The 111,046-nt window shown below is 37.1% G+C and overlaps 1 protein-coding gene, 1 non-coding gene and 1 pseudogene across 12 annotated transcripts; 2 read left to right on the plus strand and 1 right to left on the minus strand.

The window, feature by feature from the left end:
- Window positions 1-10,434: 10,434 nt before the first annotated feature.
- Window positions 10,435-10,540, minus strand: LOC111730907. Its single transcript, XR_002776860.1, has one exon. It is a non-coding gene; the product is annotated as a U6 spliceosomal RNA (small nuclear RNA).
- Window positions 10,541-23,480: 12,940 nt separating this feature from the next.
- ZFX (zinc finger protein, X-linked) lies at window positions 23,481-68,269 on the plus strand. 11 transcript variants are annotated; one of them, XM_023522338.1, is made up of 9 exons: window positions 23,648-24,018; window positions 41,434-41,522; window positions 42,776-42,830; window positions 44,361-44,924; window positions 61,729-61,878; window positions 62,099-62,242; window positions 62,614-62,766; window positions 63,298-63,438; window positions 64,262-68,269. In XM_023522338.1, exons 4-9 carry the CDS (start codon window positions 44,372-44,374, stop codon window positions 65,443-65,445), a joined length of 2,325 nt encoding a protein of 774 aa, XP_023378106.1. In that variant the 5' UTR covers window positions 23,648-24,018; window positions 41,434-41,522; window positions 42,776-42,830; window positions 44,361-44,371; the 3' UTR covers window positions 65,446-68,269. The 11 variants fall into 11 exon arrangements, with proteins under 11 accessions (XP_023378103.1, XP_023378105.1, XP_011376765.1 ...); XM_023522340.1 differs by having other exon boundaries at window positions 23,654-24,018; window positions 44,424-44,924; XM_023522335.1 differs by lacking the exons at window positions 23,648-24,018; window positions 42,776-42,830 and adding an exon at window positions 23,481-23,500 and having other exon boundaries at window positions 41,434-41,530; window positions 44,360-44,924.
- Window positions 68,270-74,654: 6,385 nt separating this feature from the next.
- Window positions 74,655-74,772, plus strand: LOC111730899 (annotated as a pseudogene).
- Window positions 74,773-111,046: the final 36,274 nt, after the last annotated feature.

Below are 111,046 nucleotides of genomic sequence, written 5' to 3' on the forward strand. Positions count from 1 at the left end.
TTTGCTGAATTTACTTATTAGTTCTAGGAGTTCTTTTATAGATTTTTTTGCATAAACATTCATATCATCTGCAAATAGGAACAGTCTTATTTCCTTTCAATCAAGAAGTCTTTTATTTTATTATTATTATTTTTTGCCTTGTTGCACTGTCTAGGACTTCCAGTACTGTGTTGAATAAGGTGATGAGAGCAGACATCCTTGCCTTGTTCCAGTTCTTAGGGAGAAAGCAGTCAGCCTTTTACCAATAAGTATGATATCAGCTGTAAGTTTTTCTGTAGATTTTCTTTATCAAGTTGAATAAGTTACTTTCTATCCCTAGTTTTCTGAGAATTTTTATTGGGAATGGGTGTCGAATTTTGTCATAATTTTTCTGCATCGATTGATGTGATTATGTGATTTTTTTTTCTTTAGCTCATTGATGGGATTTTTGAATATTGAACTAGATTTGCATCCAGGAATAAACCTCACTTGGCCATGGTGTATGATTCTTTTTTAAAAAAATTTTATTGTGATAAAATACACATAACATAAAATTTACCATTTTAGCCATTTAAAAGTGTACAATTAATTGTCACTAAGTACATTCACAATGTTGTGCAACCATCACCACTATCTAATTCCAGAGCATTTTCATCACCCCAGAAGGAAACCTCATACTCATTAAGCAATCACTCTCCATTCCCATTCCCCTCAGTCCCTGGCAACCACTAATCTGCTTTTTGTTTCTATGGATTTGCCAACTCTGCATATTTCATGTAAATGGAATTACACAATGTGTGGCCTTTTGTGTCTGGTTTCTTTCACTTAGCATAATGTTCTCAAGGTTCATCCATGTAATAGCATGTGTCAGTGCTTCATTCCTTTTATGACTGAATAATATGCCATATTTTGTTTATCCATTCATCTGTTGATGAACATTTGGGTTGTTTCCATCTTTTGGCTGCTGTAAATAGTAGTGCTATAAACATTCATGTACAAGTTTTTGTTTGAACACCTGTTTTCAATTCTTTTGGGTATATACCTAGAAGGGGAATTACTAGGTCATAAGGTAATTCAATGTTTTAGCTTTTTGAGCAACAGCCAAACTCTTTTCCAAAGTGGCTACACCATTTTACATTCCCGCCAGGAATGTATGAGAGTTCCAGTGTCTTCACATCCTCATCAATACTTTTTATTTTATGTTTTGTTGTTGTTGTTATGGCCATCCTAGTGGGCGTGAAGTGATATCTCATTGTGGTTTTGATTTGCATTTCCCTAATGATTAATGATGTTGAGCATCTTTCGTGTGCTTGTTAGCCATGTGTATATCTTCTCTGGAGAAATGTCTGTTCAAGTCTTATGCACATTTTTTAAGTGGATTGTTTGTCTTTTTGTTGTTGAGTTGTAAGAGTCTTTTAAAGATATATTCTGGATATTAGAACCCATATAATTCTTTTTATATGTTTCTGAATTTTATTCGCTAAATATTATTAATGATTTTACATCTATAGTCATGAAGGATATTGGCTGCAGTTTTCATTTTTTGTATTTTTCTGGTTTTGGTCAGGGAAATACTAGCTTCATAAAACAAATTGGGAAGTGTTCTTTCTTCTATTTTCTGAAAGAGATTGTATATAATTGATGTTAATTCTTCTTTAAAAGTTTGGTATTATTCTCCAGTGGAAGCCATTTGGGCCTGGAGATTTCTCTTTTGGGGATTTTTAAGATTAAAAATTCAATTTCCTTAAGAGTTATAGGGCTACCAAATTATGTATTTAAATCACCCATTTTGTGGTACTTTGTTATGGCAGTCCTAGGACACTAATACAAGTACTGATTCGGGCTACAACATAGATGAACCTTGAAAACTAAGCTAAATAAAAGAAGCCAAGTGTAAAAGGCCATATGTTATATGATTCCATATGTATTAATATATATTAAATGTCTAGAATAGGAAGATCCATAGAGGCAGAAAGTAGATCAGTGGTTGCCAGAGGCTGGGGTTGAGAATGACTACCTAACGGGTATGGGGCTTCAGGTTTGGGAATTAGATAGTGGTGATGGGTGCAGAACTTTGTGACTATACTAAGAATCACTGAATCATGCACTTTAAATGGGTGAGTTTAACAATATGTAAATTATGTCTCAATAAAAAATAAAATAAAATAAACAACAACCTGAGCCTCAAGGAACAGGATGGGCTCAGCAACTGCCCCTGTGAAAGGAACTTGATTTAAACAAAAAAAAAAGTGCAAAAACGAAAATAGGAAAGCTTGAAAACAAATGGCTCACATATTCTGTTCAGGACCCTAGGGTGAAAAAGTAAACCCCAAAGAAGCAGACAGATGGATATAAAAATATAAGAGCAGAATTTAATGATAGAAAACAAAACAGTAATCAATAAAAGCAAAATCTTGTTCTTTGACAAAACTGCTAAAATAGAAAAAACTCCAGGAAGTCTGATCATCAGAAACAGAGGAGAGAGTGAGAAAATAAACAACTTTCAGAAGAGAAAAAGAAGTATAATAAACAATAATGGCAGAGATTTTTAATAACATATGAGAATACAATGAATAACTTTATTCCAGTACACTTAAAAACTAAGAAGACATGAAAAGATTGCTAGAAAAATATAAATTACCAAAATAGGAACTGATAATTAAATATTTTCATGATAAATACCAAGCCCACACAGTTTTACTAAAAAGTTTTACCAAATCTTCAAAGGAAAGATAATATTAAACAATATATTTCAGAAAATACAAGTGGAAAAGTTACTCAGCCTATTTATGGGCTAATATAAACTTGATATAAAAAACACAAAACAATAAAAAAAGAACATTTTAGATCAGTCTCACTTAATATGCACATGAATCTTCTAAATAAAATAGTAACAAACCAAATTTAAACAGAGCATTAAAAAAAAGTAATGTGGTACAACCAAGTAGAACTTTTTGAGGAATGCATCAATAAGAGTTCAACATAAGAAAATCTAGTAATATAATACTTTATAAATTAAAGAAAAATACAATTATCTCATGAGATACAGAAAAGACAATAAACATTTATTTGTTATTTGAAACAAAACAAAAACCCTTACGAAAATTAGAATTAAAAGGGAACTCTCTTAACTTGGAAAAAGAAATCTATTTAAAAAAACCAAAACTATAGTAGAGGTGAGACTTCCAGAGAAGGTGGAAGGCAAATCTTTTCCTAGAAAAGTAACTATAAAGTTGGGTAAAATTGACAAAAACAACCATTTCAGTGTTCTAGAAATCAACTAAAGAGGGGGGAGGGAGACGGACAACACAAAATACCAATATCAGGAATGACACAGGGAATATCACTACAGACCCTGTAGCCATAGAAAGGATAATAAGGGGATACAAAGAACCTTACACAAGAAAATTTAACAGCTAAGGTGAAATGCACCAGTTCCTTGAAAAACACAAACTACCACAATGCACCCAATATTAAACAGACCTCACTCTGATAGAAAAGAACAATAAAAATGTATTTTTTTAAAAAAGTGTTTAGTTAATTATACCTCACTAAAGCAGAAAAATGTTTATAACATTAAAATGCTACTAACTCATGGATTTACGAGCAAATCATAATTTGGCAAAGGATTCTTAGATGCGATACCAAAAGCACAAGCAACAAAAGAAAACATAGATAAATTGGACTTCATCAAAATGAAAAACTTCTGTGCTTCAAATGACACCATCAAGAAAATGCACAGAAAACCCATAGCAAATCATAAATTTCATAAGAGATTTATACCTAGAATATATAAAAACCCTTATGACACAATAATAAAAAGACAACCCAATTTTTAAAATGAGCAAAGGATCTGAATAGACATTTCTCCAAGGAAGATATACAAATGGCCAATAAGCGCACGAAAAGATGTTCAACATCATTAGCCATCAGGGAATGCAAATCAAAACAATAATGAGATACTACTTCACACCCACTAGGATGGCTAGAGTCAAAAAGTCATAATAAGCAACAGAAATTCTCACTTACTGCAGGTGAGAATGCAAAATATATAGCCACTTTGGAAGACAGTTTGGCAGTCTTACACAAAACTAAACATACTCTTACCATATGATCCAGCAATAGCTCTCCTTTGTATTTACCCAAATGAATCGGAAACTTATGTCCACACGAAAATCTGCACATGAATGTTTATAGCAGCTGATTCATAATTGCCAAAATGTGGAAACAATCAAGATGTCCTTCAATAGACGAATGGATAAATAGTGGTATATTCATACAATGGAATATTATTCAGTGATAAAAAAGAAATCAACTATATAGTCAGGAAGACATGGAAAAACCTTAAATGCATATTGCCGAGTGAAAGAAGCTTACCTGAAAAGACTACATACTGTGGTCTTGACAAGTATATGACATTCTGGAAAAGGCAAAACTATGGACACGGTAAAAAGATCAGTGGTTGCCAAGGGTTTGCGGGGATGGGGGAAGGAAGGATGATGGCGTAATAGTGGATACATGTAATTATACAATTATCAAAACCCATAGAATGAATAACATAAAGAGTGAATCCCAATGCAAACGATGGACTTTAGTTTTAAGAAAACCTTCTGTAAACAATGTAAAACAAAAAGAATGTAGTCAAAGGAGAAAAAAGTTATAATAACAAGTGTTGGTGAGATGGGGAGAAATAGGAACCCTCACACATTGCTAGTGGGAATGCAAAATGGTGCAGCCGCTTTGGAACACAGTCTGACAGTTCTTCAAATGATTAAATATAGAATTACCATATGACCAGTAATTCCACTCCTAGGAATATACTGAAGATAAATGAAAATATATGCCCATGCGAAAACTTGTATACAAATATTATTACAGCACTATTAATAATAGCCGAAAGGTGGAAACTCAAATGTCCATCAATGGACAAATGGATCAATAATTGTGGTATATCCATCCATACAATAGAATATTATTCAGCAATAAAGAGGAATGACGTACTGACACATGTTATGACATAGATAAACCTTGAAAACATTAAGCTAAGTGAAAGAAGTCAGTCACAAAAGTCCACATATCATATGATTCTAGTCATATGAAAATCCAAAATATGGAAATCTATAGGAATAGAAAGTAGATTAGTGGTTGCTTAGGGATGGGGGTGGTGCTCACGGGGAGAGGAATTATAGCTAGAGGGTACAAGGTTTCTTTTTGAGGTAATGAAAAGGTTCTAAAATATACCGTGGTGATAGTTACACATATCTGAGTATACTAAAAAACAGAAAATTGTACTTTGAACACTGGTCTAGATATTGCTGTGAAGGTATTTTTAGATGTGATTAAAATTTAAATCAATAGACTTTGATTATCCTCTGTAATGTGGGTGGGCCTTATCCAGTAAGTTGAAGACATTAGGAAAAAAAAACTGACCTACCCTGAGGACGAAAGAATTCTGCCTCCAGACTGCCTTTGGACTTAATACTGCAATTTTTCCCTGGGTCTCTGAGCCTGCTGTCCTGCCCTGAAGGTTTTAGACTTCCCAGCCCCCTTCACTTGCTTGTGTGTGTGTGTGTGTGTGTGTGTGTGTGTGTGTGTGTGTGTGTGTACACATATATACACACACACACATACATATGTTTTTTTTCTTTTTATCATTGATGTGTTGTAGTTTCACCCCAATGTTTCAAAAAATAAAAGTATCTACAAACTTCCAAAATACTCCCTAGAGGGCAGTATTGTCCATATTGAGCCCAATATACTTTTGAGACAATTGCTGTCTCTTTTGACAAGCTGTTTTTTGGTCAGAGACTGGGTTGGTTGTGAGAGCTGGGCTGTAGATCTCCAGTTTCTCATGGTCTCAAAATTTAGACTAATTTCCTTTTCATAAACAAAATGACGTGGATTCCAAAATTTTAAAGTAGGGGTTATACCCATAGTCCACATAATCTTCATTTTTTTCTATATAAATAATATAAAAATATCATGTATGTAAATATATTATATATAAATGTCATATACATTTATATATCACATATAAATGCCATATATACGATACATAGCATGTTATATATAGCACATCTATTTCTACTTAGCTCACCTAGTGAATTTTTTATTTTATATATTGTATTTTTATCTTCTAAACTTTCCATTTGCTTATTTTTTATAGTTTATTTTTACTCTGCTGAGAACTATCTTTTCATTTATTTAAAGGTCGTGTTTACCTCGCAGAGCATAATTATAACAGCTTTAAAGTCTGTTTGTTAATTTTAACATCTGAGTCATTTTGGATTTGGCATCTGTTGAATATCTTTTCCCTTGGGTATTAGTCACATTTTCTTGATTCTTTGTATATCAAGTAATTTTGGATTGTATACTGCCTATTTTGAATGTTATGTTGTAAGAATCTGGGTGCCGTTGAAGTCCACTGGTAGATGATATTTTTTAAAGCAGGCAGTCAACCTGGTTAGGTTTAGACTATAAATTCTAGCTTACCTTCTGTGTGCAGTGGTCCTAATGTCAGTTCAAAGCCTTTGCTCTGATACTTCAGACTTATCCTACATATGCTCTACTCCGGGATTAGTTTGAGAGGTGTTTTATATCATAGTTCAGTTCTCAAAGTCTTTGCTATGTTGCTTTGGGTCTGTCCCATGCACGCTCAGCTCAGAGGTGAGCCTGGCATTTTGCTGGTTTACACACAGAATTAACCGCTTCTCCAGCTATCTCTTTGTGATTTCTTTCACACTTCCATCTTTCAGGGGCACATTTTCTCGGTCCTCTGGCCAGAAGTATAGTGTTCCTTGGAATTTTTCTCCTGTACTGCTTACGGAAGCTGTGCTGTAGGCTTCTCCTCTGATCAATATATATAGCGAAAAGTAGCTAAAAAATATGAGTAACTCACTCCTGTATGATTCACTTCTTCAAGTTTTCACTTTCCTTCTCAATCCATCTGCTTCTACTCACTTTTCAGAGTTCTCGGGTAGTTGCTTTTGTGTTTTTTCCCCCCAGAGATTTTAGTTCTAAGTGGGAGAGATAGACTGTAGTGGGCTTTCTCTATCTCAGCTGGCACCAGAAATCAATACATCCACAGTATTTCTTTTTGCAGGAGTCTGTGAGTGATAAACTTTTTTGTATGTCTATAAATGTCTCTATTTTGCCTTTATTCTGCAATGGTAATTTACTTAGGTATAAAATCCTACATTGCTAATAATTTCCCCTTTCAATTTGAAAATAACATTCCACTGTCTTCTGGTATCAGTTGTTGGCTGATGCAAAAATCTGCTGATAATCTAATTTTCATTTCTTAGTGGTAATGCCTTGTTTCTCTTGTGGATTTTAAGCTTCCCTTTATTGGTAATGTTTTTGCAGTTTCACTCCAACGTGTGTCCAAAAAAAAAAAAAAAAAAGCATCCACAAACTTCCACAATGCTCCCTAGAAGGCAGTATTGTCCTGTTGAATCCATAGCACTTCAGAGACAGCTGCTGTCTCTTGACTGAGGTTTCTCTTTGGCCAGAGACTGGGTGGGCTGTGGGATCTGGGTTGTAGATCTCCAGTTTCTCATCATCCCAAAGGCTAGACAAATCCCCCTTTTATAGACAAAATGACATGGATTTCAAAATTTTAAAGTGGAAGTTGTACCCAAAATCTACATAATCTTCATTTCTGGGTTTATAGCCTATTAACACCTATTTCTTTCACTGATTCATGGAAATCTACAGCTTTCATAGGTTTGGGCTAACTTCCTTCAGTTCTTCATTTCTTCGTATTTCTCTATTACTTTTAAGATTTTAAATATATTTCAGAGTAACTTAAAGCCACTTAAGGATTCTTTGCCCACCCACCCTCCTTCCCTCCTTCCCTTCCTCCCTCCCTTTCTTCCTTCCTACCTTCCTTCCTTCTTTTTTTTGATTATCCATTTATTTATTTAGCATTAATTGAGTTAATATGCTAGGTTCTACACTAGACCTGAAGACAAAGAGATAAATAAAACCCAGACCCTTTTCTCAAGTTTCCTTCAACCTCTTCAGTATATTATTAAGCCAGAGAAAACAGTTTCAAGACATAGAACAGAGTTTTAAGGAACACGTGAAGCTGTGCCAAAAAAAACTTCGACTTAATCTCTTTCTTAGTGAGTGTGATATTTTTGGTCAGGAGGACTTAACCATTGTTCTTCAAGCTTATATAAAGCCAGTTCTGCTACTTTCTATAATATATATTACAGTAATATTTATTGACCTATGCACAGGGTTGTTGTGAAATATTTTACAACATTTACTGTCAAGTCTCATTCAATAGAGAAATTGTTACTGGAAATAGTGCTTTTGGGAAATGTTATTTTGTCAGATTGAATTATTTGTTCTATAACATCTTGTGTTAAACCTGAAAATAATAGACAAGTATTCAAAATGAACCTGAGTATTTTTTCTTTTATCAGCATTAATAACATCATTTCAAGTGAACATTTGAAAACATTTAATTTTTGAGCAGAAATAATACATATATAAGTATAATCGTATAATTTTAAAAATTAAATAAATATTTGTTAATAAATATTTTTTAAAAGTAGTGGTTGGTTTAGATTAGGGACATTTTCGTTCATCATGAGTGGTTGTTATATTTTATATGTTTACTAAAAATACAAAGAATCAAACTATGTATTTAACTATTTAAAAAAAACGTTTAAAAAGTATAGGTGGGCCATGTTTGGGGAAATAAACATTGTTAGTGAGAAGCAAATAATTTCTAATATAATTTTCCCTAAATCAAATTTCTGTTAATTGAATTCTATTCCAAAATTTGTTAGAAAAACTTATACATGAAAAAATTTGTTTTAAACCATGAAGTACTATATTAACAGGAAATATTACAATTTGCAATAATAATTTAAAAAGAATCCTAGGGCTGAAATTATTATGAAGTGATTTCATAGACTTAGTTTACTTAAATGAACAAGGCTGTAAGAGAAAAAGTATGAATAAATGTTCCCCTACAAAGAGAGGGAGAAAGGAAAAATAGAAAAGAAAGGAAATCTCTCATTTTCAGTTTTTTATTCACAATTTGTGTGCAGTCCTTCCCAGCATGGGACCAGTAATTCCATTATTTGTAAAAATATCAGGATAAAATCGAAGAAATCAGGGAAAATACTATAATATTAAAATTGAATTGAAAATATTCATGTAAACTCATCATTAAATAGTGCATTAGTTATCTATTACCACAAACTTAAAGGTTAATAGAAGACACATTTATTATCTCTCTCTGTGGGTCAGGAGTCTGGGCATGGCTTAGCTAGATGCTCTGCTTCAGGGGCTAACAAAGCTTCAATCAAGATGTTGATTGGGGCTGCAGTGGCATCTACATCCAAACTCACGTGGTTGTTGGCAGCTTTTCATTCCTTGCAGGCTGCTGGACTGAGGGCCTCAGTTTCTTGTTGGCTGTCAGCCAGAGGCTGCCCTCAATTCCTTGCCAAGTGGTCTTCTCTATAGGCAGCTCACAGCATGGCAGCTGGCTTCCTTAAAGCCAGCGAGGGAGATAGTCTCCCTTGCAACACTGCCATTAGTCATACATACTATAATCATATATATGTAATTATGTGCATCTTGTCACTACTGACTAGAAGCAAGTCGTGATTCCTCCCATTTTCAGGAGGAAGGGAGCACATAGAAGCATAAACACCAGAAGGCAGGGGTCATGGGGGCCACCCTAGAGTTAATTTGCCACGATATACGTTTTTTTCCTAACTCTGTCCATTGAAATGGCCTAAAAGCAATGTCACCGTTCATTGTATTGTTCAAATAATTAACACCCCTAGTATTCAGGTTGTGGTCTCTGAAAAACATTCCCCATTAAAGGGAAGTTAGGCCTTTTGGAGAAGGAGCTTATTCCAGGGCTGAGACAGGGAAAGTACGAGGAGAGCCAGGGCTATTTTTCTTAATTTTTATTTATACTAAATAAAAAAATTCAAATTCACAATTATACGTTGCCAGAAATGACAGCAAGTGTATTTGGTAACTGGGTTAGAGACTTTAGTATGTTGAATTGAACAAGGAGCCATAAATTGAGAAGTCTGGTTGCCCCAGACACTAAGTGGATGAAATATCAAACTCAAATTCGACAAGGGTGAATGTTTCACCTTAGGAGACTGGGTCTCACTAGGTGCAGTACCACCTGAAGGTATGCTTCGAAAACACGTGGGACTATTTCAGTTGTTACAATGGTTGACAGGAATCCCCTGGCAAGGATTTCCTGGCAGTTAATGGGCAGGAGCCAAGAATGTCATATGTTCTTCAATGCATGTGACATTCTTACAAGGACAAAATTTCCTACTTCTTACGTAATCTTCAAATGTCCCCCTAGACACTCATGTATATGAAAAATCTATTTGTAATTTTCTGAGCCTAAACCTCATTTTGCATGTAAACTCAAAGTACTTTTCTTTTTTTCTAAAATTGATTTTTAAAAATATGGAATGCTTTCACAAATTTGCATGTCAATCTAGCACAGGGGCCATGCTTATCTTCTCCTTATATTTCCAATTTTAGTGTATTACTGCCGAAGTAAGCATAACTCAAAGTATTTTTTGCACAGTTTTGATATCCTGGAATTTTCCAGGAATGGAACTACTGTGTAAATTGAAAGGAGTATGAGTTGTTTTGTTTGGAACTTTACCAAGAATGGTTTAATGGTTTAGAAAATCACACCAATGACATCAATGCCATTTATGAGCTGTGTTGAATATCTTCCATTTGCCCTTCTACATTCACTCCACCCTCTCTACCTGCTCTGTGCTGTGGGAAGGAACTTGCCTTCCAGCTTCTGGATGGGTTCACTCCATAGAAAGCATGGGCAGGAAATATGGAAAGTGAAAGGAGAGTGGTGTATGACACTTGAAATGACCATAAGGAACTAGGTGTTATCTGCTCCATGGAAACATAAAATCAGATGTGACAACAGTATTCCATCAGAAAATGATAATGCTACATACATACGATTGAGTTCAGGCTGATCAGAAGACACAAGTAAACTGTATGAAGAGGTATTTTAAACTCCTGTGATACTCGCTCCCTCCTAGTTACTTCTCCCTTAACCTACATTCATGGCTTCCCAGAGAATTCTCTGTGAGTGGTTAACAAAGAAAAACACAGGCCTGGTTTATGCACAGTTTGACAGAACCAGCTAAAAGTGGATGGCTGCCTTCTAGCCCCTGAAAGACAGTCGTGTAGGAAAATATTCCTAGGGGCAAAACTTTGAGCAGTACATATTGTCCACTTCATGTAGAAGGAGAGATGGCCTATTTTCTCTCTGGGCATAATATTGTTGAGAGATGCAATCTGTCACAGCCTGGAATGTCCCTGTTCTTGTTTTGTGTGCTAAGAATGCGAAGCCCTGACCCTCTTTACCTGAACCATCTCTCAAGGCTGTATTCGCAAGGAGCTGCCTTGAGAAATGAGGTGCTCTCTCCTTCTGGGACAGAGAACAGGCTTACTGTAAAAGGTGTGAATTCTCCAAGGCTGGTTGGTATTCCTCGGCCGTGATGCAAAGTTGCATTGGGTACATAGTGTGTCCACCTGCGCCCCTCTGTATGGCCCTGGTGGGACTTGGGGACATGGGAAACCCATGCAAATATGCTGATGATGCTTATACTGCTTATTGTGCTGCTGACACCCAGGAAGTGAAAACAGGCTAATTTGTTAGCTTGTAAGAGAAGATTCCAAACTCTGACAGATATTTCTTATGCACTTCATAGTTGTTTTTACAAGCCTTTGGATATTATGTGACTTGTACCTGATTTTGCATTGAGGGGTGCAACTCGGGATTATTCCTCTGTAGTTTTCGTCCCTTAGGGGAAATTTTTGCCACTTTTATGTTTGAATGACTTATAATTTTTTGTTGTTGTTCAGGCAAAACTCCACTGGCAGAGGTGTTACTGCACATCTGTTGGAAAAAAAAGATAAGTTTTAATGACTTTATGAAACTATTTAACAAGTTTCATAGCAAACAGTACTAAGGACTAGGGGTGACTAGATTGCCAATATAATAAATCAGAAGTTCTAATATTCATTGTCAGTTTTTTTTCTATTTACACTGTAGACAAATAACATTATATGCTCATATTCCAATAGTTTATAATCCTATTTTGCCCCTTTCTTTTCCATAGTAAGTTTTAGTTTTCTTAGATCTGTCTTTATTTCTCAGTTCTAAATAATGGAATTTCAGCATTTGGTCTGGAAAACCACAGGCCCTTCGAACTGTTGGTGTAAGAAATCCTGGCAACATAATAAGAAGATGATTTTCTGGTTTCTTAAAATGTTCTTGAAAATGTTATTTCTAACAAAGAGGTCTTGTAAGACATCCAGAACTCAGAACTTATGGTTTGTTCTGTGAACGTAATTTTGACCTTAAAAAGCCTGTGATTCTTTTTGTTGGTATTACTTAATAATGTGTTTGTTCTCCTGATAAAAATATTTAAATTGACATCTCCGTGTCCTAAAAGCTATGAATACCTATGAGTTTTAATAGCCAAGTGAGTTGAAAATTTATGTGCACACAAAAACGTGTATGTAAATGTTTATAGCAGCTTCATTAATAAAAAACTGGAAACAACTAAATGTCCTTCAGGAGGTGAATGGATAAACAAACTGGTAAATACATACAACGGAATACTAGTCAGTGATAAGAAGGAAAGATCTATTGATTCACTCAATAATATGAATGAATCTTTTTTTAGTGGTAAAATATACAGAACATAAACATGGATGAATTTTAAGTGCATTTTGCCAAATGAAAGAAGCCAGAATCCAAGGACCCAAAAATATTGTAGGATTCTATTTACTATATTTTGCAAAAGGCAAAACCATAGGGATGTGTATTAGTTTCCTACCACTACTGTAAAAAATTACCACAAACTTGGTGGCTTACAACCACACAAATTTATTCTCTTACAGTTCTGGAGGCCAGAAGTCTGAAATCAGTTCACTAGGCTAAAGTCAAGGTGTTGTAGGGCTGGTTCTTTCTGGAGACTCTAGGAGAAAATTCATTTCCATGATTTTTCTAGCTTCTGAAAGCCACTTGTATTCTTTACCTTGGAACTCTGTCCTCACATCACTCCAGCCTCTTGCTTCCATCCTCATGTTTCCTCTGACTCCTTTGACTTTCTTGCTATCCTCTTTTAAGGACCCTTGTGATCACATTTAAAGACCACCTGGATAATCCAGGATCCTCTCTCCATCACAAGATCCTTAAAAAGTCCCTTTTGCCATATAATGAAACATGTAACGGTTACAGGGATTAGGACGTGGATAACTTTCGGGTCATTATTCGGTCTACCACAGGATGGAGAGCAGATAAGTGGTTATAGGGATTGGGGAGAGAGAAAGGTTGAGGACATAATGGGCTGCACAAGGGTGGTGGAGGACACATGACTCTCTAATTGTCAAACCCCGTGGAATGGTATGCCACCAAGAATGAACTTTACTGTATGCAAATTTTAAAACATCAACCTGGTTGTCAGTGATCCCGGGATGGAATGCAGAGTATGACAAATGAATATAATTGTGTTAAAAATGTATGACATGACTTCACTGATGAGGGCAGGGAAACTTTGAAAAACAGTGTTTTACAACTCGCATATACAGAGAACAGATTGGTGGTTGCCAGACGTACGGGTGTGGGGGAGTGACATGGGTGAAGGGAATCAAAGGTACAAACTTCCAGTTATAAAATAAGTAAGTTATGGAGATGCAATGTACAGAATGATGACTATAGCTAATAGTATGGCATTGCATATTCGAAAGTTGCTAAGAGAGTAGGTCTTGAAAGTCCTCATCACAGGAAAAAAAAATTCTGTAACTATGTATGGTGATGGATGTTAACTAGACTTATTGTGGTGATCATTTCACAATATATACAACTATCAAATCATTACGTCGTACATCTAAAACTAATATAATGTTGTATGTCAATTATACCTAAATAAAAAAAGAAAAATGGTATTTTGACTAGATAATATAAGGCTAATGACAAAAAGAACTGCACATAAATACTGTACTCTAGTTGGTAGATAGATACAGAAATACAGATATGTATTTATATGGGGTAGTATACTTACATATATTTAGATATATTTCCTGGCTGTGACTGCTATCATGGTCTAGAGGCAGTGACACCTCAGCAGTAATGAGCACATCTAGTGTCAGATCTTTGTTTCCAAATACCATCCTCCAATAAATGGAACCAGGGCTCCTTGAAGAAATGGCTAGTTCTAGGGCTGGGGGAAGGAAGAGACAAGGAGCCTGCACATGGCTTCTCCAGACCCTTTCTGTGAGTCATAGGCTGTGATATTTATTCTGACTTTCATGCTCTTCTTATAGCGTGTCCCTTCCCTGTAATGAACTGTACATTTGTAAGCTTTGTTGTTTTGGGTCTTGTGAGTCTTCTTTAGCAATTGAACCCTGTTTAAGTGCCACCGATAGTGCAGCTATATCTTATTCAATTCTTGTAAATGTTGCATGGGCACTAAAAAAAAGGTATAATGTCCAATATGCATGTTTCTTTCCAGAAAGATATTACGTAAGACTTATTAGTTATATTATAAAATGATTCTCTATCCTTCATATTTTGGCTTTATAAATTAGCGTCAAATTCTATTAATAAAAGTATTTTCATCTTTGATTTCTCTTAATTTGCATTTGTTTGATATATTTCCCCTTCTTTTACCTTAATCTTTTTGTGCTTCATTTAAATAACAAAATTAAAATTTTTTAAATTTATTTTTTAAAATATATTTTAAATTATAGCTGACATACCATATCACGTTAGTTTCAGGTATACAACACAATGATTCAACATTTATATACCTTACAAAGTGATCGCCATAATAAGTCTAGTAACTATCTGTCCTTGTATATAGTTATTACAGTATTATTGACTCTATTCCCTATGCTGTACATTGCATCCCTGTGACTTTTTTTTATAACTGGAAGTCTGTACTTCTTAATCCCCTTCCCCTTTTCTGTACAACGCCTTATCCTTCTCCCCTCTGGCAACCATCAGTTTGTTCTCTGTGTCTATGAATTTGTTTCTGTTTCTGTTTTGTTCATTCGTTTTTTAGATTCTACATGTAAGTGGAATCGTATGATATTTGTCTTTCACTGTCTGACTTGTTTCACTTAACATAATACTCTCTGGGTCCATCCACGTTGTCCCAAATAGCAAGACTGGCATCTTAATCCAATTTGCGAATCTTGATTTTTAATAGGGAAGTGGATTCCATTTATATTTATAATGATCGTTAATATGTTTATTTTATTATTCATATCATATTTTTCTATGCTATTTTTAGTGTTTCCTTATCTTTTTTTATTTGTTTTATGATTTTAAATTTGCTTTCTCCTTTTGTCTATTTGCTTTTATCTCTTTCATTTCTTTGGAAGGTATATATACTCCTTTTGATATTGTTAAGTATGACCTTTAAGTTTTTCAAAAGCATTCTGTGTGTCTGGGGGAGGTAATGTACACAGTATTTCAATAACAAGAAAGCTGTCAATGACTATTAGGGTCATGTCAAAAAGACTCAAGAGCCAACTTAAAGAAGTTTCCATTAGCTACAAATGGGATAATTTGAGCACCAATCAAAATAATTGCACTGGATTGAAACACATGGAATATGTTTGAATCATGAGTTGAAAATACTACCAAATGAACTTATTTTTCACTTTGAAAATGAAAAAAACCCTGATTGAGGTAGCCAACTTCCACAATGGTGGGGTGAGAAGATTGGTAGACACTCTCCCCAGTGAAACAACCATTTAACTGATGAAAATTATTTTTAAAATGTAAACATTTAGTCTTCGGAATTTGTTGCAAGGACATACAACAAATAGAGAAACATTTATTCAAGATCTTCTGCTAAACCTTAGTAAGAACAATGGGAGTCTGTGGCATCCGAGCCATGAACTGCTTCCCACCCCCCCCAACCCCCAGCTCAGTGTGATGGAAGCTCTATTCTTGGAAGAGGTAGCCAGGAAGACGGGGCTCCCTTTCCTCCCAGCTCCCAGTCTTGGACTATTGTTTCACTCCAGGAAAGGCAGACCAGCAGCATCTCTCATCAGTGCCAGCTCTAGGCAGGTGCAGGGCAGAAGACTGACGCTCCCTGCACCTGCTCAGCCTCCACAATAGGACAGAAGTTCTACTACACGTGTGGCAGGCTGTAGTACTGGGCCCCAATCACCCCTTCTCCAGCTTGATCACAGGGCAGAGGTTTCATATTGAGAGAAGCTAGATGAAAAGACCAGGGACTACTATACTGTCCCTGCCCAGTTCTCCTCTTGTAGAGGAGATGTGTCACTCTGGGAGAAGTGGGCCATCATCCTCCCCTCCCTCCACCTCAGGTGGAGAAGTCCTCTTAGAACTTAGAATAGTGCCTGTCACGCAGTGTGTGTTTAGTATTTGTTAGCTATTATTGTGAAAGTCAATTTGGCAGAGAGTACAAATCTTTGATTATAGTCCTTTTCTCTAAAAAGTCTAGCTATTGCCCCATTTTCTTTTGAAAGCTGAGGTTGCGGAGGAGTCTGAAACCAAAATGACTTAGTTGTCTTATAGCATAGTGGTTGAGAGCTCTGGTCAGACCGCCTGGGTATTCTGGCTCCTCAACTTATACTGGATCTGTGACCTTAGGCAAGTTACTTGATCTCTCTAATAGTTACTGTTGTCATCTGTAAAGTGGGGCAACTCATAGACTTCCCTGTCATGGATCCTTTGCATTTGTTGGCCAAATCATCCTTCTACTCTTTGTTCGTTTATTTTTTCTCACTCCGACCTTTTAATTCTCCTGGGACTTCTAATCATAGTACCCCCAGTCCCTGACCAGTTATCTTATTCCATTCTCTTGGCCACTGTGATGGATCCAAGGGCTAGCACATGGCATAAAGACAACTGGAAACCTTCTATGGTGAAACTAGGAGAGAGACCCCGTCTCTTTCTTCGAGGGTTACTGAGCTAACAATGTGAGCCCAGAGCTGCCTGTGCCACATCTGGAAGAGGAAACCTGTCTGCCACTGGGAGGGATGAAAGAGAGCAGAAACAGCTGCAGAGCAAATGGATCCTGACAACACAGTTTGAGTTCCTGAATCCAGGCAACTTAAAGGCCAGCCACCACCCTTTATTGGAATGCTGTGAGGTTTAAATAAGAGAATTCATGTAAAGTACCAAGTGTGTAGAACAAGGGAAGCCCTCAATAAATGGTTTGTTCTCTCCTGTTTTGATGATTGAAGGATTTTTTCTTTTGCAGTTAAATATTGTTGCTAAATGTGTCTGTGTGTAGATGGTTAATTTTCCCCGAAAGGAGGTAAGTTCTTTCAGTCTGCAGATAGAGATCTTCCTTGAGCTTAGAAAAACCTTTTTCTGAAAGATCTTTCATTTTGTATCTCTTGGCCAGGAACATCGAGTACCTGTAATCTGGTGTTCATTGTCTGTTCATATCTCTCCTCCCTCTCATCATTTTCTGTCTCTGAACGTTAAGTTCCTGGGGGCGAGGACGTGGGTGATAGTGCTAATGCCGACAACTGTTGACTCTCTCCTTGTTCTTCTCCCAACCCTTCTGGGCCATATAATGTCCCCAAGGAGGACTCTAAGCCTCTTCCTGCTACAAGTCCAACTCCTTTATGTGAGAGGGTTTCTGAGGGAATGGGATTCTACCATGTCCCTGGCCCATGTCCCATTTTCTTTCCAGCAGCGCTGCCGGCAGGGGCAGGTATTTTTGCGCTACAGAACTTCTCAGGGACAGACTTCAGGCAAAGTCAGAGGGAGGAGCAACAGCTCTGCAGATCTCAGAAGGCCCTGCCGCGTCAGCATTGCGCTGGAGCTTGTTGAAAATGCAGACAGACCCTCGGGCCCCATCCTGGACCCGCTGTATCAGAAGGAGCGGTTTCACAACATGCCCAGGGGATTTGTGTGCACAGTAAAGTTTGAGAGGCCCTGCTCCAGAGCTCAGCCTCAGTTTAACCCTTTTTATTCACAATCCATTTTTTTTTTTGGTCTACTCACGAAGTCATTCTTTACAGCAAAAACCTTCCCAAACTCCTCACCAGACCAGACCATGTAATGCTCTCACCCTTTATTCCTTGCTCCATTTTCATGTGAATTTTCCTCAATATAATGTTGTTACCACAGAGTGAGGGCTCCATTACCAGGGCACCTAGGAGTCATATGCACAATTCGCATTTTATTGAAAACTTAATTTTATTCAGTCAGATTCCTACTGTGTCCTTGGCTTGCCTCACCTTTTCGAGAATTACGAAACTTTCCACATTTCTGCCAGCTGCTTCTTCCTGTTTTGTTCTCAACTTGGATTGTTTCTATTTGCTTGATGTCTGTATGCAAAAACAAGTAAAAAACATTTGTGGTTCATGTAAACACGAAGCACGATTCAAATTCGTTCCATATGAGATTTTCTGACGAGTTACTCTTATGTCCTGTAATTGGTTAGAACATTTTTGCTTTAATCTGTAATGTCGAATTATCACTTCTTTGAGCACATTTATTTAACTATTTTAGGGTGAGAAGTCATTATAATTATGATAATGAAAATAAATACAATAAGGAAAGTCATTAAAAAGAAGTCTTTGTTCGAAATGTGGTAGATTTTTCAAGAGCTGCTTTAACAAATGTTGCTAACTAAAAGGTCATTCTGTAAGGTAGTTATGTTCTTGGCAATAATGAAAAAGTATGAACACATCAAGGATTGGCCAAGAATGGGGAGTTGGGAATTCTCTTCTGCTGGAGGGAATGTATATTAGTATAGTCATTTTGGAGAGTAATGTTGAAAACGTGCCATATCCAGCAATTTTACTTCGTTATACTCCAAGAGATACTTTTGTAAATATGGACAAAGAGGCATTTACTAGGATGTACTAATATTTCTTATAGTAGCATTGGCGTGTGCCCCCTTGTCTATGTATATCACCTGAGCTCCTTGTTAAATTGCAGAGTCCTCGGCCCTATCTCAGATCTACTAAAAATCAAAATTGCTAGGAATTGAGGCTCAGGAATCTGTGTCTTTAGCAAGGAGTTGTTCTCTTGCAAATTTGAAAACCATTGCAGTTTTCTTCGTCATAAGTGATCTAGTTTTGATTTCATTGCTTAATTATGCTGTTTTAAAAATAGGTGGTGTTATATGGTCCACAAAAAAGTGAGAAAGGAAGCAACTAATATCTGCGATGCTTGCTCCACTCCAAAGACTCTTTGAAATGTGAAGGTATTTTTGTCTGTTTATTGTTCGTTTGTTTTTTAATGGAAAATTTCAATATACACATCAAGAGAATAATATATCACTGCCACCATTTGCCCCTCATCCAGCTTCAACGATTGTCTGCTCATGGCCATTCTTGTTTCATTTATATCTTCCACTGCACCCTCGACCCCTGTTCTGCCTTCACTTTCCAATATTATTTCGAAGGTCATCTCTGATAGTATATCATTTTGTTTGTAAATAGTTTAATAATGTATCTCTACAAGATAAAAGGTAAGGACTCTAAGATATAATCACACCATCATTACACCTAAACCTAATTAATAATAATTTATTTATATCAATATATATCTTGTCAGTATTGACAACAATCTAGTCAGAGTTGACGTTTTTCAATTTTATCATTATTTTTTATCCTTGTTTGAATCAAGATTGATTAAAATGTCTTTTAACTCTTTTCTCATCTATTGATTTCCCCTCCAATTTTTTTTCTCATAATTTATTTGTTGAAGGAAGCAGGTCCCATAGATTGCATCCCTGTGGTTTCACTGATATGCTTCTCTGTCCCTGTGTTTCCTGTAAATTGGCAGAGTGAAAGGGTTGATCATGTTCAGGTTTGATTTTTTTTGGCTAGTGGCGTTGTGTACTTCTGTAACGAGGCTTAGGAGCCATTGATGATCATTGCCGAGATCCATTGATTCAGTAGGGGTTGCAAAATGGTGCTATTCTAATTCTATCAAGCCTTCTTCATGTATTAGTTGAAATAATTTTATTAAAAGAAAACTCCCTTAATCAACTATTTGTTTAGCCTGAGGAACAGTTCATATAGGATAAGTGCCTGATCTTTTCCTTTACTAGTTTTCAAAATAACGAATTGGTTCTCTAGTATTCTCTAAAAGTTATCATTTAAAAAAATTAAGATATAATTCAATATAATAAGATATAATTCAATAAATTCTACCATTTTAAAGTGCATAATTCGCTAGTTTCTAGTCTATTCACTAAGTTGTGCAACCATCACCACTAGTTGATCATTTAGGAAAATCCCATTATAAACTCACCAACCTATTTGATGCGTTTCAATCCATAGTAATTATTCTTTTGACATTCAAATTTTTTCATCTTTAGCCAATTGGAACCTATTTAAATTGGCTCTTGAGAACTTTTGACACACCCCTCGTAAGCTTCGATGTTTTTTCTTCCTATTTGTTATGAGGAGATATTCCTGGTTCATCTTGTATTTTTCTGCTCCAGCCCAGGAATCAGTCAATTCTCCCAGAACCTTGGTTCCTCTAGTGGAGAACTGTACGTAGAGGTCCTGATTTTGGCACCCAGGGTGCTCATTATTACTGGTCATTGTTTCTAGGCCATATTGATTTTCACCTCTTTAGTGGAGCGTTTGTTTGCTGTGTCCTGTGATTTATAATCCATGAGGTAGAATTTGGCTGTTGGTGATTTTCAGGAATTAAAGTCTTGTTCAACCAATGACTCGTGTGAAAAATAGTTCGAAAATCACCTAATTGTCAGTCATTGTTTATTTTAAAATTATTTCTCTTGGGGAGGGTGTGTGGCTTAAAAACTCAGATGAAAAATTCGTACTTGGCATTAATTATAGTCAGCTGATCCAACATGATGCAACTTGCTCATCTTAAGATAAGTACATATAAGATAATTTAAGTATCGAGTATTAGATAAACGGTTAATTTTTATGGGGTGTGCTTAGTTCAATAAAACCAGGGCCTTTCTAGGGGAAAGTAAATATTTTTAACCTTTGGGATATAAAAGAATCAATTACCACAACTCTATTCGAGAAGGTCTATATTTTCTCATGAGCCAATAATTTATTGTCTTTTATTTGGATTTCTATCAGTCAGTGATGTGGAGTGAAAATCAACAGTGTTTTCTCTTGTTTTTTAACAGCTTCTTTTCTGACTCTTTCTCTGGAAAAATGATTGAAAGGCCTTGTATTATTTCTGGCTCAAGGACCTATAAACATGTCAGGGATTTTTAGTTAAGTTATTAAAACACTGTCAAAACCTTGAGTAGATGCTTTATCTATCTGATATACATTAACAGCTCCTAAGGAACAAACAAATTTTAGCACATAACCAAAATTCCTTTGAGTGCTTTGAAACTATCTATTTTTTATTCACAGCATATGCCTTTGAAATGTTCTGCTCTCAATCTCCCTAAATCAAATTTCCCTTTATTGTGTTTATTTGAGAAAATGAAAGCACTTAAGAATGTTTTTATTCTGCTGCAGGCAATCTCCTTATTCGGAGTTCCCCAAGGGCAAACACCACATCTTTTTATTACCCATGCCCAGTATTCTATAGGTCCCTAATACTAAAACGATGAACAAAAGTATCAATGCAAGATAGGGTATAGTAGGTCCTTTAAGTTCAAGGTGTCAGGTTAATCACCTAGTGCTTGATTACCAAATGCTTTCAGTGATCTCAGGTGTCCCCAAGGTCCTATTGTGAATATTTTCATTACCTATATTTAGTATTTTATACTACTGATTTCTGATCTCTGCTGTTCACACTTCTTTAGTGCCTTCACTTTATCATGAGTATTTTATATTAAGGGCACTTCTAGTAAAATAACTTATTATACAGTGTTCTTTACAGCTTTCCATAGATGAATTTGAAATAGAAGTTGCTTTCCCTTTTTTGAAAACTCAAAAAAAAAAAAAAAGTATAGTTGACTTCATCTCTACAATCATCTATAATCTTCATTGGACTTCAATAAAGGTTTATCTAATATAATTCATAGTAGACCATCTTTTCTTGTTTCCCATCAAAGTTAACAGTCTATGTATGAAAAGTAATGGCAAAAGGCTCTTTAAAAATATTAATACCTAAACTACTTCTGGTCTTTTAAATTGAGGAAACCTCTTTTTCATTTATGCTCCTTGGCACTTTTTTCTTAAGTGCTTTATATTGGTGGGCTTCGAAGTATTTGACGGTAATTATGGAAGAACTAATAAGAATGCTGGCATTAGGTTTTTGTGTTCATACTGCTTACAGTTGCATGGATGATGATACCCCATTCTTGACATACCATAGCATTAAAGAGAGGCCCTTGGAAAGTACTTAAAGGCTAAATTTTTTGAAATTATATTAGTGTGAGTATACAAGGTATTTTTTTCCTTACTTGAAAAAAATGTTTTATTTACCTTTCTGTGAATACAGTCTATATCATAGACCAGTGGGGTTTTCTATAAATGATGAAGACATATTGTCTGTATCATTTTTGAAAGGAAATTTAATTGCTTGAAAAAAATCAAAGCTGAATCCTTTAGAGGAAAATTACCATCCGGTGCAATCTCAGAGATTTCTTCTCACCGTACCTTTGGTTTAATAAGATGTCTGAGGGAAAGGACAATTTGCATTCTGGGAGTTTTAAAAAAGTTATGACAGGAAACTAAAATATATGGCTTCAGTACTTAGAGATTTCACACCAGTATGCTTTTGGCTGTATAACTTTTGTGTTCTGTACTGTGAAAAATATCTTTATCTAACATTTAGTGAACTGAATAAAGCACGTCAGATTCCTGATTAAAGACCACACTATTTAATATTTATAGTAACTTTTAAATAGTTTGGGTCCCAAGCTCAGTATGGAAAGAGCATAAAAATTTAAACTAATGAAAATGGAAAATACACATTTTTGGAATTGATAAATGCTTTAACCAAATACATATTTTCCCTCCGCTCCTAAGTCTTTTTAAACTTTAAGAGTCTTAAGTACTTTGAAAAAAATCTATACCTAATTCTGCTACCTCGCTGTATTTGAAAAATGGATTATTTTTGTAACAATTCCCCAAGATTTCCATTTCACAGGCTCTCAAACACTGAAACCAACTCTGAAACACACATGTAGAAAATATACATTAAAAATTCCTGTTCATTGCAGTGTGCGAAACCGGTTTCAAAATGTAACCCCTTTCCTCACTTTTACCCCTGCAAACTAATAAAATCTGTTAGGCTCTTTGACTGAATGCTTATTAAAAAAAATAAACGGTTTGGTAGTTGTTCTAGGATCACCCTTCTCCCCCTCCTCTTGCCCACATACCCATTTAGACTGGCAAGCCTATTTTCATTTTATTTCAAAGATTTTTTTTCCTAAGCGAAAGCAGGGGACGGCGGGGGTTGCTAAATTTATCTTTTTCTCCAGCCACGGGGATGAAGAAAACACATTTACTGCGGGCGGGGGTCTGAGGGCCTGCAAACAACTCGAGCAGGCGCCTCGGCCAGGACAGGCGCGGAGACACGGTAGGTCTCCGGGGAGGGCCCGGGGGCGGCCGCGGCCCACGGGAGATGGTGGGGGGCGGCCGGGCCGGGTCGGGCCCCGCGCGGGCTTTACGGCCGAGGCGGCGGCAGTGGCGTGTGTGTAGCGGCGGCGACGGCGGGCGGGAGCGCGGAGGAGGTGGAAAGAAGGGGGGCGCTGTCACGGAGACTCCGGCCGCCGGAGACCCCGCCACAGTGAGGCCACTGGGCTCCCCGGTCGCGGGGCGTGAGTGACGCCGACCCGGGACTCCAGGGGGATCCACCGGGCGGAGGAGGGGGCCTATCTATCCTTCCGCATTTTCCTGGGTCTCTCTCCCGGGCGGTGACGTGACGTGCTGACGGCGGGCCCGTGCCGGGGAGCTGGGCCGCTTTTTGTCAGCTCCGAGCTCGGCCCCTCCTCCCTCCCTCCGCCCGCCCCACCAGCCGGAGCCCGGCCCAGTGCTCCAGAGAAAGGCCGGCCTGCAGCACCCGCCACCGTCGCCGCCCGCCCGCCTGCCCGTCCGGTGAGTTCCGGGCGTCGCCGCGCCCGCGGGGCCTAGGGCGCGGGTAGCGGCCTGGTCTCGGCCTGGTCGGCGGCCCGCGAGGCGCCCTTCCGCGCTAGGCCAAGCGGCGTGGCGCGCGGCGCCGAGCAGGCCCCGAGGAGGCCGCAGTTAGGCCCGAGGAGGAGCCCGGCTGCTCCGAGCGGCGGCGGAGGCGCGCTCCGTAAACGGGCGGGGGTTGAGGGAGGTTCGCTCGGTGGCCCGGGAGGCCGCTGAGGAAACCCGGGTCGGCGCCGCGGCCAGCCCGGGGCACCGGGCAGGGGCAAGGCCTGGCAAGGAGGCGAAGGCTGCAGGCGTGAGGTGAAGGCCGCAGGCCGGCCGGGCCGATTTTCGCTATGTAAATATCGGTGAGGGGGGAGGGACGGGGGACAAGATGGCGGCGGCTCGGCGCCTGCTGCAGGGGACGACTGAGGGGTTGTCGGGAGGGGGAGCCGCCATCTTGAAGGCGGTGTCGGAAGAGAAAATTCCGCTACAGCCCGTGAGGGGGGGTCGGAGAGCGGGCGGCGGCGGCGGCGGCGGTGGCAGCGGCTCCGGTGACGGGCCCCGGAGTCCCGGCACGTTAGCGTGTGCGAGCGGAGGGGGCGTGCTCGCTCCCCACGGCGGCCATTGCCCTCGCCGCCATAATGGGCTCCAGGCGCTTGGCGGCAGCGCCACCTTTCTGCCCTTTCCCGCAGCCCCGTGACTGGCTGCTGCTTCCGCTGCATTTTAACTGAGCTGCGGCAGGCGGCCATCACCGCTGTCTGGGCGTTGGGTTCGTGTCGTCCCTCAGGGCCCACGGCCCCGCGTCTTTCCCTCGCGCTTGTAGCCACCTGAGGGCAGTTGGGGCGGATGGCAGCCCGGGTGTCTGGGGTCACCACGGCAAATGGGACCCCCAAATATTTTCTCTCTCAAGCAAAGTCATACGTGGCCATTAGGGTGCCCGCGATGCGGTGCTTTCCAGCAATCATTACCTTCTCGAGTATTTGAATAAAGCAGTAAAGATAAAATTTGATAGGAAAGAAGTTTTCATCACTCTTTTATCCAATAGGGGAAAAAGTTCAAATTGCACAGCCCGAAAACGTAGGAATAACATTTTGGAGTCTTAAACGCATTTATTTGGAAACAACTTTAAGTAAGCTATTAGCGATCTGTTGGTAGTAGTTACTTTTTTTTGATGAATAAGGAAAGGGCAGAAAGTTAATTTTTTTACTGAAAGACAACATATGTAGTTTTTTATTGTTCATGTACGTGTCATGGTATTTAGAATTGTCTTTTTGATTTGAAAAATTCATACTTTTGATTGTATACTACACAACTCCTGTAAACTCGGAGCTCAGTGTTAGGGATGCATTGTGCTGTTGCTAAGAACGATTAGAACGTTTAGAGTGTGGCTGCAAGAAGTTCTGAGGTGGACGAGACGAGCTGAAATGCACTTAAAGTGCTGCGGTAAAGGTACTGAGGTTTCAGAGGAAGGCTGGGTTTCCTTTTGGAGTCTTAGGAAGGTGTTCCTGAACTAGGTGACATTTCGAGGTTACTGAAGGATGGGTAGGACATCGTTAGGCAGAGGTGGGGGGGTGGGGAAAGGGTATTTCAAGGGTGAAGCTTCTTCAGAAAACAGCAAGTATTTACAGTTTGGCTGGAGTAGACGGTGTAGGTAGGGGAGTGGTGGGAATTCTAGCCAGAAAACGTAGATTGTGGAAGAACTTGCTTGTCAGGTAGAAAGACTTGTCCTGGATGGGGGAGGCCCAGGAGTGCCCTAAGGTAGCAGCGTGATGACATACCTGAGCTGGGCTTTATATTCACTTAGACTAGGAAAAGTTTCAAAACTGAGAAATAACGAGAGTAGCAAGTTGGTAAGTGTTTTCACTACTGGAATAATTAGCAAGAATATTCAGAAGTTAAGCCAGTTTTGCTTCTTTTTTGAATGATCCATCTACTAGAGAGCCGCTCCTTTTTTCTATCCTAACTTCTCACTCCAAATAACCTTTTCCTCAGTTATTATAATTTCTCTCGTTAACAGATAGGGAGGGGTTTCTAACTTTTCATTTACCATGATGAAAAATACAAGACTAAACATTTAAATCATTTCTTCAATTAAATAAATAAGAAAAGAAAGAAATACAGGATTAGTGCTATGGATTACTTTACTAAAATGAGGAATAAATATTCCCATGGTAATTTTTTAAGAAGTCAGTTTTTAAAAGTGGGTTAGAAGAACCCATTACTAAAGAGGCAGTGGCCTTCAGATGGTCTTTTGCAATCCCTCTTCTTCCCCCCTGGTGAGAGTAACCAACTTTTTGTTTGAGAGAGTAACTAATGGTGTTTGCTAAGCCAAGCCTTCTCACATTTTGATTAATCTTTGACTCTTAGATGCACTTGTGAGGAATATGTGTCCTAGAATTTTATGATATAAAACTCTAGGTAGCTTAAGTATTCACTAGAAACTTGTTTCAGTTTTTACATTCCTAGGACAAGAGAGAACTGGAGGTTCTTCTCATGGTTATCATAAAGGGCCATGGTTTAGAGAACTTTGAAAAACTGCATTGTAGGAGGCCCACTGGAAGCAAGTTGCTAAGGCAGGCTGGGTTGTGGAGATGGTAAGAGTAAACATTTAGAAGAACCAGTTGCTTTCTATCTTGACAGCTGGGAAAGACTTAGAAGAGCTCAAAGAGAGAATTGTATTGCACACACAGCACCAGTAGATGTGCTAGTATGGCAAGAATGGATGTTCACAATAAAGATTGTTAAACTCAAGTTGTATAATTAAGAAGATAGGTAAGTGCATAGTTTGGAAGGATTTCTATTCCACTTACACATAGAATGCTTTTTACCTGAAAGGGTAGACCTTGATGATCTGGAAAACTGACTGATGGAACACCTTATTACCCTACCATCTTAGATAAATGAGGTGTTAATTTTTAAGTTATATGGCTGTTTCAGGTAGATGTAAGTTTCTTTTTTTAAAAAACATGCTCACAATGCATTAAAAAGTTTTTTTTCCTCACATTGCTTTTCATAAATGCTTCCTCTCTAACCCCATCTGGACTTATATTGTCACTGATGACCTTGTTTGTATTATCTTTGTGTGGGTTGGCGATTCCAGGCTTTTTTTATTCTTAGACTCCTCAACTCGACCTTGAAACCCCTCAGCCTCAGCAGAGATTACCTAATCTTTTTATTTATGTCAGAAGGATAGATGATCATCTGATCTAAGCATTTGAGTTTCCTTCCTTCCACTTTATGCTCTGTCTTTACCTAGGCTTTCCTCCCTCCTGTTTTTTTTTCGCTGCAGGAAGAATTGGCCTCCTTTGGGCCCAGCTGCTCTGCCTGTGCACTCCACCCGTCCTTTGGGACGGATCTCTGTCAGTGGTTCGCCGCTTGCATCATTGCCCTCTAACTCTGCTGGTACCTTTCCCTCCCCTTATAAACATTCTTAGGGTTTGCTCATCTTACGAAAACCTCACCTGTCGTCTTTTTTCCTTTCACGAGTACTTTTATTTCTTTTCATCCCACTTATTCCTAAATTGGGTAACTGTTCCACAGCATGTCACCAGGTGTGTCATATGAAAGTGTTCTGTGTTTCAGAAACTCTGTCTTCTCTGTCTTTTGTCATGGGATTTCCCTCAAGGTCAATCCTGTGTCCTTTTTTTTCCTCAAATCTTCTCCCCTGGTTTCAGTGTTTTATACCATGCCCCCACCCTTTTAGTTTCTCAGCTAGCATTTTCAGTTACCTGCTGACCATCTCCACCCAGGTGTCTGTCTCAGCATGGCTGAAACCAGATTTATCTGGCACATAGTCAAAGCCCAATACTATTTATTGGAAATCTTTTTTTTTTTTTTTTTAAACCCAGGGCCCCTAAAACAATTCCTGCTTCTAGCTTTCTGTTAAATGGCACCATCATTTTCCCAGGCTCATTCTTTCTTCTTTATCTCATATAGCAATGTGTATATCTTTAATTTAGCATTTAACCTATTATATTTTAACTGTGTGTTTATATTTTTGTAGAGACTGTTTCTCATTTATCCTTGTCCCCAAGCAGTACCTAGCATATGGTCATTATCTCTAAAAACAATTATCTCAGTTATTGGGTACAGAGAATTTTATCTAGTTGAATAGTTTTCAACTAAGCATCTAGTCAGTGTGTCCTTTGACCAAGGAATATACATATTAAGGCACACCACATGAGCTGAGTAACCCCCACCCCACTGCTTAACTGTTGGGGTTAATATGACCAATGTTCTCCATGTCAAATTATTTTTCCAAACAATGTTTTATAAAATCTAAGTATCTTATAACTATATTTTGCTCAAAGGGAGGTCCACTTTAAGGAAACTGTGTGGTACATGCACTCATTAGGATTAAAAAAAATATTTAAGATTTTTTTAAAGTTATGAAATATTTCAGAATTACAGAAGTATCAAATTACAGATATTTCAGAAAAGCAAGTTTCACCCAGATTTAACAGATCTTAATATTATATATTTGCTTCACAACATTTTTCATTTGTTTAAAGAAAGATCTCACAGATCCAGTTAAAGAGTTCTCTTCATCTCATTCCTGTCTTTACTTTGCCAGAAGTAACCACTGCCCTAATTTGTATGTACCAAAAACAAGTTTGTATTGCTTTGTGTGTTAACTTTACATAAATGTTATCGTACTGTGTTTGTCATTTTATGTATATTTTTTCACTTAACGTGTTTTTGAGATTTATCCATGTTGTACGTGGATCTAGTTCAGTAGTTCTCAAAATGTGCTCCGGGAATTCCCAGAGATCTCTCATATTCTTCCAGCCACATTCTTCTGGACACTACACGGGTACTGTACAGAGGCTATATGACACATGATGTCATAATAGATTGAACACAGAGGCAGTTATGAGAATCCAGCTGGCCTCTATTAAACTTGTCTTTAAAGAGGTTTGCAAAAATGTAAAACAATGCTACTCTTTTCATAATTTTTTTCGAAAAATAATTATTTTAAAATAAGTTATGTTTACATACAGTGGGTTTATGGTCTTTTGTGAATTTATAAATATATTTTTAAATGTTTCAGATTTAATTTCTAATATAAATAACTATAGATAGAATCCACATAAACAAAAACTCTTTGAGGTCCTCATTGTTTTAAGACTGTAAAGGGGTCCTGAGACTAAGAAGTTTGAAAACAAGTTCATACATTTTACTTGTATTTCAATGTGTAAATATATCGTGGTTTATTATGCAGGGGCCATTAGGTTGTTGGCAGTTTTCTGCATTTTTAAACAATGCTACTGTGAACATCTTGACATTGTACCAGGGGTCTTCTCTCTTGGGATTAATTTAGAATTCCTATATTCAAGAGCCTGCATTTCTCAAGTTTACTAAGAATTGCCAAATTATCAAATTATGTTTCATTTGACACTCCCACCAGCTATGTATGAGCCTCTGTTTCTGCAGATCACGGCCAAAAGATTAGACTTTGCAATTTTTTCCAATCTATTGGATATAAATGGTATCTAATTGCTGATTTCATTGTGCATTTTTTAGATTACTGGTGAGGTTGAGCTTTTCCCCAACGTATTTATGGGCCATTTGAGTTTCTGTGAGTTGCTTGTGCCTGTCCTTGGTCCATTTTTCTACTGAGTTGTTGCCTTTTTTTCACTGGCTTGTGAATATTCTTTTTATATTCTAATACTAATGATACTAATGATTTGTAATTATACACACTGAAAATACCATTTCCTAGTCTGTGGCTTATCTTTTAGCTTTGTTTATGAAGTATTTTTTTTGTGTCGGACTTCATAATAGGAAGGTAGTCAGTTTTCTGTTTTTTTTGTTGTTGTTGTTTATGACTTATGTCTTCTTGTATCTGCAAGAAATTCTTCCCTTACCCTAAGGTCATAACAATACTGTGCTTTTTCATATTTAGGTCATTAATTCATCTGGAACTTTTTTCCCTCTATTGTATGATGTAGGGAATCTAATTTTATCTTTTTAATATGAATTTTCCCAGTAGTTCAGCCTTTCTCCCCACTGATTTATAATGCCAACTCCTGAGGCTTATTATATTCTCACATACACATATCTGTTTCTAGTTTCTCTCTTCTGGTTTCATTGGTCTGACTAAACTTAGAGTACTTTGATTTAATGATAGCTTTATAATTAAATATTAATATCGTCAGGATTTTTGGAACTTTTCCTCCCTTTGTTTATTTTTGGGTTAATTTGTCAGTTTCTATGTAAAAACTTGTATTGGCGTCAAATTTATAGAATATATAGATACATATAGATATATGCTAAGTAGTGGAGCTGGGATTTGAATCTAGGCATTCAAAAGCCCTACTGCTTTTCATAAAGCTCTTGCACAACTTTTGTTAGATTTTTTGCTAGGTACTGTGTAATTTTTATTGTGAATAGGATTTTCCTTTAGTTATTTTCGTTATTGCTGATGTATAGGGAAGGAACACTGTGTGTGGGCTTACATGTATTGACATGTAACCTTACTGAACTCTCATTACCATATTTCATAGTTCCTAAAATGCAATTCCCGCCACCTTACATTTTAACATCTCCAAAATCAAAATAGATCCTGAATTGATGGCGTCCTATAATCACTGTTGTCCAGGCAGCAGTCATGATGTAGTTATTGCCTACACATGCACAAACTTGGTCAAGGCTCTTCATTTTGTCATCACTTAAATGAGTATGTGCATCGTCATGTTGTTTCATGCCAAACAGTACAGTTGAAGGCAGAAGAAATGGTGAAATTGGTGTCTGATTGGAAAGAAAATCCCATAGATAATAATGGAGCATTTTAAGAAATGCTGCATCACCAACACTCTTGTTGGCAAAGGACAGTATTGTTAGGAAAGATTGAATACTTTGAGTAAAAAAGCAATCCTTAGTAGGACCCTGAATGTGAAGTTTTAGGAATACCATACCAATTTCTTTTGCTTCTATTTTTCTTTCTATATATATATGTACACAAGGTATGATAAAAATATGTCCAAGTCTAAAAGAATTACCTCGATAAGTCTTAAATGAAAATTCTAGATAATATAGTATGGCATCAGTTTAATTGGCAGTGGTTTTTTTTTTTTTTTTCTTTTAGTTGTATATAAAATAAGGATGCATCTTACAATTGGTGGTATCTTTAGAGTCAATGAAACATGGGAGTAATAACGATTTATAATTCTGTGTTTTCAAAGTAGTGTGTGAATAATAAAGTTTTATTTTCCTATTTTAACTACACTAATGTCTCTAGCATAGTTTTGAATTAAAAGCATCGATAACAAGTATCCTTGTCTAGGTACTGGAGTGCTTATAATTTGTCTTTAAGTATGATATTGTGGGGGTTTTTTGGAGGGGTAGATGTTATTTATTAGTTTATATTTTCTTCTACTTATTATTTTAGACTTTTCATTGTGAACAGCAGCAGATTTTTTTCGGATCTTCCTGCATCTATTGGTGTGAAGAATTGCATTAATATTTTAAACTATTTTGAACTATTTTAGATAATTGCATTATCTGTTTTAAACTGTCTTTGGATTCCCTAGATATTTGCATCCCTTTATTATTGCCATGCACTTTTCCTTTTTCATGTAGGCTTTGTATTGTTTTGATAACAAACAAGGTTATGCTGACTTCATAAGATGAATTGGGGAGTATTTCTTCTTTTTGAAACAAGCTGTATTTCATAGAGATACTCTGTTTCTTGAAAGTTAGATAGAATTCATATATGAAGCTGCCTGGTGTCTCTCTTGTCAGTCGGTTTTTGACTTACTAATAGTTTCTTTCATGGTGGTAAGTCTTTTTTTGACTTTTTTTTGTTATGAATAATATTCTAGAAAATGTAAATTTTCAACTATAGTGGTATAAGATATAGGTCTCTCTAATGACTTTAAAATATCTAATTTAATTAATTTGTTCCTTTTTTTCTGATCACTACTGCCAGTAACTTGCCTGTGTTATTAAGACTTTTCAAATTGTTCTTATTGACCTTTTCTGTTTCTGCTCATTTGATAATATTTCTTTCTTTCTATTTTATTTGCATTTATTCTGACATTTAAAAATTTAAGTTGGAGTTTTAGCTCATTGGTATTTAATTTCTACTCTTATAATATGTGCCTTTAAAACTATAAATTTTCCTCTGAACTATAACTGGATGCTGTGATTTTGACATTAATCGATTTTTATTGTTTAGTTCTAAATATATTGTGATTTTCATATTTTTTGTATCACCCATTGAATTCTTTAGAACTTCGTTTTCAAATTTCTGGGATTTTTTTTTCTGTTATCTTTATGATATTTCTAATTTTATTGCATTATAGTTGGGGAACATTGACTGATATGTAAAAATCAGTTGTATTTCTCTATACTAACAACAATTTAAAAGTCAAATTTAAAAGCCAGTGCAATTTATAAGGTCAGAGAATATCCAGCACCTTGATGTAAATTTAACAAAACATACTGAGACCTTTAGTAACAGCATTATTAAGAGAAATGAGAGAACTGGATTAATGGGGAGAAATATAATGTTCATGGATTGGAAGTACCAATATTACAAAGATGTCAGTTTTGATATTATAGAAATTCTGTGCAATCCTAAACGAAATCCCAAAAGGACTTTCCTTTTTGTTTTGATAGACCAGCTCTCAAATTTATATAGAAATGCAAAGAGCCAGTAATAGCATGGGCAATCTTGGGAAAAAAGTTGGAAGACTTACACTGCCATATATCAAAGCTTATTTTAAGATTATAGTGATTAAGACAATGACCGCAAAGCCAGGTTGATCAATAGAACAGAATAAAGTCTGAAAGCAGACCTTCCTGTATAAGGTCGATTGCTTTAGAACAAAAATATATTGGGATTTTGATTGAATGTAGAGATTAATTAAGAGAGAACTGATATTACTGATTCGACATATTCAAGAGCAAGATCGATTTCTCTATATATGTATTTGTTTTTATTTCTCTATGAAATATATATTTATTTCTCTATATATGATTTCTCTATATATGAAACCTCAGTAGTTTTCAGTTATTCTTATCAATGGGATTTTCCATTCTTCAGTGTTGCATAAGAAAGCTTTTGCCTTCAAGTATATGAATTCTGTACCAACTCATTCATACTGATAGTAATTTTTCAGTTCATTCTTTTGGATTTCTTAGGTTATATATAAATAACTATAAAATTTTTCAAATAATAATTATAGCTTGCATTTTATTATTTTACCTAATTGTGTTGACTGTCAGTTTCCATAGTCTTAAATAACCATAGTGTTAATGGGCATACTCGTTTTAATTTTGACTTTAAAAGGAATGCTTTGTGTTTTATCTTAGTTTTTTAACACACGTCTTTTTGTAGATACCGATATCATTCTCCTATCCAAAAACACATGTTGTAACATAAACTAGTTTAAGATTTGCATATACTTGTGTATTTTATAACAGCTTTATCTCAATAAAGCTGCTGTTAAAAAATTATACAGTTTTTTATACCCTTTAAAATTATACAGTTCAAAATAAAATGTACAGTTCACTGGTTTTTAGTAGATTCAGCATTGTGCAGCCATCACCAGTAATTTTAGAATATTTTAGCACCCCCAAAAGAGACCCTGTACCCAGTAGCAATTCTCATTATCGTATTACCCCTACCCCTGACCCTCTACCCCGCACAACCACTAATCTACTTTTTGCCTGTATGGATTTGCCTATTCTTGACATTTCATATAAATGGAATCCTATAATTTGTGGTCTTTTTGGTCTGGCTTCTTTTACTTAGCATAATGTTTTCAAGAGTCATCCATTTTGTAGCATGTATTAGCATTTTATTCCTGTGTATGTTTTTGACTGTTAAAAAAAAATTTCTGTTCCAATTTGAATAGTTTGTTTAAATAAAAAATAGATTTTGAATTTCAGCTTTTCAGCAGTTATTGAGAAAAATTAAGATTTTACTTATTTGATCTGTTAATTTGGCTATTATTTGGCTCCATCCTTGAATTCTAGAATAACCATACTTTGTCAAGGTCTGTGTATGTTTGTACATGTGTGTGTATGTATATATTTTACATGATGGATCACATTTGCAAATACTTGGGATTCATAATTAACCAAGTTTGTAGTTTGATTACATTATTTTTGTTGGTTTTTAAAAAAATGATAAATTAGTTTTATAAAAGTGATTGAGAAAGCTTTCCTCCTCTGTGCCCTGGCATAGTTCAGATAGCTTTGGGAAAAGCCTGGAGCTTTTTGAGTGGGTAACAGATATCTTTCTCCTCTTCCTTTCAATTTTATGGTGATTAGATTTTCTATCTCTTATTGAGTTAGTGCTGGTAACTTACATTTTCCCTCAATGTGCTAGCATAGAATTATAGAATGTTTTCTTACAAGTTTTTTTTTCTGTATATATGGTTTTTTTTTTGTCCTTGTTTCAAATTATGTGTTTGTTTCCCCCACCCCCTTTTAGATTATTATTTAGTAGTAGTTTACTATCTCCCCAAATGCCTGAAAAAAGCCAGGTTTGGAGTTTTTAATTTTTTTGCTATAAATTAGCTGGCTGCCTATCTTTGCTCCAGAGAATGGTCATGGAATTAATGCTGCTGATACTCAGTGGAGCTGATATTCAGTGGTCATGTAATAAGCAGGTGTATTGCGAACCAGCCCTTGCACTGTCCAGCCTGGTTTTTTTTTTTTTTTTAATAGTTAAAGGATTTGTTAAATTATAGGTACAAAACATACTGCTAATTGCAGTAGCAAAAGATCAATGTAAAAACACGCCATAATTCTGCAATTGTCAATTTAAAGATTTTGTTATAATTGTTGAAAGGCTTGAGATTATATTCTTGCCAATGTTTAAGATGTACAGAGAACGTTATTAGTGTCAGCTCTGAGTTTACAGAACTTTACAGAGTAATTACCCAAAGTAAATGTATTTAGGAAAAGCAGTAATAGGAAGCATGTGTTCATATAGATGAGGGAAACAGTAGGGTCAGATTAGTCAAGTTACCATGTTCATGATCTGAAAAAACAGTAATTTAAAGAAGTTTCATAGTTTAAGAATATTTAAAATAGTTTAAAAACCATAAACACTGCAATATGTGACTTTTACAACTAGTTACTAAAAACTAAGGAAAGCACTTACCAGCTTGAATAAGGTAACATGAAAGTGGGAATGCTTTAATTTACCCCAACCTCCAATAATTCTAATGTGTTATTAGAAAGATTTTGTAATACAAGGAGACATCTTGCTCATTAAACAGTTCAGTAAGATAATACTCACCTTTCTTCATGTACTGAATTTTCCAGAAATTACCCTTTTAAAAAGTTTTCCCCTGGAGTTTTATTTTGTTTATTTCGTGTACAGTGTAGTCTTTAAATTAATCTCCACTTCATATTATTATCAAAACACTGTCTTCATTCTTTGATCACATCAAGGGTTTCAGACACTTCATTCCAGTACACTTGCAACTAAAGGCAAATACTTCATTAGAGGAAACATGAATAGAATTTCTCTTCAAAATCTCAACAAAAGCTACTAAACTATTTTTTAAATTTCACTACAAAATCAAAAAAGAGCGATCCAAGGAGATGAATTGTTATATATTACGATATACAGTAGAATGTTACATAATGAACATAGATTGATAAATTATTGAGTGCATTAAATAGTAATATTTTATTAAGGAGGCCGTACAACTTAATTGGAAACTAGTTAGAAAGTGTATGCATTTCCTAATGTCAACATACAGTCTTAAAGACAAAGGCCTTTTTTTTTTTTTTTTTTTTTGACAAAGGCCTTTAAAAAGTATAGTGCTTAGTGTTTTTGTAGCGTATCAATGCAACTAAGTGCAGAAGGTGTTTTGGCAACTCTTAATCTGAGCATGAACAGGGGCTTTGGAAAAATAAGGCTTTAAGAAGGCTTATTTTAAGACCAAATTTTAATAGATTTTGAAAGTTTGAACTTTTAGACTTTAAACAAACAAAACCTTGAAGTTATTGATTGGCTCAAAATGGTTTTATGGAAAAAACTAATCTGTAACAAAAAGCTGGCCTTGAATTTTTGAGCCAAGTGTACAGAAGTTCCAAGTAATGCAAGGTAAGGAAAGACAGGGCTCTGACATTTACTCTTCCTCTTGACACAGAAGGTGGGCAAAGTCTTTTGAAAATAAAATATTCTATTCTTAGGGAACAGAATTTGAATTAAAACTATTAGATTAATATTATATACATCTCTTTCCTTATTTTTAGTATCTGTCAAGTGTTGATAAGAGTTGTAACCTTTCACTACTATTGATTGATTTCTGTCTCATAGACTTTTTTAAACATATTTCCATGCTATGACTTCAAATTCAAGATACATTAAAGAACACACATTTACTTTTCTTTCCTTTTGAAATAATATTGAGGGGGAAATATAAAAATAACTCCAGAGAAACAAAACTTGAGAGGTATGCCACTTGCAGACCAGAATATGATGAATTTCTGGTTGGATAAAGCAGTTGAGAACCAGTCAATGGCAAAACCCTAGAGAGGTTAGTGAACCTATTCAGACAGTTATAAGACCATCCAAAAATTGTCATTTTCCATTATCCCTAATGTCAAAAACAAGGATGTCCTAGGAGAAAGAGCACGCCATGGGCACAGCCAGGTAATTAAAGTTTTGGCAAACTAAGCTGTTTACCTATCAGTGTAGTTGTCTGTGGTTTTCCTTATGAGATAATGTCAGAAATTCAGCTCTCTGAATTGCAAATTCATAGGAAATTCCAAAGTGGATTCTGTGGGAGAAAGTAGGGGCAGTGCTTTAGGTAGCTCGTAGCTAGCTATCCTGGAGGGTATTAGATCTCTAGAACCTGGAGGATAGGATACTCATCCATCATTAAAGGAAAGCCTGGCTAGTTACATGGTTCCTATCTCTCCCACAGACTAATTCTAGACAGGAGTTCTGTGGTCAGAGCTTAGGTTCATTGCTAGCCAAATGTATTCTCACATGGGCTGAGGAAACACAACCTACCTATCATAATGTAACTCTAAACCCTCATCTACAAATATGAATGGACAACCTAAAAGAACTATGCTTTTGAGGAAAAACAGTCTGAAAGAGAGGCACCAAATTCAGTCAACTGAATAATGAAACAGCAGAGGAGTTTGATATAGGGCACAGAATAAATTTTAAATTCTCAGCTATTTGGGAAGATATATCCACCAAAAAAGAAACAAACAAACAAAAAGATTACTGTGAAAAAGAAACTAAATTTACTTTGGAATTAAAACATGATCTTTTAAATAAAAATTAAGTAATGGAGTGTAAAAATCAAATTAGCTAGCTTAGAAGAAAGTTTAGGGATTCTGAGAATGTAGAAAGACAAAGAGAAAAAAAATATAGTAGAAAAGTTAAGGCAATATGGGAGGCTAGATTTAGGAGTCCTCACATCCTATAATAGAAATTTTAATAAGAATGATGAGAGAAAATGGAAGAAAGTTAGAAACAACAGAAGAAAATCCTTGAGTTCAAGAAGGGCTTGACTCTTGATTGGAAGGACCCACTGGGTTCTGGATGTTAGATGACCAGAGCTTGTTAGAGTGTAGTAGTGAAAATAGGATGAATTTAAGAGTGGCTGGCTTTGAGATAAATTTTAAGGGGTGCATTGGTAAAAGAAGTGAAATATATTTCGAGATTTAAAAATTAGATATCTGAAGAAATGGCTAACATTGAATGATGTGGAAAAAAAATTGGGAAAGAAATGTAGCTTAAGAGGGAAGATATGCTTTTGTTTGCCTTTCCTGTAGCTTGAGCAGTTACATCTACCATGTATAATATAATTTTGTTCTCTGAGAGTGACTTAGAGGAATGAGTTGAGTCATAAAATTAAAAGACATTGAATTTTTGGGAGACTGAAAGCAGAAAAGTGATTCTTATATGCGTATTAGCTGCAAAAAGTAAAGTGAATGTATAAGCATTCTGTTAATTTGCCCAAGAGGGAGATCATGAAAGTATCTAGGCATCACGAGATATGAAACAAATAAATTATATTCATTATCCCTAATATGAGCTAAAATACCATTTCTATACCTGTTAGCTTGGTATGGTATTTTTATTGTTTTACTTTAATGAATGGGAGAAAGTTTTTGTGAATTTCCTGAGTTTCTCTCCACCCCTTATTTTCTCTTAAAACTGTATATTTTTAAAAATTATGAATTCTTCCACAGCATTTTCAGGATCATGACTCCTGTAACCTGGAAGGGAATATTTTACTGAACTTGAGGTGAAAGTGGGATCCCAGAAGTATTCTGAGGGCGTTCGATAATCAGACTAAACATGAGTATATATTCACCCAAATTGTTAGATTCTTTCTGCTCGTGTTCAGATTCAACTAATCTATGAGTTTGGTTCCTGCAGCAAAGGCAGGGCACCCTTACTTTATCACAATGCTGAGAACTCTTCTGAGCAGTTTCCATTCTAAGAACATTGGTTTCATTCTGATTGTCAGAGGAAGTACTTCTAACCCCACAGGGGTTTCAAAGTTGAAGTGTAGTCTTCTCTGCTTGGAAGTACAAAACATGTTTTTTCCCAATTTGAGTTTTTATAATGATAAAATGGAAGGAAAAACAACTGTTTGTTGAACAGTCACTGATCACCCAAGTCAAAATAAGGTGAGGAGACACCCGCCATTGGGCCATAATATGTTAGGAAATTGATATGATGTAAAATGATGAGAATAATAGCAGATATCTCTTAACAATAGCTTGGGTAAATTTTTTAGAATTCACTGGATATTCGGGAACTGCAGAAGCTTTCCGAGCAGTGGAGTGCTGTGGTCAAAGCAGTGCTTTGGAGGATTGATTAGTCTGCCTCACTACTTGGCAGCGGCCCTTACTTGTAATAGGTTCCTAGTCATTTGCCGTGGGAGTGACAGAAAGCAAAAGGACAGTTGAGAGGCTATTTTTGTTCCCCAGGGATCAGGAAATATGAAGCTGAGAGTGAATGGTGACAGAATAACAAGAAAGGGACAGATTCCTGAGAAGTCATGGACAAGGAATGGACAAGATTGACAACTGACTGACTGAATATAAATAGAGAAAGAGGAAAAGGCCACAGTGGTCATTCGGGAGAAGCAGGGTTTTATTCCAATGAAAATATTCAGCAGACAGTCTGGTGGAAGTGTTAGGTGCTAGCCTGAGTAAGTGGTTCTGGGGAATCATCTTTGTGTAACTGGTAGTCGAAATTGTGAGATAAAAGAGAAAGCAGAAGAGAAGAGGGCTGAGTGTACCACCTTGGGCAAGGCTGCAATAATGGGTCAAGAGAGGCAGAGTAAACAGTTGGGAAGGTGGGAAGAGAAGTAGAACTCAGTTTAAAGAAACTGAGGAAGAGAATTTCAAAATTGAGGGTATTGATTACCTGTCAAACTCCAATAGAAAAGCCAAAGAGAATGAACGCCAAGAAAGAAGTTATTGTGCAGGTTGAGAATTCTTAGAGCTTGTAGGATTGGGTTTATGTAGGGAAATTGGGGAGAGAGGCCTTAAATACCTTAATGAATTGCATTTATTGCTTTCTTAATTGGCTTAATTTCATTTAGTAGTATGTCATTATGTTTACAAGCTTAATTCACCTTTATCATTTTGTAATCACATTTTCAAAAGGGGAAAAAGAATTATGGCCAGGGGTGATTTTGGTGGGGAGAGAGCAGTGACAACTTATTCAGAGGTGTACCCTTTCCATTTTTCATAGTTGAAATTTTTTTGGTTTGTTGGTCCTTTCAATTAGAAGCAATTTGAATAACATTGAACGTGGTCTTTCTTGAATAGTCGACATGCTGAAAATCCATTTATTAATGTTAATTGAATTTCTCATGGATATATATATATACACATAAACACATCTCTATATATTTAGCATCTGAAAATAGGGAATTTAGTAGGGAAGGGGATTTGGGGGAAAGGTCCAAGCAGAGATGATAGAGGAAAGGTGTTCCAGGTAGAAGAAACCTTGAGCCCAATATAGAGTTGGGGTCTTATGGGGACATTGGGCATGGCATTTTTGTTTGGCTGCAGTGTGTGCATGTGGTAATGGGGAAAGGTGCTTGAAGGAACGTTAGGGGAGATGATAGATAGTTTGGGGCCAGAACTTAGAAGGTGCCAGGAGTATGAACTTTATTTGGAGGCATCAGGGAGCTATTAAATATTTTTGAATAGAGGAATGGCATCATCTAGCTGATGCTTTAGAAAAATGACTTGTGCTTCTATTATTTGAAATTTTAATAAGCATGCAACACTTATGTAATCAGCAAAAATGATAAAGGTAAAAGAAAAATATATCTAGTAGTATCATTTAGGTTAGATTAGAAAGTGAAAAAGTAGAGATAAGGAAACCAATGAGGAAGGAGGTTTATGTAATTATTTACAATATGAATAAACCACACTGATGTCTGCTCTTTTGAAACAGTCATTAATATTAAATAGTATATTATTTTATGGGTTAAGTTCTTTTTGTTGTAAGTTTTTGGCTTAAGTAGAAAAGGGAGCATTAAGATCATTGGGATGTCTTGCAAAAACTCAAGGCAGTCAAGGTTCTGTAGCTGGACCTGAGAAAGGTCTAGAACCAGGAGCAAAAAGCTATTGGTAAGCCTCCTTTCCATGCTCAACTCCTATATTCCAGCCAGCAGGACAGACACACAAACTGATCCTTGCTCATGCATTCAGGTCTGAGGGGTAGGACTTTGATGTTATTGCACTCAAAGATGAAGTTATATTTACTGTTTTATAGCTAGTGCAATCAACTTTATGACCAGGAGAGTATAAACACACTGTGGGAATTTCCTTCTTTAGATTGGAGAGTTAGTCAAGAGAGGTCATTATGAGTTAGAAGAAACCCCAAAGGGTGTTTACTATAATTATGCACTTTGAGTTTTTACTGATGTTTAACATACCGGTTGAAAGATAGCAGACTACATTGAATTTAGAGAAGTAATATGAAAATTGTGCAGAAATTTCCCCCCAGTAAGGTACAGAGTTTAAGTTGAAACTTAATAAAACTGGTTACCCTTGAGGGATTGTGGGACATATTGACTGAGAGGAGACGAGTGCTGGGGTGCTGGAAATGTTCAATATCTTGGTCTGGGTAGTGTAGTGATTATATATGTATGTGTCAAAATTCATCAAGATGTGTGCACTTGTTGTATGTAAGCAATATCTCTAAAAGTCTAGGCAGAGTTGACATGTTTGATTTATGTGCCTTGCCTTGTCATGTAGATGCCCATATATCATTAGAAATCAATTAAGTTCTCGTTTATTTTAGGTAGATATGTTTTTGATAGATGTTCGTCTGTCACATAATTCTGAGTGTTTCAGAACGGTAAATATGGTGACATTTTAAATACATGCTATAAAAAAGTAATACTTGGTTTACTTTTTCCCTTCATTTAGGAGCTGTGACTGATGAGAATTAAAGGCCATGGATGAAGATGGACTTGAATTACAACCACAAGAGCCACATTCATTTTTTGATCCAACAGGTATAACTACTAGGGTTGTTACATTTTCCAGCTACCAAATTTGGAATTGGTTATCAAGTAGATGAATTGCTAGACTCTGACATTGATATTCACACTTAGGTATCTTGTTATCTTGTCAAGCCTGCAAATATTAAAGGGAACACATCATTGCCCTCCTTAAAAATTTGGCTCCCTCACAACCAGCTCTCATATTCTTGTCAGCAACAGCAGCTGTGTCAAAACCTTAGTGTTATCTTCAGTTATTCTCATCTTGCCCAGTTATAGCACTAAGTCCTGTTCTTTTTTTGACATGTTCTTTGCTTACATCTCTTCATTCTATGTCCTACCATATAGACAGGTTCTGTCATCTCATTCTTAGTCTGCAATAACTTTTACGTTGTTTTCCTCACACTTAGTCTCTTTTATATAGCCCACCACTCAGAGCACTCATTGTAAAATAACACGTGGATCAAGTCATTTTTCCATTACCCAGCAGGTAAAGTATAAACCTAAGGCCCTCCACATTCTGACTCCATCCTACTTTTACAACCCCGTCTCACAGGTTGACAAAAGAAGCCTTTTGCTTCAGTAAGACAGATTCTTATCTCACTCCCCAAACTGTACAAGGAAAGTTATATTCATGAAGTTCTAAAAGTAGAAAAAAATTATTCACAATTTTAGATTATCCATGGTTCCAATTGTATAACATCGTAAAGTGATTATGCTAGGTTTTATGAGGTAAGATGGTTTTATATCACATTAGCTAGCTGTCCTTATAAATAAAATATTAATGAGTTTTCCATTCTACTCGAAATGATCATATTGCAATATATTAAGGAAATAGCAATTAACAATATCAGAAAATTAAACCTTGGCAATTTTTAATTTTAACTTTCTTTAATCTCTAAAACCGCTTGGGTGGTGCTCTATGTATTTTTCTAATAATTTAGGATAGTCTTTTGACTCAAGTTTGGTAATTTCAGTTTGATATTGATAAAAGCAAAATCATAATTTTTTCTTCATTAGAACATGAAGTATAACAAATGTGCTCGAAAGAGAGACTAAGCTCTTTGAGGAGAAACACACAGTATTTACTAGCTCAATCTTGCCACAAGCAAGCGTAGGTCATGGGCTCAGTGGTAGATTGAAGGGCTATTGCATTTTAGCCCTGAATGTTAACACTTATAGTGTTCGTTTATCTTTGAGCAAGTCACTTAATCTGCCAGGGCCTCCGTTTTCATATGTCCTAATAATAATGAAACCTCTCATTACAGTTTTACAGAACACTTCCCATACATTCCCATTTGATCATCACAACAGTCCTGTGAGGTATGCATGGCAGATACTACTGTCCTCATTTTACTGATGAGGAAACCGGAACTCAGAGGTTAAATGACTTGCCCAAGGTCACAAAACTAATAAGTGTCTAAACCCTGCTCTCTGGTTTAGATTTTTTAACCATTGCTCTTGCCACTAAATGCTTTCATCTTCATGTCTGCAAAATGGAGATTAGAGTGATCTGTTGCTTGGTGTTAATATTGACAATATTGAAAACAAATGAGTATAAAGCATTTTGTAGAAGTTCTATAGGAATTAAAGCAAACATACTCTTGGATATTAACTGGCTTTAAGATTTCCTACATTTTTTAAGGTTCTTTGGCTCTTGCTGATCATTCGTGTTTGTTAAACAAAGCCATGTGTGTCTCTGAGGGCCTGGCCAGTGATACAGTCATTGAGTTAGGCAGCTGCTTCGACTCAGCCTGGTCTGAGTCACATCCAGAAACACGAATAGAATGAATAGTTTTTTAGGTAAGACTTTTATAAAACTTTGTTTGCTTTTCTCTAGACCAGAGGCCAAGGTACCAGGTTCGTTTTCTTTTATCTTACGTTATGTTTTTGGCAAGGATAGCTGATTTAGAGTTCCATTTGTGGCATTCAAACAAAGTAATATTTACTGAGCACCATAATCTCTGCAAACTGTGTGATCTTGGTGAAGTCATTTAATCTCGCTGGGCTTTGATTGATTCAACCCTCTACCTTCATTCTTAACTGCAGAGTGGACTAGAGTAGGGTTTTTTATGTTCTGAGGAACTGCCTGTGGGATTGGAGTATGGGGGTTTGGGAGGAGGCTGAATGGAGGCAGCTAACCTCACCCTCCACTCTCCAGAGCAGCTGCACTTTTCTTCATCTCATCTATCCACGGAGGCTCCTTAACCAGTTTCTTTTCCTCTTCAATTGTGGCCTTCCAGCCTTCTTTTTATTTATGTCCCAATCCTTTTATACCCTAGATTCACAATATAATTTCTAAATTTCCATAGTCATAAATGGAGGATATTGGTGGGATACTGTATCAGAATAAAGAGGGAGAGAGGAGAAAAATAGAACGGAAGTAAACATGGGAGAAAGAGAAAGAAGAAAATGTATGAGTTGAGAGAGATGGAGCAAGAAGGAAAAGAAATGAAAAACACATGTAATGAAGGAAAATGGTATATTTTCTACCTGAAGTTGCTTTACTTATTAATTTTTATAATCATTCCTTAAGTACCTATGCAGATGAGTTTAATTTTAGCGAGCTTAGACTTATTTTCATGAATATTCTTCTTTGTGACTCCCTCAGTTGTTTGTTTATATATTATTTCCTTATCTATTCATTGATTTGGAAAGAGTATAAACGTTCTTGTATTAAAATTTTTCATTTCTGATATTAAAAAATAGATTTTCTCTATTTCTTTAATGTTTTAACGTTTGAGAAAAGTGAGGCGCTAGTCTGATTTCCTGGTAGAAATTAAATAACGTTTACATTAATCGAGGTAATCATGCATGCCTACCTGAAATTTGTGATTTTAATTTTTTTTTAAGGTGCTACACACATGGATGGTGATCAGATTGTTGTGGAAGTACAAGAAACTGTTTTTGTTTCAGATGTTGTGGATTCAGACATAACCGTGCATAACTTCGTTCCTGATGACCCAGACTCAGTTGTAATCCAAGATGTTATTGAGGACGTTGTCATAGAAGATGTTCAGTGCTCAGATATCATGGGTGAAGCAGATGTATCTGAAACAGTCATCATTCCAGAGCAAGTGCTGGACTCAGATGTAACTGAAGAAGTTTCTTTAGCACACTGCACAGTCCCAGATGATGTTTTAGCCTCTGATATTACTTCAGCGTCAATGTCTATACCAGAACATGTCTTGACAAGTGAATCTATACACGTGTCTGACGTTGGACACGTTGAACATGTCGTTCATGATAGTGTAGTAGAGGCAGAAATCGTCACTGATCCTCTGACAACTGACGTAGTTTCAGAAGAAGTATTGGTAGCAGATTGTGCCTCTGAAGCAGTCATAGATGCCAATGGGATCCCTGTGGACCAGCAAGATGATGACAAAAGCAACTGTGAGGACTACCTTATGATTTCCTGTAAGTCTTGGGGTATAGTGATTGTCAAAGGTATTTTTGAAGGCTGTTTTTCCTAACTTATATCAGGGGTGAAATTATCTTGACTTCTATAAAATTAAATTTCATAGACCTTCATCATTTTGGTTTGGAGCCTGTAAGATAACTCAAAATTAAGAAAAATGAAATGGTACAGAGTAAAGAGTCATTTCTCTTTAAGCACACAGTAGAAAGATGAGATTTCTTCACTCTAGAAAAATAGATGGAAAGAAATAGTGAGCTCAGTGAAATCATGAAGGGTGTAATTAGGCTGTTACCAGCCTTTATTAGAATTCGGAACCCTTTTGAAACTTAAAAAGAATTCAACTTGGAAAAAAATGTATAACTAAACTGCTCATATTCTTGTATATGAATATACAGTACTAATGTAATACTTATATATGCTTATGTAAAATATCATTTATACAACAGATAGCATGGAAAAGAGCTCTGGCATAGCATTGAAACATAAATGATTCCAAAACATGATTTCGAGTATGATGGACTCCTATCAGGTTATTGAAGAGAAGTAAGGTGTTTTAGAACACATCTCTAAATGTTTAACTTATATCTGGGAGGATACCTATGTCTTTGTACAGCGTATTTCTTGGTACCACTTTCAGAGATAAAGTCTTCAGTAGGATAGACCATGTTTCTGACCCATATTGAAATTCTTATGCTTTAGGAATTAAACGTCAAAGACTCACATATTATTTGCTTATATAAATTCATGAGACTTTTTCTTTGCTTGCATATCTGTTGTAATACAGGAATTTAATATAACATTTCGGAGTCTAGCATTTTAGGAAATACCTTTTAAAATTCTTGAGATTTTGGAGATCAGAGAATCCTTCGTGTAAAGAGGAAGAAAATGCCTTTATTCAACATATTGTTTATTGGGCCCCTACTGCGTGTCACATATAAGTAGTGCAGATATGGATATGTACTACGTAAAAAAAAAAACAACCATAAAACCATTGCCTTTGGAGAGCTTATTACAGTCTACAGTGGGAGAGAAAGATAGGTTGCACTGTGATGCAGAAATGTGACTGAACTGCTGTGGGGACAGGATGGAGTTGCTGACCTTTGAGTTCAAGGACGAGTTCTAGTTTTACAAGATGAACAAGGGCATGGGTGGGAGGGAGACATTCTAGGCAAATGGTAAAAAGTCTTGGCCTTTGCTGGGAATGATGGGAAGTTTAGGATGTGCTTGTATATCTTTGTGCACTTTCTGTTTAATTCTTTAGAATAAATTTCTAGAAATAGAATTGGTGGATCGAAGGGTATACTACAAATCTTATATTGCCTTGGTATTTTGAATAATGAGAATGTCCATTTCCCTACATTCTGCCCAACACAATATTATTTTCCTTTTTAGTTTTTGCCAATCTGACAGAGATTGAGTTTATTTTAGGAAGAGAATCCTGGTAGTAATATAGAATAAGAATAGGTGAAGGAGAGATTAGTGTCAGAGAATAGTTGAAATGGTTCACGTATAAGATAAAGAAGATCCTACAAAGCTTCATAATAATGAAGGTAGAGAAAGGGAGCTGGATTCAAGAGAGGAAGTAAAATGGATGAAATTTGGTGATAAAATAGGGGTGGGAATTTGAGGGAGAAAGAGAATTCAAGGAGAACCCTAAGGTTTCTACCTTGGGAGATGGAGTGGCTAGTCATGCCATTAGCTGAGAGGAGGAAATTGGAGAGCCAGGGACATAAAATAAAAAAGAGTGTTTGAATGTTGGGAGCTACTCGCTCTGTGCAGCAAATTTATCTGCTAATACAGAAGAACCTGCAAAGGTTGGGTACAAAGCTGGAGGATAGTGGCAAAAGGTTGAAAAGCCTTTGTCTTATGGGGTAGGCCAGGACAGGAAGCTAAGAACTTATAAGATAGGTTGCTGAATTACATTAAGGGGCCAACTGAGATGGAAGTCTTTTAAGTTTGTCCGTAGGATGCACTATTTACTATGTAAATGCTGTTTTTAAATACCACTGCCAGATTCTCTACTGCAAGACCAGGCAACCCAGGGGCAAGGCTGGAGAAAGTAGGGAATTGGATTCATGTGCTTTATGAAAGGAAGAGGATCTGGTGAAGTACTTAAGAGAAAGCACTCTTAAGTTCTCCGTGGCATCTCTTTCCATTTTCTGCCCTGTCTTCTTAAACTTGGTTGCTAAGGAGTAACATGCATGGCTTTGGTTTGACCTTTAGCTGCACACTATCTCTTGCCTTTAATACTCTTTCAGGAAGTTCAGCCCTCCAAGAAGGTCATCAAAAAAATCAGAGTTGCTTTAGTAATAGTTGACATAGTGTACTAGATTCTTGTATTATAGAGTCCACACTTGTGAAATTTTCATTAAAAAATTTATTTATAGTCACCGTTCTTTAAGGCCCTGGTTTCTGCTAATTTGTATAGATTTTAATGTTCTTGAAAAAATAAATATGGGTGGACACAAAACTGCTATTGTAGTGTATTTTGGTACATTTTGTATATATATAAAAAATATACTTTAATAATACAGTGATGACTTATTCCTTTTAAAGTAAACGATCACATCTGAGCCCAAAGAAGACAAAGAAAACACAAGTTACATTATTTCCCTACTTTACTGTAATGAAGTGGTTGGATTGGTTTTAAATTTGGTTTAGGGATGGTGACTTTTGGTAGTATTTTTTGCCTTCTCTATTATACAAGTACTCCTTCACTTTTTTCTTCCCCTCCACACCATTGTCCTTTTTCCCTTCAAAGTAATGATCATGTTAAAAAAATTTAATTTACTATTGGCCTTTGAATCAAACCAATCGAATGCCTTGGGATCTTGGGATTAATAATTAGCATTTTTTTCATTTCTGCGTCTTAGTAAAGATACTTCTTTTATGCTACATTTTAACCTAAAACCTATATTGATTTCAGAAGTTTAGGATTGGCAAGGGCTTTGTGGTAAACATATAGAGGAACTAGGGCCCGATTTTATCTGTGATAGAAAGCGTCGGGATGCCATTTTAAACAGTCAACTTTAATGCTTTTCATAATACGAGAGATGGCAGTATCTCTGAATTCCTATGATATTTATCACTTCATAGGGCAAAGAACATGAGCAGATGTCCAAATACTTTTCTCTTTAAAAATATCAGTAAGTCATTGAATCTAAGAGCCTAATAAACAGCTTTCAGTAAAGTTTTTAGAGTCCATCTTGGCAGATTTCTTCCCTCATTTAAAATGATGAAGTAGCAATCATTCTTTACATGTCATAGAAGTGTATATTAACACATGCTTTTTGTCACAGTATAGCTGCCTTTGAGCTCAGGATGACCTCTTCATTGAGTCTTTTGTAGTCCAGATGTTGTGATTGCTTCTAAGTTGATTGTTTATGTCTTGAGGACAGGGGCTGTCCACTGCATTTTAGCCACTCATGTATCACATATGAGCAAACCCTATGCATATTAGGTGTGAAATATTTATTGGATAGATGAGTATATGAATTCTGTAGCTGAAAGTCTGTGGTCATCATGCCTTATCCAAAGTATTAATAGTACATTCTTCCTTCCCAGTAGCTATTGGCTCTTATTTGGTTATGGTTGGGTTAGATATGGTAGTACCGCTTTATGGTGCTTAGGAGTTTTCTGGCTCTCTGAGAGGTGGACTGTTTGACATCTACTTGTTATTCAGTTCTCCTTTAATCTGAGACAGCTGTCAGAGAGCCCTAATTTCTTTGCAGTGGTCTTCAGCCTCTGCAAAATTCTCTTTGCAGCTGCATAGTCAAGATGCTATTTTGTGAAACATCAGTTTGTACAATAGGGAAAGTTGGAGAGGCTCAGGTGATGATTAGTCAGGCACTGCCTTACAATAGCTGCAGGAAACAACATTCTTTGAGTGCCTCTGATATTAACATGATCAATGAGATGTCACTCTAGATCTTGTTGACATATGCCATGTCTTGTAATTAGAACAGATAGAAGATGAGCTGCAGTTAGGTGTTCCTTTCTAATCCTAGATTTAATTTAAATGTTGAAATAATTTTTTTGGTAATAGCTATATACACATACCATATAATTCACCCATTTAAAATGTGTGATTCAGTGGTTTTTATATATTCACAAACTTGTGCAACCATCATCACAATCAATTTTAGAGAATTTTCATTACCCCAAGGAGAAACCCCATACCCTTTATTATTACTCTTATCAACCCTCTCCGTCCCCTACAACTCTAATCAACCCCCAGTCTACTTTCTGTCTCTATGGATTTGCCTATTCTGGACATGTCATATAAATGCAATCTGATAATATGTGGTCTTTGTGACTAGCTCCTTTCACTTAGCATAATGTTTTCAACGATCCATGTTGTAGCATGTGTCAGTGCATCATTCCTTTTTTGTCCTCTATTACGGACACCGCATTTTCTTGAAGAATCAAAGTTTTATTTGAATCTTTCCCATTTATCATTCTTCATATTCAGTCAGTAGCCATGACCTATTAGTTTCATCTTTGCAGTATTTCTTGGTTCCACATCTTTTCTTTCTTTCTTAAAAAAATTTTTTTTATTATTCATTTCTTTTTACTGAATAATCTGCTGTATGGATATATCTTTTAGTCCATTCATGAGCTGATTGACAATTGGATGGTTTCCACTTTTTGGCCTTTATGACTATAGTGTCAACATTTGTGTACAATTAATTTCTCGTGTGTGTGTGTGTGTGTGTGTGTGTGTCCGTCTGTCTGTCTCTGTCTGTCTGTATGTCTGTGTATCTTTGAGTGGAATTGCAAGGTCATATGGTTATTCTCTGGTTTAACCTTTTGAGGAACTGCCTGCCAAATTTTTTTAAAGTGGCTGCCCGTTTTACATTCCTGCCAGCAGTGTACGAGGTTCCAATTTCTCCACACCCTCTGCAGCACTTGTTAGTACTGTCTTTTTGTTCAGAGCCATCCCAGTGGATGTGAAGTAGTATCCTGTTGTGCTTTTCATTCACATTTCCCTGATGGCTAATGGCTAATGATATTGAGCATCTTTTCATGTGCTTATTGGCTATTTGTATATATTCTTTGGAGAAATGTCTACCCAGATTCTTTGCCCATTTTTAAATTGAGTTATTTGTCTTTTAATTATTGAGTTGAAAGAATTCTTTATATATTCTAGATACAAGTCTCTTTTAAGATACACGATTTGCAAATATTTTCTATTGTGTCAGTTGTCTTTGCTTTCTTGGTAGTGTCCTTTGATGCACAAAATTTTTAAATTTTGATGAAGTTCAATTTATCTATTTTTTTGTTGATTGTGCTTTTGATGTCATGCTTAAGAAATTATTTCCTAATCCAAGGTCATGTGGATTTATACCTGTGTTTTCTTCTAGGAATTTTATAGTTTTAACTCTTATATTTAGGCCTTTGGTCCATTTTGAGTTTATTTTTGTATATGGTATGTGGTGAGGAGCTAACTTCACTTTTTGGCATCTGAAAATTCAGTTGTCCTAGCACCATTTGTTGAAAAGACTATTCTTTTCCCATTGAATGTTCTGGCATCCTTGTTGAAAATAATTGACTGTAAATGTGAGGGATTACTTTCTGGACTCTTAATTTTATTCCATTGATCTATATGTCTATTCTTATACTAACTAGTTTCGTGCTGTCAGGAGTGGGTAGTGAATTTGTAAAATTTATTACCCTAAATATTAAAGTCTAAAATTTAAAGTCCAGGCAAAAATGCATAATTCATTTTTAAAAGGATTAGTAAAAATTAATAAGTGGTGGCAACATAATACATTTTATAAAAGACAAGGGTCACATCAAAGAAACAACTAATATGCCTCTGGAGCATGGGGTCACTTCTGCCAGAAACTGAACACTTGGCCAGAGAGCCTCTATTCTAATGTAAACCTACATGATGCTCCATTTCTAATACACATTTTAATAAAATATTCCTTCCAGTTATTTTAAAAGAGACAGATTAACAGAAATTAAAGCAAATAATTTATGCTGAGAACCCTTTAAACTAGTTTGGTTATGTGAAAGAATGTCACCATTTTTAACATGTCGATTATAAAATTGGAAATCTTACTTCGTAGAGACCATAATTTTAATAAAACTTCTTTTAAAAAGATTTTTTATTAAAATGTAGCTAACATACAATATTGTGTTAGTTTCAGGTGTCCACCATAGTTATCCAATTTTTATATACCTAAAGTGATCACCATAGCATACAGTGCTATCACAGAACTACTGATTGTGCTATAGACCACATCCCCATGACTTATTTGTTTTATACCTACCTAGAAGTTCGAACCTCTTATTCCCCTTCATCTTTTTCCCCCCTTTTTTGACTTCTGTTACAGTTGACATTCAATATTTAATATTAGTTTCAGGTATACAGCATAGTATTTAGACATTTATATAATTTATAAGCGATTCCCCTGACTAGTCTAGTACCCACTTGGCACTATACATTGATATGATAATATTGTTGACTTTGTTCCCGATGCTCTACTTTACACCCCCATGACTATTTTGTAACTACCAATTTGTACTTCTTAATCTCTCTATCTTTTTTACCCAGTCCCCCAACCTCCCTACCATCTGGCAGCCATCAACTTGTTCCCTGCATCTTTGAGTGTTTCTGTTTTGTTTGTTTATTTTGTTCTTTAGATTCCACATATAAGTGAAATCATGGTATTTGTCTTTCTCTGTCTGACTTACATCACTTAGCATAATACTTTCCACATCCTTCAATGTTGTCACAAATAAAACTTTAACGACAATGAGTGTGGAGTAATAATATAGCTGTGTTCTCTCAATTTAGTTTTTATATACTAAGGTCAGTGACTTTTTCATTAAGATAAAATTATATTCAAAACACTATTTTCTACAATATACAACTGCTTTTATTAAAGCTGAATGTTAAAAAATCATTAGATTTGTTAGTTCTTAACTAATGCTTATTAAACTCTTGGTTGAGTGGCATATATATAATTTAAGTCCATTCGAATTAATATTTCAAAGGAAGAGCTCAGGTGTTAATGTGTACAGAATGCTTTTAGACTAGACTCATCAGACCTACCTTCTAATGACCCTTGAGTCAGTTGGCATTTCTATCAGTAAGTTTCTTTGGTGAGGTTTGTTGTTAAAACTCTCTTTTCAGGGGAAAAATGTTTAGGATTGTATTTGTGATTTGATTGTTTTAAAACTTAAGCCTTTTTATCCTAAGTTGGTCATAATAAAAATAGGTAATAGTAAACCTTTAATCAATAGTATTTCTGTGCCAGAACTTTATATTATTTTCCTTACAACAGCCCTATAATGCTGGTGTTATCACTGTTTTACAAATTGGGTAACTAGTTTAAGTAACTTGTCCAAGGTTACACATCCGGCTAGCTTTAGGGTGGAGATTTGAAATCAAGTATGTTTTATTCCACTCTCATATTGCCTTTCTTCGTGTGTGTGTGTTTATATGTGTGTGCGTGTCAAGTTAATACTACAAAGCAGTAGAGTTTAGGATAAATAGTGATTATTGATGGATAGAAGAGGCAAATGGAATTCCAGTGATTACTAAAATTTACAGTATTATCGAATACCCAATTTCAACAATGTTAGGGAAATAATTTGTGGAGGAAGGAGGCCTTAAATATTTTCTTAGTAGTAGCCACCCAGACAGCCTCCACACCCTATTCCATTGTTTTTCTACTTAAAAAATGTTATATTTTTCAAATTTATGTTTATATGAGAAAAAGGAATCATATATAAACTATTATTTTTATTCCTCCCATGTTTACTTTTCTTATGTCTTCATTCATTCAAAAACATTTATTCATCAGCTATAATAAGCTAGGAACCTTGCTAGCTGTTAGAGATAAACAGTAAAAGTCTGGCTTTTTAAGAGTTCACAGTCTTGGAGAGAAGACAAACAGAAACAAGTGATTACACTTATGTGTGAAAAGATCTATAATTGGGTATACAAAGTATTTTGGAAGCACTAAGGAAATGGAAATTTTGGGTACATTTGAGTGAGCTAAATGTTATGAAAGCGTTATAAGCCACAGTTCTCCGGAAGCTTGATTGAAGACATAACTGAATTTATTTCATCTCTTCTATTCATTTTTCTCCCTTATATTTTAAAGCAAATTCCACATATGATTTCATTCATAAGTATTTCAGTATATATTTCTCAAAGACAGATTTAAAACAAAATAATTCCATTATTACATCCTCAAATAATTGGGGTTGAATTCAATTTGAAGGATGAATAAAATGCTCAATGGGTGGCTGAGGAGGGAGGAATGGCAGAGAAGAGAGATGTTTAAAGGCAGGGAGGTGTGTAAGGTCTTTGAGTGTTCAGAGACTTTTTCTTTGTCGTGCAAATGTCTTTGGTGAAGAGAATAGAGGAAATGAAAAGTAAGTGGCAAAATGGGCACAAATCCCAAAGTTCCTTGAATACACTAAGAAGCCTGCTTTACCTTTCTGATGTGGGGAGCTGTTAAAGTGTTATAAGCAGATTAATAATAACATGCTTATATTTATAGTTTAGAAAGGTACTCAGTGCCAATATTGAGAGTGGACAAGGTAGGAGTAAAATCAGAAACAAAAGTACACTGTGGGAGGTTGTTGTAGTAGACTAGGTTAAGATACAGATGATGATAGTTTAAAATTAGATTCTATCAGTAGAATTTGGCAGAAACTGCTTCATGACATATTTTGGAAGTAGAATTTGGAATAAATTTCGGGTTGAGGAAGAGGGAGGGTTTGAAACATCCTCCCTGGTTTCTGGCTCGTGCAGCTAGAAGCTTGTGCAGTTGACAGCTGCATGCAGCAACCATGTAGACAGATCTCCAGCATGTTTAAATGTGCTCCAGCATGTTTAAACATGCTGGAGATCTGTCTACATGGTTGCTGCATGCAGCTGTCAACTGTCCAGCTGCAGTGTGAATGGTACTCCTGCAGATGTGGAACATGGTCGCCCTGGCCTTCTAGTTCAGCTGTTTTGAGCAGTTGGTCAAGTGATGAAATAAATTAAGCACAACATTGGTCATAGGAGACATCCAATAAAAAGTGGTTCAGGGAATGAATGAATAAATAAATCCAAACCCCTGCATAAACTCTGAGGATCAGTGCAATCTAATGGTTTAGCACAGGAGACATGGTAAAATATTCATTTATTCCTTTATTCTACAAGCTGATTGTTGTTCATGTCTAACCGTTATTTTTATATATGTGCTCTATCAATTTTGTACCTTAAACCATTTGGTAAAACACAGAATAAAATTTTAGAGTTTAAAAAATAGATATCCACATGGGAATATTTCTGAGATGTGAGAAAAGTCTTTTTTACTAAACTAAGAATATTTTAGAGAAGATATGTTGAATAAGCTTTAAGCTTGTTCTGATAAAATACGAAAGGTTTATGTTAATCCATCTAAAAGTATTGTCTTTACTGTAGGCACTCAGATTTATTTAGAAATCACTAAAATTAATGAATTAAGAGTTTTCAGTTTAATGTTCAATCTGGATGTCAGTTAGATTATACCAAGAATAAAGTGCTCAAATAAGGCAAAGATGTTATAGTCCTCCTCTCTCCTCACCACAACAAAGATTGGGTACAAAGTCTGTCTACATCTTGAAAGCCTGAGAAGCAATTGGCACTTTAGATTGGCCTTGTGACTCATATTTACTGTTTATCTACTGGAGACCTAGACAAAATCATCTGACAGCTTGCCCTTTTAATAGATCTGTGATTACTTTGCGGGATAATGGGGGTTGGGCAGGCAAAAGAGGGGAGGAGAGAAAGAGAGAGAACATGCCTCTCTCTTCTCAGGATCTTAAGCAACAAGGTGTATGGAAATAGTGCCTTTAGCTTAGCATCAGCTAGCCTTCCATTTGGATGCCATTCTGCTGCTCACCAGCTGTATGAATTTGAGCAAGTTACTGACTTCTCTTTGGTCTTAGTTTCCTTATTTGTGAAATGGCAATGATACTACCTGACCTGCAGGGTGGTTGTGAGAATGAGAGGTCATGTGTACCAGGCTCCAGCACAGAGCATGCCTGTCAGTAACTGTTAGGTGTTGTTATCATCTACACAGTCTCTGTTGGTGGCATCCATTGGGCTAGCAAAACTAACTGCACTAGCTTTACTTAAGACCTTCCCGTTGCCCCTTCAGGGAATACTTGGATAAAGGCAGGCACAGGGTGAGATTGTAGTAGTCGTTCCTTTCTTTTTCCCCCTGAATTTATAGTATTAAGAAATCAGTTCTTGGTTAACTAGGTTTAGTTAACTATGTTTTTGACCAGTTCAGTGCAGCTTGGCAGATGTTTTTCCTTAATTGTATCTCTGACATCATGCGAGAGATCATTGTAACTTAGGACAGGCATTTGAATGGCTCTGATCCTTTAATTCCCTATCTACAGAATGAGGCTAACTTCATTAAACCTTTGAACCTATCTCCAGGAAAGTTTCAAGAATTAAAGATCAGATTATAACCAAGTCTTTGAAATCTTTTATATGCTATATAATAAAAATTAGATGGAATTATAACTTTAGAAAGAGGGTTCCTGAAGAGGGAGGTAAGAGAAGGAGGTCTAAAAGTGAACTTTTGAGTGTATTTATCTACTAGAACATTTACTGCCTTGGCAGAATGCTTCCTGCAAGTTACTTAGGTCGTTTAGGTGCTCCAGTTTCACATCTGTAAAGTGGAGATAAAACACCTAAGTCATGGGGTTATCATCATTGATTTCATGATAAAATATATGGAAACCACTTACCACAGTGTCAGGGACATAACAGTTGCTCATGAGCTCAGGTCTCTTTTCAGGAAGAACTGCCTATCCGTGGTATCTTCACTGCTAAATAGCCACTCGCCCACACAGAACCCCTGAGATGTTGAATAATGTCAAGTTTTTACTCTATAGTTTTCCTTTTGATTGGATTTTGGGTTTAGAGGTTTAAAAAAACTGGAATGATTAATAAGATTGTTGGTCTTGTCAGAGTAAGTTAGAGCAGGCTCCTGGTTCAGAGAACTGAATTCTCTCTTTGACAGCAATACTGAGGTAGGTGTACTGTGTTATGAAAACGCTGGTTTCCCTCTTTGACGTCAATCCTAACATTCACACCTGGGAATCTTGTTAAGTCTTTAGAAAGTATTTGCATATTCAGACCGTCCCTTGAAGTAGCTTATTTAGGAAGTAAAATCATGGGTCATAACCTTTAGCTCTCTGAAATATTCTTTTATTTAATATAAGAAGAATTTCTGAGAGAAACAGAGTAAGAGTTTATCCCAATAGTTGTCTAAACCTTTGTGTTCCAGTATGGTAGTTATTAGCCACATGTGGCTAATTCAAGTTCAAATGAATTAAAATTAAAATTATGCATATAGTTCCTTAGTTGCACCAAGCATATTTCAGGTGCTCAGTAGTCACATATGGCTACCACAGATATAGATATAGGACATTTCCATCATTATAGAAAGTTCTATTGATTAGCACTGGTCTGTAGATTCAGTGAAATTGTAAACAATATAAACAACCCAAAGAAGAGATACAGAGGTTCAAAGAATATATTACAAGAGAAAATGATAGAAAGTAAACTGACAGAATTCAGGAAGAAACTGAAGATAAAAATAAAAATAAGATAAAAGCCACCATAGAAGCAGTTGTAACTATAAGAATAAATATGCCTCAGTATATAACCAGGGGCAGAAGGACTGGACTTTTATGAAATCACAAAAATGAAATGGTTAAAAAAAAAAGATACAAAAATGATTATGGAGAAGATGGATAGATATGGGAGACAGGTAATGGAGACAAACACATGTAAGTGAAATTCCAGAAGAAGAGAACAACCAATGAACTAGAAAAATATTTGTAATAGAAGAAATTTTTCTGAAATAAAGATGGAATCTTCCTTGTTTCAGGAAATTTACAGAATGATAAAACCAAGTTATTCTCATAATGATGTTTAGTGAACTTTAAAACATTATAGGAACATCTATACAAGTACTCAGTGTTAGAAGACAGTGAAACAGTGTCTACAAAGTTCTGAAAAAATATAACCTAAGAATTTTATACCTAGTCAAAATGTCATGGATTGACATTTTTAAATATTTGGAAACTCAGAGACTGTAGCACCCTTTTTGACAGTCCTATTTGGTAATGAATCTGGTAAACTAAAGAATCAATAAAAAGATCTCTAGAATGGAGAAATTGTGATAAAAGGATTTGTAGTGAGTGTTAAATTTATTTGATATAAAACTATAAAATATTTGGGAAGAGATGTGTAAATGTGTTAATTTCCACATCTTTCATAGCAGGGTGACAGTAGATACTAGCTTTAAAATAGATTCATGTATTATGAGCAAAACATGACTTAATGTTTTTATAATATTTTTTAACTTTAGAGGGTTAAGAACCAATAATGACAACATTTACTTCAAGATTCATATATTGAACACATGAATGTTGTGTGCTTACTATATGTCAGGCAGTATTGTAGGCATTTGGGATATATCAGTGAACACAATAGATGACAGTGTCTTTCCCTCATGGAGATTATACTCTAGCAGAGGTACACAGACATAAATAAGTGATATAGTATAAATGATTCCTGCTTGGGGAGAAAAAGAAGTGTAAGAAGGATTTTGGGTTACAAATGCGATCAGGGTTTGCTGAGATGACTTTTGATCAGAGATTTAATTGTGTGATGTCTGATAGACATCAAAGACATGCAAATCTGAATTTGGGAAACAGGACTACAGTGGAGGTGCAAAATTGTTGGCATATAGATGAAATTTAAGCTCTGGGATCACCAATGCAGTGATTGTAGATAAACCAAGACCAAGGGCTAAGCCCTGGGCTGATAATAGAGATTTGAGGAGAGAAGAGAATTTAGAAAACAGGAGAGGGGGAAAGTAGCAGAAAAGGTCCAACTACAGGTTCAGGGTCTTGAATTCAAAGTGAAACCATCAGAGTGTGTGTTTGTGTGTGTGTGTGTGTGCGTGCACACACACACACACAAGATATAGCTGCACAGATGCTAGTGCAGAGGCAAAGAGGAAAATTACGTTTAGCTGAGTTTGTGGTTCAGCCAAGCCAGTATGATGAAATGAAGAGGGATGGGGCAAGGGATTGGAGAGCCAGGGAATGGAATTGACCATGGAACCAAAGTTTGAGTAAATTCTAGTAATTTTTGTTTAAAAAGAGCATATTACAATATTCAATTTTCATTAAAATTGTTCATTCTTTTTATTTATAAATATGCCTAGCAATATCTGAGTAATAATCTGTAAATTCTATTGATAGTTCCAGGTGGTAGGATTTTGAGCATATTTTTTCTTAATCTGTATAATTTCTACAATAAGCAGTATATATATTTTAAAGCAAAGTTGCAGAGGCATCAAGGAATGCAAATAACATTAAGTTCAGGGTGCATGGGATAATCTGGAAGCTGAAAGCAGGAGGCAGTTTGGTCAGAGGTCAGTTACTAAGTCAAATTTTTCTGCAATTTTGAAGTATAAAATGCTGGATCAGATGTAAAGGTTATTAATATGTAAGGCTTGAGGAAACTGATACCAAGTTTATTTTTTTTAAATAGAAATAACTGGGAAGGAAGTTTACTAACATAGTGATAGAATCGCTGGTTGGTAGGACTATTCGTGATTTTTTTAAGCACTAAATTTTATACAGTGAACATATAATATTTCTTTAAAAAAATCAGAAGATGAAAATAAAGGGCTGGATTCTAAAGACAGGCACCTCCTCTGTCTCCCATCCCTCACTTAACTAGCTCACTGACTTTGGGCAAGGTCACGTACCATCTCAGAGCCTTTATTTCTTCATCTGGAAAAGGTGAGAATCAAATGGAATAAAAGTACAAAGAAATGATAAGAGAATTGTGAAATGCCATGCAAATGGCAGTTATTATTAGAAGTAGTCTTAATTTTCCAGAAATTATGCTCTTATATTTTGGAGAGGCCGTATTCTAAGCTCTAGTTCTTCATTTATTAGAAGAAGGCACTTAGGCAGAAGTCATGTGTATGATGACTCAGTTTTATCGAAGCCTTCTTTGTTTTTAGAAATTCATTTTTAATGGTAGCTTTAAAATCACAGCGAAATTTTGAATACTTAACAAGACCATCAAAATATTTTTTAGAACAAATCACTTCTATGATATTTCATACTTTGAATAATTTCATAGATTGAGTTAGTGGGGCAAATTCTCAAGGTGAAAATCTGAAGGTGAATTCTACTTTTGTCAAATGATAGAGTAGTTGTGCTCAGCTTAGGTAAGCCTGTATATTTGAAATGTGTTTCCCACACATTTCTAAAAGCAAACAGAAAGGTCTTTTACTCTAAGTTACAGGTAAATACATGACATTTTGCAAGCTCCAGAGTGATTAGATTTTCCAGTCATCAAAGGTTTTATCTTAAGAGTGCTGACAAACTAAAGTTTGCAAAAACAGCTAGCCTGACCTTGTTCTTTGTAAACACAAGGACATTTGATCTTTTAGTACTTGTTAGAATCAGTTTTGACAAACCTTGCCTAAAGAGGCCAAGCTTCATCAACAGTATCAACTATCAGAGATGAGTTTTCTGAAGACATAACAGATTTACTCAAGACTCTCCTGCTAGCTTGGCGAGATCTTCATCCTTCTAATGCTGTTTCAGTTTAAAATTCCAAAGCCACCTTTAAGAAAATAACATTGGCTTAGTCAGCCAATGTCATAAAAATATTTAGCTATGGAAAAGGGTAAATATACATCAGGCCGGAAATAAGGACATAATGCCGATTCTTTCCCCCTACAAACCATTTTTATAAAGCATAGTCAAGATAACTTGAATTTAGATAGTTATGTGCAGAGTTCAGAGAACCTCTCTTTGTTTTTTAAACTGCAAAGGGTTTAACCAGCTGGTCTCTTTGACCCTTCATATCATCAAGCTTGTCCTACATGAGCTCATTTTCTCTAGCTTCTCAAGCTCTTAACCCAGTCTGCTATTCTCTCACTGATATGGTAACCAGAGTCCTTGCCTCCTATTTCATATCTCAGTTGAAGCCACCAGCCATGAACTCCTCCAACTTTCTGCATTATAATCTTTCTCCTTTCTCTAAACACAACATAGCGAGTCTCATCATGTTTACCTCCTCAAGTCTCAGAAGGATAGCATATTTCTCCTCCTATTTAAGGAATATTCCTTTATCTTTGCACCTAGTTTCATCTCCTTTTTCCTCTAAGATCTTGATCCAGAAATTTTACCATGTCTGGCTTCAGCCTCTCACTTTCTAGTGTATTTTCTCCTACAGATTGAGCATACATGACTTTTTATCAGTTTAAACAGACAAACGTTCTTGACTCTGCAACCCATTCTAGTTACTGCCCCTTTGTTCTCCATTTAAATTCATACCTTTCATTGAGTCCTCAACTTAACTTTAACCTGACCCCGTAAGCCTTCACTGCACTGCTTTTCAGCAGGAACATCATTGACTTCACATTACTCCAGTTAGCGCAGACATTCCTTTCTGATTTGTGTGCGTGCTGCCTTATTGCCATGGGAATTCCTAGATTCTTGAAACTTTTAACACTCTAGCTTCCTTCATGACTTTCTACCAACCTCTCCAGCTTTCCTTTCTCGTGTTCTTTTGTGAACTCTTTTTTTTCTTGCCCCTCCCTTAAACCGATATTCTCAGGATTTCCTCAGCCCACTCTTTTTTCACCCGGCAGGTTCTCACTCTGACCTCAAGGCTTAGTTAACACGGAGCTGGTGGCTCCCAGTTCTGTGTCAGCCTTTAGCTTTCAGACTTGAATATCCAGCAACCGATTTCACATCTCAGTCATTCATTGAATCATTGATTCATCTATATTCTGAGCATCTGCTATCTCCAGACTCTGTCTTAAAAGACTGAATAATGAAAATGCGAGTTCTGCTCTATCAATGGGAAAGATAGGGGGAAAAGTCCGGATAGTGACAATACAGTGAGTCATATACTCAGAAACAATCAAAGGGTGCTGTGAGCACAGAGGGATAGGGACAGGCACCGGTTCAGAGAACATTTAGGAATGTTACCCCTCAGACCTTAATTAAACTTGCAGGAAGCGAGATCCTTTTCCTCATTTCTTTTAACATTTCTTCCCCTCAATAACTCAGTCACCTAAATCAGAAATTCCATAGTATCCTTGGCTCCTTTTTCATGTTGTTTTCTGTCAGGCACTGTCTTCCTGTTTCAGTCCTAGGATAGACTTCAATCCAGCCCTCTTCCCCATCTGTACTACCTCCATCCTGATTTCGAGGCCTTGGCATCCATCACCTGCATTATTTCAGTAGACTTAAAAGTAGTATCCCTGCTTTATGTCTTGATCCCTTTGGACCCACCTTTCTCAAGACCAACATGGTGTAGCAAAAATGGCTATCTCACCATGTCACTGCTCAGCTTAAAAGTGTCTCATCACCTACAGCAGAGGTTCTTAAACCTCTGATCAGAATCCCCACCTCTGTAGATTCTGATTCTATTGAACTGCTAGGTGCTGGCCTGTGTTTTTAGATTCCCTAAGAGATCTTGACACCTGACCAGATTGAGAAACCTCCAGCCTACCAGGATCAAGTCTGAGCTTCTCTTCCTGGTTGCACAAGGCCCTCCATGTCCAGGCTTTGGCTTAGCCATTGGCCACATGTCCCACCATGCCCTGCGTGTCTACTTGTCTAGGTAAAATCATTCAGTTTTATGTGAATCAAGTTAAAGATTATATTTGTAAAAAAGACTTGAAAATGGTAACATTTAAGTATTTGCTATTATTATTTGTAACGTGTTCTCTGCCTTTTTAGTGGATGATGCTGGGAAAATGGAACACGATGGTTCCTCTGGAATGACCTTGGATGCAGAGTCGGAAATTGATCCTTGTAAAGTTGATGGCACTTGCCCCGAAGTCATCAAGGTGTACATTTTTAAAGCTGACCCTGGAGAGGATGACTTAGGTAAGAGGAAACCTCCACATTATTATATATTCCGATCCAAACACTTCAAGCTGATAACTTTTGGGTAGTTTAGATAGAGAACATTTGAGATCTTTCATGAAGATAACTTTTAAGAAAGAATTCCAATATAGCTATAGCAAAGCTTGTAAGATGTAATAAGTACAACAGGTGGAAATGAAGTTTTCACATAAATTCTTGGAACTGTTATCTTCTCTGATAGGTGGCACCGTAGACATTGTCGAGAGTGAGCCTGAGAATGATCATGGAGTTGAACTACTTGATCAGACTAACAGTATTCGTGTACCAAGGGAGAAGATGGTTTATATGACTGTCAATGACTCTCAGCAAGAAGATGAAGATTTAAGTAAGTAGGTGGCCTTTTTGTGGGAGAAAATTTTATGTTCCTGTAGCTCTTTTTTTTTTTTTTTTTTTAATGGCCAGTATTTGAGGGAAACAGGTAGCATTATTATAGAAATTATTATGCTGCCATATTCCAAGGGAAAAATCAGTGACTACATATGCTTAGACTGTTGCTTTAAAAACAAATAATGGTGAAAAAACAAGAAATAAATGATCCATTCAAATGTTTGAGTGCCTACTATGTGAAAGTTCTGTTGTAGGTATACAACAGTTGAACCTTCTTTCTACTTGTCTATTAATTGAATTCAAATGAAACTATCTTTCCTGTGATCTCTGTAAATCTGGCTACAAAAGTTTATATAATTTTCTACTTAGATGTTGCTGAAATTGCTGATGAAGTCTATATGGAAGTGATTGTAGGAGAAGAAGATGCTGCCGCTGCCGCCGCCGCGGCCGCCGCACATGAACAACAAATCGATGACAATGAAATCAAAACCTTCATGCCAATAGCGTGGGCAGCAGCTTATGGTAAGTCGCATAGCAGCTCTTAGGATGGAGTTGGTTCTTGAACATGAATTCATGATTGAAAAATGGTTTCTGTGGTCTTAGGTTTCAGAAGTCTGAAATACAGCCCTGTAAGGGTTTTTTGCTTTGAACAAGAATAGAAGATTATAAAGTCTACTATTTGTCTTTATTTTTAATAGGATTTTCCTTCATGTGTATATTATGTAGAAGGAAGTACTACAGAGAAGTACACAGACTTTCAAGCTGAAACTTTTCCTCTTGATTCTATCTGGCACATGCCTTTACAATTTTGGGAGACAGCAAAGGAGTCCATGGGGCAAAATGCCGACATGTGTTTTTTAGATTTGGAAGCTAGGCCATTTCCTACGGTCTTGCCATAATAAATGTGGTCATAAAACCCATTATCTAGAGTGGGGAATTTCTGTCATTCATGAGTATCATGGTTTACTTTTTGTTGTCGTAGTTAATAAAGAATCCCTAATTCTTTATAATTTATAATACAGTATAATTTTGTTTTTTAATACGCATTGTTAGGTAATAATTCTGATGGAATTGAAAACCGGAATGGCACTGCAAGTGCCCTCTTGCACATAGATGAGTCTGCTGGGCTCGGCAGACTGGCTAAACAAAAACCAAAGAAAAGGAGAAGACCTGATTCCAGGCAGTACCAAACAGGTGAGGGGCACGAGTTCCACAGCGCAGCGTGCTTTGCGAGCTCTCAGATGAAACTCAAGTGTTTCCACAGAGGTGTTGTGATGGCATTTTAGCTGCTAGACCACATGTAGCTTTTGTGTATTGAATTTGAAAATATAATTTTAAGAATTCAGTGATATTCATGAATGATTTCCTTGGATAAAAAGAAACAGGGAATGGATCAAACATGGATGAAAAAATTCAAAACTTGGGTGATTTTAATTGGAAATGAAAAGAAATCCCTCAAATATGTTACAAGCATTAACTTTTTTCACATATTTAAAGAATCTGATTATGTCAGCATAAAGCAGGCATAATTTACAGAGAGCAGCAGGACAGGCACTTCAGTTTATGTGACATATTCCTGTCTATTGTATGCCGATTTGCATTTTAAAAAATTTATAGGTATATTTAAGCTTTACTATAAATTGACATGAATTGTTTTTTGGAATAACCAAAGCAGAGATTGTGATTGCAAAACTTTATTCTTATGAATAATTTCCCACCGATTTCTAAATTGATACAGCTTCAATCACTAGTTGATAGAAGTTATATGTTTATTCATTTATTTTTTTTAACTGGAGGGAATGAGGTTGGTACAGTCATATAGTTTTCAGATCACGTTCGTAAAGATAATGAGGTTGCCGTATCTCTTATGTTGAAAAATGGTGAAAGGAATGTTAAACAAATAGCCTAACTTAGGAGTACTTGTCTGGTAGTGTTCAGAACACACGCTTTAAGTTCTTGAAGATACCAAAACAGAACTTGGTTTGACCACTCATGTACCTTTCTTTTCCTTTCTTAGCAATAATTATTGGCCCTGATGGACATCCCTTGACTGTCTATCCTTGCATGATTTGTGGGAAAAAGTTTAAGTCAAGAGGCTTTTTGAAAAGGCACATGAAAAACCATCCTGAACACCTTACCAAGAAGAAGTACCGCTGTACTGACTGTGATTACACTACCAACAAGAAGATAAGTTTACACAATCATCTGGAGAGCCACAAGCTGACCAGCAAGGCAGAGAAGGCCATTGAATGCGATGAGTGTGGGAAGCATTTCTCTCATGCTGGGGCTTTGTTTACTCACAAAATGGTGCATAAGGAAAAAGGAGCCAACAAAATGCACAAGTGTAAATTTTGTGAATACGAGACAGCTGAACAAGGGTTACTGAATCGCCACCTTTTGGCAGTCCACAGCAAGAACTTTCCTCATATTTGCGTAGAGTGCGGTAAAGGTTTTCGCCACCCATCAGAGCTCAAAAAGCACATGCGGATCCATACTGGGGAGAAGCCGTACCAATGCCAGTACTGCGAATATAGATCTGCAGACTCTTCTAACTTGAAAACGCATGTAAAAACGAAGCATAGTAAAGAGATGCCGTTCAAGTGTGACATTTGTCTTCTGACGTTCTCAGATACCAAAGAGGTGCAGCAACATGCTCTTATTCACCAAGAAAGCAAAACACACCAGTGTTTGCATTGTGACCACAAGAGTTCGAACTCAAGTGATTTGAAACGACACATAATTTCAGTTCACACGAAGGACTACCCCCATAAGTGTGACATGTGTGAGAAAGGCTTTCACAGGCCTTCAGAACTCAAGAAACACGTGGCTGCCCACAAGGGTAAAAAAATGCACCAGTGTAGACATTGTGACTTTAAGATCGCAGACCCATTTGTTCTAAGTCGCCATATTCTTTCGGTTCACACGAAAGATCTTCCATTTAGGTGTAAGAGATGTAGAAAGGGATTTAGGCAACAGAATGAGCTTAAAAAGCACATGAAGACACACAGTGGCAGGAAAGTATATCAGTGTGAGTACTGTGAGTATAGCACTACAGACGCCTCAGGCTTTAAGCGGCATGTTATTTCCATTCATACAAAAGACTACCCTCACCGATGTGAGTACTGCAAGAAAGGGTTCCGAAGACCTTCAGAAAAGAACCAGCACATAATGCGGCATCATAAAGAAGTCGGCCTGCCCTAACAGTACTTCTACAGACGTTTGTAGAGACGTTGGCCTTGAAGCAGAAAATTCATTTTAAAGCCAGTCTCGTTCACATATAATACTGTATATTGATTTATGCTGTGTACAAATGGAATTGTTGCTTCTAGTTGACTTTTTTTTTTTTTTTTTACATTTTGTTCAGTAGCGTGTTCTGATTTCTATTCAGTTTGTTTAATCAATAGGGAAAAGCAGCAACAAGCAAGTTGCTTTTAACAAAGTAATCCCTGATTCTATACTGAAGTTTTCTATCTTAGAAGTTTTATATTTATTTAAATATTTACCTTGCTTACCTTGATGGTACTCTTCTAAGACCATTTAACTTAAAGTTAAGGTAACTTTAGATTGGTTACTCTGAAAGTAATCACATTGACTCATTTCCTCCTCCCCTCATAAATTTCTCACAATAAAATTGTCAGAGACATCTACTAACATACATGGGAGATCTTACAGTTAAGTCTAACTATGATAACATGAAAGTCACTTACTTGTCTTGCTTAATCTTTTCAGACCACATGACAATGAAAGTTTCCATTTGAGCTTTTGCATCCCTGGCATTGCTGAGTAAAGAACAGTGGCTGGGTTTGTGTTTACTTTTCATTTTGTTTAGCAGACGAAGTATACTTTTGAGGGGCTTTCTTTGGAGTATTTACATCTTTGTCGGCATAGCAATCTTTTAGTGAACTTCATTGAGAAATTTTGCTTGATCCTGTTGTATTTTGATTATTCTGTCTGTGCTGCTTTGTCTTGGAATGGTTGTGTGCTACCAATGAGACTTATTGAGGACTGCATTTTGGAATCTCCTAGAGGTAATTCACGGCTTATAGGATCTTTTGCAACTTTATATATGTAAATGTACTCTGAATTATATATATGCATATATATATATATATAACACGTATCTGTGTGTATTGCTTATTTTACATATTTATACACACAACCCCAAGTAGTAGTTGTTTAAAATCTATAATGAGAAAAGTATTAAATTTACAATAACATGAAAGATGCAGGGATGTATGAGAGCATTTTGTAAATCATGCTCTTCAGAGAGACTACTCAGGTGAAGAATTAGAAGGAAAATAAGGACACTAGTATTTTTAAAGAGTAAAGGTATTTTCTTTTAAATATCTTTGGTAATTGAAAAGTAGAAGTTAAGATGTTTCTAGATAGAATGTTTTCATACAACTTCAGCTCCATGCCTTTATATTTTTCTGAAAAGCTAATGAGTATCCAGACATACCTCCCTCGGTTCTCTCCGAGAAGCCCATGAGGGAACTCTATGTCACCAAGTGAGGGGGGACTATGGAAGCTACTACTATGGCTCCATCTACCAGAGATTGGGTGCTAATTATGATTTATACTCGGCAAGTTCAGCCTGCTTTGTTATTTCTTAGTTACAGTTAGCAAACTTTAAAATACTTAACACTCAAGTTGGCTTTGATTAGAAGATAAAGGTATGTTTTAAGTGCATGAGGAAAATCTGAGGCCTTATTGGGAACATCACCAAGTCTTTCAGTTTTGTTTTCCTTATAGAGTTGATATTTTTTAACAAATGGTTCTGAATCAGTCACAAATTCATAAAATGAGCTCAGAATTTGGTTATGTTAAGATGAATTTTGGAGAACAAGCCAGTTTTGGGGTCCTTAAGTTGGCTGTTGGCACATGAGTATCTGGCACATTGTGGGAGATTTAGGACTTTTCTTCCCACTTGATAGCTGCCTTGCCACTTCATTATGGTGCTCCATCCCCTTTGTGCTTTTAGGTTTTTACCTTTCATCTTTCTTTTTGCTGTCGATATTTGTATTCAAGAGTTTATAGGGTTAGAGATCTAAATATTTGGTGTTTGGCAAGCCTCTGAAGTGCTAGATTGATTTAGTTCAGTTCTAAATCAAGTACTTTAGGCTAATATGAATTCGAACCTGAATACCAGTCAAAACCAAGGCATGGGCCTATCCCTGTGGGAACTCCTGTGCCCTCTTGGCCTCCATAACGTGCTTTTTTTAAAAAAGTAACTTAACGTTGTGTGATTCATTGCCCTGCAGTACTATTCTTGAAAGCTCTGTCTTTTTTTGTGAGAACCTTTAAAATCTCTCTCATTTTTTATTTTTCCCAGAGATAATGTAAAACATTTAAATGAAAGTGGGAATTTATTAATTTTAAAACATCCTGTAAAATTTGAAAATATAAATAATTGGTCATTTAACTATATTTTTTTAAATAAACTGAAAGATAAAGAACACAACATTTTACACACTTTATATTTCTCTTACATAGTCTGGAATCATACACAGTTCTTTTCTTTTTAAAGCACAATATTGAAACCTTTAAAAGGTATTTAAGGGTTTGGTCAAGTGAATATGATGAAATGTATTTGTCTGTATAAAGAGAAAATCAAATTGTAGTCACTGTTATGTACTGACATTAGTTACAACCTAGTTTTAATTCTTAAAACAATTTTGATTAGCAAAGCTAAAAAAATGGATGTTTCAGTTAAATGTTTTAAAGAGGTACAGATTTTTACAAGGACATAATATAAGTTATTGTTCTGTAGAAATATCCTATTAAATATTGTATGTCCCTCCTTCTGTACACTTTGTAAAAAAAGTAAAATACATAAAAAGAAAATCATATAGGGATGTGTGACATTATTGTAATTGTGTACTTGAGAATAACGTGCAAAAATAAAAATCAGAATATTTTCCTGTTAATGAATGTTTAGTCTATTTGATACCAGTACTAAGTTAATGCTTTTTCTTAAGAAAAATGTACAGTTTTTGTAAACCTAATAAACATCAAAAGCAGCTGATTATTTTCATTTCCCCATTTCTTAATTCCTTTTATGCAGCAGTGGAATGCAGAATGCTTGATTGCTTTGAATTTTGTGATCTGGATGCAAATACTGATAATATTGCAGCCCTGTGAATTTGCAAGTAATATTTCAGAGAAGTTAATAGGTGATTGATGAATCCTTTGATGAGCAGGTCCTTGAAATTCATTTTTCTCTTTTATCTTCATAAAGGATTTGTTTTATTAACATCTCCAATTCTCCTGAGATAAATTTCCCTTGTATAAAGTGGTTTTTGAGAGCACTTAAAGTTCATTTCAGTATCAATCCATAACACGTTTAATCAGTGGGAGTTGTCCCCACCTCCACAGGAGTAGCCCTGCCCTAGAGTTACCCCTTTGCGCCCAGTGTGGAGGGTTCTAGTAGGCACTAATATACTAGAGAATAGTCATTGTCATAATAAAAATCAGAAGTTAGGTAAAAGTTATCAGGAGTCAAGAACAAGATAGATGTGAACCATCTTTGATTTTTAAAGAGAAGGTCCTGCAGATCTTCAACTATGTAGGAAAAAGTTCCTAATAGTTGAGAGTAAATAATCGAGATGAGGTAAGTGATCAAGAGGGCATACTGAACGTTAACTGTCCAGAGCCATACATCCATCAGACAAAATTGTGGCCTGTTCAGAAACTTAGTTGTAATAGAATGCCTGACAGATAACATCTTAACAGTCTGCGTTCCCAGACAGTCAGATCATATATTACTCTCTTCTCTGGGAATCTTAGTATTGACAGTTTATTTCCCACAAATTCTAGGATTCATGTAAAGAAGAGCATGACCAGTCAAAATCTAAGAGGGTGCTGTTTCAGAGCAGTGTGTTTCAAAATGTGGCCTGGCAGCAGCGGGCAGCAGCATCACCTGAGACTTTGGTAAAACATTCATATTCTCACCCCTACCCCAGTCCCACTGAAGGGGAATCTGGGCATGGGACCCAGTGATCTTGTGTCTTAACATGTCCTCCAGGTGATTCTGATGCATGCTCAAGTTTGGGAAACACTTTTAGTGTACTTCAGTAATTTAAGAGATGATGGTGCAGCATTTTGTGTGATAGACAAACATGCGTGCATAACGTGCACCAAAAATAAGCAGTTGAAGGTGAAAGGGGCTCAGACTATACCTTGGGTTTGCCCCCTTTTAAAGTGTGAGCCTGCCAGTCAATAAGTAAATCCTTTAGTACACATGTAAGTAGCCTGCACTTCATAAATCTTGTATGACCTCCCCCAAGTTACATTCCTTAAACGTTAATAGAACTCAGGAAGATTCAGCAAGTAAAAGACAAGGGCTGAAAAGTGTGCGTGCGTGTGTGTTTAATTAATTGGCCCAACGTTAAGTAATTCATATGTGAAAAACCATTTTGCCACATTCTGCAGCTGTTCAGATAAAGTCAAAATTAAGTTTGCCCTTTTGGATTTTTGTGTATATATATATATATTGTTTGCCTTTTTCATATAATAAATCTTGGATTCATTATATATTGTTCCTGTTATCTTTGACATCTTTGCTATTGTAAATAAATTCCTATTTTGTTTTCAGTTACCCTAGTTGAATGTTGGCTACAGACAGACAGACACACACACACACACACACACACACACACAAATGAGGAAACACAGTTAAAACATGGTATAAGCTGGAAGTGATTCGACCCCTTCGGTTGTTAGTGCTTCTAGCACCAATGAAAATATCACATAGGTATAGCATCTGCTCATAGGTATAGCATCTGCTATTGCACATAGGTATAGCATCTGCTCCTGTTCGGTCTTTAAAATCATTTTCATGACCCCTGAGATGGAAATTCTTACTCTATTAAAGTTTGAAGTAAAAATGAAGAATGATTTTCCTTTATTTGCTTTTTCCTGTTCACTTGATCCCTCGCGTCACTGATACTGGTGAACACAAGATTTGGCATTATAATGACCTGCTGATATTGTAAAGCCACTAGGGTACTTCACTGCAGAAAGTCTGCTTAGGACTTACAGATGGCATTTATTCATGATGTGAATTACCACAGAAATATCTAAACGCATTGCCGAAAACAATAGTTAACTAGACCTATATTACTTTGCTTTCCAAGAGAGGCCAGTTTCTGCTTTTCTTTTGTGCATTGAGAGCAGAATCCATTTCCTTTTGCCTGAGCGGCTTTGAAATAAGGGGAGGTATTGCAGAGCCATTGCTTAGGGTTTTGAAGGTTCTAATTATACCTGTCTTCCTTTCTGGGTCCTAACCACATTGAAAATAGACACAAGAAACCACCAGTTGTGTGTGACTTCATCTAGTAAAGCTAGACTGGGAAACCCAGAGGCTGAATCTATCCCCCCCTCCCCAATCTAGACCTTGACTGATGCAGCCAGTTCCTTGAAGGTGTGGGGCCCACCCTACCCCGTGTGAGCTATAGAGAGACTGCTTGGTCTCTCGCCAGAAAAATGGAGCAAATGGGAGAGAATGGCTGCATCCTCTTTCTCAGCCCTCCCAGGCTGGGGCTCAGGGAAGGCGGAGAAGAGTTCCCTTATGCTGTCCTCATATAATAAGGGTTAGTGCAATTTTGGGTGGCCCTCTGGCTTTAGCCCCCTAGCAAAGTGTGAGATTTTTACCTTTAGTTTTGCATATACGTGTTCATTTTCCCGTGTTGACTTTTACTGTCCCATCTTATGGTGGTGGTGGTGGTGACAATTTCAAAGGTTTAGTTCCTGTTTCTCCCAGGGCAGTATCCTTTAATTTTTCTTCAGAAAAATAACTTTTAAAGGGCAAATTTACCTAACTATACAAAGATGGAAACCTTGCCATTTATTTTTATTGCATGTTTTCATACCAAGATTTGGAAAAATGATCATCCACGATGCCACTTACTTTATTAAAGAGATTATTCATCTTCTTTTCCAAACCTAGTTCATAAACATGAATCTTTTATTTGTCTTATAACTACAGCATTGATGATATTCTATATTCAGCAATTTACTTTTGAAACGTCAAGTATTTCCACTTCGGTTGCCTTAAAATTTTTTTAATGCACATTGTTTTTGGAGAGAATATGGAAAATTCAGAATGGTACAAAGAAAGTAAAATGCGTTTCCCCCTCATTCCCATTACCCAGAACATTATCCTTTTAAAAATGTCTTTACTGAGTTTTAACTTTATTAGATTTTTCAATTGTGAAATACATGTTATTATAACAAATGTTATATGTACAATACAAAAAGTAAGTATAAAGATAAACAATGATCTCACCTCCACACTTCCTCCAAGCCAATTTCCTTGAGGTAATCACAGTTAACAAACCATGCCTTCCCTACATGCTCATACAAAACTATAAACATAGATATGGAAAGAGAGCAAGAGGAGGTTTGTGGGGGATTTGGGATTTTTTGACTAAAATGAGATTACACATCTTTGGAAGTCACTTAATATATCATATCCATCCCTCTGGGACAATAGACCAAGCTCTATCTCATTCTCTTTAATAGCTGAATAACTTTCCAGAGATCGAACCCACCATAATTTAGTCAACAATTCCTCCTTTGAGGGACATTTAGGTTGTTTTCAGTTTTCTGCCACTGTAAGAATGGTAGAATAACTATCCTTATGTGCATAATCCTTACCTGTGCTTCGATTTCTGTGAGATAGATTCCCCAAGATGTGATTGCCAAGTGAAAGGACATGCGCTATTTAAAATTTGTTACTAGATATTAGCAAATTATTTTTTGTTAGAATGTAAATTCCAGGAGTGCATGGATTTTTGTTTATTGCTGTTCACTCAGAACAACATAGTATGTAGCAGGTGCTAAAGAAATATTTGTCAGATGTTGAGATTTTCAGGGTTATAGCAGTTTACACTCCCACAGCAATATATGGGAGGGCCCATTCCCCTCAGTCTTACAAACTAGTGAGTGTTAGAGCCAATCTCACAGGTAAGAAAACCTCTCTCCATGCCATTATTGTTTCAATCTGCTTTGACCTGGCTCCTCATGGAGTTAATAGCCCTCTGAAGTTTTTCTTTGATGAATCACCTGTTCAAATCCCTTGCCCCATTTTCTATTTAGAGTCTTTTATACATTTGGCCTATTAGCTTTCTAATATATTTGCTGCACATTTTTCTAGTCCATGATTTATCTCATTATTGTTTATGTTGCCTTTTGAGATTCAAAAATCTCTAATATTTATATAATCAAATATGTTTATGTTTTTCCCTTTATGATTCCTGGGGTTTCTTGTCTTACTTAAAAAGGTATTTTCTACACCAAGGTTCTACAAATATACACCTAAATTTTCTTCAGATATTTGTATTGTTTTGATTTTGTTTGGATTTTTATATCATTAAAATTATTTTGGCATATATTGTTTGGTAAGAGGTCTAGTTTCTCTTTCCTCTTGGGTAGAGAACCAATTATTATAGTACTGTTTATTAAGTAAGTCATTCCGGACCCCCATGAGCTGAAATGACACTTTGTTATGTGATAAGTTCATATATAACACTGAATTTATTTCTGAAGTCTATTCCGTTTTACTGATCTATTTGTTATTTTCGTGCCAATAAATTGTTTTGCTCACAGTGCTCTGTGGTGAACTCTAATATCTAGAAGGCAATTCCTTTTCTTTTTCATAGTTTTCTCGACATTTAGGCTTTCATAGGAACATTGAGATCATTTTACCCAGTTTCCTTTAGAAGACCCATTGGGATTTTTGATTCAAATTGCGTGAATTTTTAATATTAAATTGAGTCTGACATTTTATCATATTATCTTTATTTCCATGTTCCTCCCTTTATTCTAGTCTTGTTTTACACCCTTTAATAAAATGTCATAGCTTTCTTCATATATAGGTCTTATACTTTTCATAAGTCCATTATAATTTTTAGCCACCTAGATACTGCTAGATTATAGAGAAAAGCTATTGGATTTTTACACATTTTTCACGTTCCTTACTACTTTTCCACGTTATCTTCCCAATTCTAATTGTGCTTTAGTAGTCTTTTAAATTTCTATGAGTGCAGTTGTATGGCAAAAAGGTGTCAATGATTTCCTTTTTGTGTTTTATGTTAACTAGAACTTCTAAAACGATGCTGAATAGTATAATGTTGGTTTTGAAAAATAGCATTTACCAAGGTTAGGTAGTTTCCTTCCATTATTATTTTACTTAGAGATTTTATTAGAAATGACTAATATCGAATGTTTTTTAGCCTATTATTGCTATAATTACTTGATTTTCTCTTTTTATTTGTTGATATAATGAAGTATATCGAATCACAGAGATAGATTTTCTAAAGTTCATTCATATTTGCATTTCTAGGATAAAAGTACCGTACTTAGGCAATTTTTATTGTTCTTTCAATGTACTGAAGCTTAAATTAACTAATATTTTATTTAGAATTTTTGTATCTATGTTCATAATTCTTATGTTTTTTTCATTTTGTACTAATATGATCAAATTTGAATATTAATGTAATGCTGGCTTCATAAAATAAATTTGGAAAGTTTTCTATGATCTGGAATGGTTTAAAAACCAGAGGCATTGTCTGATTTTTAAGCATTAGACAGAACTCAGTTGTGAAAGCATTTGAGTCTGATGCTTCTTTATAAATGGTAGGTCTTTACTTTTCTGATCTCTTCTACATTAACTGTCCATGAGCTTTTCTTCTTAAATAAATATTGGTATCTATACTTCCCTTGGAAATCGTCCACTTTCTCTAGATCAGTACATCTATATCTAATATATTAATGTGCATACAGATCACCTGGGGGATGTTGTCAAAGTGCTCATTCTGATTCGGTGGGTCTGGGGTGGAGCTCGCGATACTGCATTTCTTGAAAGCAGTCAGGAGATGCTGATGCTGCTGGTCCATGGAGCCCTCTAAGAATTCAGTGGTTCTCAATTGTGGTCGAACATTAGAACCATACCGGGCAGCTTTGAACATCCCAGTGCCCAGGCCACACCCCAGACCAGTTAAATTAGAATCTCTGAGAGTGGGGCTCAGGCATCAGTAATTTTCCAAGCTCCTCGGGTTATTACAATGTGTAGCCAAGGTTGAGAACCACTCTTCTAGATTTTCAATTTATTGCCCTAAAGATGCGCACGGTATTCTCTTATAGTTGTTTTATTCTCTCGTGTTTCTGGTTATATCTTCTTTTTTTATCCTGAATGTTTCTGTTTTACCTCTCATTTTTCTTTAAACAGGCTTTCAGAGGTTTGTCTATTTCACAGATATAATTGAAGAAACAGCTCTTAATTTTGTTTATTTATATTTTTTGTTTTTTTATTTAATGAATTTCCTCATGCAGTGTTATTAATTTTCTTTTTCTATTTTCTTCTGGTTCATTTTGTTATTTATTTTAATTTTTTAAAATGAACTCCTTGAGTCTACGGCCACGCTTCCCTGAAAAAGCCCGATCCCCTCCGATCTCGGAAGCTAAGCAGGGTCGGGCCGGTTAGTATTTGGATGGGAGACCACCTAGGAAGACCAGGTGCTGTAGGCGTAAAAAAGAATAAAAATAAAAATAAGGAATCGTAAGCTGACAAAATCCTTGCAATCTGTGGGGTCAACCAAGGGTTGCCGTGCCTAAAAAAAATAATGAAATAAAATAAAATAAAATGAACTCCTTGAAAGCTATGCATTTCCTTTGATTTACAACTTTAGCTGTGTCCCATTGCATATTAATTGTTCTTTTTTATAATTTTCTAGATAATTCTACATTTCAGTTAAAATTTTTTTTCATTTACAGTTGACACGTAATATTACATTAATTTCAGGTGTACAACATAATGATTAGACATTTATATAATTTACAAAGTGATCACCAGTCTACATATCAGTTTTGATTTCCTCTTTTCAATAGTGTTTAACTTCCAAGTAGTAAAAGTTTTATACCTCTTTAGTGTTGATCTCTAGTTTTATATAAGCTTCCTGATTATATTTTCAAATCCTCTACATCCTTGCTAATTTTGACTACTTAATTTTTTAATTTTTGAAAAAATATTAAAATCTTCCACCATAAGAATGTTTTATGTAGTTTCTTTGTATTTCAAGTTTTGCTTTATGTATTTGACTTCTATAGATATTTGACATATCTTCTTCATAAGGCATGCCTTACTTTCCCTACAGTAATGAAAGTATTCTCCAATGTTATGTTCTAAAAGCTCTATAGTTTGACTTTTTACACTTAAGTCTTTAATCCACAGAGTTGGTTTTAGGATTTATATGAGTTTAGGCATCCATTTAATTTTTTTCAAGTTCAAATCGATACAAGTTCAACTCTTTATCAAAAAACCAATACTTTCCCCACCGATTTACAGAGCTAGCTCTGTAATATATAAAATATGCCTCCATATGTGGTTCTACTTGTAGGCTCTCTGTTTTGTTCCACTTGTCATTTGTCTTTTTCTGCAACTGTACTGCATATTGGAATTACTATAGCTTTAAAAAAACATCCTTATTGAGATATAATTCACATACCATAAAATCCACCCACTTAAGGTGTACAATTAAATGCTTTTAGTATAATCGAAGGGTTGTGCAACCGTCACCATGATCTAAGTTTAGAATATTTCATCACCCCAAAATAAATCCTATACCCATTAGCCGTTACTCCCTGGTCCCCCGCTCCTTCCAGTCTCTGACAACCATTAATCTACTTCCAGTCTCTATAGATTTGCTATTATGGTCATTTCAAATAAATAGAATCATACAATAGGTGCCCTTTTTGCTGGCTTCGTTCACTTAGCATAATGTCTCAGGAGTCACCCATGTTGTAATATGTGTCAGTACTTCAATCCTTTTTATAATAGGATAATATTCCATTGTTTGGATAGACCACATTTGCTTTATCTACTAATCAGTTGATGGACATTTGAATTGTTCCACTTTTTGGCTATTATGAACAATGCTGCTATAAGCATTTGTGTATAAATTTTTGCATGTACATGTGTTTTCATTTTTCTTGAGTATATTATATACCTAGGAGTGGAATTACTGGGTCATATGGTGACTCTATGTCTCTATGTTTACATTTTGAACAACTGCTAGAACACCTTCCAAAGCAGCTGCATGATTTTGCATTCCCCTCACTAGTCCATAAGGGTGCCGATTTCTCTACATCCTTGTCAACACTTGCTATTATCTGTCTTTTTTTTTTTGTACAAAAAGAATAAAGATTTTTATTAAGCTTTGTAAGCTGCATTCAATAGCCTTCAATACACCACACTACAACCCACCTACAATCAGTCAAACCCAACAGCAGGTCCTTCTTGCACAATCCATGAGTTAGGGCAAAACTCCCTTCGACTTACAGTAATATCCTACTCAGGTCTTGCGGGCAGGATTGGGGAATTACATCTCGTTTTTGATCACTAATGTGTGATGAAGAGCAGCAGGAGAATTAATTGAAAATGAATAAGAAGTGATTCTAATTTCAAAGTATGCTGTTTGGAAACATTAACAAAAACATCAAAATGATATAAGTACACCTGCTTCTACTAAATTTTTGATGGGAAAGTTCTCAAGAACAAGCAATTTGTTTCCTGCTACAGAAGGGTTTTTTTTTTAAAGATCAAAAGGATTTTTTTTTTCACGAAATTTCACATTTTGCTAATATGAAGCATAAAACAGCAACAGAGAACAATAATGCATACAACAACGAATACACCAGGGTAATGTCAATATTCGGAACAACTAGATAATTTTTTGGGAGGTGGTTAGAATAAATGCAGCAGAGATCAATCACAAAATTTTAAGGTTAGAGCAAGATCAGTCAGTGACTAAACAGAGTTAATATCTTTTATAGGACTATTACTGATTATTAGCATTTTTGTTTTGCAAATGGGCACATACTGGTAAGAATAAAAGAAAGGACAATAATTAACTACATACTTTAAAAATTATGAACCATGCAGAAGTTTAGCTCAAATAGTAATACTAATGGTCTACGTCCTATTCAAAACCACACAGTTCTTTGATCACAGATGCATGGTATTAAGTCACGAAAAGTTTCAGAACACACTGTGTTGATTTTGAAAGGTCATTTGCATCTTCTATGATTTCAACTTTATCTCCATTTAACTTGCTTGTAAAGTATGTATGATGTACTGTATATTTAAAATCGGCAGTATGGCAATATTAGTCAATAATTTTTTTGTTTTGATAGTTGCACTTTTAACACAAAAGAATCTCAACAGTGATGAAATTTAAGTAACAAAGGAAAACTGTGGTTGTGCCTTATTTCTTTTGTAATCATAAAATCAAAGCCTTAGACAAAGCTTTTTTTGTGAACAGTAATGCAAAATTAAAGATAATGGCATACATATGGTACCAAATGCTAAAAATGATATTTTAAGCTATATTGTTTGTTTTTTTGATGATAGCCTTCCTGGCGGGTGTGAAGTTGTATGTTGTGGTTTTGCTTTGCATTTCTCTAGTGAATAAGGGTGTTGAGCATTTTTTATTTGTATATCTTCTCTGGAGAAGTGTCTACTAAATCCTTTGCTCATTTTTAATTGGGTTGTCTGTCTTTTTATTATTGAGTTGAAAGAGTTCTTTATGTATTCTAGATACCAGTTCTATAACTTACCATAGTTTAAAAAAAATAATTCTTATAGTTCTTAGGGCAAGTGTACCCATTTTATTCTTCTTCAAGGGTGTCTTGGCTTTCCTGGTCCTTTGCAATGTCTACATATGTATTTTGAGGACTTACATGCTTACAAATATATCGTTCTTAATATTTTGCTTTTTAAAATATCTTTTTACTTTTAGCTTTAGGATATCATTATATTTTAGATTAATCTCTTGTAAAAAGTATACAAGCAAATTTTAAAAATTCAGTATGACAATTTTAGTCTTTTAACTGCAATCGTTTTAATCAGTGATATTTTAGGTATTTATCTAACCTATATATTTTTATATTTTTATTATCAAAAATTTCAAGCACAAACAAAAATAGTCAGAATAGGATAACAGACCCCTGTTTACCATTATCCAGATTCTGTAATTATCAACATTTTGCCAATCCCCTTTCATATATCTCTCCTCTCCCATTTTATGCTGAAAGATTTTAGAGCGACTTCTAGATATCATGTATTTTTAATGATAAATACCCAAGTGTGCTTCTCAAACAGATGGCATTTAAGTAAAATATAACTACCATGCCATCATTAGATATAGAAACATTTACAATAATTACTCATCAATGTATTATCCAATCCGTATCCAAATTTCCCTAATTGACTCTTCTATTCTAAAGAGTTCGTCACTCACCCATCTTTTTTTATCACCTACCCTTGTTTTTTATGAAATTGATTTTTCAGAGAAACCAGTTATTTGTTATGTGGAATGTCTCACACACTGTATTTGACTGGTGGCTTTCTCGTGATGTCATTTAACTTGTTCTTCTATCACTCATTTTTCTTATAAATGGATAGTTACATCTCAAGCCTTGATTAGGTTCCTATTCAATTCTTTTGGCAAGAAGACTTCATAGATGGTGCTATGTGCTTCCTATTGCATCACATCATTAGGCACATAAGATCTGGTTTTCCCACTTTTAGAGATGCTAAGATTGTTAAATAAATTTCGATACATATTTACTTTCATCCACTTACTTGCTTTATTTCAGATTTATTGTTTTTTACTACTCCATTTTGCCCTTCTGTTAGTCTGCAGATTAAAAGAAGTTTCTTTTACTATGTTATTAATGGTTACCCTGGACAGTACAACATGGTTCCTTAACTTATTAAAGTCAAATGTTAGTTGGTACTTTCACATTTCTCTGAGAAAATGTAAGGACTATAGAACACCTTAATCACATTAGTTCCCCCAACTTAAATGCTACTGTCGTCATATATTTGAAGTCTCTGTGTGTTTTAAACCCTCTAAGACATTATTTTTGGTATATAAGTCAATGCTCATTTTTACCCATATGTGTACTGTTTTTGTTCTTCTTTTCTGCATGTCTGATCTTTCCTCTGTTATCATTTTTGTTCTGCCAGAAGAATACTTTAGAGTTCTCTTTACTACAGGTCTACTGGTGACAAATTTGCTCAGTTGTCAAAAATGTCTGTGTGACATCTTTGTTCTTGAATGATGTGTTTTCCAGATCTAGAATTCTAGGTTGGCAGTTATTTTCATCTAAATTGACAATCTCTTCCTTTATATACATACACACATACATATACACACACACATATATGTATATGTATATACATATATACGTATATATACATATATGTATTATATCGTATTATATATACGATATAATATATATATAACATTTTCTTTATCTACTCATCCATTATGGGCACTTAGATTGTTTCCATATCTTGGCTATTGTGAATAATGCTGCAGTGAACATGAGAGTGCAGATGTCTCTTCAAGATACTGATTTTATTTTCTTTGGCTATATTCCCAGAAGTGGGATTGCTGGATCGTATGGCAGTTCTATTTTTAATTTTTTGAGAAACCTCCATATTTTTTTCCATAGTGGCTGCACAAATTTACATTCCAACCAAGAATGTACAAAGATTCCTTTTTCTCTACAACCTCACCAACACTTGTTACCTTTTGTCTTTTCGATAATAGCCATTCTAACAGATGTGAAGTGATATTTCATTGTGGATTTGATTTGCATTTCCCTAATGATTTGTGATGTTGAGCACCTTTTCATGAATCTGTTGGCTATTTGTATGTTTTCCTTGGGAAAAAAAAATGCCTATTCAGGTTTTTGCCCATTTTTAAGTTGGATTATTTGTTGTTTTACTATTGAGCTGTATGAGTTCCTTCTACATATACCCCTTATCAGATATGCAGTTTGCAAATATTTTCTCCTATTCCGTAGGTAGCAACATTTCGTTGATTGTATCCTTTGCTATAAGAAGCTTTTTAATTTGATTTAGTCTCACTTATTTTTGCTCTTTTTTGCCTGTGCTTTTGGTATCGTATCCGAAAAATCATTGCCAAGACCAGTGTCAAAGAGTTTTTCCCTAGGTTTTCTTCTAAGAGTTTTATGGTTTCAGGTCTTACATTTAAGTCTTTAATCCATTTCAAGTTAATTTTTGTGTATGGTGTAAGATAAAGGTCCAAGTTCATTCTTTTGCATGTGGATATTCATCTTTCCCAACACCATTTATTGAAGAGACTATCCTTTGCACATTGTTATGACTTCTTTCAACTTTGGCAAATTTGAAAAAGTCTTTATTTCCTTCATCTTTGAAAGATATTTTCACTTGGTATAGAATTCTAGGTTGAGTTTTTTTCTCTTACTCCTCTAAAATATTTCTTCACTGTCTTCTTACTTGCATTGCTCCAAAGAGAAATAGGCTGTTCCTCTGTTATGTAATGTGTTTTTTTATTGTCTGATTGCTTTTAAGACTTTCTCTTGATCACTGGTTTTCAGCAATATGATTAGAATGTGCCTTGGTATAGTGTTTTTCATGTTATTTTGTGCTTAGAATTCATTGAATTTCTTGGATCTATAAGTTTACAGTTTTCATCATATTTGAAAAATTTTGGCCATTAATTATTTGCTGTTAATCCTATTCAGTGTAATTTCATCTCGGACATTGCAGTTTTCATCCCTTGCAGCTCGATTTGGGTCTTTTAAAAAATATCTTTCATGTCTTAACTTTTTAAGTATATTAAATACTGTTGTTACTCTTTTAATATTCTTGTCTACTAATTCTAACATCTGTGTCATTTTGAGGTAGGTTCGATTGATTAATTCCCCCTCCCCCATATTGGGTTGTATTTTCCTGCTTCTTTGCATGCTTAGTAATTTTTAATTGGACAACAGATGTGGATTTTACATTGTCAAGTGCTAGATAATTTTGTATTCCCATAGACATTCTTGAGCTTTATTCTGTGACACAGTTAAGTTACTTGGAAAACAATTTGATCCGTTCAAATCTTGCTTTTAAGATTTGTTAGACAGGACCTGAACAATGTTTAGTCTAGGGTTAATTATCCCCACAGTTGACCCAAGATTCTTCTGAGTACTCTGTCAAATTCCCTGTGAATTTTGAGGCTGTCCAGTCTGGTTAGTGGAAACAGGCAGTATACTTTGCCCTGTATAAGCTCTGAGTACTGTTCCCGCTAATCTCTTCATTTGGTTCTTTCCCTGGCCTTGGGAAGTTTCCTAACATGCTTGTACTGATTAGCACTCCGCTGAATACTCAAGGGGGGCCCTCTGCAGATAGCTGGAGTTCTCTCTCTGTAGTTCTCTCCTTTCTGGAACTCATTCCTGCAGATATTAGCTATTTTGATCTCCCCAGATTTTTAGCTCTGTTTCTTCAATTCAGGGAGGTTGCTAGTCTAGGCCTGGGTTCCCCTTCCCTGAACTGTAACCTCGAAACTCAAGGTAGTAAATGTGAGGCGATCTGAGGGCTCACCTTGTTTGTTTTCCAATTTTCTGCATCACTGTCATTTTTTGCCTAATGTCCAGTGTCTTATAAGCCAGTGTTTCATATTTTTAAAATGTTTTGATTGTTTCAGAGGGGAGGATCAATTCGATCCTTGGCCAGAATCCTCCTAATAATTTTTGGTGGAATATTTGACATCGTGTATGAAAAAATTATAGAGAAAATGTGATTCTCTGAAAAGTGTCATTTTTTTTTATAGAATAGTTTTACTTTAGTTTCAGGCTGGCAGCTGAAAGGCAGTTCTCCTTAATATAATCAGGGGTTAAACTGATTTGAAGCTGGAGTAAGTCTTTTTTGAGGGCTTATTCATTTCTGATTCATCCTTATTCCTAATATATGGCCCTTCTGAGATTCTAGTTGAAAATATGGAGTGTTTATCAGGGCCCCTTTTCCTTTGTGGACTCTAAACTTTTAATTTCCCCCCTATCCCTTTGAGACTATTAGAAGCACCGCTCAAGTCCTCAGTCTATGACTCATTGCTTCTGCTAAGCTTCTCAGCCTTTCAGCTGCTTTTTTAGAATCAGTAAATGCCTTGAAGAGAAAAACAGCCAGCAATGAATGTTGGTTTCATCTTTGTTGTGTTTCTTATCTCTTCTTTATCTTGGCTCTCAAAGTCCTCATTGAATTGGCTCTGGTAACTTCAAGCAGATTTAAAAAGATACCTTGCCTAGTTTTTCTGGTTGTACTTGGTGAGAGAGTTGGTGTGCAATAAGTTAGTCCATTATTGCCAGAAATAGAAAATCTACTTTTCATTTTTTTGTTGGTTACTTTATTTTACTTCATCGAAGCGTTCGAAATCTGCATTCTATTTTATAATCACAACTTTCAGTTTAGTGTCACTTCTAAGTTTATACAGATACAGTGTTCATCATCAGTCACTTCACAATTGCAATGTCATTTTTGAGCTCTTTATTTTGCTTCAGCATTTGGTTGATTGGATTTTATTCTGAAAAATTTTTTTCTGGGAGCCTCCTTCCCCTGTTTCAACTGACCTGGTTTCTCTCTGGGTCTGTTTGTGCAGCTGCTCTCCTCAAATTATTTCGACTTATTATTTTCCCAGTTATATTTACTGTTTCTTTAATATCATGTCTTTCTCTTTCTAGGCGTACATAGTCACATGCTTGAACACATCCTCTAAATTCCTGAAAAGGGTTTGGGAAGGTAAACTTTGAGTCCTTGCATGTCTGAATATGTCTTTATTCTGTTCTCATTCTTGATAGTTGAGGCTATATTATTTCCTTTCTTACAGCATTTAGAGGCAGTGATGAGAATTCTGAGAATGTTATTCTAGTTCTTTTGAAGGCAATATGTTTTTCCTCTTTGGGAATTTTAAGGATTTTTTTCTTTATTTTTGGTGTTCTCATATTTCACCATAATATGTTCAGATCAAAATTTAAAATTTATTCTACTTGGCATTTGACTGACTCTTTAAATATGAAAACTGTACATTGTTTTTTACCTCTGGGGAAATTTCCTCTCATTTTTTAAAAATTATATTCGCCTCTCTATTCTCTTTAGCTACTCCGGAATTTTCATTAGGTCAGTGCTGATACTTTTGGATCTGACCTTGTTCTTTTAACTTTCTTTCACATTTTTATCTCTTTTGTTCCTCTTTTGCACTGTGTTCTAAGAAAATAACTCAGAAAAACTTGTTCTTTGATTAGTTTTTTTGACATTAAAATATTTATTTTACAATGTTTAATTAGTTTGTTTCTTAACAGCCAATTCTTGTTTTATAAATGTGATAGCCTCTCTAATCTTTCTCCAGATATTAATAATTAATTTTAAGTCATTTTCTGTGTGCTACATTTACTCTTAATAATTTTAATTTAAGTCAGGGCCTTATGGGATCCAGTTACTGCAAGGCATCCATCCAAGGAAATCTAGGTCAGCAGCCAACATTCATGACGAATAATTTACAGCTCTACTTGGTCTCTTGAGAAAAAGTAAAGAGGAAATTCATTTTTAATGCCTACCTAACATCTTAAATATTCCTTCTCCCCACTTCTGCTTCCCCAGTACACTTTACACTGCTGGTAATCGCTCTCTGAAAAGCTCTCCCACTACCACTTTCCAGTACTCTCAAATCCCCTTTACTATCTAGTCCGTACAACTTCTCCCCGACCCCTTCTTCTTCCAACTTGGAATCTCTGTGTTCCTCATATTTTTAAAATCTCCTATGTGTTGCCTCTGTATTCTCCACGACAAAGGAAAACCCAAGAGCTGCAATATGAAGAAGAATCTTTCTCCCTCAGAAACTGAACATAGTGAGGGAAGATTGTGAATACTCATAGTATAAGAATTTTGTCCCTGTTACACTTTTCCCAAGGAAGCATTTGAAGATTTTTGTAAAGAGAATCCCAGTATTTAATAGCGGCACCCAGAGACTACATCTCCTCCAGTTCAATCTCCATCCTTTTCCTGCTGGTGTAAGTTTAATTACTTTTTTTGGCATCCTGGAGGCCATGCCAGGCTGAGCCTAAGTTCATTATGATTTATTCTCACAAATGTTAGAGCCAGGGAATGGCATACTCCTCACTTTCCGTCCTATGTAATGTGAAAATGAGGACATGCCCACCAGGTAGACATGTTCATGTTTGCGGGCTGCTGCTGGATGGCCGTCCTCCTTAACAGCTTGAAGCAAACCCAGGCCATATAGAAGCTCCCAGTGTTTGGAGGTAGCGTTTTAAGTTTCATTTCCATTTGTCTGAGTTTTGAAAATGCCAGGGTATGAGTGACCAAAAACTCACTGCCCCCCGCCCCCCCGCTCCCCCATGACTAACCCTGTTCAAGTGAAAGCAAATTAGTGGGTGTAGTCTCCCAACTGAACTCTTGAGAAGGGGACTCTACTCAGGTTTCAGACCCTGCTTTATCCAAACCACTGAGATCTTGCTTATCTTAGGTCCAAGTTTGCATATTTTTTTTTGCAATTCAAAATATCTTTCATTTTATTTAGCCATTTCCAACCCCATTACATGTGACTATGAAAAGAATAAAAATTGATTAGACAAGGAGTGAAAAGCAAGCAAAAGCATTCCATGGCATGTTGCCCACCTCGTGGTAAAGGGATGGAACCGTATCATACATTTTTGAATCACTTCTCTTTCCTAGATCTACGCCAGGATCTTCAGTGTGAGCTTTATTATTTAATCTTGCTTTTAGAAAACAGATATGATACTTTTTTTCTTCTTTGCATTAGCTTCACCAACTGTGAGAATTCTGAAGATTGTAATGAACTCTAAAATAGCTTAATAAATTTTGGCTGTAAATTAGGATTACAAATCCTTAATCTGGGTCAGAGGTTCTCAACTTTAGCTGCACAGTAGACTCACCTGGGATCATTTAAAAAATTCCTCTGCACAGGACTCAGCTCAGCTGAACGTGAATCTCTGAGGGAGATGCCAAGGCATCAATATTTTCAAAAGTTTCCTAGATGACTTGATGTGCAGCCAAGTTTGAGAACCTCTGCTCCTGGTGCTTCTGGCCCTTCTAGCTTGCTGTCCTCTTCCCTAGGAGATGCCTGCTGTCATAGTTGTTCCAGTCTGAAGAAGTAGGTAGTGCCCTTTTCCCCTTCTCATGAACATGTGCTGTTAAGTTGGGCCAATGAATAATAGCCATTGTCCATTTTGCTATTCTTTCTAGGACTATGACGCAGCTCTCAAAAACAAACAATCAATCAAACAAACAAAGAATTTGTCGACCTAGGGTCCATGAACAACCCTAACATGGGAGTCATTTAATTGATACTCTATTTTTGTTGTTTCCACTCTTGTCCCATTTCATTGGCATTTCTAATCGCAGATCAAAGTCTTTTGATCTGGTACCTTAGTGAGATACTTCTCACTAATTGATCATGTTTCTGGTAGCAAGTATTCCTCATCAGTGATTTCAAAGCTTATATTATCACCAGCGTCAAAGAGGCTGCTAAGTCCCAGGGGGCTGATGACAAAGGTGGAGCCTAGAAGGGCCTTGAATGAATGCAGGCATATCAATCACAAGATCTGTGTCTCCATCCAGGAACGACTTTAATTTCTTTAGAAACTGGACATCTGTGGAGGTTATGTTTTACATGACATCTGATTTACAACTTCAGACTTTCTCAATTTGGTAGACTTACATAATGCTACACATATTTGTTTTTCTCTCTAATATATACAGTTCTGAGAGCATATTCTCTCCCAGATTTGCCACCTTGATTTCAGACCCCTCAAAGTCTGTCTTTTGGGCTATCTGGGGTGAATGTCAGATCTATCATGGCTTGGGGCTGAGCAACTCCTGTTCTTTAACATCATCGTTTCGATAATCTGGCATCCATAGTGAAAATGTTTTCTTGTTCATGTTTAACACAAACATTTTAATCTAAAGTCTGGCTGAATATCATACCTTAAAACTTAAAGATGGCTTATAGTGCCCCCAAATGTCGATCAGGCCCTATGTCTCCTGCTTTGTTGGGGAAGGGACGGGATGTCCGACAACTACCCCCCACATGACCTTTTCTTCTCTGTCTTCTACTGAGGAGAAAACAAAGTTTTGTGAGTGATTGGAGAGGTAAAAGTGTAATATACTCACACTGTCAGCCAAGCAAACACACAAAGTTGGTTCTTTATAATCCAAGACATATGAAGTATAAAGAAGAACTTGGCAGGTCGTCTTCGTCCATTCAACTCATCTTGTGCCCTTATGTCCAGTCCTTCTGCTAGAAGAGAACAACCTCCTTGAACCGTTTTCAACATCTTTGCTCCTTGTTCATATTACTTGGTCTTTTTATTACCTTTGTCATGGATTATTAGTTATACTGTACTCTGTCCAGTTCTCCTCTTGGATGGGGGAGGAGAAAGCTTTAGGTCTTTAAGGTGGAAGTGGACAGTGAAAGAGCTCATTGTGGTGCTGTGACTTGTGGGAGAAATAGTTACAAAGCATTCAGATGATATTGTGAAGGATAACTTCCTGTTGGTGTATGTTTTGAACCTAATTATGCTAAAAGAGTTCATGTCTCCTCAGTCTTTAATTACATCAAAAAAGCGCCTCCTCCTGTTACTTCAGCCTTGTGATGTTTCAGACTCCTCAAGGAAACACACACACACACACACACACACACACACACACACACACACACACACCCCAATCCTTCCATAAATACCAGAGGCAACTCTGGTACTTCTTGTGTCGGTTGAACTTGATGCCTGTCTTTCATGGCAATAGATTTCTTCAGATATTCTGTGATTTTTTTCATGCTCATGTTTGTGTTTGAGACTTCCTGCTTATACGGCTATGATGCTGGCTCTGATTATGGAGCTCGTTTTAAGGTTTATGGGGCTGGAATGGAGTGGGGGATGTTTGGCTTCCTCTCTCCCTGTTGGGGATGTCTGGCTTCCTGGGGCACCTTTAGGCAGAGAGTACATGTTGCTGTTGTCCACTGCTCAGTACAAGCCTCTGAAGAACATGGAATGAAGGAGAGAGGGAGAGAGAGAGAGAAGAGAGGGAGTGGGGAGAGCGAGAGCGAGAGAAAACACTCCACATACAGTCTCCAAATTAACCACTCTGAAGACTGTTCTGCCCCATGGGAATGTCCCTTCTGATCCACTAATAAGTCACATATTATAGGTTGAAAAACAGTGCTAGTTGACCCTTAATATTTATAATAACCCAGAGATTTTAACCATATGAAGAAAGGTTTAAAAGTTAATTGATGGTACAGCCATTTTTCTGGAAATGCAGTATTTTGTTAGGCATAAATGGCCACATGGTGTTGAATTTGTCAGTTGTGATGCTGATGAGGTGCTCTTCATTTAAAATGACTGCTTTCTTAGTAACACTCAGATCCTGCTTACATGGAGAAACTTTACAAGTTGCTATGACATAACTTGCCACCATATTTGTCAAAACCAGCAACAAAATTTTAAAAAGAAAATCACAGAAATCACTTAGAATTGTGGCATGATTGTATTATTTTTCTTTGAAAATTAATCATCAATATGATATATATGAGAATTCCCTATTAACAAGAATATTTGATTGGCCGATTAAATCTCCTTATTTCCAAGGTAGGCTGTGTCAGAAAGTACTTTTCTCAAGGGCATGGGTACCAGCTCATAATGAAGAGTGTCATCTACTGGATTTACTAATGTTCTCTCTAACAACACTAGGAATTCTCTTTCAGGACTCTTGGATATTATTTCTTCCATTCCTGGGGCACTCCCTCTGTCCCCTGAGTTCAATGGCTCCATTTTAACACAGTATAAACAGAACACTGGATCCCCACAGGGCTGTAGTAGTAGTTTCTGAACTGGATCTTGATGATGCTCATCTCTCCTTGAGTGTGTGCTGTATTAATCACTTGCTTACAGTGGAGAGAAAACGAAAAAAGTGATGGATTGTCCCTTCTGAGATTAGATTACAAAAGACTATGACCTCAGTCTCTCTCTGGTGCCTCTAGCTTGCTTGTTCTGATGAAGCTAGCTGCCATGCTGTGAGCTACACCCTGGATAGATCCACATGGCAAGGAAATGAGGGCAGCCTCTGGCCAACAACCAGTGAGAATCAAGACCCTCAGTCCAATAGCTTGTGAGAGACACAGTCCTGCCAGCAACCTCGTGAGTGAGCTTGGAAGCAGATCCTTTCCCTGTGGCGCCTTCAGATGAAACTGCAGCCCCAGTTCACACCTTGATTATAACACTATGAGAGTTCCTGACCCACAGAAACTGTAAGAAAATAAATGTTGTTTTGAGCCATTAAGTTTCAGAATACTTTGTTAGGCAGCAGCAGGTAACTAATTCTAGGGCTAATGCTGGCTCACTATTTTGATGAATTTCAAAGCTTCAGAAGTGTCTTGTTTGAATTTGGCTTAATAAACTTCATAAAGACTTTCTACTGGTTAGCTTGCCTGGTTAGCTTGTTAGAACTTGCGTGACCAGGGGAGTATTCCTGGAAGCTTCTGGGGCCACTCTGTCTATAGTCCTACAAAGAGGATGTCACAATCGGCAGATCTTATCATACACAAGGTGAGTGAGCATTTTAAGGTAAGTATACTTTTCAGAGTAACATGTATTATTTTCGTTATTAATTTTCAGTTGTAAGAATAAAACATGAACATATTTTTCTGGCGAAACTAAGTACATTCTAGATAAAGTCCTCTCTGACAGTAATCTGATCTAGGTCCCTCTCCTCCTCATCTTTCCACTCTTTATTATGACTTTGGAGTAAATCTTTCCAGAACTTAAAAAGATTATATAAGCACGCATGTGCTTGTTTTGACAAAAATAATACTCTCTTGCAATATCATTCACTTAAAAAAAATTCCTCCTTGCTTTATTTCGCTCAGCCATCTCATCTACTTTTGAAATCTCTGTTGATACATGTGGATCTACTTCATTCTTGGCTACGAAATGAAAACCCCACATTTTACTTATCTATCTTATACGATGACCTTTAGGTTGTTTCCAGATTTTTACTATTATACACCATGCAGTGAACATCTCTTACCTATCTATGCTAGACTCTGTTTTGTAGGGCAGACACCTCAGAGGAGAGATGCTGGGTCATATATAATATGCATGTCTTTAGTCTTAGTGACACTGTCACTTAGTGACACTGTCAAATTTCTTGACAAAATGGCTGTGCCACTTTACACTTCCTGCAGTAAGGAAAGTGCCTGTTTGCCTTAAGCCTTGACAAAATGTCGTATTTTTCAGGCTAGTGGGTGAAAAATGATTTCTTGTTGTTTTAGTTTGTATTCCCCTGGTTATTAATGAGGTTGAACAAAATCTTTTCATATATTTATTGGCAGGTTTTCTCCCTTTTGGTAGGGCTTCTGTGAGAGCAGTTGTGTGCGTGTGTGTGTGTGTGTGTGTGTGTGTGTGTGTGTGTGTAGTGGGGTGGGAGAGGGTGTGGATCTGAGCTTGGATGCCAACTACACAAGGGAATTACATACCAGTTCTGAGAGTATCATTAATGAGTGACCAAAGGGATACTCATTATTCCCCATTGCTGAGAGGACTAGGACAGACTGTGAGAAACTGAGGTCAGGGCAGCCTCTCCCTTTGGGATGAGAAAGAGCCACTGGTTTCAGCAAAGACATTAATCTAGAGAGCCACTGGGGTTATTCAGTATACAAACTGGTTGCCTCTTCTCAATACTACTGTGTAAAGTGAAAAACAATGGGGTTGTGATATTGGTTTGGTTATTTGCCTCTGATCAATGCAAAGTAGGTTGTTGCCACCCAATGGGGTAAGGCAAAAGATGGACGGAAGTCGGTGTAGGGGGGGGGGCCCTGAGTAAAATTAAAAGGAGACTACCGGACACCTAAACAGGCAGAACTGACAAGAGCAAAGACTCTCGGGGATTAAAGTCTGGGACACCTCGCACAGCAGGGCAGGAGGAATTAGGATTGTGTGATGCAGGAGGGACACCTCACAACTAGTGGTGATAACAAAGACTATTGCTGATCCTCCAATTTCCTTCCTTGCCAAATATATATATTTCTATATTTTAAAGAATTTCTTATATCTTTGAAGCTGGAGAAGTTTGTTATTTAGAGTGTAGGTTACAAAATTATGATGGAATTCGAAGAGGAACAGATTTGATCCAAAGATCTTTATCTCGCAGCTGGATACAGCAAGGGAGAAGAATTTGGTGTGTTTTTCTTTGGAAAGTGTAAGTACATTTTATGTCGTGAGGGGAAAAAAAATCACATTATTTTAGATAACAGAATCTGGGAAGTGTATATGTGGGAAGGTGGGTTATGTGAATAATGAGTGACCAAAGGGATAAAGAAAATGGGGTACCACTCAACAGTCATTCATCCTTCCTAACAGCAAGCGTGATTATTTCTGGGCAATTCCCTAGGTGCGTACAATCTTGGTGGAATGATAAATTGAAGATCTGGCAGAACTCCTGCTACAGAAACCAAAGAGGCCCCTGAAGGCTCCATCTGCCAGATTCTTCCTCTAATCTTTGCAATAGAGCCAAAGGATCAGCATGTTGCCTGAAGTATGTGAGGGTGACTCAGTCTTCTGGAACTTTTAATCTTTTAATCCTAAAGGGAGTGAAGCAAATGAATTCATTCATTCCAGTGGCTGTGCTGGGAAAGATCGTCAAGCTACTCCAGTTATAGAGGATCTCTGGAGCTTCTTGGCTCGGTTTTATTCCATTGGATGACTGTACTTCAATTTATTTATCCATTTCCTAATCAACATCTGGGGCTATCTCAAATACTGCTGCTATGAACATTCTTGCACTTTTTTTTTTTTTGGTGCACATGTTCAGTTGTAATAGAGATTAAACACGCATCTTTGACTTATTAGAATCTGATGTTAAATGGTATTTTTATCTACTTCCAGGACTATGCAAGGGCCTTAGAATATTCCATTTATACCCCTCCTGACCTAGATGCCATTGTAGTTGTACATGAAGCCTCTCAAAACATTATTATTATTGTATTGTACAGCCACTGTTAATTTAGAACTGCATATTTACTCTCTTTGCTCTTCATTCCCTCCTGCAAATCCAAACTTCCATCTGGGATCGTTTTCCTTCTGCCTGAAGGACACCTTTCGCATTTCCTTCAAGGAAATTCTGCTGGTGATGAATTCCATCAGTCTTGTGTCTGAATATATTTTTCTTTCACCTTCATTTTGAAGGATATTTTCATTAAATATGTAATTTGGGATAGGCAGTTTTTTATTTCATTTTCTTCTAACTCATTCTGTTGAAAATTAATTTTTTTTCAATTTTTTTATATCCGTATGCACTCATAGATATTTACTTCATAAATATAAATCTTAGGTTATAGTTTAACACTGTTTATTTTGTTTTCTTGCCCAAATTGTTCCAGCTTTGGCCATTGGTAGCTCCAAAGGAAATTTATATTTTAGGTTATAGTTTAACACTGTTTATTTTGTTTTCTTGCCCAAATTGTTCCAGCTTTGGCCATTGGTAGCTCCTTTGGGTTATCTTCAGTGTTCCTTTGAGATGCTCCCATGTTTTTGTGTTTTGAGCACTTCTTTACTTTCTGGCACTTTAAGAAGCTCCAGGCTCATGTATTTTTCCTGCCCCAGTCCTAGAAACAACCATTTCTCCAAGGAGCCCTGATTCCTTTTATTGGAGAACGGTATTGGAAACCAAGAAGGGTCACTTTTTATAGTTTTTTTCTTCCTGTAGGTATTTTCAATCATGTATTTTATTTCTTTAAATAAAATAAGCATTTTTTTCCAATTAATCTCTGTGTGAAGTTTTAGTAAGTCTGATTCTGCAATCTGTTGTTTTAACTGGTTCGGCTCGTGGTGATTTGTTCTCCTATATGTTTGATTATTTTTTACTTTATACTGATTAGTGTACTTGAAAATTATTTTGGAGATTCACTGAAGCCTAGGGTGAAGCTGCTTTTCTCCAAAAAAAAAAAAAAAGTTTTGTATTTGCTTTTTCTTCTTGAGGCACTCCCAATCTGGAACCACTTTTAAACCAGGTACACAGGTCTAATTTCCCAGAACTACTTAGGTGATGTGAACCTGAGCTGAAAGTTCATGGTCACCACTTCACAGGGAAGGATTTTTCCTTCCCCTTTTTTTCTTGCTCTAGATATCGCCAAGCCAGTGGGGTCCCAACTTAATATGGAGAAGGGCTCTGATTACAGGCATATCTTGTTTTATTGTGTTTTGCTTTATTGCGCTCCACAGAAGTGGGTTTTTTTTGGTTAAATTTTTATATATTTATTTTTATTATGGTGACATTGGCTAAGGAAATCCAGTAAGTTTTTGCTGTACGATTCAACAGTAAGCCAAATATATATTGCATTGTGTGTTCACCTCCTGTAGTTACATTTCTTTCTGTCGCCACATATTTGACTCCTTTTACCCCGTCTACCTCCCCCCTCCCTCCTCCCCTCTGGTAATCACTAGTCTATCGTCCACGCCCATTAGTTCCGCAGATGCGTTTTTTACAAGTCGAAGGCAAGACCCTCCACCATCAAAAAGATTACAATTCACTTTATTGAGATATTTGCTGTATTGTGGTTCTCTGATACCAAACCCACATTATCTCTGAGGTATGCCTATACTTTTTCTACCTTGGGCAGGCCCTGACATTGTTCTATGTCCAAATTTCCCCATGAAGCCACTAAAATCGAAGCACAAGTATTCCTTATTAGCAAATCTCTTGGAATGAAAGTGATTCTGGGCTTTGAAACTGTTTTCTTCTATAGACTCGTGCTTTCTCTTGGCCTGGTTATTTCCTTACTTTTTCATCAGCATTTTCATGCTCTTAAGATTTAAAAAACATTATCCATATTTTAAATTGTTTTCAGGGGGATGATTGGTACAAATAATACGGCTTATTTTGTAGAAACAGCTTTTTCAATGTAGGGACTCTGTCTTTCTTCAGTTCTGGAAAATTCTCAGATGTTATCTCTCTAAATATTGCTACTTCCTGATTCTTTCTAGTTTCGCTCTCTGGAACTTTCATTAAATATGTTTGGTGCCTCTCAATCTATCCCCCTACCTCTTAAGTACATTTTCATATTTTAAATCTTTTTATGACTATGCTGCCTCTGAGTGATTTCAGAAGCCCCATATCCTAAATCACCAATTCATTTTTCGCACCCGTGCTCTTGTTTATCTCATTATGTTGGGCATTTCTCAGTTTATTCTCAGATTCATTCTCTACCGTACTCTGCCTTGTTCCATATTGCAAGGAACTACGTATCCTATGATTCCTTCTGGGTAGGTCTGGCCCAAGAGGGGTATTGGCAGATGAACTGAGGGAGAGGGAGAGGAGAAACTAGGGTATTTCTCTCCTTCCATCTCGGCTTTGGGAAATGTCTCCCTAAGTGACTGTGTCTCCTGTGCCTCCATCTCCTGCCAGATAGCTAGCTGTACCTTGCACAATTGCAGCTCCTGCTGGGGCTCTAGTTCCCATCAGATATCTCTAAATGCTGGGTTCTGACACAACCTCCTCTGTTGTCCCTTCACCCATAGGAGTGGTAGCAGCTTCCTGCTGTTTTTAATTTCTGGAATGCCTGACCATCCCCTGTGGGCTTCTCAGTTTTTCTATCACCTGTGTAAAATATTCCTTGTATTAAGTTCCCTCTGTTGAAACTATCTAGAGAGATTTTTCTTTTCCTGGCTGGACCTTGACTAATACACCATCTAAAAATAGTCTCGGTGTTTTTTTGTGTGTTTTTTTCAGTTTCTAAGATTTTCATCTGTTCCTCATTCATAGCCACCTGCTTTTGTTTGTTGATTTTAAATACATTTATTTTAAAATCCTTTCCAGATTGTTTTATTATTTCTACTTTATTTTATGCGACTCCTTATATGCTGGCTTCCTTTTGTGGCGTCGGGTTTCATAGCAGCCTTTGTAATTTTTGGTTTTTGAATGCTCATCTTCATGGGAACTTTTTTTCTCTCCCACTCGTTGTCCCTGGAAAGTGATTTTATGATTGCTTTGTGAGGACAAAATGGCTCCGGGCTTTTGCCCTACAAGCGTGTCACTGTTCCAAATCAGGAGCTCACACTAAATATGTACTTGGTGGCTGGTTGTGCAAATCTCTCTGCTTTCTTGCTCTATTGCAGGCAAGCAGTTTGTTTCTAGCTCCGCTCCCAAACAGATAGGTAGAACTTGTTTGGTCTTCAGATATAGCTGGGGGAGCATGAGCTCAGTGCATCAGTTTCTCCACTGGGAATGGAGGTGTGGTAATTCCTTATTCCTTGGTTGGAGTTGAAAGATGAGGCTTCTGGTCAAAAGGTACAAACTTCCAGTTGTAAGATAAGTAATTCCTGGGGATGTAACATACAACATGGTGGCTACAGTTAACACTATTGTGTGGTATCTTTGAAAATTGCTAAGAGAGTAGACCTCTAAAAATTCTCATCACAAGAAAAAAAACTTTTTTTTTTGTATCTATATGAGATGATGGATGTTAAATAAACTTATCGTGGTAATCACTTTATAATATATGTAAGTCAAGCAATTATGCCGTACACCTTAAACTTAGATAGTGCCGTATGTCAATTATACCTCAATAAAACTGGGAAAAATTATAATGAAAAAATGAAAACAAAACAAAAAAGAAATTTCAGATTTTACTGTCTGGGTCAGGTCCTTCCTGGTTTCTATGGGCCCACATGTTAAGATTGCATTTACTGCTATGGTTTTCCACTTCTTTGCTGGTTCATAATTTTAAAAATCATATCTCTGAGTATTTTCTGAAACACCGTGTCTATCATTTGTACATTTTGGAAACAGACTGAGGAAAGTTTAGCATATATTCACCCTGAGTCAATGCAGTTCTTAACCACAATATAGTCTAAAGTTTTGCTGCTCCAAGTGTGGTCTGTGTAGTGTTTTAAATGCAGATCTGAGGCCCACCTGAGACTTGCTGAATCCCAGAACTGCTCTTTAACAAAATCCCCAGTTGATTGTATACATATTAAAGGTTGAGGAGCACTCCTATGAAAGCCAGTTAGTTTCTGTTTAAGCAATCTGGACAAAATGAGACCCTTAGAAGCTTTCGTTTTCCTAAACTCTGCCAGTTCTTCCCTCTGCTACCACTTCCATGTTGATATAGCTTGAATTTTAGTTAGTGTGGTGTTAAAGATCGTAATTTTTATAAGCCACGATAATTTCAATTTATTACATATTTTGCTGATTTCTTTGCTCTCCATCGCTTCTTGCATCCCCTCACTTATTCCAGTCTCATTTTTCTCCTTGCTGAAGTTCTCTTGGAGCATCTAGTATGTTAACGTTTTTGAGTCCTTGTAATTTGAAAGTGTCTTTATTTTGTCCTCATTCTTTGACAACATAAACGGATATAGAGTTCAAAAAGATATTTTCCCTCAGCATTTTACTGATATTACTCAATTATCTTCTTGCATCCATAAAAAAAGGGAAACAAAAAAGAAACCTTTTTATTATGAAAAAATTTAATCTTACAGAAAAGTAGAGGGAATAATATAATGAACCCCTGTGTATCTATCACTTGACTTCAACAGTTACCAATATTTTTGCTGACAGGAGATCTCACATCAATCCCGTGCTCATTTTTTTTCGGACTTTTTTTTGTTCTGATAGTTTTTAGGTAAGTTCTCTATCTTTCTTGTTCCGAAAATTTGCCACACTGTCTAGATGTGTTGTCGCGTTTTAAAATACTGATTAGCACTCAGAGGTCTCTCTCAGTCTAAGCTTTGTGTTTGGTTTCAATTCTGGGAATTTCTTGGCTGTTATTATTTGTTGCATGTTGCTTTATCTCTCTTTGAAAATAACTTTTAGAGGAATCTTGTAACTACTGAATCTTTTCTTCATGCGTCTTTAAAATTATCTTCATTCTTTTCATCCCTTTATCTCTTTGTGCTGTGCTGTGTTCCGGGAAAGTTTCTCAATGTAACCTTTCAGCTTCCTGGTTTATCCTTGAGCTCTGTACGCTCTGCTATTCACTGATCTATTCAACAGCTACATTTTTTGGTTCCTCGGCTTTTAATATTTTAGGATTACATTCCTTCATTGTGAACTTCTCTCCTGTAGGAAAATTGTCCTGGATGCATCCTGAGTGGAGATAGTTTTCCAGTGGACTTAATTTGCAGAGGGGTTGGCCACACGGGAACATGGTGGCATGGCGGCTGCAATGTGAGCCCTGCCCTTATAGTGGTGAGGGCCACCATCTTTCTTAGGTGAGGGTCTTAGTTGTAACTGACAGAATTCAATAGCTACTTTAAACAGACATGGAATTGTGTTTGTACTTTTTATTGAGGGATGAAATAAAGTATTCAAATGGCACTAATACACTATATACCTCGATTAACTTTTACATATGTATACATTCACATAATCGCCATCCAGATCAAAATATAGATCATCTCCAACCTTCCATAAGTTCTTTGTGTCTCTTTCCGGTCAGTATTCATCCCTTCCACCCACTAGAGGAAACCATTTCCTCTGATTTCCATCACCACTGATTAGTTTTTCCTGTTTTGAACATTATATAAATGGAATTACACCATATGTACATGTCTGACTTCCTTCGCTGAGAATAATGTCTATGAAATTCATCCTTGTTGTTATGTATAGAAGTCGTTTGTCCTTTTATATTGCAGTGCAACATTCTATTAGATGACTATATCGCAATTAGTATACCCATTCTCCTGTTAATAGACATTTTTTCCAGTTTTTAATTACACCTAATAAAGCTTCTGGGAACATTTTCATTTGTGTGTTTTGGTAAACATATGCATTCATTTCTGTTAGGTTACAAACCCAGGAAAAAGATGTTGGGCCATAGACTGGGCATATGTTTAGCTTTAGTCGATACAGACAAACGATTTTTATAAAGTTGGTTGTACCAATTTACATTCTCATTAGCAATGTATGAGAATTTCAGTTGCTGCACATTCTTGCCAATATCTAGTATTGCGAGTCTTTTTATTTTTTGTTATTCTGGTAGGTGTGCAGTGGTATCTTGTGTTTTTAATTTGCATTTCTATGATGATTAATGATGTTCATCATTATGACAGATTAGATTTCCCAAAGAAAGTTTCAACATCGCTGATCTCACATGATCTTACGATGTAATGTAAATTTGACACTCTTCCCATCGAGAGGTGGAGTCTTTGTCCTCTCCCCTTGACACTGGCGGAAGTGATTACATGTGACTTCTGAGACTAGGTCATAAAAGGCATTACCCAGATTTTTTGGTATACTCTCTTAGAACCTTGAGCCTCCACATAAGCATTTCAACTAACCTGAGGCCTCCATGCTGTGAAGAACCCCAAACTAGTCCATACAATGAAACCATGTAGAGAGGCCCTGAGACTACATGAGAAGAGGAAGATTCCCAGCCAGCCCCCAGCTTTCACCGTCATTTGACTGCATTTGCCTGAGACACTCCAATTCATAACCTTCTGGCCAAAGCATTCTCCAATGCTTGATTGTTGTTTTAAGCCAGTGGTTTTCAACCGGGGGAGATTTGGTCCCCAGGGGACATTGGCAGTGTCTGGAGACGTTATTTTTGGTTGTCACAACTTGAGCGGGGTGGAGGTGCTGTTCCTGGCAGGTAGTGGGGTAGAGACTGGGGTTGCTGCTAAACATCCTACAGGACACAGGACAGGCTCCCCACAATAAAGAATCACCTGGCTTAAAATGTCAATTGTGCCAAGGTTGAGAAACCCTACTTTAAGCCACGCAATCCACTAATTTTGGGGTGATTTTTCTCATAGCAAAAGTACTAGAATGAGTACACAAGCAGAAAAGAAAATTTTTTTGGTCATAGTCAGATCTTTCTTTAAAATTTTCATCTGTCAACTTAGCGTTTTACACCAATCCCGGGAAGCAGAAACCGTCACAATCTTCACGATCTTTTGCCTTTGCTGCAGCCATTGCTGTCTTCTTAGACTCTTGCTTAGCCTTTTTTGCTTCCTTGGCAGCCCTGGTAGCTTGTTCTCGTCGGGCCTTCCTAACTTCAGGTTTCTGATCCCTTTTGGCCATTATATCAGCAAGAGACGCACCACTGACAGCCCTCAGGGATTTGACTGCACTGCAGATTCTTTTCTTTCAAATTTCTTCTCTTTTTGCATTTTCTTCTATAGAGAACAGTCCAGTTTAACCGTCAAGGGTTCCTCTTAGAAAGGAATGTCAACTCGCATTTTACATTTAGAAACTGGAAAATCTTCCCATCAGTCCTGGCGTAGCGCCTCCCACATCCTGGGTAGATCTTGTACCCACTGAAACTGCACGGCTTGAACTTCACAGCTGCAGCTCAGAAGGGGAACTTATTAAAGACAATTAGCTAGTTCACAGATCTCTGAGAGAGCCAGAGTGTTGGGCTGAAAGGTTACTCAGCTAGGAGTAGTGGTCAAACTACACCTCCAGGTAAAGACGACTGGACCTAGACCCACGGCTTGTACATTTGATGCTGAGGACTGGGCAGCAGAACCTCTGAATGTTGGAAGCTGATGCCACCCTCACCAGAAAGTGGATTCCACGTGTCTCCTGTTTCTTCACATTACTCATTTTTGAATCAAAGCCATACATTGGTGTGTCTGATGGATGAACCCTAGGTCATGGGTTAACCTATCTGATAAAGCCGCAACCTTGACAAAATTCCTTGACAATATATTTTAAGCTTGTTGTAGACGTGATTTATGATGCAGGCAGAATAGCACTTGTAATAATGGTACCACAGCTTATCGATTCTTTTGTTAACACATTTGGATTATTTCTAGATTGTCTTTCAACCTACTTTAAATAATACTGTGATGTTTTCAGACTTTTTGGGCTAGAAAGTTTACCTAAGTGATTTCTTTTAATCCCAAAGAAATAACTAATCCCCTTCAAACCCCAGCTTATCATACAAAGGTACTTATTGCTTTATTATTTATAACTACCGAAAACTGGAAATAGCTCAAGCTTCTAAAACCATGGAACAATGGTTTGTGGTATGACAAAAACTTCTAAGATTTCACAGGATGTATTAATTTTAAATATTAAGTCACATTGTCTCTGTTTACGCTCAGTGAGACCATGTGTTCAATTTACCTTGATAAATGTGGTCACTGTGACTACGTAATTTTATTATAATGGAATTTTACAGTAAAAATAATGACTATATGTTCTACTGGGCTAATACATGGAAAGTGGGCACAAAATGTTTTACGAAAAAAATTAAGTCTTAATATAGTCATTATAGTCATGTAAAATTAGTGTTCACATAATGTGAAGGGTCAGAAGAAGGTTGTTTTTTGTTTGGGGTTTGTAAAGTTTAAATATAGAAAAATAAAAGGAAATTTCCCAGTGTTTATATTAACCTCCCAGCATTTGAGGAGCTTGCCCAATAGGTGGCAGTCCTGGATAAGAGCAGATAGAAACTTTTCCAGGGTGCCTCCAAACAGTGTTTCTTAAACTTCGGTGTACACAGAATGACCTGGTTAAAACACAGCTTGCCGGGCCCTTCCCTCAGAGGCTCTGATGTAGTAGGTCTCAGATGGGGACCGAGAATTTGCATTTCTAACAATTTCGCAGGTGAAACTGATGCTGCTGTTTTGGGAACCACATTTGGGAATCCCTTCGCATACAAGGAGGCCCTTGGAATGTAGAAGAGTTAGAATGGGCCTTCTTCTCTCTTTCCTCACAGCATTCCTCTGGCCCGCCTCACTGACACGTTCAAACCAAGGCAGTTGAGGAGCAGGGCAGCCACTCAGAGGTGAGCTGTGGGGAGGCCTGCTTGACCTTTTACATCCTGTCCTCCATTCAAAGGGAGAAAATAGGCAAGAAAAAGTAGGTGCTCTTCATCTGTTGCTTTCTGGAGGCACTGGCAGGCCTCACAATGGGGTCCGACAATGGCCAACGTGACGAATTACTGGTATCCCCGGTTCCTATCTGATGCACAGGAGGGGGTACCTCCTGTACCAGAGCAGGCATTTTGGGGTCCTTTGCACTCTCCTCTCCCATCCCTTCTGTAAACCCTGATCTTACTGTGAACCTAAGCCTTTTGGGTTAGCTCACTCTAGGCTTTGTGTGTCTGGTGCTTTAACTACTGAATAAAGTGCTCGCCCTCAATTCATAGAAATTCAAGCACAATTTGGCACCGTTTTTTTTAAAAATTTTCTTCTTAAACTCCCAACCTCTCCTCCCACTATCTTTACTCTCTCAGCTGAGCTTGACCTTGCTTCCTACCTCACTAAGAAATTGGAAAGAATTAGAACAGAACTTTCACAAGTTCCCAGGACCACCGCTACCCTCCCTGCTGCATCTGGACCCATATGGTCTTCTTCCTCTCCGATAAGGCGAATGGCTTATTTATGCTCCTCGCCAAGAACAGTCCCTCCACCTGTGCACCAGAGTCCATCCCCTCTCAAGACCATGGCTGTGGCAATCTTCCTCTCTCTATCGAATCACCAATTTTCTCCTATTTATTGAACCATCTCATCCCCATACATATGTACTGTTATTTCTTCTATATTAAATAAGAGATCTGCTTTTGTTCACCATCTGCAAGTTCTCTGCTTCTATTCTCCCATGAGCCCACCCAATCAGGTTTTGTCCCCATCTCTCTCCCAAAACTGCCCTAGTCACAAATGACCCCACATTGCTAAGTCCAGTGATCACTTCTCAGTCCTCTGGAGCAGCATTTGACATGTTGGTCTCTTTCTCACTGAGACACTTTCTTCCTTGGCTCACACAATACTCACTCACCTCTTTGTCTTATCTTTTAAAGCGCTCTTTCTCATCCTGTTTGCTGGTTTCTCCGCATCTTCCCAACTTCCAAGTGTTGAAGTGCCTACTATTCAATCCTTAGACCTCTTCTGTTTCTATCAACAGGTGATCTCATTTAATGTCTTAGGGCTTTAAATACCATCGATGTGCTGAAAACGCTCCGGTTTATATCTACAGCCTGGATCTTGCTCCCAAACTCCAACTGTACATCCAACTGCCTGCTTGACATTTCCACTTAGAATATGTGTTAGCAGCCTTCCTTATCGGTCTCAGATAGAGTCTTTGATATATACTGACCCCACTCCTGCAAACTTCACCATCTCAGTTAATGGCAGCTCCACTAGTTCAAGCCAAAAACCTCAGTGTCATCCTTGATTCCTTTCTTTCTCTCACAACCCATATCCAGTCTGTCAACACGTCTACAGAATTCAACTACTCTTCCTTGACCCTTTTCCCTGCCCCTGACTGCTGCCATGTTGATCCAGGCCCCATCATCTCTCACCTGGATTATTGAAATAGCCTCCTAACTGGTCTCTTCGCTTCTGTTCCTGTAGTCCATTCTCAACACAGCAGCCAGTAATCTTGTTAAGACCTATATTAGATCATGCCATTCCCTTGTTCGAACGCCCCCTCCATTTTATTCAGAATAAGACTCAAGTCCCTATGAAGACTTGTAAGGTGCCACACACTCTGCCCGCTAGAGTTCTGACCCCTTCTCCATTACTCTCCCCCTTGCTCACTCAGCTCCAGCAGTGTTCCTGGCACACTCCCATTTCAGGGCCTTTGTGCTTCTCACTCTACCCGGATTTCTCATTTCCAGATACTTATTTTCATGGCTCACTCTTTCACCTTCTGAACATTTTTTTCTTAAAAGTCCTCTTCTTAGAAGACTTTGAGCAAAGCAGATTACCCTCCATAATGTGTGTACGTTCACAAACTGGCCCCTGTACGCGGAGGGCAAAGATAAGCTGAAGAAAGACGGAGGCCGCTCCAGATCGGTGGGCGGCAGGTTTAATAAGCAAGAGAACTTACATATGAGGCTTGTCTCAGATGCCATAGACAAGTAGATCTCTAAACCTGCCTGTCAGAATCTTATAAGTTTATATAGAGGCCTTAATGGGGTTCAGTCACTTATGCAGCCCAGATGGTTTCGACAACACATTATTCTCTTGAGGCTGCATCCTTGGAAAAGGTTCCTAGTGTGGGAACGGCGGACAGAACATACATTCCAAGGACAGGAGAGGGGGTGAGGAGCCTCTGATTGCCCTGGTCCTGACTGAGGGTCAACTGGCAGTCCCGTCCTCTTAATAGCATCCTCTAACAGGTTGGGCTTCATTCAATCAATGGAGAAAAAGACTGAGGTTGATTCTCCTTAGGAAGAAGGCATTCTGCCCCCAGACTGCCTCTGGACTTAACACTGCTGCATCGACTCTTCCCCGGGTCTCCAGCCCGCTGGCCTGCGGGGCAGGTTTCAGACTTGCCAGCCCGCACGATCATGTGAGTCAATTCCTTACGATCTCTCTGTCTCTCTTCTCTCTCTGTCTCTCTCTCTGTCTCTGTCTCTGTCTCTGTCTCTGTCTCTCTCTCTCTCTCTCTCTCTCTCTCTCTCTCTCTCTCTCATTTTTTCTCTCTCCATCCTGTTGGTTCTCTTTTTCTGGAGAACCGTGACTAATACAGATTTTGGTTCCCTGGCTAACTTATCTAGGATTTCCACATCCATTCCCTGACATTTCGTGCCCCCTTTCCTGCTTTATTTTTTTCTTCTTAGCACATATTACTACCTAAAAATGCTACCTATTTTACTCATTTATCTTATCTATTGTCTGTAAATGACCTGGATGTAAATTATTAGGAAATGTCTCCATTTGGGGATTCTGGAGGATTAAGGGTATATAATGAAAATAGCAGTTATATTTTATCATATGTCTATCACATAGTCTGTGCTAAATCAGTACATGTTTTCCATCTGCAGTTAGGAATCTGCATATGGAGGTAGACTTAAGTTATATGTGGATTTTTGACCGTGTGGGTGGTTGGCACCTCTAACCCCCACATTGTTCGAGGGTTACCTGGATTTGATAAATGAATGAATAAGTGAATAAATCAATGTACGAATGATTGAATAAGTGGATGACTGCTAGTGAAGTGACCCCCTGAAATGACACCCACCCAAGCCTATAAAGCTTTTGACGATTTGGGGGCATGAGAAATTCCCAGTACTGTTGCTGCGCTGGAATGATTTGCTGCCATTGGGTGAAGCATGACACAATCTGTCGTGACTCTAATAGCTCAATTAAATTGCAGAATATTCACTTTCTAAAGGCTCATCCTGAAGAGGGAGAGAAATGTTCCCAGAAAAACAGTTAAAACTTCATTTTCTCTTCTTGGGGCATGATTTTAGAATCTGCTTTTTATCTACTTCCAGCTGAGGGGAATGAGAATAGCCCATGGTGCCAGTGGACTGGACATGCCATCTGGGCAGGCCGGGCGTAACCCTAAACTTGTACTGTTAAAGGGCTGCACTTATCTGTGAGCCAGGCACGGTTCTAAGCACAGTGGGGATTTTAACTCAATCGCCATAACAACTCTAAGTGATAAGAACTGATATCCTCACCATCCCCAATTCACAGGCAGGAAGTGGGAGTCTAACAGCCTGCCTGAGGTCACACAGCTGATACTGATAGAGAGGACTGAATCTATCCCCAGGGCCCCCCGCTCTTAACTCTACAGGAAGAAGGTATCATTGGCCTTATCTCTGGCTGAGGAAATAGGTTTGTCAGGGTGGGCAGAGGTGCGGAGGATCTTGATTTATTTTTCTTAGCACAGGAGTTGACTTAGAGAGTAGTAAATTTGCCAACCAGGTGATTAACAAATATTTGCCGAGCACGCACTATGTATTCGAGAGAAAATACTAAGCGTTCATTCAAAGAGGTTTACTGGCTCCTTGTATGTATTAGACCCCGCTGAGAATCAAAAGTGGGTGAAACAAGGCCCCTGACCTCAAGGAGCTTCCACTCTAGTTAGGAAGACAGAATCTACAGCAATGACTCAGATAATTAATGGTGCGAGACAGCAGTAATGTTGGAGACATCCCAACAAAGCATAGCATCCACTTTTCTGTGACATGGTGAATTGAGAAGTGATGGTGTGGCAGGTGGAGGTGGCAGGATTTGGTCAGGTGCACTCGATCTTGCAGGAGGCACTGCGTGCAGTGCAGCCGTGGGCCTGGCCCCGCCTTAGTTGTTAGCAGCTGGGGAGCCCAGCTGCGTTGAAGACGGTTTTCTTTGAGCAAGTACTCTGATCTAAAGCAAGAAAAGCAGCCAGGGCCACGCTGGCATTATTCAGAAATAGGGCCCTGGACTACGATCATTTTTTCTAGGCCAGAGCCAGGGAAAATTCCAAAGTTTTGGCAGCCTATGTATCTCCCTTTTTCTGAGAGTCATCATGGTGTAATAGGAGGCCCACTGGACTAAATAAGGGTCGAAATAGCTGACTGTAGCCAGAGCTTCAGTACTTATTAATTATGTAATATTGGGCAATTCATTTGGCCTCACTAAGTCTCAATTTCTTCATTCGACAAATGGAGAGAATGTCAACCAGCTACCTTCTTACAGGACTTTTGTGAGGACCATATGAGATGATGCTTGTGAAATCACGTCAGAAATTCCAGGTTCTGCACAGCTTCTAGGGCTTGTCGTTTTCATTGTCACCAGTATGAACTTCACAAATGTCAAGGTATAAGAATGTCATATCTCTTTTAGTTTTCCAAGTCCAGTTAAGATGAATCAGGACCACATGAGCCAGGAAATCCAACATTAACCTCTTGGGCGCCTCCACTCCCCTCCAGGTGGTCTGAGAACATCGTGAGCCTCATACAACCCAAACAGAAGATCCCAGCTGGCTGTTACCTGGTGCTGGCATTGCTGCTGTGGTACTTGCTGCCTCCTGGTGTCACGAAGTACACCAGTCCTCTGTGGCTGCTGCCCAATGCTGTCAGCCTCACTGTTGTGATGTTCCCTGGGCCCAGCTCCTATCCTGGGCCAGTGTGTTGCACCCCCTTAGTGATTTGCTCAACCCCAGGTGCTTGGCTCATGGCGCACAGGCTTCCACAGGTCACAGTTCTTAGTGTCTGGTCCCATCAGCTACACAAGTTGGTCCCCTCCAGTTCCCTGATGCCCTAGAAGTGCTGGGCCCAGGCTGGTCCAGGTGTCTATGCTTTGTGAAAGTCACAACTATTGCCCCTTTTCCGGTCCTGGGGATCTCAATGGCACCAGAAGTCTTCTCTTATATCCCCAAAGACAAGAGAGAGGCCACACCCTCTCTCAAGACTTTTAAATTGTCTTCTGACCTACTCCCGCCCCATCAGGCAGTTTAATCTCCTTTGACTCTTAAACACAAAGTACTGACTACCCCATTATCTGGACACCAACACTTAGTTTCCACCAACAAGATTTAGCCTTTCAAAACACATTACGCTTATTTACACCACATACTCCCTTCCCTCATTTTGAGAATCATCTTCCCTAAGGTGGCTAAGGTATTTCAATGGTTTTTAGTATGTTCACAGGTATGTACAACCATCACCACAGTGAATTTTAGAACATTTGAATTATCTCAGAAAGAAACTCTGTATCCTCCAGCTATCATGGCCTCCCCCAATCCTTTCCAGCCTTAAGCGACTTTCTGTCTGTACATTTGCCTATTCTGGACATTTCAGGTAAATGGAATCATACAATATGTGGTACTTTGGGACTGGTTTCTTTCACTTAGCATAATGTTTTCAAGGTTTATCCACATTTTAGCATGTGTCATGACTTCATTCCTTTTTAGGACCAAATAATATTTCATTGGATGGCTATGCCACAGTCATCTGTTGATGACTCTATATCTATTCATCCGTTGATGTATATTTGGATTATTTTCACCTTCTGCTTCATCTGAATAGTGCTGCTATGAACATTCGTGTATAACTTATTGAGTAGATTATGTTTTCATCACATGGCATACATTTTAACCCTTTAAATGAAGAGCTTTCTAAAATGCACTCTGCCCAACCCTGTGTTTCACAAACAGACTGGGAAGTCATTTGCTGTTTGTTTCATGGCTTGAAGACTTCACTCTATGACAGTGGATGTTCTTGCTCTCCCTTTGCTGGCAGGCTCAGGGTGATTATCTCACAATTCTGGATCTATATCTCTTTTGCAGTCCTCTTCCAGCTAACTTCCTGTTATTTTCTGTGAAACCGGATAACAAGATTTATCAGAATTGTATATAAAGAAAGCATTGATAAGTATTTAGCTCAATAAATCTTTGTTAAATAAATGAATGAATAAATGAATAGTATGTTAGGTGCTCTCTCAGGTGCTTCTTTCATGGACCATAGTACGTGAGTGACGTGACGGTGATTTCAGTGGCTCTGAGGCCCCTTTTGCTTCTGCCAGGGACAGTTGTGTTCCAGGGAGTTGAGGTTGCCAGGAGAGCAGTTTTCAGAAAAGCACAGCATTGCAGTATCCATTGGTTTTCAAAAGGAAGAATTGTAACAAAAAATTAAAGAGGCAATTTTGGACTTCGGCAGTTTTGAATCGGAGACCAGGATTCTGTAGATCAGCCAAGAGCTATTAGTGACCTTGGGAAGTCGACCACCTCTCTGGGCCTCTGTTTTCTGGTTTTTAGAAAGGTAAGATCGGATTGACGGTTCTTAACTATTTTTCAGTTTGCAAGCTTCTTTGAAATTCTGAAAAGAAATGCATTCTCTCTCCTTAGAAATGCATATCTACACAAAAATCTGTGTGTGGTTTTCATGGTCTGTCTGGAAGCCATCCCCAGACCTCAAATTAAGACCCTAATATCATGTCCCAGATGGTCCTATGGTCGCTTCCAATTTTGAGTGATGGAAATTTCATAAATTATAATGTCTGATTTAGGGAAAATTTGAAGGGTGTACAGTTGTTCCCAGAACCCTTAACTTGTATGATTTCTGGAAACTATTCAGAAACCTGGTCCTAAATATGATGTTCTAAGTTTAAAATGTGATTATTTTTCCTACTGTGAACCCAGTTACAATCATTTGTTCTTTGAGATAATTTTTATATAATAAAAAAGAATGTACAGCATATTTTTAAATGATAATTCTATTAAAAAACTAGTTTACCTATTGTTCCTAAAACCCCAAATGATTAGTTTACTTTTAAGGGGGTATGTTTCAGAACGGAGACAACTGAGTGACTGTGAAGGTGATTAAGTGGGCCTCAATCCTAAAGGCTTCTCTGTTCTTCGCCCATTTCTCTCAAACCCCGTCATCATCCCTCCAATTGTCCCCAACACTCCAAACTCGACCTTAACCTACTATGAGCACCTTTCCAGGTTCACAGATTTATCCTGCCCAAGATTTTATGGTGCCCCTACCCATGGGCACCCAGATGTGGCCTCACTGGTTCGGCAAACCAGTTGGTTTGATTAAACCAATCAAGTTTGACCAAAGGCATTTAGGCGGCCTTGATTTCAACTCATGTGACATGACATCTTCAGATCTGGGGTCAGAACTCCTTGAAAACTAGAGAGATTCATATCCAAGAGTTTGCAGGAGAATCTGACTTATTTAAAGGCAGAGGGGGGAAAAAGACAATAGATAAAACTAGCACTTACACTTCCAAGCGCCAATCAACGAATGGAAGCCGTGGCTCTTCTCTTTGGACCATGTGAGTGAAGACAAGAAAACAAAGTAACTGCAGAGAAGTAAGTGTCTGTGACTGGAGCAATTCCTCAGTAATAGGCATTAATCAGAAAAACATTAGACTGGAATAATGTGGAATTCAATAGAAAGGTACATTACACCCATTGGGAGTCAGATGACTTCATCACAGCTAATGTTATTACAATGAATATAAAAGGAATTAATGATTCACCATTTAGTTACTTTCCTCCCTTCCCCCAACACCTTTTCTTTGGCTTTAACAAACTGGTCTGGAGCCAACTGCGACATCAGTTTAGTAATGACTTTAAGCACCATTTACGCTGTTATCATGGCAATTTAAATTGTCACTTTCTATTAAAAGGTCTACCTCAGAATGGTTTTAAGTGAAAGCGTTCCACACTGACAGTGCAATTAAACAAGAAAAAAAACCTTTTCTTGGGATGTCAGTGCAAACACATTTTAAATAGTGGTTCAGCAGCGCCTTGCTAATTTAAACTACAGTATTGCTTTCTATTAAAGAATAGAAACTGATTTAGACTTTCCCTCCGCTCTCCCTGTACGGTGTGACAGTTTGAATTGGCACCATGTCCCAGTCAAAACCCCGATGTGCCAATGGGGTCCCTGAACCTAAAGCGTACCCCTCCCAAGGCAGTCAGGCATTAAACAGAAATAATTTCCCTTGTGATGGGGAAGTATCACCTTTCACAGCATTGGCTTTTTAAATTGCCCTTTTCTGATCCAGTGTGCTTTTGTCAAACTGTGGTCCACTTGCTCATCAGGGAGAGAATTGTGAGTTACAGAGCAGCGTTGGTGGGGTGGGGGAGTGGCTGAGGACTGCTTTATCAAGACGACAGCTTCCTAATTCAAAAATGGACGATCGACTCTAGAGAAAATTTAGTGTGGAAGATAATTCTGAGGACAGGCGTATGAGTCTTTTTCTCTCTTTCAGGTTTCTGAGTTTAGGTCTTGAGGTGGTTTATGCACTTCCCTAACCTCTTCTGCCATTCAGCTGAGGTAAGACCCTTCAAGCACTTTTGTCTTTGAATACATTTTAACACGTGAACGATAATGGAGCACAAATGTTGAATATGCCAGTACAAAATAACACATTTTCTCTACTTCATCTGTCTTCTAGACTCCTATAGCCCCAACAGTCCATAATTCCCAGGCATTTGGCTTAGATAGATTCCAATTATCAGAGAGAATAACACGATTACATTCTTAGGTGCAGGTGCCTTAAATTAGAAGTTGAAGAATATTTGAACAGCGCGAATGGCTGGCATTTTATTTTAATGGTTTTGAAGCGTTTCCAGCCTCTCTGAGAGTACCTTATATCACGGGCAATAGTCTTGTTCTGCAGCACATTAGCCTTACCAGAGGTAAACGAGGCATAACATTTAAGTTACTTCTGTTAAGTTCTCAATCGATATAGTTATTGCTCTGAAGGACACCGAGATAGCATCTTGAGAAAAGTGTCCTGATGATGGCTATAGAGATGCAATTTTTTATGTCTATACAATTACATTTCTAACTTTACCACATTCTACACTTGACTGCCATAAAAAAAGAAGATCGATGTAAAGCCAGTCCTTATGAGAATAATACATAAGCTCCTGGAATCGAAACTCGTTTTTATTTTACAAATTAGGCAAACTTTCTCTCAGTTCCATTTTCTTCCCGTTAACATAACAGACATTTACATTGAACCCTGGGACAGCTGGAAACAGAAGAAATGGCCTATTGATTTGGGGGCTGACGGGGAGAGCAGAAAAGTCACTTAAAAAGAAGTGTTACTTTTCCAAAGGTGGAGGAGAATGGAAGAAGAGAGACCCCAAGAAACTTTCTTTGGAAAGCTACACAGAGAGAAAGAGGCAAAATCATTAAAGACCCAGTGAGGGACCTAAAGATGTGTGTGCACATAAGGAATCAGGGGCCATTTTGGAGGCAGTTGGAGTTAAATCTTAGTCGCACTAGTTCTTTCTACTTCACTCACCACTCACGTTGCTGTCAACCTGATTCGAAGGCCCTTAAGAGCAGGTTCTGCGTCTTATTCCTCTTTGTAACTCAACCCCTAGCCCTAGGCCAGGAATGTGGCAGTATGCAGGGTCAAAATATCAACTCTCAGTTGCCTTCTCTATGTAAAAATGAAATTCTGCTCCTCCTTTGTGGAAGATGAAATGGAGTTGAAATATTTAGATATGAAAAATAAGTTTCAGAAATAACATTCTGAAAAGAATAGAAGACATATCTCAAATTTCGTATCATTTTGTGACATCGCAAGGATAATCCCACGGAAATTTTTACAACGGGACTTGAATGGCTTGCCAAAGTTAACCCGTGAAGAGAACGCTTATGTGCAAATTTAGGTTTGAGAAAAGAAGGGAAGCGAAAACAGCGTAGTTAGTCCTGCCAATGATGACAGAGGGCTAAAAACTGAGCTAAGTCAAGATACAGGGTGATATCCTTACTGTAGATCAAGGAACACATTCCATTCCTAATTAGGAAGACTTCCAGATGCTGAGCAAAGAGCATGGAATTAGATGACAGTGGATGTCAGTTGTCACCAATCCCCTTGGTCAGCTAGCTAAGTCTCCTCCTCCTTCCATGAAGAGTGTTGGAGAGAGGGCCTGAAAGTTTTATTTTCTTCCTGACACATGATTCCTTTAAGCTTTCCAGCAGCACTTATAGGATGACATGCATAGATTTTTTTCAAGACTCTGGTAATGTAGTTTATTGAAGGTTAGAGGCCTAAACGTATTTAAAACAGCAGTTTCATCCGCTCGTTTTCTTTGCACGACTATCACCACAGCCAATTTCGGAACACTTTTGTTCCCCTCCCAAAAGGAACTCTGTATCCTTTGGCAGTCACTCCCCAGTCCTCCCTCCTTTATCCCTTAGGAATCACTAATCTATTTTCCATCTCTATAGAGTTGCCCATTTGGACATTTTATATAAATGGAATGATACGGTGTGTGACCTTTTACGTCTGGCTTCTTTCACTTAGCATAATGTTTTCGAGGTTCATCCATGTCGTAGCATGGACTGCATTCCTTTTTGTTGCTGAACAATATTCTATTATATGGATATACCACATTTTATTTATCCGTTCATCATTTGATGAATGTTATAAGTTGAATTGTGTCCCCGCCCCAAATGACATGTTGAAGTTCTAACCCCCAGTACCTCGGAATGTTACCTTATTTGAAAATAGGGTCATGGTAGATGTAATTAGTTAAGATGACGTCACATCGGAGAAGGGCGGGCCCTTAATGCGATATGACTAGTGTCCTTATAAGAAGAGGAAAAGAGACACAGACGCACAAGGAGAACACTGTGCGATGACAGAGTAGCAGAGATCGGAGGTGATGCAGCTGAAAGCCAGGAACACCAAGGCTTGCCAGCCACCACCAGAGGTTGGAAGAGGAAAGGAATGATATTCCCCTAGAGCCTTAAGAGGG

This window comes from Pteropus vampyrus, unplaced genomic scaffold (genome assembly GCF_000151845.1).
Source record: "Pteropus vampyrus isolate Shadow unplaced genomic scaffold, Pvam_2.0 Scaffold339, whole genome shotgun sequence".
Classification (NCBI taxonomy): domain Eukaryota; kingdom Metazoa; phylum Chordata; class Mammalia; order Chiroptera; family Pteropodidae; genus Pteropus; species Pteropus vampyrus.

What these genes read in the sequence shown, in the direction of transcription:
- ZFX (XM_023522335.1), top strand. Translation starts at nt 41,462, where the DNA reads ATGGATGAAGATGGACTTGAATTACAACCACAAGAGCCACATTCATTT. An exon ending in TTGATCCAACAGGTATAACT is followed by an intron (nt 41,531 to 44,359) that starts ACTAGGGTTGTT and finishes ATTTTTTTTTAA; the next exon opens with GGTGCTACACACATGGATGG. An exon ending in GGACTACCTTATGATTTCCT is followed by an intron (nt 44,925 to 61,728) that starts GTAAGTCTTGGG and finishes CTGCCTTTTTAG; the next exon opens with TGGATGATGCTGGGAAAATG.